Consider the following 144,179-nt stretch of genomic DNA (forward strand, 5'->3'; position numbering starts at 1 on the left):
AACCTATCCACTTCTAAGAGCATCTCCAGTAGAGGTGTCTAAAAGAGTGCCAAAACTTACTAAAATATAGTATTTTATTGTCTCTTTCCTCCACATCATTTTTGGCAACTTTTACTTAAAAAATGCTCCAATAGAGGTTGCTTAAAAAGTTGCCACTATAATCCTACAAATTATTATTTTATTATAAATAAAATGTTCCAGATTTTATTATTTCTAGTAGAGTATATTAAAAAATAATTAAACAAGGTTGCCAAGAGGTTGCCAAAAATTGGCAACTTTCCTTGACACCCACAATCACTCCAATAGTGGACACCCTTTAAAAGTTGCCAAACCTGATGTCACATCAGCTGTCACTCTTTTGGGCACCCTCTATTGGAGATGCTCTAACCTCTCACAACCACACAGAATTCTCCGCTAACTAAAAGGCACTCTTGGCCTTGTTTTATTTTGGGGTTAAGGTGTAAAAATAACTTAATGTTTTGAGTCAGGAGCAATTTTATTTTTAATGTCTAAAATACTACAATTTTATCCCTAACGTTGGCCGCCAGTAGCAATTTTACTCCTAACGTTGGCAGCGAATAGCAATTTTACTCCTAACGTTGATAAGTTGGGTCAATTTGAAAAATAATTCATCCAACTGTCTTCTCGGTCATGAATCTCGTCATCTATACTTTACATGTGTGTCATTTTATCAGTAACAAATCACAAAGATAAATTGGGATGTGAAAAAAATAAATAAAATAATAAAAAAATATATTGTCTTTTGTACGAATTGGACAAAAAAAATCAAAAATTCACCGAATTTATAAATATTAATCTCCAATTCTATTATTAAATTATGATTCGGAATATCACTTAGGCCCAAGAGGTCCAACGATGCTCGATCAACGAATGGGCCAGGACAACAGAGGGCCCGCAGGCCCAAGTCAATCCGCTACAAATATACCAATGAAGGAAGAAGAGAGGATCGGGTAACTAATTTCCTACCTCACTCTCATTTGATTAGAATACTCTCTTGAACCACTAACTGTCTTAATCTTCGGAGTGTCCGCAGGGACCGTTCCCCGCGTAGAGACGACCCCCGAAGAAGCCAGACCTTCCCGACGAAGACCCAGATCACTGTTCCGCATTCCCAGATTATTTGGTGCGGTGAAGGTGGAATACAAGTGACCTCGGAGCTTCAAGCGAAATGCAAACCCCAACTGACTCTGTCCCGACGCTAGCGCCGGAAGTAGGAGCAACCAGCTCCATGACTAACATCGAGCGTTCCATTCTGAACATTCCAATTTCCCCCAGAAACCTGGGGCCACTGATGGAGGAGGTGAGCCCTGAAGAAGAAGAAGAGACTTACAATACCACACAGCTCCTCAGTGCAATACAAGGTTTTCAAACAGCCCAGTGTTGATCCCTTATAACGTTGCAAGTATAGTTCCAAGGTCTTCAGTTTGGGCAAACTTCTTTTCTTAAAAGAAAAGGTTTTAACAGCGGCGCTGAGTGATCAGTAAGATACTGGCTTAGTCAACTGGTGACTAGGTAAGTTTCTTGACTTGAGTCAGGAGATAGCACTTAAAGTCTATTCCTGAGCTCAGATGTTCGATGCGCACAACTCAGCTTGACCTTTTTACTTGGTCAGTTTTGGTTATTTAAGCAAGCAATATATATAAGGAGTTTAAGGTAAGAAATACGTTACTCAGCAGATTTATCCAGGTTCGGCTTCTTCTAAGCCTACGTCCTGTCCCCGGAACACGTTCCGAGATTTCAAATCCTCTACTGAGCTCTTTAAAGGTAGAGCCTCAAACCTTTTACAATCTTAGCAACTGAGTATAACAAGAGTACCTTCCTCTATACCTCTACTCAATCCTAATCTCTTGCTGAGTACTATAACCGAGTACTCAGCCTCTCCTTTCTAATCTCTAGAAATGATAAGTGTTTGTCCTAAACAATGATTTGCTAAGACACGTTAGATGATTGAATAATCACTCTAGACTTTTACACAAAAGATATTGAATGTAGTGTAAGATTGCTTTGCTTTTTGCTTGCAGAACTTTGCGTAGATATTTGGTCAGCGTAATGGCTTGATCAAGTTCTGTTTTATGAAAGCTTCTGATGGCACTCTATTTATAGAGACGTCTGGGCATCGGTCATTTCGAATTTTGAAATAACCGTTGGAGGGAAACGGCTTCCTGTCGTTGTCATCCTGACTTGCTCAGAGCTCTCGGCCAATCAGATTTGTGTATCTTCTGTTTTCGGTCAGCTCAGCAGACTATCTCTCCTTTTATGGTAAAGTCAACTGGACAGCATACTGTGTCGTCTGATCTTTACCTAAAGAGGAAATACTTTGTCTGGAAGTTTTCCTTAGCCAGCTGCTGTCTTGTACGTTTATCGAGTCTACTCAGCAGCTTCATCTTGAAGTTGTTCCCGAAGGTCTTCTAGATCCTTCTTTCGCTGAGTTGCGTTTTGTCCAAAACGACAACGTTTTGACAAACGCGGGCCGACTTGTACTGAGTTGTTTGACTTGGGCTTTGACACTTGTATTGGGCTTGGGCCTTTTAATTCTTGTGTCTTATAAACAATTTAACTCAACATTGAACAAACACATTAGTAGAATAAATCAAAGCATTTAAACTTAGTGTGTTTAGAATATGTATTTCAATTGTACTTAAATAATTTTGTCAAATCAAAATTATGTGGAAAGGTGTTTCAACAAACTCCCCCATTTTGATGTTGACAAAACTGTTCAGCGAGGAACTCGGTATTGAGCTCCCCCATGATAGTTGACCTATTATACCTAGCAAACTCCCCCGTAAGGGTTGAGCTACTGACTTAGTTTTACTCTAAACATTTACAGGTTTAATCGAGTAAGTCTAAGGTCAGTTTTCAAATATAGGTCAGCTTATATAGCATATTCTATTTACTCAGTATAAAGCGGAAAGTTTAAACATTTAGAGTGCGCTGAGTAATTTGTTGTTCAATGGGTTCTTAAAAGACAATGTTTTATAAACACATAGGTCAATGTCAAACATGTTATCAGCATTTGATTCAATCAATAAGTTTCATAAGTATTAACCATAGCTGATTTAATTGAAGATACATAATGACTCAGTACACAGCAATATATATCATAACTCAGGAATAGAATGAAAGATGCAGATATGATATATTGATATCGGTAGTCAGTGTTTACAACAAAAACTTAAAGACAAGGCATATAGATTACATCGAACTTAGTCTATACTGAGCTAGCCTATTTCTATTTCCTTTTCTTTTGTTGGGACTGACTAGACCCATGATGTGCTCTTGCTGGTGTTCTTGCTTGTTCTTTCTCCCCCGTTTTGTCAGCATCGAGAGGAGGAATCCTAAAGCTATCGGTTAAGACAAACCTGGTCAGTTCGTTGGACAGCCCTACTCGGACTCAAAGCTCGTCGTTAGCCATGTCAGCGGTACCTACAAGGAAAAAGATCCGACGATGTGCCGATATTTGGCCCTCGCCACCTCTTTGCTCAATGATCTCAAAGAAAAAGGAGTAACCCTTGACCTCATACTAGTGCCTCGAGAGGAGAACGAAGAGGCAGATGCTATTGCCGCTCTCGCAGCAGGTGAGCAATCTAGTGATCCGCATACCCTCATCGAAACTGCTGTGGCCCCAGCCATTCAAGTAGAGTGCTCGCTACAGATCGACACGACGGATGCTGCGGCTAGCGGGTGGAGAAGTCCGATAATCAGGTATCTTCAAGATGGAACACTGCCCGCAGATCGAACGCAGGCATCCCTCGTGGTTCGACGTTCCTGGCGATATGCAATGCATGATGGCTTACTCTATCGGAAGTCCACCACACATCCTTGGTTGCGCTGTATATCCGAAGAGGAAGGGGATCACTGGCTAAAGGAGATACATAAGGGCGTTTGTAGCTCGCATCAAGGCGCCCGGACAATTGCAAAGAAAGCCCAGCTCCAGGGGCTTTACTGGCAGACCATGGATTCCGATGCGATGCGTCTAGTTCGCAGTTGTCAAGCGTGTCAACTGCACGCCAATACTCATCATGCCCCAGCAGCTCCATTCAAAGGCATTGTCATACCTTGGCCGTTTGCAGTATGGGGCATTGACCTACTCGGCCCGTTTTCGATGGCTTTAGCACAGAAGCGCTTTGTAGTAGTGGCAGTCGATCACTTTAACAAATGGATCGAGGCTGAGGCAATCGCCAAGATAACCGCCGACAACGTAATCAGTTTCCTCAAACGAACAATCATATACCGATTCGGGATCCCTTACTCCTTCATCCCCGATAACGGGAGGCAGTTCGACTGCAGTCAATTCCGCAAATTTTGCGCAGAGTGGGGTATCAAAGGGCGATACACCTCGGTGGCACACCCTCAGAGCAACAGCCTCACTGAGGTAAGCAACCGAACAATCCTGCGAGGAATTAAAACACGCCTATCCGACCAAGGCCGAGCATGGCCTGACCACATCGCGGCAATATTATGGTCGTACCACACAACCCCTCATTCGGGTACAGGGCGCACTCCTTTTTTCCTCACCTATGGGGCAGAAGCAATGGCACCATCTGAGGTCATCCTTCGTTCTCCTCGGCAGACCACCTTCGAAGAAATCGACAACAACACGGAGCTTGCGGAAGCAAGTGAGCGGCTAGAGGAAGAACGCCTTAATGCTTTGTTACACATCACGGCCCATAAGCAGAGTATAGCACGTTATCATGATAGGCGGGTTCGTCCCCGCACTTTTCAAGTCGGAGATCTTGTGCTCAGAGACACCGCCGCTGCCCAGTCCCCGCTAGCTCACGGCAAGCTCGGTCAATCATGGGAGGGGCCGTACAAGATCGACACTGTCCTCCACAATGGAGTCTACAAAATCGCCTCTTTAGATGGCTTGGTCTATGACAATAGCTGGAACATCTAGACATTGAAGAAGTATTATCAATAACCTCCTGTAATGTGAATCATGAATAAAGAATTTTCATTTTTTTCGAACAATCCCATATTGTTACCGATCATTTACAAGCGGACATCACAATGCGTTCTCCACTACAAATACATCAAAATGTTATCCAAAGGCTTATCGAGCATCTCGACTGCCTTCGTAATCGCCTAACAATCCCATATTGTTACCGATTGTTTACAAGCGGACACCACATTGCGTTCTCCGCTACAAATATATCAAAATGTTATCCAAAGGCTTATCGAGCATCTCGACTGCCTTCGTAATTGCCTAACAATCCCATATTGTTGCCGATTGTTTACAAGCGGACACCACATTGCGTTTCTCTGCTACAAATACATCAAAATGTTATCCAAAGGCTTATCGAGCATCTCGACTGCCTTCGTAATCGCCTAACAATCCCATATTGTTACCGATTGTTTACAAGCGGACACCACAATGCGTTCTCCGCTACAAATACATCAAAATGTTATCCAAAGGCTTATCGAGCATCTCGACTACCTTCGTAATCGCCTAACAATCCTATATTATTACCGATTGTTTACAAGCGGACACCATAATGCGTTCTCCGCTACGAAAACATCAAAATGTTATCCAAAGGCTTATCGAGCACCTCGAATGCCTTCATGGTCACCTAAACAATCTCATATTGTTACCAATTGTTTATGAGCAAATACCTCGATTCATTCTCCGCTAAGCAACACTACACAAGCACCTAAAACACTCATTGAAGAAGGAATTTTCCACGCAATTTAGAGAAAAATGGCCAATAGCAACGCTGCATAAGCGATAAAATATTATAACGACAAACATACCAAAGTTCATTACAGAAAGAGATCCACAGTTACGTCCATTAAAAATACAGATAAAGCACATCACAATCACTCAAGCAAGACACGGACACTATCGGGGTTCGGGATAGCCTCTGCATCCATGAGGGCCTGGTCCACTGCTTGCCAATCAATACATTCGTCGGTGTTATGCCCATTCTGCCTATGGTACAGGCATGCTTTCCCGACATGCATCACTCGATGTGCCGGATCGGCCGGAATAGGCCCCAGAAACCCTTGTCTCGAAAATTCAAGGAAAACCACACTACGAGGTTTCAGCGGATCGACAAACGTCGCCCCGTGGGGATGGCTCGGCGAAGCATGGCGCCCAGAACGGCGATGTTCCAGCACAGGAGGGAGGTTCATAACTCTGTCTAGTTCATCGGCAAGAAGTCTCCTTACCCAGGCAGGATGCGAATTTGTCACGGGAACCACTGACTCGTCGGGATTCAGGTACCCAATCCCATCCTGCGACCAAGTTTTCTTCTCAGTGGAAGAAAAGGCGCTAATAACCACGTCGCATAAGTCCATCGCAGATCCAGTATAGGGCGCGGAACTCTCACTCTCCCCGTTTCGGCTTCTCCGAGAGAAACCACGATTCATCCACACCGGGGAGGCATACCGCACTTTCCTATCCAACTCATGATCATCCATTGGGGGACAATACACGTAGGGATGATGGTCTTTTGCACTTCAAGCACCTTGGCAGAGTCCACCACATCCCGAAGTGACATCACAAAGATAGGTGCAAGCAAATAACTGAGGATACGAGTACTAAAAGCAAGAACGGAATTTGAACGAGAAACATAAGCAAAAACCGACTCCTATTTATAGTAAGAATGGAAAAGACTTGACAAACACATATGCAAGATAATGATCAAAATAGACTCCCAAAAGATCCTCCAAGATATAAACCGTACAACAACATTATTACATATTTGAAAAACAAGGCATCATGTGGATGAGGCCGCCTTCATCTCCAACTACTTCTTTTTAAAGCGACCACAAAACTCTACGGCCTTCGCCTGGGCAGCCTTGTCATAGACATTCAGAGAGAATATGACCTCCGGAGGAACTTCATACCCAGCAGCGTAGGCAGCAGTGATAAGCATCATCTGGTCTATCTTAATCAGTTTCTCCTCGCGATCTCCCGCGAGGGCCCCTAACTCCCTGGTCTCCTTCCGAGCTGCCTCAAGATCCTGCCTAAGCTTTTCGTTCTCAGCAGATAACACAGTTGCTCGCCTCGCCCTCTCATCCACCTGCTCCTTCACTTGGCGAACCCATAGTGTGGCTGCCCTAAACAAAACTTTGTAGAAACGAAGTTCCTCAACTGCGCATGCCAACTTTCTCGACTGCTCTAGTCAGCACCCCGTCTCCACTTTTAGCTTCTCGGTCAGCACAGGAATCTCGCCCTCTCGGTGCCCCAACAGCTCCCCAGCGGTGGCTATTTTTCCATTCGCCGTCTCCAAATCCTTCACCGAGTTCCGCGGACCTTGCTCCATGTCGCGGAAGAGGGTTTCATCGTTCACACACATATCGAACACCTTGTTAGCATTTTGAATGGCCTGCATAAAATTTGGGCAATTTAGGACACAGTTCTTAGAAATGAATCTAGGCGAAAAGGTCACAAGAACTTACCACACCAAGCGCCGACAGAGTCTCCACACCAAGGTTCATCTTGGACACACCGTCCATCCGCATCATTTCTTCGGGCACCTTTGCGACGTGAGCCATCGCCCTCGCAAGGTCGGACGTCATCATATCAGAGTGCACCGATAAGCCCACCACATATTCCCAGAACTTAGCAATTTTGGCATCCATTCTTTTCATCATCTCCGGGTGATCGCCCAACCGATCCATCATCCCCGCCTCCAGTTCGTTTCCACCATCAGTACACGCTCGCTTAGAGCCTTCGTGCCCCCCAACAGCATCATCTCCAGCACGCACCTTTTCGATTTCAATCCCAACAACAGACTTACCTTTATCTTTCTTTCGTTTCCGGGTAAGGGGTCCTTGCATCTGCTGCTCGCTTTGTTCCTTCTCAGCAGCAGTCACCTCCGCAGTTTCTTTGGCTTCACTCCCTACAACAGGCATCCCTTGCGGTATGTCGCCAGTAACATCAGTGTCATCATGCACGGCCAGCACGCCCCCCATACTCTGCACCACTTGGTTCGCATCTTCAAGCGAAGAGAATGAGGCCAAGGATCCAGATGGAATAGCGAAGGCTTCCTCCGCAGTCTCAAGGCCAACACCAAACTCGTTCGGATCAAAATCCATGCTAACACGAGGATTACCTGGACCTGCATCGGTAACATCATGATAAATATATATTTCAAAGTAGAAAAACACGATTAGAACTACGAAATGAAACTTACAACCCCTCACCTATGATGGCAACGTTTACGGTTATCGCCTCCAACTCCGCTAGCTCTCCGTCCAAAAAATTATACCCGCGTTTCCATTTTTCGAAATCCGCCTGCGACCAGCCAGCTAGCTGGGCCATTCGCCATTGTTTCCAGATATAATATCCAGCGGCCAGAAAATGTCCCACCAGCTCATCCACATCTTTCTTACTTTCTTCGTCCATCGGCAACTCCTTTAAGTACTTTATAAGATGCTCCTCCGATGGCAACATTGGTCGCATTTTTAGCCACCTACCCGAATCCATGGGATCCTCATTCCATGTCATACGGAAAGGGAAGTCGCCATCCAGTTTCCGCACTAGAAAGTACCGATGCCTAAACTCGGGGATCTTATCCTTCAGGCCACCGAGTACCTTGAACTTCTGATGAGAGAAGGTCACGTGTTGAGAGCGGGGTCCCTTATTCGGCCGAAAGAACTCGCGAAACACTAGCCCAGTAGCTCGGTATCCAGCCGACCGGCACAAAGAATAAAATGCCACCATCATCCTCCACCCGTTCGGATGAATTTGACCAGGACACAAGTCATACTCTTTTAATACCTCCACAAAGAAGGGAAGCAGAGGTAGCCGCATCCCCGACTCCAACTGCTCCTCATATACAACCAGCTCGTTTGCCCCGCCCACATGATGAGCACGATCATCTTCCTCCAACGCCACCAACTCATAAGGCTGCCCTAATCGATACACGGCAGAAATGGCGGCCAAGTCTGTGGACACAATAATACTATAGGCATCGTCCACCGCAAAGGATTCCGGCCTCTTCGGGCGGAGCCTCCCCTCAAAGCGTTTTCCGTCCACACTCGTCACACCTGGCGACCTTGTCCATACCTTTTCCCGTATTTGTTCGTAGATCGAAGCCAAAGGTTGCTCTTCGGTAATCACTCCCTCTGGTATAACCACAACTACTTCAAGGACACCGACGGCGGGCCCTCCGGGCGGGCGCTCAACGCTGGGCGACGCACGTACCACGGCGGTTTTCCTTTTCTTTCCAGCGGTATCACTCACCTTTTTCGCTTTACAGATCATTTTCGGGAAGCGTCACGAAGTGTAAAGTCGCCCGGTGTCACTGGCGGCAGTCGTTTTAGGGCTCCCCGCGAAGAACCCTCTGACATACTCCCCTCCCCAAAAAAAACAACTAAACAAAAGAACTAAAGACGGGAGAGATAAGCGTTTCGACTGACCTCGAAAAGGTTACGACAAGCGTCGTAGAGAATCTTCAGAAGAGCGCCGTCAATCAATATACCCGGTGCCCAGCAAGCTCGAGCAAACGCCGGAGCACAGACGAAACGATCGACAGAAAACAGTGGCTCTAAAGGGCAAAGCGAGACGGCCAAATCGCAATGGGAGGAGAATTTGGCGAAATAAGACAGAAATAGAGTCCCCCCCTGCATTTTATATCTAACCAAAAGTGGAGGCGCCGGCAAAGCACGACATTCAAAGTCTTTTTTGAGGCGCGTGCAGGAGCATTTAATGAAGGGGCAATAAATTGCGCGCTAAAACCCACAAGCGCATGCATCAATCTGAAGGGTCTCTATAAGGAGATCGGGCACCTTTCATACAGCTGTCAACCACTCGTTAAGAAGAGAATAATCCACTAAAATCCTCGTCTCCTCGCATGAAATACTCGGCTAGCCTAGCCGGGGGGGACTACTTGATTCGGAATATCACTTAGGCCCAAGAGGCCCAACGATGCCCGATCAGCGAATGGGCCAGGACAACAGAGGGCCCGCAGGCCCAAGTCAATCCGCTATAAATATACCAATGAAGGAAGAAGAGAGGATCGGGTAACTAATTTCCTACCTCACTCTCATTTGATTAGAATACTCTCTTGAACTACTAACTGTCTTAATCTTCGGAGTGTCCGCAGGGACCGTTCCCCACGCAGAGACGACCCCCGAAGAAGCCAAACCTTCTCGACGAAGACCCAGATCACTGTTCCGCATTCCCAGATTAAATTATAAAAAGTATGAATCGTTTTTTTTAGAATGAATTGATATGCAATTGGTGCAGAATAATGAATAAAAATATCTATGTTTTATAATATTGTCTGAAATTGACCTAAATTTTCAACATTAGAGGTAAAATTGCTCTTGGCTATCAACGTTAGGGATAAAATTCCTGACCCAAAACCTTAAAGGTACTTTTACACCTTAAACCTTTATTTTTTCCTCATTTAAATCATCTCTAATTGCAAGCTTTATTAAATTCTTGTCTAGAAACAATGAGATCCATCACTAGCTATGCTATCTTCTTTGGTCACTCTCCCATTTCCTACCGATCTAAGAAACAAAGTACTGTTTCGAGATCATCTTCCGAAGTTGAATATCGAGATATGGTTTCAACTTCTTGTGAGCTTCCTTGGCTACTTCGCATGTTGCATAATTTTCATATACAACATAATGTTGATGCCTTATTATTATGTGAGAATACATCTTTCATGCATATTGCTCAAAACCCTATTTTCCATGAAAGGACTAAACACGTAAAAATTGATTATCGTGTAATATGTGAAAGAGTTCAAATCAATGAGAATCAGTAGTATTCTTCATTCATTCATATACTTTGTTTATCATTTTGGGAAATTCTTCTAGCTTTTCACAGCAAATGGCAAATATAATGTTTCATTAGCTTTCATAAAAACATCATCTATTGGCTTCCTTTTATATGAAAACAATAATTTTATAAAGTTTTTTATGAAAAATATATTTTTAGAGTTTTTCACGAAAAATTCTTTTATATTTTCATAGAACATGTTTCTCTGCTTTGTAGAGTTATATTCCACATTTTATTTATTTATTTGTATAATTATTATATATTGATTTAAAACAACCTTTATTAATCGTTTGACATTTTAATAACAACTCATTATAGATTTATCAAACACTACCAGGGGCGGATGTGGGGTTCAAAGGATTAAAGTGCAAAAATACCCATTAAAAAAAAATTAAGTCCAAAAATTAAGATTAAAGTGCAAAAATACCCTTAATGTTTTGGATCAGGAGTAATTTTATCCCTAATGTTGGAAGCCAAGAGCAATTTTACCCCTAACGTTGATAAATTGGGTCAATTTGAGAAATAATTCATCAAAGTGTCTTCTTTGTCATGAATAATAGTGTCTGAAATTGATCCAATTTATCAACGTTAGAGGTAAAATTGGTGCAAAATTACAAAATTGATATGCAATTGGTGCAAAATAAAGAAAAAAATTACTGTATTTTATAATAGTGTTTGAAATTGATCCAATTTATCAACGCTAGGGATAAAATTGCTCTTGGCTACAAACATTAGGGGTAAAATTGCACCAATTTAGATGTTAGGGGTAAAATTGCACCTGACCCAAAACGTTAGGGATATTTAATGCGTAACAACCCGAGAATCCCGGAAATGGATGATTACGAGTCGGAAACATTATAATTTACGTTTTTTATCAAAAAAAAATCATGCAAATAATGCATGACAATTGAACGATTTTGCATTTTTCGTCACCAAAAATTGAACAATTTTGCATTTTTTGTCATAAAAAATTAAACAATTTTACATTTTTTATCTAAAAATTTTTTACGTAGAATTTTGCCCCCCGCTCCCTCAAATCCTGGATTCGCCACTGAACACTACTTATCAATCAAAGTGAAGTGTGGTAATGGTTTATAATATATTTTAGGGAATGTTTGGTTCAAATTTCGGAAATGGAATCGGAATGGGAAATACAATTTATTTATTGTGTTTGATATAATTTGGAATCGGAATCAGAATCTCTTTGAAACTGTTTGGTTTTCTAAATGTCTCGAAATGAAATCAATACACGAGTTAATAATAATAATAATAATAATAATAATAATAATATTAATATGAACATTAAATATTTAAAATGATTTTAATAATATATGTATTTCATATATGGTATACGTTTATGACAAGTGGAATTTGTATATGTCGACTACCACAATCTCCAACATTGAATAGGAAATTTGCAAATTGAAATCTTTCTACTGGCATGACAACAAATTGCTTATTTGAAGTTTTGGTGAAAAAAAAGGAAAAAAAATTAGAAAAGGATTTAGAAAAACGTTAGAGAGAGAGAAAAAAAAAATATTATGTAGAATGATCAAATTAAATTTGATTAGGGTAGAAGCAGGGTCGGTCCTGACATTTTATGGGCGCTAAGCGAAATAAGAGGTAAGAGGTTTTTAATAAAAAAAATTATATTTAAAAGTTTAGAATAGAAATTAAAACGAATTTTAAGTCTAAAATATTATATTATTTGATCCATTTTAGGCCTGAATGATTATAATTATATGGATAAATTTTAAATAAAACCCCTGTGGTTTCACTAATTTTCAGATAAAGGATTGTGGTTTACTTTTTGTCAAAACGAGGATTGAGGTTTCACACTTGAATTAATACTATTAAAACTATCTTTAACGACCTTAAAATGAAAATTTTCAAGAATTAAAATTGTTCAATGTCATATTTTCTATGGAACTACATTTTCGATTTTCGAAAATCATCTTTTTTGGAACTTTCTCTCTCTAAACATTAACTTTCTCTCTTTACCAAACTTCATCTAAATGATCTCAAAATAAAAAAGTTGAAGAATCAAAGTTGCTTAGAATATTAGTAGTTCTTAAAATATGTTATTTTTGAAGTCGCCAATGGTGATTTTAATAGTATCAATCGAAAAAGTCCTTATTTTGCTAAAGTTGAAAACTTCAATCCTCGTTTTGATAAAAAGTAAACCACAATCCTTTATCTGAAAATTAATGAAACAGAGTTTTATTTGAAATTTACCCTAATTATATTTATAATTAAAAAAAAGTACTAAAATATAGTAAAAAAACAAATTGGGTCCTTTATGGTTCTGGACCCTGAGCGGCCGCACTTCTATAGGGGGCTGCCCCGAGTAGAAGATGGGAAGATAGCTAATAACCATATAGGGGTAATGCTCATTACTTATTATAGTTGTTTGTTTAACCAAACATTAGGAAAGTGAATAATTACTCATTTTCATTATTATTCCAGACTCTATTTTCACCCAACCAAACACTCTTTTATTGTGTTTCAAAACAATTAAGATAAGCGATGATTTAATAATGTTGTTGTATTTGATTACAGTGTAAAATGAAAGTAAACTTATATAAATTTATTATTAATAATGCAGAGATGTGAGGTAATTTTGGAAAATGAAAATATATTATCATCAAAAATCCAAATTAGGATATTGAAAAACTTAACCAATTTAACTCATCAATTGCCATCACTTATTCGTACCCTTTAATTACACATCAAACCAAAGACCTACCTTCCAATACATTTAATTTAAGAAACTTGAAACAAACTTAGCGTTGGTAATAATAAGGTGGAGGTAGAGGACGACAATGGTATTAAGAGTTGTTCTTCTGTTACTTTTTCTTTTTTTTTTTTGGTAAAAAAGGAAGGCTCAAGACCCGGAAGAACAAAAAGGAAAAAGGGAAAATAACAGAAACAAATTAAGCACGAACTTTTCTACTGAGCGCCAACGAAAGTCGTCAGACAGAATATTCTGGAGGCGTAGATTAAAATAATGAGAGCGTTTGTAGTGCAATTACAAAGAGAAATGTAGATTAAAATTCACAAAGGATAAAAAAAAATGATGGGGTTGGAAACTTAAGCTCTTCTTTTAAGGTGAATTTGGAGCCTCTCTCTTTTTTGCCACCTAATTTGTACATTTACCTTTAGCTGGGTTAAGGCAGGAAAAAAGTTCTTCCGAGATGGGCATAAGGAAAGAGTCTTTTCTTTGAGTCGCCATTTATGACTGTGCGACTTCTAGTACATCTAATATTAGATAGGATGACACCCTACATACCAGCAACGGAACTGAAAGGATAAATGAATTAATGGCTTTTTATAAAAAAATATTTTTTATTTTCTATTAAAGTTATAATTTGCATATCATCGCAAACATTTCAAACAGAGGGTCAAAATGATAAAGTTGATAATCAAAATCAATTTAGTTCAAATTTAACTTTGATATCAACTTAGTCTTTAAGTTGATAAATTTTAACAAATTTGTTCAAATTTTAAATATTAGAACTGATTCAATTTGACCAATTTGTCAAAATTTACCGATTTGAGTTGACACTATTAAAATTCAATTTAATTCAAATTAATCACGGTTAGCAACTTAAGGGTGATTTTCACTCTTACCTCTAAAGATTTCTCTTAGTTCAATTTTGCAATTCATCAATCACCACTAAAATTATGACCTTCTACCAACCAAACTGAAACCACTAAAAAGGTTTTGCCAATGCAACTTTTCAGTCCCGTGCAGACAATTGCCCAATTTAAACCCTCCAAATTTATATTTGTTCGAATATGAAAAAACCACCGAATATAGTCCATGTTATAAATGCCTAAGTTTCCTTTGGATCCCAATTACAATATGATCCCTATGCTTCATTAGCCCAGACTGCATGCCTAAGTTTCCTTTGGATCCCAATTACAATATGATCCCTATGCTTCATTAGCCCAGACTGCTCCAGAAAGGATACCTAAAGTTTCAAAATACTCTATTTTTTATTATATCACATTTTAACTTAATTAATGTTGCACTGATCTTAATGAAAAGCCTTAAACTACTTACAATAAAAAAAGTGCGGAGAGAATATTATACAACAAAAAGATACTAATATAGATGGAAGATTTTAGTTTCATGCAATTTAAAGCCTCAGAAAAGAACAGTACTCAAATTTCAACAAGGCTGTCACACACATGTCAATGTATCCCTGCGACAAACCCAACTTAACATCAACGGAATCAACATCCTAAAATTGAGTCATGCTTATTGAAGAAACATATCCTTGTAACACACCAATGAAGTGGATACTACGAGAATCATCGGTAACTACAGACAGCCTCATAGAAAAACAATTTAAAACACAACACTTTAACATCCAGTTGGCAAAACCGCAAGCTCCTTGTCCGTTAAATAAACTTGAGCTTTTGAATATGGAAAGCCTTAACGGTGTCCCTGAAAACATGGTCTCTATTACTTCTACTTTCACCTCTGACCAGAGTCGGGAGAACCATCTTCATAAGACACCAGGCCGCCACTTTTCCCATTGGGAGTTCCTGATGATGACCTAGATCTCTCTTTCACTCGTTTCGGAGACTGGGAATCCAATGAAGAGACTGATGCAGATGGGCTGCGACTTCGAGAAGGAGATCTCTGCTTCTCACGCGGAGAGACACGAGTCCTCGGTGAATCAACTGGGGAGCGGCTACGAACTGGACTACGACTAGGACTGTATCGACGGTTACGGTAGCGAGGACTTCGTGATACAGATGGACTCCTTGTTCTGCTTCTTCTGCCTCTATATCTGCCAAGAGTATTAGAGAAGATGAAACATGCATTAAAAAAATGATCAGTTTTAAGTGCTTCATAGCTCCTGTTTTTGTCTAGTTCCTTTTTTTCCATATCGAAACAAATGAACACAGAGTGAATCACGGACCTGGGAGGAGTTCTTCCTCTTGGTGGACTTCTATACCGCCTAGGTGAATACCTTCTGTAACTTGAATATCTACAACATAATCATTAGATGGGGTAAACCACAGAATCATTTATTATGTTCCGGAAAGAAAAAAAGAACCACAAATAAAAACGAGGATATAAAAGAATTGATTGAGATCAGTTTGATGTACACCTGTCACGGTCACTTCTGTCATATCGATATGATCTAACAGGAGAACGATCGGGAGAAGGGGTTCTGTACCGCCGAGCATAAGAGTACCGTTGACTAAAACCACGCCCTCTTCTGATGCGTTTGGGAGATCCATCAGGAGAAACACTTCTAGACAAACTTCTTCGGATGGATGGAGGAGATCTTTGCCTACGCACAGGGCTGTGGCTCCTTGAATAGCTGCGACGAACGTTTCTGCTTGGAGCCCGAACAGGACTTCTACTGATGCTTCTCCTTACAGGAGGAGCCCTGCCTGAGCTTCTGCTAATGCTTCTCCGAGAAGATCTGACAGGGCTTCTGCTGATGCTTCTCCGCGTAGATCTGACTGGGCTTCTGCTGATGCTTCTCCGAGTGACTGGGCTTCTGCTGATGCTTCTCCGAGAAGATCTGACTGGGCTCCTGCTGATGCTTCTCCGAGCAGATCTGACTGGGCTCCTGCTGATGCTTTTCCGAGAAGATCTGGCTGGGCTCCTGCTGATGCTTCTCCGAGAAGATTTGACAGGGCTTCTGCTAACTGCTCTCCGAGCAGATCTAGCTGGGCTTCTGCTTACTGTTTTTCTTGATGATGTTCTAGGTGGGCTCCTACCCTTGCTCCTTTGAGGAGGGGATCTGACAGGGCTCCTGCTTGGGCTTCTCTGTGGAGATCTTGAAGGGCTTTTGCTAACATTTCTAGCCTTTTTGCTCCTCACTGGACTTCGACTGACACTTCTTGCAGGACTCCTGCTGAAACTCCTATGAGAGACACGTGGCAGGCTCCTACTAGCACTGCGACTCCTGCTCATTCTTCTTTTTGGACTAGCACTTGGGCTCTTGCTCAGACTCCTCTTGGGACTAATACTCATACTCTTACTCACGGTCCTTTTTGGACTAATGCTTCGGCTCCTGCTCATCAACTTTTAATAAAATACCGGATCTGGATGAATCGGTAAGCATAAAGAATAACGGAGGTGTGAGAAGAATGGAAAGTAGACCTAGATTTGCTTGGGTGATCATCAACCACATCAGGATGCCTATCTTCACTTCTATCAGATGCAGCATCTCTCCCAATGCCATTGCTTCTGCGTGCTCCATTTTCCTTTGGGGTTTCACCATGGTTCTTTCTGAGCATGTCAGGTTCTTCCCTTGTTTCCTGTGGAAGAGAGACAGCTTCTTCCTCCAAAACCACAGGTGACTGATCCCCAGCTACAGAAAATAACGAAAAACTGATGAGATAATTAATTTGAACAGTCACGGCCCATCAAAATTTTAAGGTGTCAGGCATGCAAGTTACACTTAGCACAAATAAAAAAAAATCAGGGATACAAATCTATGGACATCACAATCAACAATATCCAACGCAAAGCTTTGACGTTTGAGTAATTAAGGATGTGTAGATTTTAACGGGGAAAACAATTTGAAATAGTGGATTTTCAGCAAGAATGAACAAAAATAATGATTTAAAAGTCTGGGGGAAGGAAACCATTCTTCTCTTTCTTTTTAAAAAGCGTAATAGTTCCAGGCAAAAAACAACAATTTTGACACAAACTTGTAATCAAATTCATAAATATTATTTGATTGGAAGGATGGATTACAGCAATGATTGAAAGGAGGAAGAAAGACAAATGATGAAAAAAAAAATCCTTATTATTTAATTCTCATTTGTTTGGATACCACTGAATAATTTCCTGATTACAAATATCCTACAAACTTCTAGAGTATCTAAAGTTATGCAAAACAAAGTAGGATATAGCAAACTTATTAAATAACACCCTCCTTGTTTAGAGACAGAAAAAGATGCACAACATAATTGGAACTTAGAAGTTAGAAGAGTCCAAAATAGTACCAGATTTCAAAGAAGGATCTTTTCGCCTTTTATCTTTTGCATGGACATCATCATCAGAGCTGCTTTCGCTCTCACTCTCGGCATCACTAAGACTGTCTGACGCCCTGAAGAAAAAGGAGTGATTATTAATAATACCATACACAGAAGACTCATAAAATTACAAAGAAATTAATTAAGAGGCTCAAGCCACTCAACAAAGTGCAAGAGCATGATTAAGTGCACTAAGTATCATCAATTCCTTCCACTTCAAGTTAAAAACATACAACAAAGTGCAAGCATAGACCCTTCATGGCCAAAAATATAACAAAGAATCCTACACGTATATCAAACATGAACAAATGTATGCTTTTGTAAATACAAAATTCTTTTCAAATTTTCTATGCACCACCAATATGGACAGGAATAACTGCATTTTACCCATCAGCTTGTCTTTCAACCTGTTACACAAAGCTATCTGTAGGTGTCTACTTCAAGGGTGTCTTGGGGATTGTCTTTTAAGTTTAAGTACAGAACGATTTAATTATGTATTTCCTCCTAAATTTGCTTAGTTGAGGGAGAGCCCTCCTAGTTGTTTGTACTCCTGTTCTTTATCAATATCACTGTTCATTTTCCCACAAGACATCACCTAAATCATCAACATTATGTATATGCAGTAGAATATCAAATTTTATGAAATATAAAGAATTGAGAGAAACTAATAGAACTTTTTAAAGAAACAAAGATGATGCACCACAGGCTAAACACAAATCAAACAATTTTGACCAACTATCAGTTAACACTTGACATCAATTATTGAATCTACCTAAAATGGTGTATTAGGCCATCATTCAAGCAAAAACTTTATTTTCCTTTAAGATTGTAATACAGTCAACATATAACATTAAAGACAAGTTTAATTTCTGCATGATAAATTTATTAATAAAAGATTGTGGTAAGTACCTTCTTGACTTGTGTTTTGATCTCTTATCCCTTCTCCTTCGCCTTTTATCACGCCGTTTATCTCTCTTTTTTCCACGTTTATATTTATCTCTTTTAGAAGATCTCTTTCTCTTTTTACGCCTGTCATCACTTGAAGAGCTACTAGAATCAGATGAGGAGGATATATCTGAGTCAGAATCAGTATCAGAGTCGGATGATTCAATCTCAGATTCCGATGAACTCTCTGACTCAGTTGAATAATATTTTCGTCTCTTTTTCTTTCTGTCTCTCAAAGACTTCTTGTGCTTTCCTCTTTTCCGTCCTTCGTGGCTATCAGAATCAGATGAAGCATCCTTTCCCATTTTTAGTTTATGTAATTTCTTTTTGTCCACACCTGAAAGTAAAACTGAACAAGTTAGCACACATTCCAGAAAAAATTATACTACCTCATCATGAAAACCCAAGTAAAAAATATGAAGGGAACAAGACATAATATATCATGTAGAACACTTGGTAATGTGTTAAATGAAATAAAACACTCGGAATATGTGAAAACGAAAGGGTTCTACGATTTTTACCTTCCTTAAGTTCACCACAATTAATTATTTTCACTGTTACCAATGGCCTTCCTTCTTCATCCCCTGAACTTTCGATTTTCTTTAGTAGATCATCTCCTTGTACAAGCTTCCCAAAGACTACATACTTCCTATCAGTTTACACAATAGAAAAGAAGACCATATATCATGAGATTATTAACACATAAAGGGACTGAAGACCTTTAACATTTGCAGACTACAGAATATTAAATACGAGCACAAAAGTTGTAGATATTCAAGAAGTAACCAACCTGTCAAGATGATGATTAGCCTTAAAGGTAATAATGAAGTGAGAACCTAAAGCATCACGATCAGAAATTGACATTGACAGAAGTCCAGGACTATCATGCTTGAGTTTTGGAGTCTCATCTGAAACATCACAAAAACTAGTCACTACATAGGATATGACAATATTTTTATGAAACTAGAATCCGAGGTATAATTCTGCTTTTTTCATACATACAAGCCAATAATGACAGTTACACGCCCATGAGCAGAAGAAGCATGTTACAAAAGGACTGCCACTTCAAGAATATATACAGCTAGAAACAATTTTCAATATAGGCTTCCTCCAACAGTCGAAGTGGGAAAAACATGAAAAATCACATTAAATGCAATTAACTCTACGAATTATCTGTTATAGCATTTACACAGAAAAAAAAAAGATTGCAACGACTACATAATAGCACTAAAAAAAGTATATGCTGATCATACAAACAAAATCCCTCCATCCCAAAATGATAATCCAGTTTCTATTTTCACATGGGCTAAGAAAATGTAATCCAGTCTAGAATCATGTATAATTTCAACTAGATTTAAGTAATTGTAATTCATCACAATTTATGGATGATAACAAGGCACAATATGCAGGTGCTGCATATAAGAGAGCTAATAAATAACTAAACCAATTGATCTGATAACGAAGTAGAGATTGTAGCTTCAATTGATCTACAGGGTACTCTTAGTACAACCCAATAGAAAAATGGCAAACCCCACTGTTTTACTAGTGGGTCGGATGACATGCTTCTATGCATTTACTTAATTAAATCCTCTCATCAACATTAAAGAGGGAAGATGATAAAGAAGGTTTGTCCCTACTCACCAGGAAACTTTCCTCCATATATACTCTCTCCACTAGTTCCTGCATAGTATACAATTAAAAATAAGTAAGTTGAAGATTCAAGAAGGGCACAAAGAAATCTCAAGACAATGCAACAGACACTTTTTTTTACTATATCTTCCTCACTAACGCCTCAAACTAAAAGACATATCATAATTTGGACCCTTTTGAGAATACGAACTTCAGCCAATCTAACATAGATTGCTTGCATTAGAATTTAGGGTTCATCTGGTTCAAAGAATATAATCTAGGAATAACTAACTATTCATAAATAAGATCACACAATTCTTCACTTTTTGGTGCAATTTGTACTTAGCAACATTTTGAAACATACTCAAGTTACAATCAAATGTTGGAAAGTATAGATACCATAAAATGGAGTCATCATGCTATTTCAAAATTAAGATAAACCATTCAAAATACATTCCATGTCATTTCGTTTGTGGTTGACCATACTAAACCAAGGTCAGGCCTGGAAACTTTACATGTTAAGTTGTGTCATTACTTTACAGTTATCAAAAACTTTGCAAATGCTTAAAAATGCAACACTTACAAACTCCAAAACACTTCTAAAGAAGATAAGCCTCAAAACTTTTTAATTGAAGCACTACAAAACATATTGATTTCAAACAGATATACATGGAGTGGAAAAACTTATAGAATTAGAGAAATACATACCATCTCGTTTAACAAAATCGCCACCCTGCAATATAGGCAAGAATATTAGTCTCCTGATTAGAATCAAACGTGATATAGATGAAAATTACATAGCATGCTATGAAGCACAGTAAATGTTGAGGATGGACAACTCAGTAAGTACAACCTTAAAACTACATCACAAGAAAAGCAGTCGTGAGACCATCAGCCCTGTGTCCTACAGCATAAACAAGGGTAACTGACTAAAAGACAGACCACTTCTAAGCCACATTCATCAAGAAACTAAGCATATAAGCAAAATACAGATCCAGTCTATGTGATAAACAATTAAACGTAAGCAAGACATATCAACAAACCTGAGCCATGGAACCTTTCATGATGCAATGGAAAAAGGATCCCTTGTAATGCAATGGTCTTCCAGTTCTAGGACCAATTCCTTTCTCCCCTGAAGTTGTGAAGATTTAAAAGATAAGCAAATAATCACAATTATTACTTGCTTTGCTATTAACAATACCCACCTTCAGCATTAGAAACTAATCAAACTTAGGCAGTTGAAAGTTTCACATGACCGAAGGCAGTGCTAACAATACCCACCTTCAGCATTAGAAACTAATCAAACTTGGCAGTTGAAAGTTTCACATGACCGAAGGCAGTGCATCTACAGCCATCTAATATTATATCAACTAACAGAATAATTTGCCAAAGACACATTGAAAGAAGAAAAGACATGACACAACTAATTTGCCACTCATCAGTTACCTGTACAAAGTGCTCGAAAATTTTCTGCAGTCTTGGGTGCAATATCAGAGAAAAGCTGCAGAGTTAGAGACCAGAAATTCAATGAGTTAATCTTTTTCTCAAACATGAAGGAAAACTGTTATAATTAAAAACAGCTAACACGCACACGAGGAATAATTCACAACATCCTCAAACTTATTGATTGACATAATTTGGAAAATAATGTTACCTCAAAAACCATCCTTTCAAATGGATCACCATCTATAGACACGTCCATAAAGACAAATGTATTCTTCCTCTTTGCCATTTTCTTAGTTTCCAATATTCCAGCTCAAGCCAACATATGCAGAACCTGAAATGCAACGAACACATTTCAGATAAATAAAACAACTCATATTTGTAGCTAAATAGAACTAACATGCAAGTCTCAAATGATCAATCAATAAGACGTATTCTTTATATAACATAGATTCACTTAAATTTCCCTTATTTGGTTTATTTTACCAATGCAGCTGTGTTAAGAAAGATCAGGCAGGTAAAAAAACAAGTTCCTAGAGCAAAAATCAAAAGAAAACACCAGAAACTATTCAGCCCAGTCCGTTGTATATCAGTGAAAAAAAGAGAAACAACAGTTCCAGAACCAAAATAGATCTAAACCACAATAAAAGAAGACATCTCTTAGCTTCAGCAGATAACAGCAAAATAGGTCCATTCCATACAGTAACATAATGTGTGAGCAGAGATTCAATACAGAACCCTAGATAACAAAACTAACAAAATTAACGCTGCTCTCACACTGAATTACCAGAAACCTTAAACCCTGGGAAGATTCCAGCAAACCCTAAAGTGTAAATCGACTTGAATCTATTATTAGATAGTCAGATCGATTCTTATAACAACAATGATGAATACAGGTAAACTTCATAGAAACAAACAAAATAACCAGTCGCAAATTTAAATTAAAAAGAAAAAAGGTTCATTGTGTAAAGTTTAGATTAGAAACATGATCGAAACATTGATTGAACGACATGTAAATGGAGTTAAAAAGAAGGTGAAATTACGCGTGGACGAAGCTGAATGAGAGAGAGGCTGGGAGAAACCCTAAAGTTTACCTGAAAGAGACGGTGGCCACAGAAAGTTGGGAAAATTACAACAGAAATGAATTAAAAGAAAAACTTTCAGGCCTCAGCTACTATAGTTCTAGTTTCTACTTCCGTGTTAAATTCCAGGTTTGCCCCCTATTTAATACCTGACCTGTCTGAAATGGCCTCGCAGATTATATAGAATGACTTACATGTCCCGCAGGAGTTCAGAACCAAGAGTGGCTGGTAGACATGTTAATGGGCCGGTCCCTGTTGGGCCTGTCCAGGTCCATGTTTAATGGGCCAAATGTGAATATAGTAAAATTAGGGAACATTTACACAGAAATTCAAGTAATATCTACACTTAAAAGTATTTATCTAAATTATATCAATTGAAAGATAACTTCTCAATTTGGCAGTTACCTTTTATTACGAATGCCCTATAACTTAGGCATGGCTTGACATTTTATATAATAATTTAGGGAAAATAACAAAACTAGGTCAAATGGGAGGTCCATTTACATATTTAACTTATTTACTTAACCTACTACGTATCTAGACTGATTTTGTGTGACTTTCTCATAATATCTCTAACCTTCCCACTTCCCACAATGCGAACAGCCGCTCCCCCCCTTCTCCTTGGTTACGCAAAAAGTTGGCTCATCCATTAATGATTTCAAGACTTTTGATCTTCCTATCTTCCATTAAATTGCACGAAATCTGCACCATTTCGCCAAATCACAATGAATTTCTCTTTTTCCTCTCTTCATGTCTTGATTCTGCAACTTCCTAATCCTAGAAAATGAAGACATGGTTCTTCATCTTCCTGTTCCTGCTCGTTACTTGGTTTCTTTCTTCTTGTTACCATCAAATAAATGGTTATTCTACGTTATTTCCATCGTTTTTCCCAGTTTAGCATATTGTTATTATCATTTTTAAGGGTGAAAGGTGTGAAAAATGTAAATATCTGCTGCTTTTCTGCGTTTTTTCATGAATACACTTCGCGTAGTCGATGATTTCGCAAAGATCTGCAAAGAGAAAGAGCTTGAAACGTGACGATCTACTTCGTGAATCGATTAGTTCGCGAAGTCAGCGAGTAGAAAAGTTCATGATTTCCCTCGCAGACTTCGCGAAAGCATCGATATGCGACGTAGATCGTCGCATTTCAGACCTCGTATACCTCACGAAAACATCGATTAGCGAAGTAAAATCACATCTTTCCCTGCACATTTACATTCGCATGCTTCGTTAATCCTCATTTCGCGAACATTGTCTTTTTCCCACACGATTAATTTTTTCTGAAGGTGGTTGATTACATAACATCCCTTTCTAGAAGGCGACATATTGGGCTGCATGGGAGATGACTTTCCTTCCTGTAGAGGGAGAAATTTCCCTCAAGATTGGCACATTCACTTCAAAATGGTTTGTTAGGAGAGATTGTGCCAATCTTGGTGTGCACCATGGGACACGTCCATCCCAAAAGGTCTAGACTTCCTGTAGAGGGAGAAATTACTTCATCCGCTTCAAAATTGGTACCGGATTAGTCAAGTTCACTTTGAAGTGATTTTTTAGGAGTTTATTGTGGCAATCTTGTTGTAAATTTTGATAATATTATTATTTTAATATTATTATTGTGGCAATCTTGTTGTAAATTTTGATAATGTTATGATTTTAATGTTAGAATCCGTTGTTGTTTGGCATTTTTTGTTATATACCACTTCGCGAATTAGCTTCAAAACACATCCAGGCTTCGCATATACTAATTAAATTCATCAAGTAAACCCAAATATTAGCTTTGCATATGCTAATTAAATTCATCAAGTAAATCCAAACATTAGCTTCGCAGGCTTCGCATAATGTCCAATCTGCGAAGTCAAACGGGAGGGAGGGAGACGCGCGTAAATATTGAGGGTATTATGGGAAAGTCGCACAAAATCAGTCCAGATATGTAGTAGGTTGAGTAAATTGGTTAAATATGTAAATGAGACTCCCATTTGACCCATTTTTATAATTTTTCCATTAATTTATGGTATTTGATAGGTAATGGACAAATTTTTAGTTCTGATTAATTTGTATTTATTTCACTATATGTGAATTTCATGTAAATTGTCCTAAAATTAGAGGTGGCAAACATACATACGACTCGATTACACGATACGAAATCGACACGCAATTTTAATATTAAATCTTAGTAATGTGTTATTTTTTAGTTGACACGAAATTGACATGTAATTTCTGGGTTGAGTTAGGGTAAGCATGTTAACCTGAAAATGATACGAAATTACACAAATATTTAAAATTATGGTTATATTCTCTTATGTTACCTTTATTAATAAATGTATAAAATTATAATTATTACTTTAAATTTCACTCGAACCTTCTATATTGTTATAAAAACATTACACAACCCCTCAACATGATATTAGCAGACTTTTGGATAATTAATTTTAATATATATAATAAAAAAATAACATGAAATATTTAAAAGTAGTATCATATTTTCTTTTATTTTTAAAAGTCGCCATTAATATACGTACATATTAAAATTATATGTGACTCGAAAATATGGCACGAAATCAGTAATAATCCGATTAGACTACACTGTTATAACAGGAAAGTTTTTGGGTTGAGTTATGGTTAACTCATTTTGACACTAACCCGAAATTGACACGACATGAACCCGATAATTGCCTCAATGAAAGTAGTAAAAGTTAGTTCACTCAACTGTTCCATGAAAAACCCCAATGTCTTTCTGTAGTTTTTTCTATTTTTAATCCAACTCACAGTCAACAATCACCTCAATATATGGGTTGACATGGATTTCCTCAACTCATAGCTCAGTGTGCGATACTTTCTCAACGTATGGGCACATAGGCTGTCATGTCATGCGACCTCCAATCGGCGCATAACATGCAGCAAGACGCGTCAGACCCTTTAGTCTGGCGTGATGCGTTTGACGGCTACATGACGTCACGCGCCGCCTTTCTACCACTTTCTAATGGCAACAATTGTTTTGGTCTATAGTTAGTGGGGTCTCCGATCACTCTCGTTTAGTACGCATGTCTATATGATGAGCATAAGTTTGAGTTTGTGCAACACAACCCCCCATGGAGAGTGAAACTCGTAGAAAACAAAATCAAAAAATTCTAAATAGCAAATCACAGTGTATTGACACGATTTTAGTGTCGGTTTCCACCAAAAACAGTAAAAAAAAAAATACTAAAAAAATCGTTTTTATGCACAAAAAATAAAACTAATATATTTTTTATTATTTCTATGCATCCAAAAACATGATTTACTTTCAAACATGAATCATAACATGCCAGATGCGTAATATATGGATTTGATATCAATGTTGGATTACAAATATAAATCGAGTAAAAGTGAGTTCTCGGATTATTTCTTCTACCGCATAAAATCCTTTGGATAGATTGTAGCAATAATGTATTATTGGTCACGAATCAACCACGACAAAGTTAATTGGGAGAAGGCGCGAAGATCCACAAACTAAGAGTGGAGTTTGAGACGAAGAGATAAGAGGGGGTGACGATCGACGTGTAGGAAGAGAAGAGATCAACTTTTACTTTCTGACTGTTAAAGTTAATTCTCTCTTAGAATTAAGAGTATGTTTAGAGTTAGTATTATAGATATGCTTATATAGTTGGATTTAACCTAATAATCCATTAACCCATCCCAACTACACCTAACCTATTTTCATTACAAACGTATATTTAGCCCATGCCAAATTTGGGACACTATTTCGACACCACTCATTGATTATCTTACATCGTCGCCACTTGTAATAACAAAATAAATCACATTTCGACTTCGTTAATCGAGAAAAATACTATATTCCTTTATTTGAGTGGGCTGCTATTTACCGCAATATTTTTTCCACCCACCGCACTATTTTGACAATTATGTCCTCCTCATAATTTAAACTCAAAAATCTCAAATCCTCTCTAGCTTTTTGGATTTTCAAAAAACCCGACCTAAAACGACATGCCGCCAAAGGCAGGACCGGGTAAAGGCTTCATGAATGCTCCGGTAAGGTTTTTTTTTTAAAAATTACTCCGAAATCACGGGTTCCGCCTCCGAATCGGAGGCGGAACCCATATGAATTTAGCCTAAACGGACGGGCCGTGCCGTTTCCACCACGGGTGGAACGGACGAACTGCCCGTTCCACCCGTGGTGGAAACGGCACGCGCCGTTCGTTCCACCGTACGGTGGAACGAACGGCGCTCTCGTTCCACCGTACGGTGGAACAAACGGCATGCTCGTTCCACCGTACGGTGGACCGAGCAGCGCATCCGTTCGGTGGAACGGTGCACGCTGCCCGTTTAGGCCAAATCCATTTAAAAAAAAATTCAAAATTTAATAAACGAAATTTTAATTTACATGTATATCGTAGGATTACCTCGTGTACGAAATCATGGTCTTCGGGAATGCTCGGGTCCATTTTCGTCCAATTAGAGTTTTTAGGCTTGGGAGAGAAAGAGAGGAAAAAAAAGTTTTGGTTTTTGAGTTTAAATTATGAGGAGGGCATAATTGTCAAAATAGTGCGGTGGTTGGAAAAACATATTGCGGTATATAGCAATACCCGTTTTGCAAATGCATGTAAACACAATGATTTTTATTATATATATTCCTTACTTTAGTTAAGCATAATACATCACAGAAGTTATCCAAAAACTACAACCGGCCCTGTGAATTTCAAAACATTACAATTAACCCCTCAACTTGCTTATTTTGAACATGAATTTGTACTTTGTGAATTTTACGGTCAAGTATATGTGAGTCCATTTTTAGACCAAATAATATATGTAATTTAGTTAATTTGCAAAGTCAGTCACTTTAATTGCTTCAAATCACTCAATTTTAGGGTAAATAGTTACAACAACAGTTTTTGAAAGAATAACTGGGTTTGTAGCAAAAAAAAAACACAAACCACTATTTGTAAACTTTTAAACCACATGAATTATCTTACAAATCGACCAAACCACATTATTTATTTTCATATTTTTCCAATACATTTTCCTTATTTTAATTATATGATCATTTTCATTAATTTTGGAAGATAATTTAGAGAAGAAAGAGACCATTTTTTAAAACACTAAAAATGGAAACATCACCTTCATTATTATCTAAAAAGCTTGGAAATCGAGTAATGGTGATTTCACGTTCGTACAAAAGAAGAACGACAATAAGAATTTTCTCACAAACATACGAGAAAACTAATGGTTTTCACCTAGTCAGTAATTGACCAAGTGAATTTAGTCAGTCACCCTTAGATATAAATTTATTAGAATCCTATGATAGAGAATAATTGTAAGACTTGGATTTAATAAGCGCAATCTAACAGTGACCGAGCAAATTCACTTAGTGAGTCCGTGACCATATGAAAACCACCAATAAAAAAACAAGTTAAAAAAAGTTAAGTCATCTGAATTTGAGAAGTAGCATTCTTCCTTTTAGTCACAGGCAATTCATATTCATGATTTGCTGAATTATGATAAGAAGAATTCTCATTCCTATCTCCATTTCCCCAAATTGCATAAGCTTCTTCTCCATGAGCAGCTTCATCTCCAATCTCCATATCTTCGTCAGACATTCTCAGAGGCACAACCAGTTGAATCAAAAGACAAATCAAACTTGTCACAACAACATTAATCACAATCACATATAAAATCCCCAAAAGTTGAATTCCGATTTGCCGGAATCCGGAACCAACTTTTCCCATTTGAAAACCGTAAAATAGTCCAACGTACTCGCCGTATGCTCCTTCAAACAAATAACATAGCCTTGGTTCGGCGAAGAGGCCAGTGAGTATCCCACCGAGACTTCCTATAATTAGAAGTATCAAAACGGTTTATCATATGTCATAATATATATAGTTAGGGCAAATAATTTATTAGTCCTCTCTTTTTACCTAACACATTGTTTAGTCCTCTATTTTGAGAAACACATTATAAGATCCCTATCTTTTATCAATATTAACTATTTGGTATTTCTGTCTTGTTTTTTTTTAGATTTTTAACCGAACATATCTTAACTTTCAAGGCAGCTATAGTAGATACAAAATGGTCATGTTACTCTGTTATTTTCTGTCTATCTATTTATGCCAAATATAACGATTAAAAAACTAAAAAAAAATTAGACAAAAGGACCAATGAATTAATATGGATAAAAAAATAGTTATCTTATAATGTGTTTTTCAAAATAGGGAGACTAAACAGTGTGTTCGGTAAAAAGGAGGGGACTAATAAATTATTTATCCATATAGTTATATCAATTGTATGGTGTTAGTTGTTTTGTGTTTGTAATTCGTGTTATTGTGTTAGAAATTGTCATCTCTACCTGCAATGGCATGCGTGTGTAGTACGGCCATTGTGTCATCGACCTTTTGAAGTAGCTCGGACTTTTTGTGGACAACCATCATTGTAAACCAAGGAATTGAACCTGAACATAATCCCATTACTACCGCTGCCCATCCTTGCACAAGCCCTGCAATACGCCGTGGATATTAGTTGGTTCTATTTTTTTTTAATATGGAAACATGATCAGAAACGTTCAGTACAAGTTTTCAAGAGTTTCAGTTTTTGAGACACATAAATTAGAGGTTGATTAGATGACCTTAAGTAGAGGTAGCAAAAGTACACACGACCATATTACATGTCACGAAATCGATACACAATTTTAGTGTTTGAGTTTAGTTTACTAGGTAATGTGTCATTTTTGGGTTGACAAAAAATAATGACACAATTTTTTGGATTGGATTAGGGTTGACATGTTAACCCGAAAATGACACGAATATTTAAAATTATTGTTATATTATCTCATGTTTTTACATGTTATATTTATTAATAAAGGTAATAAAATTATAATTATTACTTGCAAACATGACTAGAACTTTCTATATTGTTATAAACACATTACACGACCTCCCAACATGACATTAACAGACTTTTAGATGGCTAGTGATAACATATTAATCCAAAAGGTACATATTAAAATATCGCAATTAATATGCGTACATAGTAAAATTAAATGTGACAAAAAAAAACACGATACGAAATCGACACTAATCCGATTAGGTTAACGCTAATATGACACGAACATTTTTGAGTTGGGTCAGGGTTGACTCATTTTGACACTTAATCCGAAATTGACACGACAGAAATACAACACAAACACAATTATTGCCACCTCTACCTTTAAGTAGGGCTGTAATCGAGCCGAGCCGAGCTTTGGCCTACTCAAGCTCGGCTCGCTATAAAATAACGAGCTCGAGCCGAGCTTTGACTTGCTTAAGCTCGGCTCATCTCATTAGAAAATAAACGAGCTCGAGCCGAGCTTTGGCTTGCTTAAGTTCGGCTCAGCTTATTAGAAAATAAACGAGCTTTGAGCTTGTTTCGAGCCCAAAATCCTTTTTGAACTTGGTTCGTTAAGAAAATTATTTAACCATGAATTGTTTGTGAGTAAATCGTTAATTATATTTATGAAGTTTGCTCGCAAATAGCTGTGTAATTGTATATATAAAAGTTCGTGATTAAATAAACAAGATGTTTACAAATAGTTCGTTTATTACTCATTTATTATGTTTGTGAACGAATTCATCTACTATCAAGTGAAATAATATTAAGTTTAGATATTTGTGAAAACTATATAGTTTTCTACAAAACTAAAATCTGTTTATAAATGTTCTAATCAAGCTCGTGATCTTTCGAGCCGAGCTTTAACCTGCTCAAACTCTGCTCGTTTACGAACCGAGCCAGTAAATCATGCTCACGAGCGGTTCGTTTACAAATGATATCGAATCGAGCCGAGTTTTTATCGAGCCGACCACCGAGCTGCTCATGAGCGGCTCAGCTCATTTACAACTCTACCTTTAAGTAGTTCATTTCTTGTCTGCTACAAGCATTAGGAATTAAATTAAATTTCAACACACTGTAATACGAACGAACATGTGTTGTATACGTTTCAAACACGTGATATTCGTGTGTGAGGTGTGTCAGCGATTAATGTAAAAGCTATTATTGAACCTTACCGGCTGCGGGGGTGATGCAGACTAAACCAGTGATCATGCCTTGAACAGCACCAATAACAGAAGCTTTTTTGAAGAAGATGACATCAAGTAAAAGCCAAGTAAGTAAGCTAGTAGCAGTGCAAACATGGGTGTTTAAGACGGCTAAAGAAGCATCTAAACTTGCTGCATATGGGTCTCCTCCATTAAACCCGGTCCAACCCATCCATAGCAATCCTGCTCCAAATAACATTAGAATTATGTTATTTGGAGGGAATCTTTCCCTATCCTTGGTTAGACGAGGACCAACCTAAAAACCAAACATAAAGTTAACAACTTTTAATTATTCAAAGAATAAAACTAAGTTACAAGATGGGTTCGATTCAATTACAAACTTTCGCTTAACAAAATTTCAATTAAGCAAACCCCCAAGCATTTTTTTCCATACTTCTCCCTGGTCTTGTTTGGTAAAGAGCGTTTTGAGAAAAAAAAAAGCGGTTTTAACTAACTTTAGCGGTTTGACCACTGAAACCGCTGATTGGAGTGTTTGGTGGAGAGAGGTTTGGGAGAGAGTTTTGGGATGAAAACGCTAATTTAGAAAAAGCTCCTTTTATGAGCTTTTTCAATTAGCGTTTTGCAATATTAAAATTAATGGACTTCTTTAACCCTAATTATTTTATGTATATTTTTATGTATTAAAAAAAAGAAATGCCCTTATTCGTCTTTTTGCACAAACCGCTATTATCAATCAGCTAATTTTTACCAAACAGGTCTACACAAATCAGCTAGTCAAATCAGCTAATGTAATCAGCTAACAGCTAACAGCTAATTCCCAAACAGGACCATTAACTAATTTTTTTTTAAATGTAGAAAAATAAATATTATATACTCCACAAGTATACAAATATTTTGATATTGCATATATAATTTGTTGGGTAAATAATTATAAGGTCCTTGTGTTTTTACCTAATACACTACTTAGTCTTTCTGTTTTTAAAAATAATTATGTATAATTATATAGTTCTCCAATTTTTGTTTTCGTTAACTTCTTAGTCCTTATACTTGGGTCAATAGTCAAACTATACTCAATAAATTTAAAATACCAAAATTACCCTTATTTTATGTTTTAAATAAAACATCTATTTTTTCGATTATATATATTTTTTTCTTTTTTTTCCTACATAATCACAATCTCTCCAATATAAAGTAATTGATTTATTAATTTTTATATAATTATAGAACTTTCATTTAATAACGTAAAATTTATGGACTAAAAAATGAATGAAAAATATTTCAAAAATTATTAAAATAGGAGTAAGACTATTATTGTAAAAAGTTTCGAATGAAGAAAAAAATATATGATTTTTAAAAAATTATAAAAATTTTATAATAATATTTAATGTTAATTTAAAGATATTATATTAAAAAATAAAGAAAAAAATAATTACAATTTAAGAAAATTAATAATAAATTTTTTCAAGTATATTAATTTCGGTGTATATGTAGTTCAAAAACTTCATTAAAACTAATTAGATTAAATTTGAAACTAAACCATAATTTTTTTATGTATATAATTAGGGGCAATTTTGGATTTTCATTTATAAAAACAAATGGAAGGACTAAAAAATTGATAAAGATAAAATTTAAGGACCTTATAATAATATGATGAACTTACTAACATGTTAAGTAAAAATATAAAGACCTTATAATTATTTACTCTAATTTATTTCGGTAACATCAAAGTTTTTTTTAAATTACTCAACCAATTACCATGCCCAAGCAAATCAAAATAAATAAATAACCAAACCAATTTCTTTTATTCACTTTGGTTCTAGTCATCCCTTAGTTGCATAATTTACTAACCACTAATAAAAATAAGCTGAGTATCAGTTCTGTTTTATTACTAACAGAATATATTTTTTAGCTAATCGAACCGAATAAATTTAACAATCGAATAATTAAATTTTATCGGTTCGGTTTCTAATAAATGACCTACTAAAATTTATTATGATAGTTCATTTTTTAGTAGATTTATTATGATAGTTCTAAAACCAATAAAAAAAATTGATAAACAAAAAAAATATAATTTTTTAAAAAATGTATAATAAATGAAAAATAAAAAATTGCAGTATATTAGAATTAAATATATTAAAATAATTATGTAAAATTATAAAATAAGTATTTTAAATACACAACAAATATTTCGATATTATATATAATTCGTTTGATTTTTTATTAAAGATATTTGTTTTATAAATAATCAAATTGATAACCTATAAGGAAAGTATCCTAAATATAAAATCAAACCAAACTAGAATAAATAAAACCGCATAAAATCTTTTTTTCGATTCGATTATTAGTTAGTTCAGAATTTGCTCACCCCAATTTATAAAAAGATTAGGATGTAAACGGGGTGGGGTGAGATAAGGAGCACATTCTCCTTTCCCGTTTCCAAAACCTAAATAGGGTCCCCGCCATCTAAGGAATCCCTATCCCTATCTCATTTTGTTTTCTTTTTATCTATAATAAGATTAATTTTGAGTTAAGTGACTGAAAAAAATAAAATTGATTTAACTTAATAATTCTAAAAAGTATCACAAAAAATAAATGTTGATCCACGGTTACTAGCAATTCCAACATTGTTAAATGGGAAATTAATCGGGAAATCCGTGGGGATCCATGTATATCGAGGAAGGGCACGGGATTTCCGTAGGGCGGGGATAACTATCCCCATCTCCACCCGTCTCAGCTTGCGGAGGACAAAACAATCTTCATCCTCACTCCACGTGATTCTAATAGGAGATTCCTCGTCTAATTCCCAACAAGACGGATCTCCAACGGAGACGTGGAATTACCGCTCCATTTACAACCTGGCGCGGAGACAGGAGGGCTCGGACCCCTCCGGCCGTCAGAACCAACATGGCCATGAGTAGTTTCGGTCCCCCTGTCTCTACAAAATTTGAGGTTGTGGTAGTTCCACCCACTGTTTCCAAGAAATTTAGATCGGGTGTTGAATTAGCATCCAAAATTGGCTCAGGTCCTGTTAGGTCATCTTTAAATCCAAAATTCATTTTTTTTTTTTGTCTGTTAGGTCCTCTCAACTTTTTTTTGGACTGTTAGGCTCTGACTAAATCCAAATTTCTAATTTTTTTTTTTTTACTGTTAGACCTTCTTAAATCTAAATTTCTAATTTTTTAGCCCTATTAGATCTTCTCTAAATTCAATTTTTTTCTATTAGACACCAATTTAGTAAAAAAAATTTCTTTCATACACCACGTATAAAATCGGCCCCCAACCGAACAATCCAGTATTCGCCACCGTATACAACCAAAAAAAATTTGAATAAGGCAGATAATTACCCAAAAGGCAGCAGTGAAACCAGCAACACCAGAAGACAAATGAATGACATACCCACCGGAATAATCCAACAACCCTTTCTTAAACAGCCACCCACTCGGACACCATATACTAAACGCCACAAAAGTATACGAAAACGTCAGCCACATCGGAACAAACATCATCCACGCATAAAAATTCATCCTCCCCAACAAAGCACCGGCAATCAAAATCAACGTAATCGCAGCAAAAACCGACTGAAAAAACACCATCGTCGCCGTCGGAAACTTCCCCAAAAAAGCCTGATCAAACAAAAACTTCTGATCAAGAGCCACATTAGCTTTCCCCCAAAACGGCACAAGTTCTTCCCCAAACGACATCCGATACCCCCAAAGTACCCAGCAGAATAGAACGCAAGCGAACGCATAAAAAGCCATGAATGCTGAATTCACAGCCCATTTTTTCTTTACTCCGCCGCCGTATAAAATTACTAGACCTGGTATGCTTTGGAGTCCGACGAGCGTTGCGGCGGTTAATTGCCATGTGTTATCGGCTTTGCTCATCCATGGTGGAGTTGATTCGTCGAAGGATAGACCTAAGGGGAGAAGTGCGGCGATCGGAGATGGTGCGGGTACTCCTGTTGCATTCAGTCCGCTCATTTTAGGTTAGATTTGGGGAAATTGATGGGGGTTTTGGTGGGTTTATAATTTGGGGAATTGGGGATTTTTTTTTTGGGGTATTGATTGTAACGATTAGCTTTCACTCGTAGTATCATTTTTGTCAATTGTGATTTTTCTGTTTTTGATGAAAAAGGTTGGATCTTTATCATTGTCTAGTTGAGCGATGAATTCAAGTAGTTGTTATGGTAAAACCAAAGATTCGAGCTTTCATTTGGCGATCACGATAACAATGACAAGTTACTGTCTTTTTCATCGTTATGAACGATTTCAAAGAATGCAGTAGAGTTCTGTGCAAATGGTGACCGATCAATTTGGTCACTGATCGGGTGAAAACCACTGTTATCCATAGTTCGGTTTTTGGGTTTTTAGCACGAATCATTAATGATTATATAGTATTTGGCAATTTGTCGTTAGATCTAACAGTGAATGATAAAATTCATTTGGTTATTAAGGTCCATGTGAACATTTCCGATAGTTATAAGGCTTAATACATCGTTTGGCTCTTGAACATGTCCGAAAAGAAGGTTGATTGATTTTTCTAAACTTTTAAATTGACACTTTCAATTTGTATAAAATGTTTCATTAGCCTTCTGAACTTGTCACTCCGTTGCAGGAAAAAAAAAGTTAAATGCGGAAGATGTATTGCATGTGTCTTAAAAAAATAAAACGAGCAAGGTCGGGTATATGGTTCTAATATTAGAGATGACAAGTTTTATAGTTGAACAAGTAAGAACTTACTTTTTAATCTATTATGTGAATTATATAATAATATTCTGAGAGGCTTTCATTTTTGGCAAAAAACATCATTAAATCCCTAATATTTTTTTTTGTTCATTAAGCCCTTAATCTTTTATTTGGATACATTAAGTCTCTGATCATTTATTTTTGGTCTCATTAAACCCTTGATGTCCAACAAAAGTAATTTTGAACATAAAATTTGGTTAACAGACTGTTATTCATTGTACCTACATTCGAAAATTGTATTTTTTCACTGTTTGAAAGTAGTTTTCGATGTGTAATGTGATTATTAGAAAACTGTACAAACTTTAATTCAAACTATAAAAAAATATTTTTTTAATAATTTCAAATATAGATGAAGTTAATAACGTATTTCTAACAGATAGATGTTCACACCTTACTAATTTGGTCATCAAGGGCTTAATGAAACAAAAAATAAATGATCAGGAGTTTAATGTATCCAAATAAAAGGTCAAAGGCTTAATGAACAAAAAAACCCGAAAAATCAGGGATATAATGATGCTTTTTGCCTATATTTTACATAAATTCAGGGAGCTAACCGAATATTTTATACAAGTTGAGGGGACTATTAGGATATTTTGAAAGTTCAGAGCGCAATCAAACTTTCTAGACAAATGAGTATTAAGCCTAGTTTTAAAGTATATTTTGGTGTTTGGTTTGATTGGGTAAAAAATATAAAACCAAACCAAATTATTCATATTTTGTATTTATATACATATACATATTTAATGTTTTATTGTTGTGGAGATAATAATCCAAAATAGTATGTTTTGAAAGTATTTTAAGTTTTTTTCTTGTTGTTTCTTCTGGATCAATTGAGGAAATATGTATAGTGATTTTAAAAGTCAATTTAGAAAACCAAAATATTCAATTTGATTATATTTCATCTAAAATCATCTCAATAGTGATTTTAAAAGTCGATTATACATCCATTAACCCTTAACATGCTTTTTTTTAAATCAAAATGAAACTTTATTATTCAATATCAGCACTTAAGTCATTACAAATGAACTGGAGGGGATTATGTTTCCATATCCCATGATCAGACACAAAACTAGACGCTCTTGTCAGTATATGAGCAATCTTATTCGCCGACCTTCTAATGAAAGAAACAGATAAAATATTTAACTCGCTAATCAGAGCTTTACAATCATCAACAATAATGCCAAAAGGGGAAACTAGTTCTGTAGTTCCAGAAATTGCAAGAACCAAGAGCTGAGAATCCATTTCCAGATGAACATTCGGAAACCCTTCATTCTTCAACCAACTAAGAGCTTCACGACAACTCATTCCTTCACCCAATAGCGGGTCCTGATAGTTATTGATCACACCATTGCCAGCAGCTATGAAGCACCCCTCATGATTCCTTAACACAAAACCAAAACCAACATGACCTTATTTTGTCAATTTTTGCACAAAAAATAGCGGATAGTTTACGAACATTGCAATGTATATTCTACTCCATTATGGTGCATTTTACCACATAAAATACGTGATTATGCCAAGCCACATTGTTTCCATTTGTTCATAGCATAACTTTCAATTTGTAGATATCTTGGAGAAGTACTCAAAACACTTTCAATCAATGCAAATTTTCATTTTTCAACAATTTTACTCATTGATATTTGAATCCAACTCAGTTGAGAGCAGTGGCGAATCCAGGATTTGAGGGAGGGGGGCAAAATTCTACGTAAAAAAAATTTAGACAAAAAATGCAAAATCGTTCAATTGTCATGCATTATTTTCATGATTTTTTTTTATAAAAAACGTAAATTATAATGTTTCCGACTCGTAATCATCCATTTCCGGGATTCTCGGATTGTTACGCATCAAATATCCCTAACGTTTTGGGTCAGGTGCAATTTTACCCCTAACATCTAAAATTGTGCAATTTTACCCCTAATGTTTGTAGCCAAGAGCAATTTTATCCCTAACGTTGATAAATTGGATCAATTTCAGACACTATTATAAAATACAATCATTTTTTTCTTTATTTTGCACCAATTGCATATCAATTTTGTAATTTTGCACCAATTTTATCCCTAACGTTGATAAATTGGATCAATTTCAGACACTATTATTCATGACCAAGAAGACAGTTTGATGAATTATTTCTCAAATTGACCCAATTTATCAACGTTAAGGGTAAAATTGCTCTTGGCTTCCAACATTAGGGATAAAATTATACCATTTTAGACGTTAGGGATAAAATTGCTTCTGACCCAAAATATTAGGGATATTTTTGCACTTTAACCATGCCCCTTTGACCCCCTACATCCGCCCCTGGTTGAGAGCCAACATAGACAATGGAATGATACTCAATCTCGATGTTATTCTTATTAAATCATCCGTAATAATGAGTACAAAATGAGCACTAGTTAGAGCATCTCTATGACAACCAAATTGGTTGTTATTTTCTACCAATTGGTTATAACTAAGCTAGAGAGCTTGTTAACAAATGTAGTTTATTATTAAATTTGGTTACAAACTTTTACTCTCTAGGCCCCACTTATGAAGCATAAAGAAGGTTTTTTAGTGTATAAATTTATGAATCCATCCTTATTCTTTTATTTTTATATTTTTTTTACCTTCAAATTTTTTGAAGTAACAAATGCTCTCTAATGGGTTGTAACTTTTGGGTGTAAATTATCCCATGTGGTACCCCCAAGTTACAATCTCCCATTAGAGTAGATTGTTTATAAGACTCCATACATCAATATGAATAAGATCAAAGAGAGTCTATAGACACCCCTTTTAACCATATTCAAACCCTAGAGGTTTAAGACCCTGTTATTTTTTATTGAAATTAAATAAACTGAATTGAACTGAATGCTACTGAATTGAAACTATATTATTAGACTTTAAAAATAGCAATAGTTAAAATAAATAAGCTTATAATAATAATAATAATAATGATTTTAATAATAATAATAATAATAATAATAATAAATGATAATAAATAATTATAATTATAATAAATAATGATAAATTATTGAACTGAACTGATACTGAAATTAAGTGACAAAGAACACCATCTAAGAGTCATCAAGATAAAGAGACATAATCTCAATCAATTTAATGAGTTTGATAGTAAAAATGACGAATATGAATTCAGGTAAAAACAAGATTTTCTTATTATTATATCAATTTGTCAACTATAAATAAATTGGTGTTCTTCTTCACCCGTGGATGGAGATAAAATTATCCAAGACACATAAATTTCTTATTTTTGTGTTTATATGTCTAATTTTGTGCTATACATATCAAGTTTGTTATAACAGGTACTGATCCAATTATTAATATTAGAGCTATTGTCTTGGTAAAACAATCATTTAATTTATCAATATATATGATGATATCATTTGTGTAGGTTGATGTTAATAAATTAAGTTATTGATAAATGTATGTCCTTCTTATCAAATGGGGAAAGATAATATATGAAAGAGGAATGTTGTTCTCAAAGTAGACTCTAGCAAGTGCACTAGATACAAGTAATATTTCAGTAAGTAAAGTATCGTCTCCTCAGGGATTGAAAAATAACTTTGACAGACAAAACCTTATGGAACAGGGTGTTCGTAGTACGCAATTTCTTTCTTTGGTTTAAAATGGGTATTTGTGGTATGATCGAAAATGACTAAACATGAGAGACTTACTACTAGATTGTTCAAAAGAAGTTGGTTGTTATAATAGAAGGAAGGAACAAGCTAAGCCATGGTAGGAACAGGTTGCTTACAGCATAACTTTCACCTATTTATTCATGAATGTAATATTGTGAAGTCAAGGTCTTTGCTTTGGGCTCACTTAAGTCAACTTTCGTGTGTTCTTAAGATTCTAAGTCTTACTACAACTCTAAGCGTTCTTAAAGTTGGTTATTTCTAGCATTACGGATGAAGCAGCATCTCTACTTAGAAAACCCTTGATACAATCCCCTTATATTCCTATTTCGAGTCTTGTAAGTGTGATGAGAGATACATGATAATGAAAGCAGTTCCACATCATTCATTGATCACTAAGATGGATGTATTCAACATGCATTTAAGAACATCATCAAACACTTCAACAGATAATAACATTCAGTCATAAAAAGGATGGGTTTACTTACAGCACCAGCCACCAGCTGGCCTAGCCCATTCAAATGAGTACTCACTCATAGTGACGAGTGAACAGCCTGAGTTTGAGCAGTGATACTCCATTAACGGAGTTCTTCATGTTCTTAGAGAGCTTTTCGCCCTCTCCAAAATTATCCGAAAGAAAAGTGTGTCCTTCCTGTTGGATTAAAATCCAACATTATGGGCTTTACATGTATAATTGTAATTATGGGCTATCATATGTATGAGCCCGATTAAGTGATCTGAATTAGTTTATGGGCCTGTGGCATATATAATGGGTATGGGCTTAAATATGTGTAGATACCCAGTTGTAATTTACTAATACTATGATGGGCAGATTAGTAATTACAATAATTAGGTTTTCACTATAAATAGAGGGTTATAGTCCCTAGGGCATAAGCATTCTAAATCTACAACCTCCCCCATCAAGTGTAGATGTGCTAGTTGCTTTTAGCCCTAGAAGACCAATCAACCTAAGGTGTCTCTGATTCTTTTCAATCCGCTACGCTGTGTATTCAGGTACGCTTCCGCTTTAGATCTTAATGGATTAACATGAGTTTATGATCTTGTGGTTTGTGGATCTAATTCCAACAAGTGGTATCAGAGCAACTCATGATAGATTTATTGAGATTTTGTTTTACTTCGATGAAAAGTTTTTCTTTTGATTTTCGCCAATCTTATGCTAACGATTTAGGAATCAATATTAATTGATTCAGAGACATTCAATTGAATATCAATATTCTTTTAAATTTGGTTTTCTTATGTTTTAGTTTATCAATGTTTTCAGTACATCGTTTTTTTTCCTTTGTTTCTAAACATGGAAAAATCTTATGGTCTTGCTTTTGGATCAAGTTTTTTTTACTTGTATGTTATGGATTGAGAATCGCTTAGGATATCTATTTTTATTTTTGAGGTTTTAAACATTGATTCAAAGATTTTAATTTGATGAACTCTTCAAACTTTTCAGTTGATTTGTTTTATTACAAATCAAAATTTTTTAGATATTAATGTCTTTTATATTGTTTTTAATTCATAAAAACTTCATAATTTTAGACTTTTGAAGTTTTTGTGTTTTAATATTTCGGTTACAAAAAAATATTTGTAACAACTTTGGAACTTCGATTATATTAAGGTTTTGGTTACAATTTTTTTTTGTAACAACTTTAGTATTTCGGTTAATTAATGTTTTGGTTACAAATATTTTGTAACAACTTTGGTATTTCGGTTGAAATTAATGTTTTGGTTACAAAATTTTTGTAACAATTTCGGTATTTATTTCCTTACATTAATGTTTTGGTTATAAATTTTTATGATAACTTCAGTATTTATTTCCTCATATTAATGTGTTGGTTACAAATTTTAATAATAACTTCAGTTTTCCTTACATTAATGTTTCGGTTATAACATTGCTTTGTAATAACTTTTGTATTTATTATACATTAATGTTTTGGTTTTGAAATTGATTTATGGTTCGGTTTTAAGTTCTAAAAATTTCAAATAATGGTATAGATGTCAATTAAATATGTAACAATTATTTGGGTTTCTATATGAATATTAAACTTATCCAAAGATATGTTTATTATTTGATATGATTTATTGTTAATATTTGATTGATACAATAAGATTACCACTTACAAGTTAATATTTATGTCCAAAGACAAAATATTAATGTTGTGCTAGGTGTCTTATAATGAGATTAACCTTGATTTGATTTTTTTTATTTGCCCAATTTTCTGATAATAAACTTTTGTGATTTTATTTGAGACAAATATATAATATTGGGCGATTATGTGAATTAAAGAAAAAAAAAATAATTTGGGCATAATCATTTTATGCAGTTATTTAGTTTCGATGACCATACTTTTGTTATGAGAGTTTGTTATGACTAAAATATTTATATATTGTCAAAAATATTTTTGGTTTTTAAGTTACATATGACAATATATAAATATTAAAGTTTTTTTTTTTATGGTCAATTATGTATACTTGTCTCATATGTATTCAAGTCATGGTTATAGACGTTTTATATAAATTAGTTTAAGCAACATCCCGCCAAAGTGGGCTCTCTTGTGGAGATTAATTTGATATATAACATCTATTCAATTTTGTGTGTCTGTAAATTCATGCGGATATTACCCGGCCCAAAGGAAGACTAATATTTGGCCGAATTACATACACACCTGTGACAATAAATATGTAACAATTATCTAGTTTTCCATGTGAATAATAAATTTGTCCAAAGATGATTTATTATTTGACAGGACTTATTGTTAATATTTGATTGCTACAACAAGATGACCACTTACGAGTTAGTATTTTTGTCCAAAGATAAAATATTAATGTCGTGCTAGGTATCTTGTGATGAGATTTGCCATGATTTGATTTTTTTGTCTGCCCTAATTCAAATATATATAACTTATGCGAGCTTGTTAACTTCTCTGTTATTGAATTTGCTGCCATTATATTTGCTCATAATTAATTCAATTTGCATATTGAATTATGTTATTTAAGGTTTGAAAGAGAACATTATGCTAGTTCTCAATATTAAGTTTTGAAAGAGAACATTATGCTAGTTCTCAATATTGTTGATCTGGGCATTGTATTAGGAATTGATAAACTCACTGTCTTAATGACATCTGGTACTCATAATGATAAAAATTCATTATGGGAAGTGAGAAGATCTAATTGCATGAGTCTGATGATCATGAAATGTTTCATTCAAGAAGTTTTAAGGGCATTATATTGACTATAATGACTTATGAGGTATCTACAGATAAGGTTTCTTTGCTGAAATTGAGAAAAGATTTGCAAAGAATGAACATGATGATACCATTAAGGATAAGGAAAATGAAACATTATGGAGCACATTATAGAGATGTCTCATCTTGCTTTTAAGTTAAATACACTTTAAGTTGCAGTTGTCTAATGACATGCTCGTGTATAAGGTTGTAATTTATCTTATTGCACAATTTGATAAATTTAAGATGAGCTATAATTGTCATAAGGTCAAAAGATGGGCTCATTTTTTGAAGTTAATTTATCTCCAGTACCTGGACATACTTTGTGGGTAGATTCTGGTGCTACTACTCACATTAGTGTGTCCATGCAAGGTTGCCTAAGCTGCCGAAAGCCAAATGATGGTGAAAGATACATCTATGTGGGAGATGGCAAGGCAGTAGAAGTAGAGGCAATAGGCATATTTAGATTACTTTTGAAAACTAGTGCTTATTTAGATTTGAATGAGACTTTTATTGTGTCGTCTTTTAGACGGAATTTGGTTTCTATTTCTACTTTGGACAAGTTTGGTTATTGTTCATTTAGAAATAGGAAAGTGAGTCTTTTTCAAAATTCAGTTACCATTGGCACTGGTTCTTTATCTATTTATGATTATCTTTATATGCTTGGTGCTGTTTCTTCTTATAATGAAACCTAGTACACGTGGTGTGGTATGAAGAGAAAATTAAATTATGAGAATTCTGCTATTGTGGTACAAAAGATTAGGACATATTTCTCAAGAGAGAATTGAAAGGCTTGTGTCTTATGGAATTCTCAATTCCCTTGATTTCTCAAAATTTTAATATATGTGTCAGTTGCAAGAAGAGGATATACTTCAGCAAGAGAGATATGAATGTGTTTATAAGGCATCCACTTCAAATGATAAAGTTAAGAAAAGTATTAAAGATGCATGTATTGTGTCATTAAAGTGCAAAAGAGACAAAATTCAGAAACTACTTGTTTCTTATGCAATAAAGTTGGACATAATAAAAAGAATCATGTCAAAAACTGTGCTTGGCGTATAAAGAAAGGTACACTTTTTTCGTATAAAGAAAGGTACACTTTTTTTTGTTTGTTCTAAGGTTAATTTTTATGCTTGAACACACTTGATGAATTATATTTTTGGTATTATTATTCATATTGATGTGTTTGTGCGAGGTTGTCTAACCTAACATTCATTTGATGGTGAAAGATACATCTATATGGGAATGTTAAGGTAGAAAGTATTGACAATATACATATTAATATTACATTTGAGGACCGGTGTATATTCATATTTGAAGAAGACTTATTGCACCACCCTGTTAGGTGGATTTTGGTTTCTATTTTAAACAAATTCAAATATGTTTGTTTAAGAATAGGAAATTGTCTTTATCAAAATTTAGTTATGATGAACACTATACATTTATTCTTTGAGGATTTTGAGCTTGCAGGGGGAAATATGGTTAAATGATTCCTCATCCAGAAGAACAATCTCAACAACCTCAAGAATAAATGTCAGTAAAGTGAAATTCACTAGAGAAATGAGAAATACAATGTTTGATCATTATTTTGTATATCTCTAAGAACATAAAGATGGTATTGAGTTATCAATGCCTTAAGGAGTTCCAATTCTCGATTGTGGGTTGATGCCATTAATTTAGAGTTTTCAAATCTTGTCAATTTTCTCAAAGACAATTATGAAAAGATATAAGGTATTTATTGTTGTCAAAGACTTCAGACGAAAAGAAGACATTATTTGTGAAAAACTTTCTTTCTAGTTTCATTGAAAGATTCTTTAATGTTATAATGGCATTGCTAACTGGTTATGGTCACGAATTTCACTAAGTTATTGTCTCATTGTTTTTGAGATGAATTTGTTTGATAATTATGTATATTTTGGATTCGGTGGGAGGAAATTTATTTTTCTATTTGAGAACTCCAAATCAGGTGATACCCTTATAATTAAAGGAGACGATTTTAGTCTCAAATAGTGCCCAAACAGTTATACATTATTTTTGTGTGCTCAAGTACGTATGCATTCTGATATGTATTCATATTTGAGGTAATGAGCAGATATGCAAATATTTTAGTTTTGAAGTTTTAGAAAAGCAGCTAATAAGGTCATGCGCTATTCACATAGAATAAAGCTCGCATATAATATGTCAGAGTCAAATCAAGTAGAGATCATTATGTATACTGATTCTGATTATATCGGATGCTCATTTTGTTTAAAGTTCATTTCAGTTTATTAGATGGGTGAATCATTTCTTCCATCATGGCAGCTATATCTGTAGCGCATTATGAGGCATCTAGTTTTTTGGTTGACTGTGAAATTGTCATTACGCTGCAATTCAGATATAGAAAGATAATATATTATGACAATAAGTCAACACTTATGTTCTACTAGTAATTAAATATCTAGTAGAGATTTCAGAATGGACCGGTGTCTAATGAGCATATTAGGACAAACTCTATGGATCCGCTTAGTTAATGATTATTGCCCATTATCTTTCATTAGCATATTGCTCATTTGGGTCTTGAATTGCTTAAGAAAATTTGAGTTTAGTGGGAGTTTGTATTTTGGATGCTCTTCAGTTTTAGACATGTTTGTTTATTCGGTAAGTTTATTCCATTCTGGAAGTGTTATAGTCTTGATCTCACTAAAGTAGGACCAGTTGGAAATAGGCATGTTAAGGTCACATTACATGTAATTTCCATGCTACACATCCATACTTAATTCATGTCATTTGGTTATGCTAACATATGTGATCATTGTTGGTAAGGTTACACTAAAGGTGATTGATTCTGCTTTGGTTCTATGTTAGTATGATTAATGGACGGAATTGTTGGTATATGCGTATAGTAAATATGATAGCATATTTTGACGTCATAAAGGATTCATAATTTACAGGAATATACATGTTTCGCCCAGTGGGAGATTGTTGGATTAAAATCCAACATTATGGGCTTTACATGTATAATTGTAATTATGGGCTATCATATGTATGAGCCCGATTAAGTGATCTGAATTAGTTTATGGGCCTGTGGCATATATAATGGGTATGGGCTTAAATATGTGTAGATACCCAATTGTAATTTACTAATACTATGATGGGCAGATTAGTAATTACAACAATTAGGTTTTCACTATAAATAGAGGGTTATGGTCCCTAGAGCATAAGCATTCTAAATCTACAACCTCCCCCATCAAGTGTAGATGTGCTAGTTGCTTTTAGCCCTAGAAGACCAATCAACCTAAGGTGTCTCTGATTCTTTTCAATCCGCTACGCTGTGTATTCAGGTACGCTTCCGCTTTAGATCTTAATGGATTAACATGAGTTTATGATCTTGTGGTTTGTGGATCTAATTCCAATAAGTAATTCCAACACTTCCCCCCTCTTCTGTTCTGAATATAAAGGAGGGAAGACTCCCCAAAAAGATATAAAATAATAAACTAAAAATATTACATCCCAAGATTGTTCTCCAAAAGGTTAAAAATGTTCTTTTACTGAAATGGGTGGTTGCTTGCTTGACACTTGAACACTCAAGGTCAGAAATTTCATGTCATCATGTTGCTTTTAGGCCGCCTACTCCTGCTTCCGCTCCCTCTTGTCGCTGTCCTCATCAGTCTGCAGCTTTATCCGCTGGTCCGGAGGTTGCTTTCTCCCTTTTTACTGCAAAACAGGCTGCACGGCAGCTGTTTTGACTTCTCCAATCAAGATCTGTATAAAACCCTTTTTAGTCCTTTATTTATACATTCCTAAGCCTTAATTAGCCCCATTTATATCACATAAGGTATGTTTTATTAGGATCAATTATAGGCCTATCAAGGAATAACTACGAAGCACCGTAATAAAGTTAAATTGAAGAGAAATTTTACCTTCAATAGAATTCTAGATAAAGTGACAATTGTTAATATTTGTGTAGAGTCGTACCTACTTTAGTTTTTCTAATTATAATGCCTAAAATACATTTTTAAGTGAATCTTCTTACAAAAAAATATTGTATTTTTTATATTTATATGAATAAAGTTCTTAGGAATTCGTGTTGAGAAGTCTGAAACTTGTATAGTCTTACTTAATATCATATCATGTAGATATTTTCAAATTTGGTCAAAACCCAACATTGTAGACCTTGCTCTCCAACTATCGTCTTTTCATTTCCGATCCACATTGTTTCCAATTGCTCAGTTCAATCGTGAAACTGTCATGTCTCCGATTCAATTGATGTTGGTTTTTTTTATATGTCTAACAAACCAGACTAAATCATTTAAACCAATCGGGTTAACAACGAACAAGTCTGATTGGTTTTTTTTATATGTCTAACATTTTACTACTAAATTAGTTTTCTATTTATGACTAATAACAACAATATATATTTATATATTCTAATACTTACAACATTAAAAATTTAAAATATTATTTAATATTTATTTCTTTATATTTTGACAAATATTTATTAAAATTTAATTTATTTTTGCAATATAAATAAATTCATTTAGAATTTAATTTTAAATATACACAAATAAAATTTAAAAGTCTAGTAAATTTTATAATTTAAATTAAATTAAAAACTATATATTATCTATGATCTCATCAAAGCCCAATTGTCAGTGGACATGATCTCACAAGTCCTACTAAATTAAGCCCAATCTCCAAGGTCGGATCTGCTAATAGCAAAGTTGAAGACAGAGGCACAAAACGGTGCGTTTATGGGAACTGCAACTGCTTTCCCAAACGACGGTTTTACAGTTCTCGGGCGAGACCCGAGAAAAGAAAAAAGAAAAAATCAATGGAGGAGGGTTTTGTCAAACAGGAAGACGAGCCATGGCGAGTGCTCGAGTTTTACAGTGGTATTGGTGGAATGGTAAGGGGCTTATCTCTTGTTTTATTTCTTTGCACAATACAGATACGGAGAGCTATTTTCTGAATATTGTAACTGATGTTTATTAGTCTTGATTTTTTAGAGATATTCTCTAGAGAAGGCTGGGATTAATGCCAAAGTGGTGGAAGCTTTTGACATTAACAACATAGCCAATGATGTTTATGAGTTCAATTTTGGCCACCGTCCTTATCAGGTTAGTCTCTGTGTCTTTGTTTTATGAAATTCTAATTGGTTTATTGCTTCTGCGGCCATTTTGTTTTTCTCATTCTGCTGTATCATAACTTCTTAGTAAGGAATTATCAGTGATTTTGACAGATTTTCCTGTTTGCTTGTTAGAATTGTGGTCATTTGGTGAAAAAGGAACGATGTATCAATTTAGCTTTATGGTTACTGGGGTGAACATGTTTAGACTCCACTCCATTTATAAAACCCTGCAATGTTGTCACTAAAGTTTTGTAGATGGATGGACTTTTAGATTCTATTAATGGTAGATCCAACAAAAGTCAAATTACCTGTTAATTTGGTTCCATCCGATTATTGGGGGAGAACAGATTTAGACTCTACTTATAAAACCGTGAATGTTAGCACTAAAGTTTGGTTCCATGTGGATGGCTGTGTAGCTTAAGTGGCACATACATGAACTTAAATTAACAGGAAATTGGATTCCGTGGGATCTACCTTTAATGGAGCATGAAATTGCTCCATCTACAAAACGACGTTAGTGCTAACATTCACAAATAGGAGATTACTTGGCATTGCGTTGTTTTTACTTTCAGATAGTTATAGTCATTATTTTGGAAGTAGAATTACCAATTTATATTGTTTAATTTTATGTTAAATATTTGGAGCATCATAGGGTAATATTCAGAGTCTGACTGCTGCTGATCTCGACAGTTACCGGGCTCAAGCATGGCTTCTTTCTCCTCCTTGTCAACCCTACACCCGACAAGGTCAAATTGCTTATTCACCTTCATTACTATTTTGTAAACTATTCTGGCTTTGCTGACAAGTTCGTTGTGATCTTCTGATTAGGTCTTCAAAAGCATTCCGGTGATGCTCGGGCTTTATCTTTCCTCCAGATTCTTGAGCTTATACCACAGGCTAAGCACCCACCTTCTATATTGTTTGTGGAAAATGTTGTTGGATTTGAGGTGAGCTCATAAATAAATTTGTGAAAAAGGTTATTGCTTTGCATATTCCTCATGTCTTTTTCCTTGGTTGCAGACATCTGATACACGCTTAAAAATGGTAGAGATTTTAACGAAGTCTGATTTTGTTACTCAAGAGTTCATTTTGAGTCCGTTGCAGTTTGGTGTGCCCTACTCCAGACCACGTTATTTTTGCTTGGTGACACTTCACTCCCTCCATCTCTCTTAACTTTACAAATTTTATGTACCTGAAGTTATAGAGCATTTTGAATTGTGATTTGTGCAATTATCATTTTGAATGTCTTTATGAATGTTTAGATAATAGATTTTATTTTAGGCATCTAAAATCTACATATAGTCTGAGTGAAACAACTAATAGCACTTATCTGAAGCTTTTTGAGATATTCAAGAGATGGTTCAGTGCGCCAAACCATTAGTTCTGTTCTGCTATGAGATTCTCTTAATGGTCGAACATAATTTATGCAATCTTAGTTTCCATATAAACTGATTGTTTTTCATTTCTCTGGAAATAGAAAATGTAAAAGAAAACCATCCCTTTCTAGAATTTATACCTTCTCTTCACATTTCTCCAGGCAAAAAGAAAACCATTATCTTTTCAGAACAAAGTCTTCAACCAACAGATTCTTTCGTCTTTAGACCCATTATTTGGGCACACCGATGATTCATTTGTGGATGAGTGTCAACCAGCAGAGAACTGGGATCAAATGCTCCAGTCATGTGAGCCAGTGGAGAATTTTCTTGAATTCAAGAATTCTATTAGCTATGTAGATGGAGAAACTGATTTTGTTGCAACTTCCAGTGTTTCTACTGGAGATCTGGACAATATTGAAGGAAACATGATGGATCAGTATTTTGTCCCGTCAAACTTGATAGAGAGATGGGGAAGTGCAATGGGTATCCTTCTGTCAGCTTCTTTTCAGTAGTGACTCTTTCCAAATGGACTCATTTTTATGAATCATCTTTTACTCTAAAAAATCCTGATAAAAAAACTTCAGATATCGTGTATCCCGATTCAAAGAGATGCTGCTGTTTTACAAAGAGTTATTATAGATACGTGAAAGGCACTGGATCGCTCTTAGCAACCATCCTGGTATGATCTCATTCAAAACATTGAGATTCTTGTTGCCTTCGCCGAGATTTTTGATCCTAAGGTTATTATATGCAGCTGAGGAATGGGGATGGGGTTAAAACGTCTTCATTGAAGGAGCAAGGCCTAAGATATTTTACCCCGAGGGAGGTATGCAGAGTTTGCTTATATCTCTTTTTTTACTCCTCGAGTTCTGTTTTATTTTTATATTCGTGTTGAAAAATTAGTTCTGTATATTTTTATAGGTGGCTAATTTACATTCCTTCCCTGAAGATTTTCATTTTCCAAAGCACATAAGCCTTAGACAACGGTACGGTATTATATCTCATGATCTTTTTCTGCCATTGTTGATAATAGTTAGATATATATGGTTGACAGTAACCAATATGAGTTTGCACTTGTAATTAGTCTATAACTTGCAAGCTTTTAGACTAAGCAGGCCAGGAAAGTTGATCACCTTATTTTATAGAATATGCTTGACTGGATAACTGTTGAAGTTTACCGACTGAACCAAACTGAACTGATTTATAGTTTGATTTGGTTTGTATTTTTCATGTAGTTCGGTTTAAAACGAACAAAGCTGAACCGAACTCAATTCAGCATTTTGAATGGAATTTTTAATTTATTTAAAAATTCAATTGCTAATTAGTTATATATTTAGTTGTCAAAGTATATTTTAGTATTATCATGGTTGTAAAATGACATTAGTATTATTATGGTTGTAAAAGAACAATACACTAGTTTTATGATTTTTTTAATTAATTGTAGTATGAGATTAGTATTACCCATTTGTTTGCCGGAAAATATTGGCTCTGTTTGGTAAAAATTAGCTGATTGATAATAGCGGTTTGTGCAAAAAGACGAATAAGGGCATTAATTTTGGCGCAGGAGAAGAGGGAGTCTATCTATTAGGGTTAAAGAAGTCCATTAATTTTAATATTGCAAAACGCTAATTGAAAAAGCTCATTTTAAGAGCTTTTTCTAAATTAGCGTTTTCATCCAAAAACTCTCTCCCAAACCTCTCTCCACCAAACACTCCAATTAGCGGTTTCAGTGGTCAAACCTCTAAAGTTGGTCAAAACCGCTCTTTTTATCCCAAAACGCTCTAACAGGGCCATTGTGTTTTGGAAAATTATTGGATAAGGGATTTTTTTTTGTTGGAAAATAAAATATCTTCCGCTTTTTGGCTACAACACTGAAAAACAAAAAGAAACGGTGGGTGGTTGTTGGCTTATTTTTCTAAAAAAACAAACACCGGAAAATCAGGAATTTTTTTTGATGCACAATATTTTCCGGCAAGCAAACCAGGGCTTAGTATTAGGTAGTATGTTTGAAATTGAACAAAGTAAATGCATCATTATAGAAATTGGACTACAAAATTTTAAGATTTTAATTTGTTTTTTTAAGCTGTTCGGTGTATACAGTATACCCAAACCGAACCGAACTGAAATTTGGTTCGACTCAGTTTCAAAACATCGGTTTTGTTCGATTTGGTTTTTGAACCAAACATGTCCACGTCAATGTGAAAGTTATTCAGAAGCCCTTGATGTCCATGTGACTATCAACTAGAGATTGTCTTCAAGTTTTCTATAAGTAAGGTTGAAGCATGGAATAAAGCAAAGGATACGCCAATATGAATATTTGAGTTGCTAGGCAATTTTGGAGCGCCTTACTCAGTAGAAAGTTAAGATCATGTGCCGATGTTTCAATTGAAATTTTATTTTACTTTGTTGCATTCTTTTTCCTCGTTTCTTGAATAAGAAACCCAAATCGAATCATACGAAATCGGATCTTCTATCTTTCTATTTTGACAGTTTTGCCTGTTATGAATGTCAATGCTGCTATGGTTGATCTGTTCAATGAATCGGCACTTCGCTTCATCTTATATGTATCTTACAATGTCGTTTGCTTCATGTAGTTATGCATTGCTCGGAAATAGTTTAAGCATCGCCGTGGTTGCTCCTTTGCTTCGCAACCTATTTGCTCAGCCAGTGTGATTTTTTAGCTTAAACACACCATTATATCAATGGGAAGTTACAAATGGATTATGCTCAAGTAGTATTTTATTCCCTAGTTATTCTTCAGGAGTCTTGTTTTTTTCGCTGTTTTCTCCCCATACCGAGGCAGGCGAGCGCAGTTTTGAAATGATACGTGCATACAAATCCGTAAAGCTCGAGGGTTCATATAAACTGTTCTCCTACCAATGAGATCAGTATTAGGAAGTTGATCACTGCAAATTATTGTACCAATTGTTTAAGACCTTCTGAAAAGGGGTTAGATTTTGTTGTATGTAAATGAACTTGAGAAAGTTTATTTATCATTTACGCAGTCTTGTAATATTATGCATATTTTATTTTTACTCGCATTAAATTTCCGATGATCAGAAAATTATTTTTAAACTTAAAACTCGATTAATGGAGGGCGTTATTTATTTCGTCTACTTTTAAAATTTGCATTTTTAATATTTTGTAAGCCGTTTTTTTTTATATGTGGGATGTTACAATATTTTTAACTGAATTAAATATTTACACTCAACTAGTAAATAATGTTGAACTTCAAAAAAAAAAAAAAAACTTGTCTATCTCTGAATTTCCAAAGTATTTGGATAGATTTCTCAATTTGCTTAAACTCTTTAAAATGTAGTCAACTAATCATCTTTGCAAGTGCATGTGGAAGGAGTATTGTACGTGTTTTGAAAAAGTCAAACGAAATAAAATATAAAAATCATGTTGGACTTGGATTGCACGTAGAAAAAAAATAAGTTAATTATTATTTTATTCATCGTAATGACATGTGTTAATATTTGACTTTTTCAAGGCGAATGTAACACATATTTTTGCATATAAAACATCTAATCCCATGAAGGATTGTTCATGAACTATTATCGAGATTCTTTGGACCGTATTTAGTTTATTTTTTTTATAATCGAATGATTAATTGATTATATTTTAAAGTGTCTTCTATGGTTACTTTGTTTATATTTTAAATAAAGATACGCAGAAGTTAATAAAAACCTAAAATAAAAAAAAAATAAAAATAAAACATGAATGGCTCAATGGGAACCAGTGGTTTTTTTTGCCTTTTCATTGCACATCAGAAACAGTTTAATAGGGTTTTAGTTCTACTCCATCTGGAGGTTAAACCCTGCAAGAAAAAAGAAAAATATGCGATCAATCATCTCTTCACCACCAGTTCCTCTCTTCCTCTTTCGCTCCATTGCATATTCTAAATGTCTCTGTTCACAGACTCAATTTCGAAATCAATCAATATCAGAATCCTCATTGCCACGGAATCCCAATCTCAACTTCACATTCGACGACATAAACACCCGAGCATCTCAATTTCCAGGAGAATCGACTATCCCGGAGTCCAAACATGTAGAATTCAGAGTGAAACCACAATCGACAGGTTTGACACAATCTAATGCGGTTACTAATCTATTAACTTACAAAAGCGACCCAAAATCAGCTTTGAATTACTTCTATTTGTTGGAGAGGCGTGGGTTTGATTGGGGGCTGGATCCTTTGTGTCTTCTGCTCCATATTTTGACAAGTTCCTCAGATACTCTTCTACAAGCTCAGAACTTCCTGAACCGACTCATTTCGGGTAATTTCGCCCCCATTCCCTCTGTTTTTGTTGATCACTTATTTGAGAGTACAAAAAGATTCAGTTTTAATTCGAATGCACGCGTTGTTTACAGTTACTTGTTGAATAGTTATGTCAGAGCTAACAAGTTAAACTGTGGTCTAGATAGTTTCAATAGAATGATAGAGTGTGATATAATTCCCGAGGTTCGATTCATCAACATACTAATGACTTCATTAGTTAAGAATAACATGATTTTCGAGGCTCGAGAAGTCTATCAGAAGATGGTTTCGAAAGGGATATATGGTGATTGTGTTACTGTCCATGTGATGATGCGTGCAAGCCTGAAAGAAGGCAAAGATGATGAAGCGGTGAAATTTTTCAGAGAGGCTGAGGATAGAGGGGTGGAACTAGATGCTGCAGCGTATAGCATTGTTATTCAGGCGTTTTGCAACAAGCTTGATGTTAGTTTAGCTTGCAAGTTGTTGATGGAGATGAGATCTAAGGGGTGGATACCGTCAGAGGGTACGTTTACTAGTGTTGTTTTGGCCTGTGTAAAGAGAGGGAATATGGTGGTGGCGTTAAGAATAAAGGACGAGATGACGAGCTGTGGGAAGGAACTGAATGTGGTGGCGGCAACTTCGATGGTGAAAGGTTATTGCAAGGAAGGCAAGTTGAGCAATGCTTTAGAGTTGTTTTATGAAATGAATAAGAATGGACCAAGTCCGAACAAGGTTACTTATGCAGTTATAATTGAATGGTGTTGCAAGAGTGGGAATATGGATAAAGCTTATGAACTTTATATTGAAATGAAAAAACAGGAAATCTTGCCATCTGTCTTCGTCTTAAATTCCTTGATCCGGGGATTCCTCAATGGGCGGTCAGTTGAAGAGGCGACTAAGTTGTTTGATGAGGCAATTGAGTGTGGTATTGCCAATAGTTTCACTTATAATTCTTTCTTATCATGGCTCTGTAAAGAGGGTAAGATGAGTGAGGCATGTAATTTATGGGATAAGATGGTGAGCAAAGGCGTGGTTCCTACTGAAGTTTCTTACAACACCATGATTCTCGGCCACTGCAGGCAAGGCAACTTGAATACAGCATCTGGTCTCGTTTCGGAGATGCTTATGAAAGGTTTAAAACCTAATGTAGTTACATATTCTATTTTGATGCATGGATATTTTCAAAAAGGGGATACAGAATATGCTTTTGAGTTGTTTGACCAAATGGTGAATGAAAATATTGTCCCATCGGATTTCACTTACAATACTATAATTAACGGGTTGTGCAAAGTCGGCCGGACATCTGAGGCGCAAGATATGCTGAAGAAGTTTGTCGGTAAGGGCTTCACTCCATCGTGTTTAACATACAACAGTGTTATCGATGGCTTTGTAAAGGAAGGCTCTGTCAATTCTGCTTTGTCTGTCTACAACGAGATGTGTGAATATGGAGTCTATCCAAATGTTGTCACTTGTACGGCCTTAATTGACGGATTCTGTAAGAGCAATAGTATCGATCTTGCTTTGAAGATGCGGAATGAGATGAAAAGTAAGGGTCTTGAACTCGATGTTACCGCGTATGGTGCTCTAATAGACGGATTCTGCAAAAACCGAGACATGGTAACTGCGAGTGAGCTATTTAAAGAACTCGTCGATGCTGGGTTGTCTCCGAATTCAGTAGTTTACTGCAGCATGATAACCGGCTACAGGAATCTTAACAACATGGAAGCAGCACTCTACTTGCATAAGAGAATGTTGAATGAGGGGGTTCCTTGTCATTTGCAGACATACACTACACTGATAGGCGGATTATTAAAAGAGGGAAAGTTGCTTCCTGCATCAGATCTTTTTTCAGATATGCTTGCCAAGGGTATCATGCCTGATATAAGAATATACAGTGTTTTGATTATTGGTCTTTGCAGAAAAGGAGAAATGGAAAAAGCCCAAAAGATTATGGGAGAGATGGACAGGAAGGGTGTGAGACCTAATGTTGTTATTTATAATACACTGATTGCTTGGAACTTCAAAGTTGGGAATTTGCAAGAAGCATTTAGGTTGCATAGTGAGATGTTGGATAGAGGTCTTGAACCTGATGAAACTACTTATGATATTCTCATCAATGGAGAAGTCAGAGATGTGAATTCCCATTCTAGAGTTTCATCGGTTTGAGCGGCTGTTTGGTTCAGCTGTTACTATTTGGTGTTGTTGTCAGCTGTTTTTGGAGTAAAACAACAAGAAAGAGCTACTAAAGGGTAGACAAACGGGCACTGAATGGCTAGTGGAGCTTTCTTCTAGACTTGGTTCCATGACTTCGTCGTTGCGACAAAAAGTGCATCTTAACTGCACAAATTTTCATCATCTCCTTATGGAGGTCAGTTACACTTTGATCTTTGCGTTATTTTTTGCTTAACTTTCTGATGATTTTGATTTAGTTGTTACATTTTGTTCGAACTTTTGAGACCATAAGATGCTATGTAAATATATAAACATGATAGTAATCATCAACACTTAGTAAGTTATAAAAAAGGGCGGCCCGGTGGAGCGAGGGTCCGGGGAGGGGTCCCACCACAAAGGTGTACTGGGGGCAAGCCTTCCCCTGCTAATTTTTTTGGCAAGAGGCCGCTCCTAAGACTCGAACCCGTGACCTCTCGGTTACACGACAACAACGTTTACCGTTGCGCCAAGAAATAATGATACAACACATAAACATGGCTTTGCACAATATGCTTGTTGTTGTCCTCAAGGCATTTTTGCCCCGTTATGTTGCTTCGAGTTTAACGGCATATTCCTCTAGGATTAACAAAGCTATTAATGAATTCTTGTTGTGCAAAAACAAAAATGCCCTAAGAAAGAGAGGAGGAGAAATTCTACTGTGGACAGGGACCAGTACTGGTTCCGACCACCCTTCACTCAGATGATGCCACATCAGCAGTTGGATTGATGTGGCATCATCCGAGTAGTCGGGACCAGTACTGGTCTGGGCCCATTGTAGAAATTTTCCGTAATTTGATCAAACATAATCTCTCTAACCATTACAACTTTTCTAGGAACCTTTCCAGATCATTATGACTGTTAGGAAAACTTTCCAGCTATTGAAAATTTGGTTGCAACTTGAACATTCGCATTGGTTTGTGAACGGACACAATCTGTTCACAACAATTTCATAACTGGCCCCCAATGGTTCTTTTCATTCGTTTGTTGCACAAATCCTTTTTAATCTTCTAATATCTTAAAGCTATTTCCAATACATTTTTTTTTATTTCCATTTCCTGTATTTGAGAAGTAATGAGTGCGAATCGTTACATTGACTCAGGTATACATAACGATGCTCAAGAATGCCATACTCAACAACATCTGTGCCGTACTGCCATTTATGACGAATCCAAGGTTTATACACCTCTGCAGAATGAAGACACAATCTTCTCCAGTTGAACAAGGTATGCTTTTGTGCTTGCTACTTCTGTAAGCTGTGAGATTCTTATGCATTGATTAATCTGTTGTTGACATTGGCGGAGCCTGAGCAAAAGACTCGGGGTCAATGGATGAACATGTGTTAAAAATTTCAGATTCTCTTTGGGATAAAGCATCAGCAGACGGATATTTCTGTTACAGATCCCGTCATTCGACATGCTTCTGTCTGGATGAGTTTGGTACCCTTTGACATGAATGTGACAAGTTCCCTGTTTTTTTCATGTTTGGGAGAGCTTTTGTTACAGCTTCCTGAACGAAGATAAAAACTAGATTATCTGAAAATTACAAGTACTTAGGCCCTAAAGCCAGATCGAAGGAACACGAGCTTATTAAAATATGGTTTTCGTTGAGGAAATATCAACTGGTACCAATTAAAGTTGGCTTTAAGTAGGAAGAGTTTCAAGTTCGATTTTTATTATACTAATATATTTTAATTGGAAGAGACTTAACCTAAAGTGTGTCTTCTCGACTCGCAGTAATTTTCACCTAATCAGTGACTAACCAAGTGAATTTGCTTAATCACCATTAGATTTAAGCTTATTAAAATCTTATGGTGGAGATTAAAAACATTGTAAGGCTTAGATGGTGGAGATTAAAAGCATTGTAACGCTTAGATTCGTACCTTCTAGATCTAATGGTGAATAAGCAAATTCACTTGGTCAGTCACTGACTAGGTGAAAACCACCGACTCGACTCAATTAGTTGAGAGTTATTGTATTTTGTGGGGGAAAAGGGATTATATTATTGATGAATATGAGCTGAAAAAACCGTAAAGGTTTGTTTTTCTGTTCCAGAAATTTTGGAACATATTCACTTTGTTCAATGTCTTGTATCTATATCATACATGTTATGTCTGTAATTTAAAAATGAAAAAGAGACAAACAGACAGCATGAAACATCCATGTTTTTGGAATAAAGCTATTGGAATTTAACATTTCACTTTGTATTAATCGCCTCAATATCTCAGGATTACAGCAATCCATCTCTCCATATATATAGGCAAATTTGACCGTAACATTTGCAGATTTGATCCTAACGTATGAAATTGTACAAATTTAGCTTAGGCGTTTCCAACCGAGATCAATTTTGCCTCTACATTACTAAAATTTGAAAAGGTTGGTTGGTTTGACTATTATATTGGATATTACAAACAAAGTAATTTTTTGTATACTTTGACACAAATATAACACTAACTTTGTATTTAAATATTATAAAATTGAACTATTATGAAAAACTAAAGATTCTCAAAATTTATTTGAAATTTTGTGATAGAGATTCAGTTCATATTATTTTAAGGTTATCATTGATATACACAATGCAATGATGGGATTTTGAACTACCTAAAGTGTGAATAAAGTTTAATTTGTATACATATAATAATTCACTAAATTATTAAAAAAATTAAGGCTAGTTTGGTACTGCTGTGGCTAATAAAACCTGTTATACTAGTTTAGTATTATTGTGGCTAATAAAATTTGTTGGACGGAAAAGTACTATGAAAAAAAAATGATAAGTGTCGTTATAAAAATTATAAAAGTTGATGAGAAAAATAAAAATAATATATATTAAGTTATTTTGAAAATTGAAAATTAACACTATTTTTGTCCATAAAAAAGTTAGTTTTAATTTTCCTGATAAGTCGCGACAAGTGTTTCTCTAAAATAATGAATTGTAGCTTTTCTAAACAATTTTTTTTTTTAATTTTTCAGAAAATTAATTTTGTATCTATCAAACATTGTTTTTAAATGGAAAAGCTGAGAATTTTTTTTCTAAGATTTATAAAAATAAAGGCAAACAAGCATTTAATCAATATGTATTTTTTTTAATTGAATATTGTTTAAATGGTATATTTTATAAGTTGAGGTGGGAAATGGATTAAATACTCGAATTCTTCAATATTTATAAAAAAAACTTTATGAATTAAATTGTAAGAACTAAGGAGCAAAATTAATATTCAATCCATCAAATTTCAGGATACTTTCTATGTCAGCTAAAGGAAAACAAGTGAGATAAATTACATCATAGGGTGACTTGCAAGCTGCACCAAACAGATTTAGAAAAGAATATAATAATTGATGCATAAAAAAGATATCTATACTATATATAACTAGTTTTTGACCCGTGCGATGCACGAATTCATCTTAATATATAAATATTAATAAAAATATAATTTAATAATTATAATTTAAATTCTGTAGAATTCTTAGATATAGTACGAATAAAATAATCTTTTTATAAATAAATATAATAATATAACTAAAGTTAATATATTATATTTTTTATCAGTAAAAAAGGAGGAAGTGACACCTCAGCTCCATCGTTACTGTTTTATATTATATATAGAATATAGATATGCAGAGAATTAGAGAGATTTGAGGGATTAATTTAGATTCTGTAGAACTTTTAGATATAGATATGGAGAGAATTAGAGAGATTTTAAGGATTAGTTTACATTCTATTTTATAGAACTTTTAGATATAGATATGCAGAGAATTAGAGAGATTTTAGGGATTAATTTAAATTCTGTAGAACTCTTAGATATAGTACGGATAAAATAATCTTTTTATAAATAAATATAATAATATAACTAAAGTTAATATATTATATTTTATATTATATTTTTTATCAGTAAAAAAGGAGGAAGTGACACCTCAGCTCCATCGTTACTGTTTTATATTATATATAGATATGCAGAGAATTAGAGAGATTTCATGGATTAATTTAGATTCTGTAGAACTTTTAGATATAGATATGGAGAGAATTAGAGAGATTTTAAGGATTAGTTTACATTCTATTCTATAGATCTTTTAGATATAGATATGCAGAGAATTAGAGAGATTTTATGGATTAATTTAAATTCTGTAGAACTCTTAGATATAGTACGAATAAATTAATCTTTTTATAAATAAATATAATAATATAACTAAAGTTAATATATTATATTTTTTATCAGTAAAAAAAGGAGGAAGTGACACCTCATCTCCATCGTTACTGTTTTATATTATATATAGATAGATATGCAGAGAATTAGAGAGATTTTAGGGATTAATTTAAATTATGTAGAACTTTTAGATATAGATATGCAGAGAATTAGAGAGATTTTAGGGATTAATTTAAATTCTGTAGAACTTTTAGATATAGATAAAGAGAGAATTAGAGAGATTTTAGGGATTAGTTTACATTGTATTCTATAGAACTTTTAGATATAGATATGCAGAGAATTAGAGAGATTTTAGGGATTAATTTAAATTCTGTAGAACTCTTAGATATAGTACGAATAAAATAATATTTTTATAAATAAATATAATAATATAACTAAAGTTAATATATTATATTTTTTATCAGTAAAAAAGGGAAGAAGTGACCCCTCATCTTCATCGTTACTGTTTTATTATATATATAGATACACATAGAATTAGAGAGATTTTAGGGATTAATTTAAATTATGTAGAACTTTTAGATATAGATATGCAGAGAATTAGAGAGATTTTAGGGATTAATTTAAATTCTGTAGAACTCTTAGATATAGTACGGATAAAATAATCTTTTTATAAATAAATATAATAATATAACTAAACTTAATATATTATATTTTATATTATATTTTTTATCAGTAAAAAAGGAGGAAGTGACACCTCAGCTCCATCGTTACTGTTTTATATTATATATAGAACTTTTAGATATAGATATGGAGAGAATTAGAGAGATTTTAGGGATTAGTTTACATTCTATTTTATAGAACTTTTAGATATAGATATGCAGAGAATTAGAGAGATTTTAGAGATTAATTTAAATTCTGTAGAACTCTTAGATATAGTATGAATAAATTAATTTTTTTATATATAAATATAATAATATAACTAAAGTTAATATATTATATTTTTTATCAATAAAAAAAGGAGGAAGTGACCCATCATCTCCATCGTTACTGTTTTATATTATATATAGATATGCAGAGAATTAGAGAGATTTTAGGGATTAATTTAAATTCTGTAGAACTCTTAGATATAGTACGGATAAAATAATCTTTTTATAAATAAATATAATAATATAACTAAAGTTAATATATTATATTTTATATTATATTTTTTATCAGTAAAAAAGGAGGAAGTGACACCTCAGCTCCATCGTTACTGTTTTGTATTATATATAGATTACGGAAGCAAAGAGAAATGAGAAGAAATATTTTAGAGGTCTTTTTGATGAGTTGTCAACGTAGTAAAAAATCAGATTAAAAATATTTAATTAATTAAAAATAAAAAATTTATATTTATAATATATTAAATAATTACTAGCCTATTAATTAAAATAATAAAACAAAGCAAGAGTTACGGGAAGATGGAAAAACACAAAGCAAAGTAAATCCAAAAGTCACAAATAAACTTCTATATAAAGCATGATAGATAGTATTCCACCATTATATTCATTGGTCACGATAGATAGTATTATATTTCTGAAGGTAAATATTCGATTTTTTTCATATGTTGTAGTTATTTTGTTCTCAATTATGTTGTTGTTTTATTTTTATTAAACAATAGTTGTTATAGTTTCATCTTTCAGATTCATTTCTGTTGTTACCCAGGTTCTATACCTCTCGCTATCTTATCCATGTTTTCTTTTTTATTTGTCTTTTTTTTTTTCCAAACTGATAGCTTCAATTGAAGAAATCCGACAGAAATAGAAGATGCATGAACAACTAAAACCGGAAAACACAAAAGTGTCAAAAATTACAAGAAATTCTTATGTTTCTCAAGGTAATTATTCGATTTTTTTTTCGTATGTTGTAGTTATTTTTGTTCTCAATTGTGTTGTTCTTTTTTTTTATTAAACAATAGTTGTTATAGTTTCATTTTTCAGAGATGAAATTCTATTTCTGTCGTTACCCAGGTTTCATACCTCTCGCTACCTTATCCATGTTTTCTTTTTTATTTGTCTTTTTTTTCAAAATGACTAAAATAAAGATTTTGTAAATTTGTATTCTTTTTTAGTATATGTTGCTAGGTATTATCGTTTCGATTGCTAACTCTTAACTAAAATTTAGATTTTCGGCTTTATATGAACTCAATTTTTGGCTTTCTCAATTGTGCTGTTGTTTTATTTTTATTAAACAATTGTTGTTATAGTTCCATCTTTCAGAGATGAAATTCCATTTCTGTCGTTATCCAGATTTCATACCTCTCGCTACCTTATCCATGTTTTCTTTTTTATTTATTTATTTTTCAAAATGACTAAAATAAAGATTTTATATATTTGCATTCTTTTTTAGTATATGTTCCTAGGTGTTATCGTTTTGATTGTTAACTCTAACTAAAATTTAGATTTTCGGCTTTTTATGAACTCAATTTTTAGTTTTAATTGAAGTTAGATTAATTTTTCTAATTCGGAACATGTTGAAATCCACTCATTTTTTTAGTTTGAGTTTAGCTAATCGATATGGATTGTATTTTTTATTTTTATGCATTTTGGTACAAATAGATATAAAGTTTCACACGATAGTTGTTCATTGAAGTTTGAGACATATTAAATAAAATATTAAACAGATATTAGAATATTATACTTACAATGAAGTTTATTTCAATATAAATTATGTTATATTATTATTATTATTGTTATTATTATCAAGAAGTTATTTTTTCCCAATTTTCTAAACAAGGAGATTGTAAGCGTCTAATATGCTTGATAAGATGTTTATTCTTGAAGAATGTGGATTATGCTAGATACGAATTCAAAATCAAGGTAAATAAAAATAAAATTTTGATGCTCAAAATCCTAAAAATGTACATTAATTATGGATATTGAGATAATTGCTTTTGCAACATTGGCTTATATAATTTTTAACTATTATATTATGATTCGTACAAAATTGTTAGTATTTCAAGAGTTTTTAACAGATGAAAATGAAATATGATCATAGGACAAATTATTGAAAAATATTAATTAAGAAAATATTATTATTTGAATCTCTTCAAATTCTCAAATGTTGAGCATAATGATTCTAATTAATATAATTAATTTCACATATTAATTATAAAACGTTTTTTTTTGTATTGAGTGGTTAAAATTGCGATTTAATTCTATTTAACTAAAATTAATTTATGGACTTAATACTTCATTAAGAAAAAATAAAATGTTTAATTAATGGGCAAAAAATATTTTCACTCTCCTCTTTATAAGCTTATGTCTCGACATTCTCTCTTAATTATCTTTTTCGTCCCTTTATTTTTTTTTCAATTCTTTTGTTTGTTTTTCTTACTTACAAAATTCAAGAATATATAATTATTAGAAAATATTAATGAAGTCAAATAAGTGATATCTGCGAGTATGGCTGATATTCTATATAGTGAAAGAATGAAAAACAAATTGATCGAATGTCTTGATGAGATATTACGATATGAAAATAGAAGAAATCATCACCTTAAACTGATTCAATTAAATATATTGGGTTATTGTAGCAGAATGAATAATTGAATTCGAATACTTGGTGACCATGAAATTCCATCAACCAAAATAATTATCATCAAGATGAATTTGTGACTAATTCTTACGAATTTTATTTTTATATGTAACATATTGAATTGATAAAGTTTCTTCATATACAACATTAGAAAAGTATTGATTGTAATAGTTTATAGAATAATATATTGATGTTGCTTCCATTTTAACATAGATTGTGTAATTCTTTTGTATCGTAGATATAATATTTAATTTTAATTGTAGTTTAATTCAATTTTTGTTTAACCTATATTGTAATTCTTTTGTATCGTAAATATAATATTTAATTTTAATTATAGTTTAATTTAATTTTTGGTTTTTTTTTATTATATTCTAATATATTTCTTAATTAATCTGCTATTTTATTATTATTGTTTCACAAAATATTTGGAATATGAAAATGTATTAAAATTCCTAAAAAGTACAAATCATTGAATTTTGTAAAAATAAATAAATCATTCTTCTTTAGTTAAAATTCTATAAAAAAAGTAGTCAATTATTTTTAAAATTAATTTAATTTGAATTATCATGAAAAAATATATATTAATTTCAAATATACATAATATAAATTTTTTTCATAGCATGATATAAAATTATTTAAAAGTAAATATGTCAATTTATTTATTTATCTAAATTATATAAAAGTTTCATACCCCGTGCATCGCACGGGTTTTCGGCTAGTTGTTAATAATTATTAAAACTAGATTAGATGGATGATGATGTGTATTACCTCCATTTCATATATGGTTAAAGTTAATAGTAATCAGGGAGGGCCAATTGTTCTAGGCTGTGGTATCTGGGTGGTCACAGTTCGCGGTTCATAAGGTAAAAAAATTAACCGAACCGAAATTATCGGTTTTTTAACGATTAAAACCGAAACCGGTCCATGCATATCTGTTAACCGTACAATGGTTAACCATTAATTTCGATTAACGGTTTCCAACCAATTCTCATTGTTAATAAAAAATCAACGGTTAACTATAATTTTTATCAAAACGTAAATTTTTAAATAATATTAAAATACAAATAATTTCTTTTTTTTTTTTTTTTTTTGGTAGAAAAGGAAAAGAAAAACGAATAACAACAAACTACCCAGGAATTAGCCTAGGGAAGCTAACCCCAATCCTATCTTCTAAGAGAAGATGAGAGATGAAACTAGGGGAAACAGGAAGGGTAGTAACGCCTAATGTCCCTTCATGGCCCGCCGCCGCCAAGCGATCAGCAACACGATTCTGCTCTCTAAAAATGAGTCTGAACTCTACGAACTCAAAGGAGGAGCAAAGCCTTATAATAGCTTTGATGAGGTTGCGATTGTTAAGACCCATAGAATGATTCTCAGAAATCATTTTGATTGCTTCCAAATTATCAGACTCCACAGAGAGCCTCTTAACACCCAGCCTTTTAGCAAGATTGATTCCAGTAAGAATAGCCCAGAGCTCCGCAGAAAAGGAAGAACCCAACCCTAAATTCTGGGAGAACCCAGAAAGCCAGACGCCCCCTACATCTCTAAGCACACCTCCAGCCGCAATCTTACCGTTACTGAGGCAGGAACCATCAGTATTCAGCTTCACAACCCCCTCTCTTGACCTGCTCCATCCCACGAGATGGACATCACAACACTGAGAGGCTCTGGCAAGGGACTCTCCTTTGAAACTATCGATAATAGAGAAAAGTTTTTTCGAGAAGAAATCAGCTAAGTTTGTCATAAAAACAGTTTTATCTCCAAAAATCTCCTCGTTTCTCCATTTCCAAACTTGGTGACAGATAATAGCAAAGAAAATGTCACCATGCTCCATGTATGGAAGCAACTTTCCTCTAACACCATCAGAGAACCAGTCGACCTCAGAATGTGCCATGAAGGAAGAGAAAATATGGTGTGGGAGAATTTTCCTCCAAACCTCTTTACTATTAGAGCAATCTCTAAGAGCATGGCACAAAGTCTCAATATGGCCTCTGCATCTACTGCAAGCTCCAGAATCAGCCAAGTGCCTTCTGTGCCTATCCGAATTAGTAAGAAGCCTGTCCTTAACGCCCAGCCACAGGAAACTCCTAATACGGAAAGGAACTTTAAGGGTCCAAATCGACTTCCACACATCCGAGGGAGGATCAGATCTAAAGAGAGAGAAAGCTTCAAAGGCCGATTTGCAAGAATAAACTCCATTGTTAGTCAGCGCCCAACAGTGCCTATCCAAGTCTTCCTCTTAATTACTCACCTTCACTCCCCGCATTCTAAGGAGAGTCTCAAGGCTAAAGAAAGTATCAAACTTTGACCAGATCCAGTCCCCTTCCGAGTCAACCACATCGGCAATCCTCCAGTTGCGTATATCACTAGGCGGGGGGGAAGAACACACCTCAATTAACGGTTTATCCCCAATCCAGTTATCAAACCAGAAACTAATGGACTTACCATTCCCCACCTCCAGGCCAACTCCCAAGCAGAACTCATCAAACACAGCACTAAGTCCTTTCCAGAGGAAGGAACAATTAGCAACTCTCTCTTTCGGGCCCCCGAAGATTTATTTTATACGTAAATATTTATTTAAATTAAAGTATATAATTAATATTTATTTCAAATATACAATTAAATTAAAGTATATAATTAATATTTATTTTATACGTAATTACAAAGTAAATAAATATATATTAAATGGTTCGGTTACCCATTAACCGCGGTTTTTGTACACTCCAAACCGAAACTAAACCTATACTATTTTTAAACCCTATAGCAAAACCGCCGATTCAGTTAACCACATTTTCTGGTTCGGTTTACCGGTTACCGGTTTGTCCGTTTTTCCCCATCCCTATCTCTCCCTATTTATATATTCTTTGTGCTTAGAGCCTGTTTTGTCTGCTGGCACAGACACATGCAGATGATTCTCTTACTAGGAACCAAGTTATCGGTAATGCCTCCGTGCTTTCTCACTTGTTGTTTGCAGATGATAGTATGCTTTTTTTGGGAGCTAGAAATATTGAGGGGCAAGTTATTAAAGTAATTCTAGAGAAGTATGAAATTGATTCTGACCAAGCAATGAATGATAAGAAGTTGAGTATATTCTTCAGTTAGAAGGTTAAGGAAGAGGATAAGTCTTCTATTTCAAATATTTTGGGGATTCATTAGTAATTAGATGTAAATCGTTATTTGAGTCTTTCGTCAATGGTTGGTCGTAATAAAAAAGTGATTTTTGGGTATCTTAAGAATCGTTTATGGCATAAATTATTTGGTTGGACGACAAGATGTTGTCTCAAGCTGGAAAGGAAGTTCTCTTGAAATCGGTGGCCCAAACGATTCCTACATTTTGTATGAGTACATTTTTATTATCGGTTTCTCCTTGTGACGATCTTCATTATATGATGAACTAATTCTGGTGGGGTTCAAACCCTTCAGGTAAACAACGAATTCATTGAGCTTGTTGGGATCACTTATGTACTAGAAGGAGCATGACAGGCTCAAATTTAGACATCTTCGATCGTTTAATTTTGCTATGTTAGCCAAGCAAACATGAATCCTTGTTTCTAGACTGGATACTTCATTTTGTCGTATTCTCAGAGTTAAATATTTTTCAAGGAGAGATTTTTTTATCATCTCGGTTAGGTTCTAACCAGAGTTTGATCTGATGTAGTATCAGGAGTTCTAGGGACGTGCTTGTGCATGGTTTAAGGTGGTGAATTGGAAACGAATTGCAAGTGAATGTTTGTCATGATCCATGGTTGAATGACTCTGCCATATATAAGATTATATTTATAAGGGTAAATAATTATACACTAGTCAGTTCTTATGTTTTTAGAAATAATTATATAGTCCTTCAATTTTTGTGTTCATCAACTCTTTAGTCCTTATGTTTGAGTCAATGGCCAAATTATACCAAATAAATTTTAAAATACCAAAATTATCTTTTACTCTATGTTTTAATAATAAAACATCTATTTTTCCTATTTTATGTTTTTTTTCTTTTTTTTTTTCTACATAATCTCTACAATATTGAGTAATTAATTTATTGAATTTTATATAATTGTAGAACTTTAATTTAGTAGCCTAAAATTTATTGACTAAAAAATGAATGAAAAATATTTCAAAAATTATCAAAATAGGAGCAAAACTATATAAATTTTGCAAAAAGTAATCTTTATTTATCTCTAATAAATTTTATAAATGAAGAAAACAAATATGATTTCAATTTTTTTTATTAATATTTAATGTTAGTTTAAAGATATTATATTAAAAAATAAAATACTAAGAGAAAAAAATACATTTTCAATGATTAGTATATATAATTATATAAATTTTGGTGTATATATACTTTACAAACTTTATTAAAACTATTTAGATTAAATTTTGGTATTAAAAGATAAGTTTTTTTATATAAATAACTAGGGGCAATTCGGACTTTCATCTGCAAAAACATATGGAAGGACTAAAGAGTTGATTAAAATAAAACTTAAGGATCTTATAATAATATGATGGACCTACTAGTATGTTAAGCAAAAACATAAATTTTTTATAATTATATATTAGATATTATAGATATTATAAAATCAAATAAATATCTTTATTTATAAAAGATATTTTTTGTTATGATTTTATATTTAAATGGAATGAAATGATGTTAGATATTATATTAAGAAAAATTGAATTTTTCTCCCTCCCATTTATCGATATATGCCCGCCCCTTATATGGGGATTAAACCTTTGTTTGGGACTGATTTGGGAGATAAATAGGGAGATAAGGATAGTTAGGAAATAATTTCAAGGGAGGGGCTGTTTTTAACCGGGGTTAGGAAAATATAACCATTCCGGTGCACTAGGCGCCGGGATGGATACCACTGCGCAAGTCAAACTTGCACAGTGGACTACTATTTGGAATAGTAACCATTCCGGCGCGTGTGGCACCGGAATGGTCACTATTCCACTGCGCAAAGCTAAATCAGCTTTGCCCACAATAAATATTAAAAAAATTTATTATTTTATAAAAATAAATATAAAAAGAAATTAATTTATCATTTTATAAAAATAAAATAATATTATAATAATGTTATTGAATTTGTATTTTATAAAATTTAATTTTGCTTGAAAACGTTATGATTAAATTTGCACAATTTCATACGTTAGGGCTAAATCTGTACTTCACTTAAAACTTTACGGTTAAATTTTTAGTGTATTACTAACAAAAAAAATATTTAGTATATTAATAATAGAGTAAAATATTCTAGACATTTTTAAATAAATTGTGATTAATTTATACGTAACAGGTTTAGTTTTTTTAAACTGTCTAAAATATTTTACTATATTATTAATATAGTTACGAGAAAAATGTAATTGATTCAATTTATCGATAAACTAGTTTAGAAGGTCTGACGTGGCTAAATAACAGTGAAACAAAAATTTTTCAAATTTTCGGCAGCGTATGGTTAAAATTGATCTTCCTTGGAAACGTTAGTGCTAAATTTGCATAATTTCATACATTATGGCTAAATCTGCACTTCGCTTGAAACGTTACGGTTAAATATTTAGTGCATTAATAACACAGTAAAATATTTTAGACAATTTTAAAAAATTATGATTAATTTATATATAGCAGGTTTATTTTTTTGAAACTGTCTAAAATATTTTACTGTGTTATTAATACAGTTACAAAAAAATGTATGAAACTGTTTCAGTTTATCGACAAACTGGTTTAGAAGGTTCGATGTAGCTAAATAACAATTAAACAAATCTTTTTAAATTTTCGATAGTGTTTGGTCAAATTTGATCTTGCTTGAAAATGTCAATTAATCACAATTTATTTGAAAATGTCTAAAATATTTTACTCTATTATTAATATACTAAATATTTTTTTTTGTTAGTAATACACTAAAAATTTAACCGTAAAGTTTTAAGTGAAGTACAGATTTAGCCCTAACGTATGAAATTGTGCAAATTTAATCATAACGTTTTCAAGCAAAATTAAATTTTATAAAATACAAATTCAATAACATTATTATAATATAATTTTATTTTTATAAAATGATAAATTGATTTCTTTTTATATTTATTTTTATAAAATAATAATTTTTTTAATATTTATTGGGGGCAAAACTGATAAATTAATATCGATATATATATATATATATATATATATATATATATATATATATATATATATTTTGATGAATATGTAATATTGGATATTATATAGGATTATATTTATAATATTATATATATATATATATTTGGATAATTATTATATAAGAATGTGTTTGGCTCTTTCGTGGGAAATTGCGAGCGTGCCAGATAATTATAGTATTATCAAACTATGGAATGAAATTGAGTGCGCTTTCTAACTTCTAATTATCAAAACGATTGTATGGAATAAAAGAGACCGTAAAGTTCCAAAGATTCGATTATCAAAACGATACCGACCTTACAGAAACGATTGAACAACAAATAAAATAAAAAATGTACTGGAAAATGAATGAACTTTAGATCTGAAAATTGAAACTAAGGGAACAAACAGAGAAATCTAAAGATGCTGAAGTCTAAGGATAATTTGCTAGAGTTTTTGCTTGGTTTGTTGAGTTGGTTGATTGGGCCTTGTTCATCGTGATTCCTTCATTTTATAGATGTTGGAGGTAACTTCCTGCTTCTTTCCACTAATCCACGTTCTCCACCACATTGAGTAACCGCTCCACTTTGACTTCCACGATGAAATTGACGATTTCTAACTTTCATGCATTCTAATTGGCTCACAAAAATACAAGTTAAAATATTAATTGGCCTTCTGATGTTCCTTTGATTTACCTTAGGTTCCCTTTGAGGTTCATCCTAGAAAATAGTTTTCCCCCGGTATTCACTATTAGAAAATCTATTTAGATGTAAGTTAGGCTAATTAATATCTTTAAAATGTACAAGTGCCAAAATATTTAATTATGGTGCAAACAATTGCCCCCCACAAACATGGACGAAAATTTATGCTTGGTCCCTACCAAAAACCTGTTAGACTGCATAAACTTCGAAATGCATAAAATGAAATAAATAAATAAATGAATGAAACAGAAGAAGAAATTTAATTGAAATAAAAAGACTAAGTATTTACTTGAATTAAAACTCTTTATTAAGCAACGGAATTAAAAAAAAAGAGAAGCTAAGAACCTAATATAAAAACTTTAAGAAATTTGGTTTGAATAAAAACACTAGATTTACTCTTTTGTTTTAACTAAACCTCTTAAGTTAATAAAAAGGGTTCATTTAACTTTTGCAATTGATACAGATGCCATATGTGGCACTTACCTTCTTTCCTGCTAACATAATTGGCCAAAACTCCTCCATCTTCTATTTCGAGTTCAACTTGGCATTACGTTCTCACCTGGATTTCGAGTTCAACTTGCCCAAAGCTCCTACTAAGCTCTAAAACTGCCACTTTTCCAGTATAATTGAATAGCATGGCGGGGGACTAAGGGAGAAAACATAATTTTGGCAGAGGCGATCTTCATCCTTGAGAGCTTTCACAGAGAACAAGGTGCCAACAAGTTGCTTGTGATTGCATCACTAATTCAAGTTGTCAATGAAGCTGTTGTGGATATCGATGCACTACCAATCCCTATTCTGACGAAAGATTTGCTGATGCCAAGGATTAGAGGCCGGATCAGTCAACTGATCGGTTTCCTTTAATCACAGTGTTACCAAGTTGTTCGTGTTGCACTACCAAGTATTGTTGATGAAGATTCCATCATTCAGTTCCATCATTCAGTCTACTTGCACGTTGGATTGGAGTATAAACAAACCTGTCAATGAGGTTGCTGTTGTGGACATTGGTGCACTACCAATCCCTGCCTCTGACGTTGGGCTTGCCGGTGCCAAAGGGGTAGAGGCTGAATCAATCAACTGACCGATGCTCGTGACTACATCACCAACTCAAGTTGTTAATGAAGCTGTTGTGGACATCGGTGCACTACCAATCCCTGCCTCTGACGATGGGTTTGCCGGTGCCAAAGAGTAGAAGCCGAATCAATCAATTCAATGGAGAAAATCAACATGATTCCATCAAGGGAAAGGTAAATTCTCCTCAGGGAGATTTCTTTGTTAGATAGACTTGATAGACACTGCTTGATGAATAAATTGCGGCCTTGCGGCCTGCTATTATTTTATTACAAACAGAATAGCGGCTATAAGCCAGCTTTACAATTTTTAAATTGAAATTGCTTTGCATTACATCAAATACAGATTGCCTACATCCTACGGCTGATGCTCCCTCAGTTCCCAAAGGGTGGGATAGAATTTCTTGAGGTACTTTCCATTGATGAACCTCTTATGTGGCTCCCCTTGCAAGCTGGCTAACCAATAAGAGTTTCCTTTTAGAACTTGGAAGACTTTGAATGGTCCTTCCCAATTTGGAGACCATTTTCCATATGCTCTATCTTTACTTCCAACTGGTAAGATGAGTTTCCAAACCATGTCTCCTTCTTCAAAGGTCTTTTTCTTCACTCTCTTATTGTATGCTTTGGTTACTTTCTTTTTCTGGGCGATCATTCGATCAAGTGCTTGCATTCTAGCTTCATCAGATTCTTCAAGTTCCATCATCATAGCTTTTGTGTATTCTGCTGGAGTGAGTTCATTTTGTCTGGCTACTCTGAGGGACGACACTACTACCTCCATAGGAAGCACGACATCATCTCCATATGTTAATGAGAAAGGACTGACGCCTGTGGCACTCCTTTTTGATGTTCTGTATGCCCATAAAGTTTCTGAAAGTAAGACGTGCCATTCCCTAGGGTTATCTTCGATCATCTTTTCAAGGATGTTGATGAGAACTTTGTTGGAGGCCTCAGCTTGACCATTAGCTTGTGGATAATGAGGAGTAGAGTGCAACAACTTAATTTCATAATCTTCCATGAAGTCCTTCATGTCATCTCCGGTGAACATAGTTCCTTGGTCTGTGGTAATTGACTGAGGGATCCCGTACCTGTGAATGATGTTCTCCTTGATGAACTTCACAACATCTCTCTGGTCCACTTTCTTCATTGGTAAGGCCTCTACCCATTTTGTGAAGTAGTCTATTGCCACGATCATAAAGTTGTGCCCTTTTGATGATGCAGGATAAATTTTCCCTATCAAATCAATTGCCCATCCTCTGAAGGGCCACGGCTTGACGATTGCGTGCATCTCATCTGCAGGAACTCTTTGAATCTGGCCATATCTTTGGCATTGGCGGCATCCTTTTGCATAAGACATACAATCCTTCAGCATAGATGGCCAGAAGTACCCATGTCTCCTGATGAGCCACTTCATCTTGATGCCTGCCTGGTGAGCTCCACATACTCCTTCGTGGACTTGTTTCATAACTTCCATACAGTTTGGAAATCCTAAGCATTTCAGCAAAAGTCCATCTATATTTTTGCAGTACAAGTCACCTTCCATCAATAAGAAGTTCAATGCTCTAATCTTGAGGGAATAAGGTACTCGTCTTCCTGGGTTCGACAAATACTCCTTGATGGGACTCCTCCAGTCACTAGATAGATTGACATCTGTATTGAATGTCTCCACTTGAATTCCCCTCTCCATGATGGAAGGATGTCTGAGCTTCTTGATCATTCTCAACTTATGGGTGAGTTCTTCTGACATTTTCAAACCAGAGGCTATTTGAGCAAGCTCATTAGCCTCCCAGTTCATTTCTCTTGGAACATGAAGAAAGGAGAAGTCATTGAATTCCTGTAGTAGTTGAACATCAGCTATATAATATGGAGCCAAGCTGAGACTAGTGCATTTGTATTCTCCTGATAGTTGCCTCAGCACAAGTTGGGAATCCCCTTGGATCAAGACTTCATCTGCTCCTAACTCCCTCAAGATCTCCAGGCCAATGACCGCAGCTTCATATTCAGCCTGATTGTTCGTACATTTGAAATCTAGGTTGAAAGACATTGTTGTTTTGGTTCCCATAGGGGATATAATAACTACTCCTGCTCCTGCGGATGTCTCGGTGCTAGATCCATCAAATTTCAAAATCCATCGGGATTTTTCAACACTGAAGATTGGTAGATCTTGATCTATTTCGTCCTTCACATCAAGACAAGGATGATCTGCAAGGAAATCTGCAAGTGCTTACCCCTTCACTGATTTTTGAGGATAGTACACCAGAGTAAACTCTGCCAAAGCCAGCGACCACTTTCCAATCCTCCCAGTTATGAGCGGCTTATTCAATATGTACTTGATCAAGTCAGTCTGAGATACCACCAACACCCTTGCCCCAATCATATAATGCCGCAGTTTGGTACAAGCAAAATACAATGTAAGACAGAGTTTCTCGATTGGTGAATATTTTACCTCAGTTGCATTCAAGAATCTACTCAGATAATATATTGCCTGCTCATATCCTTTGGAATTGTTTTGTGCTAACAAGCATCCAATGGAATCATGAGCGGCAGATAGATAAAGTTTCAGAGGTACACCTGCCTTGGCGGCATAAGTACAGGAGGTTTGCATAGATACTCTTTGATACTCTGGAAGGCTTGCTGATGGTGTTCCTCCCATTTAAATTCATCTTCCTTCTTTAACCGCAGCAAATCAGAAAATGTCTTAGACTTTCCAGCCAAGTTGGAGATGAACCTCCTGAGATAATTCACTTGCCCCAAGAACCGCTGAAGCTCCTTTTTTGTTTGAGGGGATTTGGACTCCATGATCGCCTTGGCTTTGTTCTGATCTATCTCCACGCCTCTTTGGTGCACCAGGAACCCGAGGAAGTTTCCAGCTTTCACCCCAAAAGAACACTTGAGGGGATTAAGTTTCAGTTGATGCTCCCTCATCCTCTGAAAACCACATCTCAAGTGATCTATGTGCTCCATTTCTTTTTTGGACTTTATGACGATGTCATTAATGTAAACTTCAAGATTTTTTCCAATCATATCATGGAAAATGGCATTCATGGCTCTTTGGTAGGTAGCACCTGCATTCTTCAAGCCAAAAGGCATGACCAGCCACTCAAATGTACCAATAGCACCTGGACATCGAAAGGCGGTCTTTGAAGTATCTTCTTCAGCAATGGCAATTTGATTATATCCTGCCACACAATCTAAAAAAGATAAAAGCTCATTGTTAGCTACTGCATCCACCAACATGTCTGCCATGGGCATCACATACACATCCTTCGGAGTTGCTGTATTAAGGTCTCTGAAGTCCACACAAACTCATAGCTTGCCATTCTTCTTTACCACCGGTACAACATTAGATAACCATTGAGCATACCTGATGGGCCTTATGAATCCAGCTTTCAGCAACTTTTCAATTTCTTCCTTCACCTTCAATTCTACCTCTTTGGACATTCTTCTGGGAGGTTGTTTATAAGGTTTGAATTCTGGCTTCATTGGCAGACGATGCTCCACCAACTTTCTACTGAGTCCAGGCATCTCATGATACTCCCATGCAAAGCAATCCTTGTACTCTTGCAACAATGCAATGAGTCTCTCTTTGATGTGTGGATCCAAAAGACTACTGATGTATGTACATCTTAGGTTCTCAGAAGTTCCCAAGTTCACTTCCTCCAATGGATCTCTGGCCAATGATCTGTCATCCTCTAGTGGTGAAGGAGCTGGTTTCAATTCATCTATCTGGATGACGTTTTCACTTTCTTCTTCCGGAGGCTCTTCTTCATAGATTACTTCAGCACCCAGAGCCTCCAGATCTTCTTCCTTCTGCAATTCCTCCAACACCTGCTGCACTTGGGCTTTTTGTATGGCAGCGGCAACTATTGCCATTTCTTTCTCATTATGCTTACTAATCATCGATTTCTTCGATGATCGGTTCTCCCAACGCTCCCCAAGCTTTGGATGGAACGATGGCTGATGGTTGGAGGATAGCTTTCCCTTTGTTTTGACATTGCTTCTTCCAGGTGATACTTTTGGGTCCTCCTCTCTTGCTTTCACCTTTGAACTCTATTGGACCCACAGCTCCATCATAGTACCTTGCCTCCACGGAATCGGCTTGAGTTGTAAATGGTTTCCCATCTGCCCAGACAACTTCTACTTCATTCCCTTTCCAAAAAAGCAAGAATTGATGGAGTGACGACGGTACACACCAATTGGCATGAATCCAGTCTCTCCCTAGCAAGATTTGATAGCTTGCTGTTGAATCAACAACGAAGAATGCTGCCATAGATGTGTTGCTTCCCACAGTAATATCTACTGGCAGAACTCCTAAGGTTTTGGTGGTTTCCCCTGTGAAAGCTGACACCATAACCTCTGTGGCAATTAGATCTTCTATTGACTTTCCCAAGGTCTTCATCATCCTAAATGGCATGATATTCACTGCAGAGCCATTATCGATCAACACCTTTGATACTGGCTTGCCATTTAGATGTGCCTTGATGTAAAGAGGCCTGATGTGTTTGGTCATGCTATCTGCAGGTTTCTCAAAAAACACTCTTTTTGGTTCTCCTGGGCCACTCGATTGAATTGAGACTCCACTGGTGAATGAATCTCTTTTCTCAGGAATAGGTGAACTATTCTCCTCTTCAGCATGATGATCCCTTGAATTTCCTAGGAAATCGGCTGGCAATGTCACTGATGCTGTTGCACACCTGATAGGTATCACCATGTCACCTATTCGCACATTTTGAATGATTTCCTCTGGCTCCTCCTCTGAAACTATTGGTTCTGGCTCACCAGCTTTCACTTCTTCTTTTTCTGCCGGTTCCCCTACTTCCTCTTTCTCATCATGGTGTCTTTCAACAGCTGCCCTCTTACGTTGCATCCTTCTCTTCTGTGTTCTTGTAAGAGGTTGGGGGAACTTTTTATGGTGCACCACGCGCCACTTACCAGAAGTTTCTGCTTGAGGCACCACAAAACGAGGTCTTCTCTGATTGGCAGTTGGGGAATACTTCTCTCGGTGAAATTCACTTCTTGGAGGTTTTTGATTCCTCTCAGTCTGAACTCTTCTTTCATAATGATTCCCTCCGATGCTCTTCACTTCTACTCGAATTTTTGATTTCTGCCCCCCTTGCTCACTGGTGTTAGCTTGAACTTCCTCGGGACCTCTAAGATACTCCTTAGGGATCCAAGTATGGTAACTTCTGCCTTTCTCCTTCTTGGACTCTCTAAGTTTCAAATGAAGGTCTCCCTTCTTCCTATTGAGGACATCTCGCATATCCACTGCCACCATGTTCATAGTCAACACCGGTGGAAAAGGATCTTAATCAACCAACATTGCTTCTTTCTTCTCTGGGAACTTAAGAATTCCCTTGTTGATTCTTTCCTGAACTGCATTCTTGAAGCCCCAACAACTGTTGGTTGCATGATTCCAGGAATCATGATACTTGCAATATGTCTTCCCTTTGGTTTCTTCTTTTGTTGGCATTTTATGACCTGCAGGCAAAGTAATAAACTTCTCCTTTAAGAGAAAGTCAAAGAGAGCATCACTCTTGGACACATCAAAACTGAATTGCGGAGGTTTATCATTGAAAGATTTCTTTACTACATCATGTCCTCCGGTGGACTGGAGTAAGGGGCAAACATGAGTCCCTGTACTTTTAAGATCTGCCACTACAACTTCATGGTATATTTCTTGACAGTAAGTTCCCATGGCACTCTTCTTTCTGTGACTCTCTTCCCTCAATAGATCTTCGTACTCTGTCACCTTGGCAGCTAACTCATAAAAGTCTCTGAACTCCATCCCTTGGAACTTCTTCCTCAGCTCAATGTCAAGTCCCCTTTGGGCCATCTTCACGTATTCTACCTCTGGGAGATAGACATTGCATCTGTTCCTCATCTTCTTGAATCAAGAAATGAACTGGTCTGCTCTTTCACCTCCCTTTTGAGTAAGCCTAGAAAGTTCTGTAACACATACTTCTGGCTCTGCCCGGAAGAATTGAGTGTGAAATTGCCTCTCCATATCTTGCCAACCATGGATAGAGTTCCTAGGGAGAGTAGCATACCAAGTGAAGGCTGGTCCCGTCAGAGAATTTGGGAAAAGCCTCAACTTGAGATGGTTGAAGTTAGGGTAGTTGGCAAGTTCTCCACATTGGATCGTGAACCTTGCTACGTGCTCCAAAGTTGACAAGCCATCTTCCCTAGAAAATAGGGAGAAGTCAGGTACTCTGTATCCCCTTGGGTAAGGATTCTCCATGTCAATCGCATGAGGGTAAGGCTTGTGGAACTCAGGGCGGCCAACTTCACGGAGGCCGGGCCCATACAGCTCTTGGACAACTTCTCTCATTGCTTCCATATTGAATGCTGGAACTTGTTGAGGCATGCCATTCTGATGGTGACCGTAAGGCATATGAAGAAATCCAGTGTTCTTTCCATTGCCTCTATAGTTGCCCCCCATGTCCCTAGTGATATGGTGGCCTCCTGCCTCCTCATGATACGAAGCTACGTGGGAGGTAGGATTAGTGTTTCCAAAATATTGAGAAACAGGTGACTCGTTCGTTCGGGTGGATAAAGATGTCCTTTCACAACGGATACGATCCTTCACAACGGACACGACACTTCAATCACGACTCTTCAACATCTATAAATAAAGAGTTGATTTGAGAGTTGAAATGGATAATGAGATATGTAGAAGAAAGAGATTAGTATAGAATTTATGCAGAAATTCCGAGTCAAGTGATTCAGAATTTAGATTTCATTTCTGTTCAAAACAATATGATGTACACACATTGTTTATTCAATAATAACAAATTCAGTAACGTTTAGACATTGTTCCAATTAAGTTTTCATTTTGGTAGTAGACAGACCCCGTCTCTATTACGAAGATTCAACGAGAAGATTGAGTAGAAGATCCTCCCCTGAGCCTGACAAACTCTAACGAAACCCAAGGAAAGGATTGACAACCCGTTCACTTGCAAGTCGTCAAATGTTTCCATGCTCCATGTTCTCTGTAAACTTGTATCAATTTATATTTCATCTAATAAAGTCTGTTCTATTCGATAAATTTTTATGCAGCACTTTGGTAAAGGATCCGAAGTGGATTGATGCTGGTGTTTTCATTAAAACGTAGTTTAATTCAAAATCTTTACAAGGAAACTTTGTTGAACACTTAGACAAATTATTATCTCGGTAGAGTTTTAATTTGATTAAGGGCAAGTATCCCGGATAAGGGTATTGTCATGTTCAAAGCCTAAAAATTAGAGGTTCCGTCATAATTTATACAAAGTTTAAAGTTGTTTTCTTTGCTTAATGAAACGAATACATTTGTTTACTTTTCTAAAAAGTACTAAGCGTTCCTGTCTTGCAAATTCATTCTTAAATCAGAATATTTTCTAACATTTTCATACTCTAATCTAATTCTTATTCTAACAGATTCAAAACCAAAACCGATTTAACGATTTTCCTTACTATAAATCTTATAAGTAAATTTAACCGATTCAAAATAAGTTTTTGTTAAAAAAAACGTTCCCTGTGGGATCGATATCTTTTATTACTACAAGCGTATACCGTGCACTTGCAGAAATCGCTCAACAAGTTTTTGGCGCCGTTGCCGGGGAACGCCAAAATTTTTGACAAAAATTTAGATTTTGTGTATTTTATTTCGAATCTAGGTTTATTCATACTTATTCAAACTTTTATATTTTATTTATTTTTAGTTACTAACATATTTATTTTTCAAATTCTGTTTTGTAGGTAGTTTCGGTTCGTGCGAAATTTCAGGTTCATGCGCAGTTCTCAAAGTTCAGGCACGTCACCAGATCCTATTGACCCAAAAATTGAAAGAACTCTTAAAAAGAACAAGAAAGAAAAGAAAAACAAAAACAAAACTCCAATAAAAACTAGAATTACCGAGCCAGAAGTTATGACCACACTTATGGATTACGTTAGGCCAGGAGTGGCCGGTGTAACGAACAGTATAGTTAGACCCCAAATTAATGCAAATCAATTTGAGATTAAGCCAGCTTTGCTTAATATGTTACAAAATAACGTAACATTTTACGGGTTACCTAACGAAAATCCTAACACCCATTTGACAAATTTCTTAGAAATTTGTGACACTTTTAAAATACCAAATGTGACTGCAGAAGCAATTAATCTTCGCCTTTTTCCTTTTACTTTGAAGGATCGAGCCAAAGAATGGTTGACTTCTATGCCAGCCGCAACATTTGAGACTTGGGAGCAATTAGCCCAAGCATTTTTATCAAAAAAATTTCCTTTAGCAAAAACCGCAAGAGTCATTAAAGAGTTAACATCTTTTTCTCAAAATGATAATGAAACTCTTTATGAGGCTTGGGAACGTTTTAAAGAACTTCAACGTTTATGCCCGCACCACCAATTGCCCGCTGAACTTTTAATGCAAACATTTTATAATGGGCTAAATCCTACAACTAGAGGTTCATTGGACGCTATGTCTGGAGGGTTATTCATGAAGAAAACATATGCCCAAGTAAGAGAACTTTTGGAGGAAATGGCAATTAACAGCAGTATGTGGCCCGCGGAACGTGGACACGTACCAATAGCGAAACCATTATCCTCAACTACGTCATCAGTTAAAGGTATAGTGAATCTTGATCCAGTTGCGATGTTGCAAGCCCAGTTTTCTGCCTTATCGCACAAAATTGATAGGTTTATGGCACCGTGTGATCCTAATGGTAAGCCAATCCAAACGGATGTGGATTATGAAGGTATGAGCGAAATTGAACAGGTAAACTTTGTCCAAGGGCAAAACCAACCTAATAACCCTTACTCCAATACATATAATCCTGGATGGAGAAATCATCCTAACTTTAACTGGAGAGATAATAATAATAATGCTAATGCTAATCAAAATCGTACCACTAATTATCAAAATCAATCAAGAGATACGATTAGCACTTTATCTTCTAAAATCGACAAATTTATTAATGCTATGAGCGGAAAAATAAGTAATCACGACGATGGTTTTAAACGGATCGAAAATAAATTCGATCAGCTTATTAAAAACCAATCATCTAGCATCCATAATTTGGAGGTTCAAATCGGACAACTCGCTAAATCAATTCCATCCCGCAAGGAGGGAAGTCTTCCAAGCCATACGGAAGAAAATCCGAAAGAGCATGTTAAGGCTATCACTCTTCGTTCAGGGAAAAATTACTTAGGTCTGGAAATGCCCGGAAATTCGACTTTACCTAGAACTGATTTACCAAAGTCCAAAGAAGATATATTAAATCAAAAAGATGCACCAATTGACTCTAGTACAAAACCTTTTGTACCCAAACCACCTTTTCCACACAAAGTCCGTAATAAGGACTATGACAAACAACTTTTAACATTTTTAGACAAACTTAAAAATTTGCATATTAATTTGACGTTTATGGATGCGATTACGCAAATTCCCAATTATGGTAAATTCCTCAAAGATTTAATTTCAAAGAAAATCAGTTGGGAAGGAATTTCATCCATTTCACTAACTGAAGATTGCAGTTCAATTGTGTCCAGTAATTTGCCCACAAAACTCAAAGATCCCGGATGTTTTACCATTCCGTGTAAATTGGGAGATATTGAATTTCCCAGTTGTCTCTGTGATTTAGGAGCAAGCATTAACTTGATGCCATTATCTATTTTTAATAAGTTAGGCTTAGAAGAAGATATCAAATGTACCAATATGGTTTTGCAATTAGCGGATCAAACCACTAAAAGACCATACGGTATAATTGAGGATGTTTTAGTTAAAGTTGACAAATTTATTTTTCCTACCGATTTCGTTATTTTAGATTTTGCTTATGACATTAATTGTCCGCTAATCTTTGGTAGACCGTTCATGAACACGGGACGTGCTCTAGTTGATGTGTCGGAAGGGAAAGTAGTTTTACGAATAGGAGATGATAAGATTGAGTTTGATATGAACCAAGCGATGAAATATCCTATGGAAGATTTCGCTTGTATGAAACTTGATTTGATTGAAGAATGTGTCAATGACATTGTTCAAAAAGAAGAAATAATAGAACCTATAATGAGTGAGGAACTAGAAGATAAGGACCCAGAACCTTTGATTCGAGAAGATGGACCGGTTCCGCCTTTGATTATAGTTCCACCTAAATTAGAACTTAAAGAATTACCAAGTCATTTGAGGTACGCTTTCTTAGGCGAAGGCGATTCTCTACCTATAATTATCTCTAACAAGTTAACACAGGTTCAAGAAGAGAAATTGAAAGGAGTTGTTAGAAATAGGATAGGAAGTATGGGTTGGCAAATTTCAGACTTAAAAGGTATTAATCCGAGTATTGTAATGTATAGAATTCACTTAGAAGAAGATAAGCCACCTAAAGCGGATAGACAAAGACGCCTAAATCCGAATATGAAGGAAGTAGTCAAAAATGAGATTACTAAACTTCTGGACAATGGAATCATCTACCCTATTTCGGATAGTGAATGGGTTAGTCCAATCCATTGTGTACCAAAAAAGGGAGGCATAACAGTTGTAAGGAATGAAGAAGGCGAATTAATACCTACACGAACCACCACTGGTTGGAGGGTTTGTATAGACTATAGGAACCTAAATAAAGCAACTAGGAAAGATCATTTTCCTCTACCTTTCATTGATCAAATGATCGAAAGGATAGCTGGTCATGCTTTCTACTGTTTTCTAGACGGTTACTCCGGATTCTTTCAAATATATATTTACCCGGATGACCAAGATAAAACGACCTTCACATGTCCTTACGGAACATTTGCATATAGGAGAATGCCCTTTGGTCTATGTAACGCACCTGCAACATTTCAACGTTGTATAACTGCGATTTTTAATGATTTCATTGAAGATATCATGGAAGTTTTTATGGATGATTTTTCAGTTTATGGAGATTCTTTTGATTCGTGCCTAAAAAACTTGGATAAAATTTTGTCTAGGTGTGAAGAAACAAATTTGGTATTAAACTGGGAAAAATGTCATTTTATGGTTGACGAAGGAATTGTTTTAGGTCACAAAATATCTGAAAAAGGATTAGAAGTGGATAGAGCAAAAACTTCAGTAATAGAAAAATTACCCCCTCCAACTACTGTTAAGGGAGTAAGATCATTTTTAGGACATGCCGGTTTTTACAGAAGATTTATCAAGAATTTTTCTGTAATTTCCAAACCACTCACTAATCTACTCATGAAAGATTCAACCTTTGATTTAAATGAAGATTGCGTTAAAGCTTTCGAAACATTGAAAACAGCTTTAGTCAGTGCACCTATTATTGCTAAACCCGATTGGGATTTACCCTTTGAAATTATGTGTGATGCAAGTGATTTAGCTGTCGGATGTGTTTTAGGTCAAAGGAAGGATAAGAAACTTCATGTCATTTATTATGCAAGTCACACACTGTCCGGTGCACAATTAAACTACACCACAACTGAGAAAGAAATGTTAGCTGTAGTTTTTGCATGTGATAAGTTTAGGTCATACTTGTTAGGTTCGAAAGTTATTATTTATAGTGATCATGCAGCATTAAGATGTCTATTTGCTAAAAAGGATGCAAAACCACGTCTCATTAGATGAGTTTTATTGTTACAAGAATTTGATATAGAAATAAAAGACAAAAAGGGAGTAGAAAACCTTGTCGCCGATCATCTATCGAGACTTGAAGATGAAAATGGTCCTATAGGTGAAACTAACGGTATACGAGATGATTTCCCTGATGAACATCTCTATCAAATGAAAAGTGTCATGTCACCATGGTATGCGGATATTGCAAATTATCTTGCAGCCAATATTGCTCCGGAAGGATTAACTTTCCAACAAAAGAAGAAATTTTTCTTTGACATTAAACAGTATTTTTGGGAAGATCCTTTTTTTGTTTAAGACTTGTGGTGACAGGATAATTAGGGGATGCGTTAGTGAAAATGAATATGAATCCATAATGTCGGAATGCCATTCTAGCTCTTATGGAGGACATAATGGAGTTAGCAAGACAGTAGCTAGAATATTTGAATGTGGTTTCTTTTGGCCTACGATGTTTAAAGACGTCCGTTCATTTATTACTCGTTGTGATAAGTGCCAAAGAACAGGAAATCTAGGAAGGAAAGATGAGATGCCCCTCACAACCATATTAGAAGTTGAAGTCTTCGATATGTGGGGAATAGATTTCATGGGACCTTTTCCCCCTTTTTTTGGTAAAACTTACATATTAGTTGCCGTTGATTATGTTTCAAAGTGGGTTGAAGCAATTGCAACCCCGACGAACGATTCTAAAGTAGTCATTAATTTTCTTGATGATATATTTTGTAGATTTGGTTGTCCTAGAGTCATCATTAGTGATGGCGGTACCCATTTTATAAACAGAAGTTTTGAAACGCTTATGAAAAAATATAGAGTACGCCACCGCGTGTCTACGCCATACCATCCTCAGTCAAATGGTCAGGCGGAGATATCAAATAGAGAACTCAAATGGATTTTAGAAAAAAAACAGTTTCATCTTCAAGAAAAGATTGGTCTCGTAAACTAAATGATGCGTTATGGGCATACCGTACTGCATTCAAAACACCAATAGGAATGACTCCATACCGCTTAGTGTATGGGAAGGCATGTCATCTGCCAGTCGAACTAGAACATAAAGCCTATTGGGCTATTAGGGAACTTAACTTTGATTTACGACAAGCAGGTAAAATATGTTTGCTCGATTTAAATGAGTTAGATGAGTTACGCCATCTATCTTACGAAAATGCAAAGATTTATAAAGAAAAAATTAAAAAATGGCACGATGCCAAAATTAAAGTCAAACACTTTAATGTTGGGGATAAAGTGTTGTTATTTAATTCACGACTTCATTTATTTCCAGGAAAACTTAAGTCCAGATGGATAGGACCGTATTTAGTCGTCAAAACATTCGATTATAGTTCTTTAGAACTGGAAGGTCCTAACGGGGTTCGTTTCAAAGTTAATGGTAATCGATGTAAAATCTATTATGAAAATATTTCACAAATAGGAATTGAGTTCGTAACAAGATTATCTGACGTATAAATCATTTCGTTTATTTAGTTTTTTTGTTCATTTTATTTTATTTTATTTTATTTTTATTTTATTTTATTTTTTCTTCAAAATGCCATTTTTATGATTAGATGACTTAATGTTATGATTTACATGCATAAAATATGTTTACTTTATGATTTTAGATTTGATTTTAGGAAATTAGACCAAAATTGAAGTTTCAGGCAATTCTCTGCCGAGAATTTGGAATTCTCAGCTGAGAATCCTCTTTTTCAGAGTTGTCCAAATAGGTTAGGTTTTTTTTTCTGAACTTACCGAGAATAATTAATTCTCTACCGTCAATCAGAAAATGGGTTACGACGCCTGATTTCTGCAAGGAAATCAGCGTGTCGCGACCGAGAATTTGGAATTCTCGGTCGCGACACGCGTTATTCCTGCACTATTAGGCCTGATTCATCTTCAACCTGCAGACAAACCCTTTCATAAACGAAAACTTAAGTTTCTTCAATTCCGAAGGGTGTAATTTTATATCTTTTCGCATCAAAACAACACCTCGTTTCGTCCTACGATCTTATAAATTCATCCATAAGGATCTTGGTTCTGTTACAGATCTTTTTCATCTTTGTCAGATCAAATTTCTGATTTTCTTCAAACACCATTTTTCACTAAGTAACAGAAACCTTGTTTCTTTATTTCTACACAATGCCTACTAAACACAAAACCTCTAACCACAATACTGTTTCAAACACCAAACGCCCAGACTTATCCAAACGGTATGGGGCGCCTTTTCCTATCTTCAATCACGACGAAGGTAGGCGTTACTGGAGGCTCTGTTACAAATTCTTCACTGGAATATTATATATGGATGGCTTTCTGAACACTCAACTTGGCATTAGCGATGACATGAGTCGCTATTTGGAACGTTTAGAGTGGACAAAATTCGCCAAAATGCGATTTCCAATCATTGGCGATTGGATTCTCGAATTCTTTTGTACCGTTCGTTTTGTCAATAAACGACGGGTACGTCTCAGTTTTCGTCGAGATGGCGAAATCTTCACTTTCGGCTATCCCGAGTTGCATGCTTGGTTTGGTTTTTCTCTGAAGGATACCATCAAATGTCATCCTGGAAAAGACATGACGTCCACGGATATTTGGAGAATGCTTACCGGTTTTTGGCGTTTCAATCCTAGACTCGCCTATAATCATTCCTTTCACTCCAATTCCATGCTGTATTTGCACAAATTTTTGTGTCACAGTTTATTCGGTCGCACATTTAGTAGTGTGGTTCGTGACACAAATCTTTATGTTCTTGGAGATATATTCCAGGGAAATGCAGTGGATTCTTCAAAGATTCTGATGGAGGGTCTTGTCGCCGCTTCTCGATCCAAGGATAAAAAGATTGGGTTCGGCAATATAATCTGTGGAATAATTCTAGGTACCAAGGGTACCATTGATGTTCCTTGGAGTGATGATGAATTCTTCCTGACGATAGACTATGAGTTTTTAGAGTTCGAAGGACTCGTAAAACGTGTCTTTCGTGCAGGCCCATATTTTCTTTCTGCACCGGAACGTCAAGCTTTCGTGCAGTTAAAAATCGACCATTATAGGGCCACCGAAATCCCGCTTGATAGGGATGAATATGTAGAGTAGTTTAGGTTTTTCATTTTAATTTGTATATATTTTTCTTATTTTTGTTGTAATTTATGTGTTTGTTTTTAATTTTGTACATATATGATTCAATTAATAAATTCACTTTGTTCATATATTTCATCTTTGTTCATTTATTTTCTAATAATTGCAAATATTGGTTAAATGACAATAATTAAATGTTTAGATTAGTCTAAAAAGATTTCTTATTTTAAACACATAATCCAGTTTCACAAACTTAATTCATTAAGTTTAATACATTAGGATTTTTCAATTCATTCGATTGATTACTTTCATGTATTCAATATATATTTATATGCACTTAATATGCACTTAATATGGTTCTTTTAACTTGTATGCATAAATGAGCATTTAAGTTTCATTAATTCTATATTTATCACCATTTAATTCCAATTAATAAAGTTAAACTTTTGGTTTTCCTTGCAATTAATGACATTTATTTTTAGTTTTTGAGTACAGGGACAGTTTTTATTAAGTTCAGGACCCAATTCCTCAAAAAAATTGCACAAACCAAGTCATTGGGCACCATTATAGCCATTTTTGACCAATTCTCTACCGAAAATTAATAATTCTCGGTATGAGCAGCAAAAACGGACCGAATTCAGAGAGAAAAATTCTCTGAAATTCGCGTGCCGCGACCGCAGCTTTGCCATTCGCGGTCGCAACACGCGATTTATAGGCCCTTTTGATTCCGATTTTTGACACAATTTTTGCCTATTCCTATTCCTATTCTATCTCTACATCTACATAATACCCCCTATATGAACCTACCTCTTACACAAACCTCACATCACCTCTCTTTTTACCCAATCCCTTACTCCAAACTCTTCCCCATAAAACAACTTTCACTCTTCCCAATTTATTCATTCCCATTTCTATACTCTTTTCAAATCAAACACCTACCATTCCATCCCCCACACTCATCTTCAAGCTTTGCTCTTTCTCTCAATTCATTTTTTTTCTTCTTCTTCTTCCCAAACCCTAAAACACCCTTAAAATGCCTTGAACCAAGCGTGTTGGTCACAAGCCCATTGTAACGGAAGCTAATCGCCTTCGGGTTCAATGCGGGGCTTATTTCGATATCGAAACGGAGGAGGAAGCCGCTCGTTTCAAACATTTTTCACAAGCCGATCGCCAATTTGTGGACATGCAGTTCCATTCAGTAAGAGCATTGAATTTCTCCACTAGAATTGATGCTTTTATTGAGGCTTTGGGTTGGCAAGAATTCGTTAATATGCGTTTTTCCCGTATTAATGAATATGTGGTGGAGTTTTTGGTCACTTTGACAATGAACAAGAAGAAAACTTCAATATCTTTTAGGAATGAGGGTACCACTTACACCATTGATTATGAAGCAATGGGAAATATGTTTGGTTTCCCTACTTCTGATTTTTATGATAAGCCTAAGGATTTTGGTAATGATGCTATTTGGCAAACTCTTTCGGACCAAGACTATTTTAATTCGAAAAACACCTCAAGCAAGTTGATTAAGGACAATTGTGTGTTCTTCTTTCATAAATATTTGAGTTTTTCCTTGTTTGGGCGTGCTGAGAGTTCAAAGATTCAGGTTCGGGATTTGTTTGTTTTGGATAGTTTGTTTAAAGGCTTGCGGATTGATAGCATTGGTATTCTGTTTGAAAATTTGTTACGTGCTTCGAGGGCTACTACCATTCAAATCCCTCTCTATAATTTTATCACCGCTATTGTGTTGGGAGCACGGGGTGAATTGGCGGATTTTGACATGTCCACCTACCAAGGGTATGTTCCAATTTTGGACATCTCGACACTTGAGCGGGCTCACTTGTTGCTTACTTCGGTTCCTCCCGTTTTTATATCATATGCTTCCCGTATTGCCCATCTTCGTGGCACTATGGGTGGTGGCGCTTCGAGTTCTCAATTTGTAGGTACCGACGAAGGAGGCGAGGCGGAAGGCGAGGAGGATGAACCACAAGCTCAACCACAACCCCAAGCACCTCAAGAGGATGATCCGGTGGATTTGCGGAGGATTTTGAACCAAATCAATTCCAACAATCGTCAAATGAACTTAAGAATTGATGATTTGGTAGAAAACAACATGGTGATGCATGACAACCTCAACCTTTTGAGGCGTGAGCATAGGTCTACTCGGCATCGGATGCTTTCCTTCTTCCGTTGCCGAAATGTGGAGACTTCACCTACACCTCCGGATTCCCCACCTCATGCATAGGTTGTTTTCTTTATTTTTATTTTTATCTTGTTAAAATTTGGTACAATATTTATTTTTAATATGTTTGGTACACTTTTCAATTTTTACTTTTTGTTGAATGCTTTTAATTTGCTAATATTCTATCTTTATTTCGTATGCTTTCTTTCGTGCTTATTTTTCATGATCACTCGATTTTTGCACCAATGAGGACATGGTCCAATTTAAGTGTGGGAGGAGATATACATATATCATTTTTAGCACATATAACAAATGCAACGAATAATTTTTATTTCAAATGCAACATATATTGCAACACATTTTATTTTTACACTATTTTTATAAACTTGTCATTTTTCATATATTTATAAATTAATCATAAGATAGTATGATTATTTTTTTAGGTTATCGTTATCGTTAGAAAAAATATTTCTATACGGGTAATATTTTTCAAATTTTTCACAAATCTCCGATACGATTCTAAGTAAAATTGTCTCGAGTGAATGTATTTTAGTTAAATAAAATTCTTTATTTTTAATCTCTATTTTATATCATGCAATTCATGATACAATAAATCTTATTTTAAATTTTCAATTAGGTTTATAGGCATTAAATTGAACTAGCAATTTTTCGCTCGGTTTGATTTCGTCTTACATTAACACCAATTGAAGTTTTTAAGGAAACTTTAGCCATAATACATGTTGAATTTTAAGTCAATATAGGATGAATGTGCTATCTTTCTTTTTCCCAATTTACAATTTATATTTCATATTAATCAATCAATTAGTTGAATTCTTAACTTTTGGCCACAATTGAGACCAACCTTATCACAATCGAGGTATGAAAGGGAAGAAAATTAAGTACCGTTTACTTGTGGCCACGATTACGACCACCCTTATCACAATCGAGGTATGGAAGGAACGTTAAAACAAAAAAATAAGTGTGTTTAAGTTTAAAGTAACGATTGCGTCCACCCATGGCATAGTCGGTACCTCTTAAGCGAACATTAAGCAATAACATACGTATAAAAGTTACGAACAAGACCACCCTTATCTCGGGCGTAACTAAGCAAATAAATTAATCCTAAGTACTTATTTAAATATACAATATATCTCATATATTAGTTTAGGTTTAGGAAAGTAAATTTTGTGCTTTGAAATGCCTTGAGACAAAAGACTCAATAACATGCGTGCTTATATCGTCCCGAATGCTTCAATTCAAAATTGAAAATACAAGACGAATGATATATCGTATTTATACTAAGTTAGTTTGATGTTTTGCGTATAAATTTGCCATGCGAAGTAAGTCTTTTTGGCTTAACTAATTCAAAAGGTAATACAGAGATATATGTTTTATTTTCAATAACGAGGTTAGTTAAAGAATAAATTCAGTGAAATTTTGCTCGGGACTAGCAAAAGATTAAGTGTGGAGATTTGTTAAGCCCAAAATATACCTAAAATATCATCAATAATTACATCAATATTGCTATGAATTTATGCTGTTTATATCTGTTTAGAATACTTTTACTCTCGAATATGTTTCTTTCATTCAAGGTACATAAATATTTGGTAACATCCAAATAGGAGTGAAAAAGGATCAAAAATAGAAGAAAAACCCTACAAAAGGAGTCGAAGACGACAAAATTAATAACGCCAAATCGAGGACGAGAACGAAAGCCAAAGACGCGGAAAAGTTCCGTGCCGCGACTGCGGCCCCCCCAATTCTCGGTCGCGACACGCTCCCTTCAGCTTCTCCTTCCCTTCGTTCGAAGACCAAATTGATGCTCCCCCATTCTCGGCCGAGAATTAAATATTCTCGGTAAGAGCAGAAATCTGTAGAAGCCAAATTGCACACTTTCGTTTTGGACGAAACGCGTTCGTTCGGGTGGATAAAGACGTCCTTTCACAACGGATACGATCCTTCACAATGGACACGACACTTCAATCACGACTCTTCAACATCTATAAATAAAGAGGTGATTTGAGAGTTGAAATGGATAATGAGATATGTAGAAGAAAGAGATTAGTATAGAATTTATGCAGAAATTCCGAGTCAAGTGATTCAGAATTTAGATTTCATTTCTGTTCAAAACAATATGATGTACACACATTGTTTATTCAATAATAACAAATTCAGTAACGTTTAGACATTGTTCCAATTTAGTTTTCATTTTGGTAGTAGACAGACCCCGTCTCTATTACGAAGATTCAACGAGAAGATTGAGTAGAGGATCCGCCCCTGAGCCTGACAAACTCTAACGAAACCCAAGGAAAGGATTGACAACCCGTTCACTTGCAAGTCGTCGAATGTTTCCATGCTCCATGTTCTCTGTAAACTTGTATCAATTTATATTTCATCTAATAAAGTCCGTTCTATTCGATAAATTTTTATGCAGCACTTTGGTAAAGGATCCGAAGTGGATTGATGCTGGTGTTTTCATTAAAACGTAGTTTAATTCAAAATCTTTACAAGGAAACTTTGTTGAACACTTAGACAAATTATTATCTCGGTAGAGTTTTAATTTGATTAAAGGCAAGTATCCCGGATAAGGGTATTTTCATGTTCAAAGCCTAAAAATTAGAGGTTCCGTCATTTATTCATCGTCATAATTTATACAAAGTTTAAAGTTGTTTTCTTTGCTTAATGAAACGAATACATTTGTTTACTTTTCTAAAAAGTACTAAGCGTTCCTGTCTTGCAAATTCATTCTTAAATCAGAATATTTTCTAACATTTTCATACTCTAATCTAATTCTTATTCTAACAGATTCAAAACCGATTCAAAATAAGTTTTTGTTAAAAAAAACGTTCCCTGTGGGATCGATATCTTTTATTACTACAAGCGTATACCGTGCACTTGCGGAAATCGCTCAACAGGTATGATTGTCCCTTTATAGTTGCAATCTGAGGATCAAATCATTTGAATTTGATTTGTCCGTTGAATCCAAAACGGCTCTTTTGGGAGACAAGGCTCTGGTCAGCTTCAGGCTTGCAGGCCAATCCTGTCGTCTGATTTCCTCAGGTACCAGGCTTGTCCTTTTCTTGCAGTTTTGTCTTTTTGTACAGGTTTCGTCTTTTAGCTAACGGACGTTTGACCCATGCGTCTCGAAATCATTTCTGTGCGTAATTCCGAGGTTCCTATTATTGGTTTAGACAGTTGTCGGACTTGTCTTTTAGCTAACGGATCATTGGTGCTGTCCTGAAGATCACTCGACATGACTTTGTTATTCGTTGTCTTTTGATTGTTGCCAATTCAGATACTGAGTTCTCTTTTACTCAACTTCCATGGTCAGCTTCGTTCTGCAAGACATAGTTCTTAAGAAGTCTTTTCTTCTTTTGATACTGAGTTCCGTTCCACTCAGCTTCATTGATTGACTTGATCTTTAAGCTTCTGTTTCTGAAGATGACTTAACTTCTCTTACGCTGAGTTCCACTCTACTCAGCTTGTGCTGTGATCTTATGCTGACTTCGTCCTATCTTACTTTTTATTTCTATTTGTATTTATATTTATACTCAACATTGAACAAACACATTAGTACAATTAAATCAAAGCACTTAAATTTAATTGTCTCTTAATCATGGATTATTTTGTCAAATCAAAATCTCGTGGAAGGGTGTTTCAACAGAGAGCACCCGATTGGTGAAGATTCTGGTTGATTTTGTTTTTATGGATTGTAGAAATGGGCGATATATGTCTCCAACTGATCATGATTGTCTGACTTTTATGGATCCTATGAAGCCACAAAGTGTTGTGTTTAGGGCGTTTTATCAGCAGGGAATAATAAAAAATATAACTCCTAACCATGAGCACCAAGTTACTCATGTGGGAAAAGCATGTCTTTACCACTATTAGAACGGTCACAATACTTACAAGTGTAAAGAATGGAGAGACATGTACAAACGATTGATGGATGGTGATGTAATTCCATATCCTAATCGGACCATTAGGACAGTGTGATTTATTATTTCCTTGTCATGTGTTCCGCTTAGAGCGGTTGTGTAGCTTTAAGTGTAAGCTTTCTTTTGCAAAGAATGACATATATTTGCTACCTTTGTCTGGTTTTGTTAAATTTGCGTTGAGCATATTTTGACTCTATGTGGTTGATTTCAATACGGTAGGGCTAGCTCTCAGAGCCTATGGGGATTGACCACCATTCCCTTAGAGGGAACATAATTTTTCCTTGTATAACTTTTGCAAAATTATTTAAGGGCTTAGAGGTCTTTGAAAATAAAAGTTTATTTTTAACCAGGAAAATGTGTTATAGCACATTCCATGGGTAATGAGGCTGGAGCGTTTGTGCACACTTCGTAAGTTGCTTAGTTGGTTGGCTCTTAGAGCTTATAGGGGTTGACTGCCATGTCTTCCTATAGATGATAGTGTTGCCTTACGTAAATTTTATGAAATTAAGTGAGGGATTTATGATTTAGAGATGAGATTGAATCGAAAAAAGTGTGTTGGAGCGCTTGCTATTGATAGTAACGATGGAGCCTTTTAACATTCCACGAGTTATTAAGTGTCTCACAAGACAAGTATGCTATTTATAGGCTTTATTGTGGGGATATGTTATAACCATATAAGGACCTTTCCAGGTTTGACAGAGCTTGCCTTTCCCCAGTGAGGACTGTGATATTGTGGTATCTCATAGTACTAAATCACCCATTTTGAAACTGCATTATTAGAGCCTGTGGTTGTGATATCGAGCTACTTGTTGCTTGTAGGTGGTGATTTTTAGGAGTGAGTTGATTCGCTCTTCCTCCAGATGATCGTTTGTATCGGTGAGAGCTTCCTTATTTGAAACTAGTTTATATGTTTGTATCCTATGAGATTAGAGGGTGACTTTAGCGAGGGCCATGGACTATGCCCTATATATGAGGAATAAATGGGTCTTATTAGTGGCCGTATAGGGTGATTCGATATGACTAGAGTACAGAGGGTAGATGATCCACCCACGAGAGGCCCCGATCATATAACTTTGCCTTGAGGCCACTGAGGATGGTGCGATTGGTAACCTCCATTCTTCCATTTCTCTACGGATGGGATATAGATGTGAAACGACACTTTATTTCCCATTAGTTACAGAACTTTTCAAACATGGAGAAATCGAGCTACCTACCATTGTTCGTTATAAATGAGTGAGGGACCCCAATCGGTTGAGAATGTTCTTTTGGAGGAATGAGATGGTGTTCTCCGTTGTTATCTTCGTAAGGGTTCTAGCTTTGCCCACTTGGTAAAGTGATCAATGGATATTAGCATGAAACGTCTTTATCCTGATGCGGTGGGCAAGGTTGTAAAAAACATTAGGCGATAGTCGGGTGGACATGCCTTCGAGGATTAATCGGGGATTAATTAGTCCAATATGGTGTGTTTCAGCTTAATTTTAGTTTAGTGGAGTTTCAGCCATTTCATTTAAGGTCTTTGAAGAGTAATTCAGCTTAAATCGGCCTTTTGTATTTTATTATCATGATCTAATTAGATGACTTTAAATACATATGTTCTTAATTATCACGTCCGTGTCTAAATTTCTAAAATTTATATTTTGATATTAGTATATATTATAATTATTGGGTGTGTGAAGTTAATTTGGTGCTATTGGAAAAGTTTAGAGTTAATTCGATGGTTTTATGTGTAAATTAAAAGTTTAGAATAATTTTTAAAAGATTATAGAAAGATGGAGGATTAAACGTGATATTTGCCAAAAAAAATTCTCAAATGTTCCAGAGTATTTCGTTGATGATCATCAACATCTATTTGATTTCTTTTTCTTTTTCTTTTTCTTTTTCATATTTATCATCAGTTTTCTCTAAACCGTTTCTCCACCGTTTCTTTGATTTACGGAGATTCGACCGTCCGAATCACTCGAAATTGGAACCATAGCATCCTTAAGTATAGATCTAAGTCCTAATCGAAGAGTTTTTGAGTTTCGGAAGCGTTTGGAGGGAAAATGTCTTAGACAGGATTTAGAGGAGAATTGAACGGGTATATTTTCTTCAATTAATAGCCAAAGTAAGTAACTATCAACTATATCTTGAGTTTTATGTATATTGATATATATATATAATCAAAGAAGTTTCAGAAAGTGATATTTTAAGGTTATGCAGGAATTTTGTAAATTGGGGTTTTTCACAATTCTGCTTTTTATTGTAAAATTATGGTTCAAATGAAGCTATTGACTATGCTTCTATGTGATTTTCAGAGTTTACTTGATTATGTTGATTTAAGGCTTAATTTGGTTGATTTACATATATACATATATGTTTTTGGTTTCAATATATATATATATATATATATATATATATATATATATATATATTGAACAAAATGAATTTGATGATTTCTTACGAATTGTTTTTGGGTTGAGAAATCTGTTGCGGTTATTGTTGTTATTATTTTGGGTTGAAGTCCAAATATGATTTTTATGATACAAAAGAGCTAATTGAAGCCAAATGATTTATGATTGTGAAATAGTTTGAAATTTGATTGTGAAAGGAAATTTGAGCATGTTATGATTTTATGATCTTATGATTTTATATCCATCGAGAGTTATCCGGATCAGTGGTTTTATATTTGAAGACCATGTTCAGTGAGGGACATGGCCTGTGTACACAGTCTGAAAGACCTATTGGGTATGGCAAAGAAGTGTCGGGTAAGACCATATGGGATAGGCAATGTTAAGAGACGTCTCGACTATATATGTGGTTATGGATTGATACTTAAGGGGAGAAACTCGAGGATGGATACAATGTTTTAAGTTCATTTGGATTATGTTTTCGGTTATGATTGATTTTGATATAAGGTTTTACGTTTGATTAAATACGAGTTGGTTTGATAAAACACTTATTTGATTACAATATTTTATAAGGTTTTGAACTCAAGAATGGATACAAGATTATATATTTTTATGGTTTTGGTTTACTACTTTGACTATATTATGAACTTACGTTTTGAGTATATTTTATAAGGTTTGGATTAAATCCCTTTATAAATGTATATATGTAGCTATGTTAAATAAATTCGGTTTTTATAGCTGATAGTTTCTTACTGAGATTTTTGTCTCATGTTTTTAAATGTTTTAATGTTTTTAGGTGAGAAAGTACAGGATATAGAGAAGGTTACCGACCGATTAGGAGAGGTTTGGAAGTTGGTTGCTTATTGTTAGAATTATGGTTAGAACTTTGGTATTTCAATTGTAATGGATAAATTGGAGACTCCTAAGTATTGATTATGATCTTTTTATTTCACGCCCGATGCCGATTGAGGTCGTTTAGGGTCGGGTGCGACATTAATGAGCCAGGTACATCCAATGTACATGGGCCATTTCATTTAATTAACCTACAGTTAAGAAATTTTAATCCATCTAAAACTTATAAACATACAGTATTACACTTTTCTCTGTAAGTTTCTAAAACAAGAGAACTGAGCACTCCATCCTTTGAGTCTCATGTGTGTGATTAGTTTATATGTTTCTTAGATGATTTAGCCAAAATAAGTTAGGTTTTAAAATATTCAGTTAATATAAAATGATCTATATCTTTTATTATAAGTTGGATTATGTAAAGTGCAAAACATTCATTCATTAGTACCATAATATGAAGGATGTCTCCATGACATATAAATAGGGTGCCCTAATCCAAAATAAGATCACCCAAAACACTTTGGCTAGAGGACATAAAAACAATCCAAAAAATCATCCAAGAACATGAAATCAGCAAATCCCTTCTAGAGAGAGTACATCCAATGTTAGTGTTCCAGGCACTAGGCCCATCATGCTCTGTTGTTGTGCTCGACATCTACTTCTTGGTCCATGCACATTTATACCCAAATGTCAGTACCAAAAATAGTATCCAATATTATGATGTAAGAAATAGAATAACAAGTTTTATAATGAAGATACTCGAGTCAGAGGTCGGGCCTTCGTTCCTCTTTTGCTCTTCTAAAAGGACAGGACAATCTCATTTCCAATACCCCATCTTATATTAATGAAAACAACCATTTGCCTCCCTAGACTTCAGCATGGGCTTTGAAGGAGCTTTGATGATCTTCACATTGGGCTGAAAGCCCTTATTTCCCTTCTTGGGATACACATTAGCCTTCTCATTTCTCTTTCCTTGGGGAGCATTCCCTCTCTACACCAGTATTATCAGGGTTGACTTTTTGATCAACTGTTCAATTGTCTTGAGCATCCCATGGAGATAAGCAACAATCTTATCCATCCTTGCATGTTATAGTTCATGTTTAATTAATCAAAAGAATCTGGTAAGGACCCAAGAATGAGATCAATAGTTAATTCCCTTGAGATAGGTGACTCAAGCTTCTCAAAGCTATCAATATACCCTTTCATATTGAGCACGTGGACACTAACAGGAGTGTCCAGTGCCATCTTATAGGAATTAAGAGCCTTGGTCATCAACAACCGTTCTTGACGGGCCAGCTCCTGAAATATCTCTTTAACATTTCCCATGATCACGTAAACCTCTTGGTATATGAACTACTTCTGTAGTTCGGGAACTATTATGGCCAGCATCAAGCATGTCATATCTATGGAATCTTTCATATACATCTCATATGTATCCACAACGGCTTAGGTCTAATTTCTAGCCAGTGCATTAGGAATGGCCCGGTTCAGAACATATTCCTTGCACTTTTATACAAGGAATACCCTAAGATTGCGAGCTCAATCAAGGAAATTCTGACCATTTAACTTGTCATTCTCAATGACATATCGTATGGAGAAAGAATTTGTGTTGTCATTCAATCTATATAGAAAAATAAAGTTGATTAATTGTGAGATATTTTATTTCTCCCACTAAAATGAATTAATATCCATCATGTTGTTGCATGAATTTATTAGTGGGTCAAGATCCTTATTTGGCCCCGACTTAGTCAAACTAGGTTTGTACACCTAAGTCTTACTTATTTAGGTAGGATAACTTTCAATTATATCATTGTGAAACTCTCAGTTTGGAGGGGTTAATTTGGCTCTTCTCGTCCTATGCTTATGGTCAGGGTCTTCCTAGGATCCATGTTAAGTCAAACCACCAAACTGATGTTAAGCCATATCCAATATCCTTAATCATTGCCTCACAAAGACAATTCAATGTACCCGGCTTTGACACGACCCATATTTAAATGATTGATGCCTTGACAAGGTTCGTTTGTGGAAAGCATTTTTTTACTTACTATTTAGGGGGCATTTGTTTTGGGAGTTTCAGGAAAGGGTAATGGAAATAGGAGGTTTCATTCCTTTTATTGGTGTTTGTTTTATTAATTCAATTATTCTTTTCACTCTTCTTCAGTTTTAAGTTTACCCCTAACTCCTCTAATCTAATTACCCTAACCTCCTAAGCTTTTCTATTCTCTTTCCCCTCTCTTACTAACTTGAAAATTTACCCTACTTGTAAACTTCTACTTTAATCTTTATTTTATTTTTAAATTTTTATATTAATCCATATATTTATTTATTTATACTTCTTTTATCCTTTGGCTAATTTCACTTTTGATATTTTCATTTATATATTTTTTATTTTTTCTTAAAAAATATTTTAAACTAAATTTTATTTTTTATTTTTTATTTTGATCATTATATTTATTTATTTATAGTTTTTAATTTCTGGACTAATTTCACTTTTAATCCTTATATTTATTTATTTTACTTTTTTACCCTAAAAAATAATTTTGACCAAATTTTTTTCATATTATTAAGTTTTAGTATTTATATTTAATTATTTTAAAATGATTATTTTCTTTTTAAAATAGAATGTTTATGCATTCTGATTAATTTTATTTCGGTTTCCTATGTTTCATCGTCTTTGATATTCATGGTTGAAGTAATTGATTTCAATTCTTATATGGGCTAATTACTAATCTAGCCCATTTGAAGGGGTCTATTAACATATTTGACCCACTTTACTTCCATCTCACCAAATTAGACACTTTCATCCACTTTGAATAAGAATACCCTTATTTCAATTCACCTTCTTCCTTAGACTCTCAACGTCTTCTTCGCCATCCCAAACCGACAAAAGCGATAATACCGCCAAGTCTAGAGAGAGAAAATACGGTGGTTTATAAAGAGAGAAAGAAGAGATTATGTTTGTAGAGAGAGAAAAGACAGTGGTTTATAGAAAGAGAAAGAAGAGAAAATGGTATCGTTTCATTTTCCTCCATTTTTATCGCATTTGTGACGAAATTTATCGCATTTTATCAAAAATGTGAGAAGAGTTGTCGCATTTATGATGAAATTTGTCGCATCTGTGAAAAAATTGCTCATGTCGCATTTGCAATGAAATGATATAAATTTCGTCATAAATGCGACAAAATTGCTCCTATCGTAGCTGCGACAGCGCAGATGCGACAACTGTTGTCGCATTTGTGACGAAATGCGACAAATTTCATCACAAATGCAACAAAAATGGAGGAAATTGAAACGATACCATTTTCTTCCACATAATTCTTCTTCTTCACCGCTAAAAAATCAAAACCGTGTCTAAATCCTCCATATAATCAACCACTGAAACAATCGAAAAATCAAGAAATTTATCAGCAGCAGCCATATCTGGTTTATTTTCCGGCGAAGAAGCCGAGTAATAATCCTTTAGACTCCTTCAGTTGAAGAAGAAGAAGAAGAATAATAATGGAACTAGGGGTATATTTGTCCAAAAAAGATGAAAGTGTCTAATTTGATGAGATGGAAGCAAAGTGTGGAACTAGAGGTATATTTGTCCAAAAAGGATGAAAATGTCTAATTTGATGAGATGGAAGCAATGTGAGTCAAATATGTTAATAGGCCCCTTCAGTTTGTCTAGATTTGTAATTTACCCTTCTTATTATATTTACATGCGATTAATTTATTATACAGACACTTGAATGTAGGTAAAGGCTATGCTTACTTTGTTTTTGAGAAAGTAAGCCTTACTTTGTGTGTTTTCACCATTGGAATTAATTTTATACTCCATCATCCAATGGTGAAAACACACCAAGTAATGGTACTTTGTAAAAAACAAAGTAACCATAGAAGGCACCCTTGAATGTATAGAAATTATTGTTAAACATACAACTATGATTTATTAGCTCATTTGAACCAAATAGCTACAAAGGGAATCAGATGTATATCATTCTCTTTATGGAACTGAAACAAACAGATAAGGGAATTCAGGGTCATTACATTTCTTTCTTCTTATTTTCGTTTCTTGATTACATTCTGTTTGCACCATAATTAAATATTTTGGCACTTGTACATTTTAAAGATATTAATTAGCCTAACTTACATCTAAATAGATTTTCTAATAGTGAATACCGGGGGAAAACTATTTTCTAGGATGAACCTCAAGGGGAACCTAAGGTAAATCAAATGAACATCAGAAGGCCAATTAATATTTTAACGTGTATTTTTGTGAGCCAATTAGAATGCAGGAAAGTTAGAAATCGTCAATTTCATCGTAGAAGTCAAAGTGGAGCGGTTACTCAATGTGGTGGAGAACGTGGATTAGTGGAAAGAAGCAGGAAGTTACCTCCAACATCTATAAAATGAAGGAATCACGATGAACAAGGCCCAATCAACCAACTCAACAAACCCAAGCAAAAACTCTAGCAAATTATCCTTAGACTTCAGCATCTTTAGATTTCTCAGTTTGTTCCCTTAGTTTCAATTTTCAGATCTAAAGTTCATTCATTTCCCAGTACATTTTTTATTTTATTTGTTGTTCAATCATTTTTGTAAGGTCGGTATCGTTTTGATAATCGAATCTTTGGAACTTTACGGTCTCTTTTATTCCATACAATCGTTTTGATAATTAGAAGTTAGAAAGCGCACTCAATTTCATTCCATAGTTTGATAATACTATAATTATCTGGCACGCCCGCAATTTTCCATGAAAGAGCCAAACAAAAATTGGCACGCCCAGTGGGACTCAATCACAATGCCGCCGAAGAAAAGTGATAAGAGCAACAAAGATCCCGTAGTTGCAAGTTATGAAGAAGAGGAGGTCATGACAATAGGCAATGTTCCACATATGGTGGGACGAATCGAAGGGGAAAAGGTTGCTAGCCCTAGAGGAGAACCATGGATCTCTACAGAGATCCAAAATTCACCATTCTTGGAGAGGCGTTTCAGTTCCATCGAGAAGAATATGGAAGCTCTGCGGAGTGACATAGATTTGAAGATGGATAAAATACTTCAGAAGCTGTCAGAACTAGGGGTAATCAAGAATGGAGAAAACCATGGTCCTCAAGGTTCCCCAGATTCCAATGGGGGACGTGGGTCGTTCGACGCTGAGAAGTATCAAATTCCACCCTTGAGGGACGACGTTGTCGAAAACGAAAGTGTGCAATTTGGCTTCTACAGATTTCTGCTCTTACCGAGAATATTTAATTCTCGGCCGAGAATGGGGAGCATCAATTTGGTCTTCCAACGAAGGGAATGAGAAGCTGAAGGGAGCGTGTCGCGACCGAGAATTGGGGGGGCCGCGGTCGCGGCACGGAACTTTTCCGCGTCTTTGGCTTTCGTTCTCATCCTCGATTTGGCGTTATTAATTTTCGTCGTCTTCGACTCCTTTTGTAGGGGTTTTCTTCTATTTTTGATCCCTTTTCATTCCTATTTGGATGTTACCAAATATTTATGTACCTTGAATGAAAGAAACATATTCGAGAGTAAAAGTATTCCAAACAGATATAAACAGCATAAATTCATAACAATATTGATGTAATTATTGATGATATTTTAGGTATATTTTGGGCTTAACAATACCTCTTGGATTACAGCTGAATTCCAGAAAATACAAGAGAGAAAAATACAAGCAAAAAGCACTTCAAAACAAAAAGAGATCTTACACCAACTTTCTATCCTTGTGTAAAAGCTAGAGTGATTTTTGTAATCATCTAAAGTGTTCTTCATTCGAAAAGAACAATTTGTATCAATTGTAAATTGAGAGTGTTGTGTTGAGTGTTTGGTCGTAAATACTCAGTGGTAGAGAAATCTAAGTGTTCGGTTATAGCACTTAGTAGGAGTTGAGTAGACGAATAGAGGAAGGTACTCTTGCATATTCAACTGCCTTGTAAACGGTTTGTGTTCTACCTTTAAAGAGCTCAGTATTGGATTTAAAAAGCCCGGAGGGATTCTGGGGACTGGACGTAGGCGGAGAGGCCGAACCAGGATAAGTCGTACTGAGTAATTTCTAACTCTCTCTCAATATATATATATATATATCTGTATGTGTTGCTTGTCATATTTACTCAGCATATATAAAATTGCTTAAACTGACATTGAGTAAATAAGAGTGATGAGTTGGAAGCTGACCACAACAGTGTCAATTCCCAACTCATACGTAAAATAGTTTTAGTCAACATCTGACTAAAGCTGTCTTACACTATAATCGGCCGTGCTGACCAAAGCTGAGTTGACTAACTCAAGAAAATATATTAAGTCAGCTTAATCAAATTAAGAAAAAGTTACAGTAGTTCCTAACCCCCCTTGGAACTAATCACACGGGACCAACACTCTCACCACTCAACAACTTCCTCACCCATATATGATGCGGTTGTGTCAGATCACCCACTCTCTACCTAAACAACTCAAGACCTCATTGGATTACACTGCAAGATCCAGACTCCCTCATATTTATTGACAAACAACTAATGACTCCCTCTAAGAACTAGTATGTGATCCCATAAAAGAAACGAGACTCTGAGGAACCCTAACCACATGGTTCCTGGGACCACTAGCCAGCCTAGTACCATAGTTTGGTTTCCCCACACCAAAGCAACTTTTGACGACTCATTTACACCTTTGGAAGACATATTCTCAACACAAGTTTCCTTTAGAAAACAGATGAAACTGATACTAACAACTGAAATAACTACATTAGAGAACCAGTCCTCTTTGATAACTAAAGGCAGCAAAGTTGCATATCATAAATCACATTAGAGAAGATGCACTAAATACCATAATAGCAGAGAGATGTCAAAACATGAATCACTATCCTAGATTTGGGTAAAGATTTTGTGTAGTAAAGGAAAGGTACAAAAGTGGTCAAATCAAATCATAGTAAGCTCAAGCAAAAAGGAACAAAGAAGAAAGAAATCATGCACAAAAGAAACAACACAATGTTTACACAAGAACCTTTTCATTTAACCGGTTGAAGTATTTCTTACAAAAATTTGGACCTCATTGGGACACCGATCCATAAGTGTACATTCAGAAAGTAGAACACCTAAGGGGAAATCCTAAGGCAATGCCTTAGAAAACACTAAAACTGATTCCATGCTATTGTAATCATAGGGTTCAAGTCAAGAACTTAACTCTTGGGAATCGAGAAGCCAGCCCCACGAGCCGCCTGCAACATTATTGCATGATCAACCAACACCAAGTTTTTTTCACATTTTTCGATGAATGCTTTCACCGATTCAGCTTATTTCTTAACAACTTCATAGGTTACCTTTAGGGCATCTCTTTCCCCTTTAAAGATCATCACATTCACTATCCACAATGTTAGCCTGCTTTAGCGCATCATGAAGAGCTCGCTCAAAAGATGCCTTATTCGAATCCTTTTCACTCTGAAGAGCGGATTGAACTTGCTCTAGCTTGATCATAGTTTCCTTCTTAATAACTGCCCAAATAATCAAACCTTTCTTTCGGTACATGATGCGGTTTCTGCGAAACCTCACTAAGGGATAAGTGTACCCCGTCGTTATCAAGTAATAAATTTCTGGTTTAAGTCCAGGTTATCGTCCACAGGATTTATTTCTGCAAGTATCAAGCTACTCGGTCTCGGATGTTATCTAGGCTTAGGGGGTTTTGAGTTTGGTTTGTTTAATTAATCTACTCCTAGGTTGAATTATGCTAATCCTAGCTAAGTTATCTAATTCTTAACTAAGTTATCTAATCCTAGCTAAGTTATTCTACGCCTAACTAAGTTACTCTACCCCTAATTGATCTTTCATTAATGAAACTATTCGAAGGAACATGGTATGAACGATAATAATCAAGATAGATTATCAAGTCTATTGAATAAAAACCTAATCTGAGTCACTTGTATTCAAGGCGATTAACCCTACTTACCCTCCTGAGGTTCCTAGCGCGTGATTCCCTAAGGCCGAAACTAGGTCTAAGGCTCAGTAAATTGGCACTTAATCAACTAAGAGGTTGTCAATCTCCTAGGCTCTGACTAGGTCAGATTCAGCTCGCAATATGTGCCTACTAGATTTTGAGGCTTTTGAATGAGTTAAACCAATTGAATAAAGCGTAAGACAGAGATTAGACAAATAATCATAGAACAAAACAAGAGCTAAATTGTTATTAAAGGCGAAGATAATTGTCACAAGATACAATAAGTCAAGTTCGGCAACTGTATCAAAGAGTACAAACATGGAAAGATAAAAGGAGATAGAAAAATCCCTTTCAGGGAACCTGTTTACTCTGCAGCCGGCGACTTGATCTTAAGGACGGACCTTGGTAATTCCTCGGTAGAAAGCTTTGAAGGAGCTTCAATGGAGGTTGAGGAAGATGGAGAAGATGAAGAGGAATTACAAGGGGAAAGCTAAAATAATTTACAAAAACGAAAGATGTCTAATTTACATTGGAAAAACCCTATTTATAGACGCGGCTCGGCCCTCTTTTTGACCTATTTTCATGTCCCCATTGATGTAGGAAGTCGTGGGGTCCATCGTGGCTTCGTGGGGGCGGAATTGGTCTTTTTGACCAATTCTCGCAGGTCTGCTCGCCGAGCAGGGCGAGCTGCTCGGCGAGCAGGGCTACTCGCGACGAGCAGCGCCCTGCTCGGCGAGCAGGCCTCTGGTGGCCTGCTCGGCGAGTAGGCACAGTGCCTGGGCAGTGCCTGGGCAGTGCCTGGGCTGCTCGCCGAGCAGCGCGCCGATGCTCAATTCGCCGAGCGACTACCGGGGGTCCCCGAGACTCGATTTTTGCCTGAAATTGATCATGTTTTAACCTGCACACGCACATAAACTCCAAACAACATTAGTCCAAGGGCTAAATTGACCCGCCAATCGCTTATTTGAGCAAACGCTTCGTTTGGTGCGACTTTTGACGGATCAATTAGCTTCAAAAGATGACGGAATTATAATATGCATGCCATTTTGGCCGTATTTGCCTAAATTGATAATAAAACGAGCCTAAACAACGAAAAGTAAATAAAACGTTTCCAATTTCTAACTAACTCACACAAAAGCATTTAAATGCGAGAATTGCTCGCTTATTAACTAAATAACGCTAAAACCCGTCCTAAAACCGTACCTAAAGATAGGGGCTTTTGACCCCTATCAAACCTCCTCACACTTAAAACTTTACTTGTCCCCAAGTAAACTAAAAAAAACTAAACCCGCAATCACAAGCAAGCTAGAAAACCTCCCGGTTTGACTAGGTGCTTGACACAATTTCGAGCATCTGTAATTACATGCATTCGGAAATACAAAGTAGAGACACGATATCCAAAAGCCGCATTTCAATTATCATAGGTCATAGTTTTAATCAAAAGGACACATGTTCAATTAAACGAGCTTGAGGGGATCGCTAAGTAAAACACCTCACCATAGGTAGTTCACTCATTTCACACAATTTTGGTGGCTAAAGTGTTTACTCTCGGCTTATGTTCTTGCTTAGGATTACGTTGATTTTGCACGTTCATCCGCGTTCCTCTACTATGCTATATGATTCCGATGATATCAAAAACAGCCTCTAATCGGGGTTGTAATGTGGTTAGAGGGTTAAAGGTACAACAAGGGTTAATAGTTCTAGTGCTACAAAAACTAAGTTTAAATGACTTTAGCAAATATGAAGTGACTGAGCTTTTTATTCATCCCTTATTATTTTCTTTTTGGGATGTTTTCTTGAGACGTTTTTGATTTTTTTTTTAAGAACTGGGGAATGAAGTTCTTCCCTTTTGTTCGTCTCTTTTCTTTTCTTTTTTTTCTTTTTCTGTTTTTCTCTTTTTTTTTTTTTGATTTTTGGGATAGTGATGCTCATTCACTTCTTAGCCTTTTGGCTTGCTACTGTAATGCCATAAACAAAGATAAAGCGCTAGAAAACAAAGGCTCTAATTGAGCTTTGCAAAATAGATTGGGTTAAATAGCAAACCAAGTTGTGGTTTGCAAAAACAGGTTAGAACGAAAGAAAAATCTATAAACTACAAAAATGTAGGCTCAAAGGGGCTTCCTAGAGTGGATGAAAAAGAAAAAATAAGGTAAAGAAAAGGGTTAATGCTAATGAGGCTGATTCATCGTTTATCATCTCAAATCATTGCATGTAGGTTCAACACAGTATTAGGTGCAAAATCTGTAATCTTCCACAAGTCAAAGCATTCACACAAAAATGCCAAGAAAAAGAGTTTTTTGATGTTCGCTTTTAGGCTCAAATTCAACTCACAATTCTTTGGGTTTCAATTTTGTGTTCACTAGTTTTCCCCAAACTCAAGTTTAATGTCACATGCCTTCAATTCTTAAGTTATCTACCTAAGTAATGATTTTAGCATTTCTTCAAAAGTAGGGTCTAAATGCAAACTTTAGCTCATGCTTTTACAGATACAAGAGTTGTGTCCTACACCTAAACTAGTTGTCATGCAATCTTAGATTCCGTTCTCAGCCCTCAAGGACAAATAACGAAGTTTAGATTCGAAGGAGGTTCACGGTTTTAGGTCCTAAACATGCAAAACCTAAATAAAACCCGGAAAACGTAAAACTAAACTAGACACGACGCAATAAAAATTTAAAAATTATAGAATTTTTGTAAGTTTGTCTACCCCTCCTCCTCACACTAAAAATATGCAATAAGTTCCAACATTGCATCACAAACCATAAAGTACAAGTGCAAAAAGTTAGGGTGGAGAAGAAAACTTACGGATTTTATCGCAATCGCCAAAAGCTTGACGATTTGCGGTGGCAAATTTTTTTTTTTATTATTATTTATTTATTTATTTCAGCTTCGTTCGGGAAAAAAAATCCCGAACCGTTGCTTATCTCGGCCGAGCAGCGGGCTGGGCGGCAGCGCCCAGCGGCGGGCTGGGCGCAGTGCCCAGCGGCGTGCTGGGCGCAGTGCCCAGCGGCGGGCTGGGCGCCAGCGCCCAGCGGCGGGCTGGGCGCAGTGCCCAGCGGCGTGCTGGGCGCCAGCGCCCAGCTCGCGGCGAGCAGGGCATTGCTCGGCGAGCTGGGCCTCCTGGGGCCTTTTTTTTTTTAAATTTTCTTTTAAACCTGAAAACTTAAAAATAAAAAATAAAAATAAAATAAAATAAAATAAAATAAAACTAAACAACTAAAAAAAATATTTATTTATTTATTTTTTTTAAACGAACACTTTTAAAAAAAACGTAAAAGAAAACTAAAAAGACTAAACTAAAAGATCAATGTATAATCTAAATAAAACAAACCTGAAAAGTTTTATTAAAACTTGGGTTGCCTCCCAAGAAGCGCTACGTTATAGTCGGTGAGCTCGACATAGAATTCCCGCCTAGGTGTATGCTTCTACTCGGGTTAGGAATTCAAATTCCTGAATAAATAATCCGTACCTGCAAAACGGATTATCAGTTTCAAAGATTTTTATTGAAAACAAATGATCAACTTTAAATAAATTATGAAAACGTTTAGTTTGCTCCCTTTTTGATTCTCTAGGTAGATCAAAGAGAATGAAAGTTTCTGGACTTGGAGCAAAACTGAACTCTTCTATCTTTGGATTCTTCTCTAGAGGCTCAATTTCAACTGATTCCTCAATTAATATTGAAACTTTTGGTTTCTCATAATTAGGGATCAGTTCTTCATTGTTAATGGGAGGAGATATTACCTTATCAACCTGACCTACCAAATTGGGTTCTTTATTTGATTCGTCCGCGGTTGAATCAACTAGGATCCCTTTTTGTATGCATAAATTTTTAATTGAGGCATACAAATCGTCAGTTTAATCTTCGTGAGTAGATAGAAAGTTAAGCAAATGCGTAATAGACTCCTTATTTCCATTGTTTCTAGCCATTTTCTCAAAAAAGAAGAATCATTAGAAATAACAATAAAAATTAAAAACAAATATTCACAAAAAGAAAAGTATAAACGATTATAAACAAAGGATAATAACAAGGAATGCCTAAACTAACAAATCAACCTTTGGTTCGATATTGCAGAAGAAATAAATCCCCGGCAACGGCGCCAAAAACTTGATGCGGTTTCTGCGAAACCTCACTAAGGGATAAGTGTACCCCGTCGTTATCAAGTAATAAATTTCTGGTTTAAGTCCAGGTTATCGTCCACAGGATTTATTTCTGCAAGTATCAAGCTACTCGGTCTCGGATGTTATCTAGGCTTAGGGGGTTTTGAGTTTGGTTTGTTTAATTAATCTACTCCTAGGTTGAATTATGCTAATCCTAGCTAAGTTATCTAATTCTTAACTAAGTTATCTAATCCTAGCTAAGTTATTCTACGCCTAACTAAGTTACTCTACCCCTAATTGCTCTTTCATTAATGAAACTATTCGAAGGAACATGGTATGAACGATAATAATCAAGATAGATTATCAAGTCTATTGAATAAAAACCTAATCTGAGTCACTTGTATTCAAGGCGATTAACCCTACTTACCCTCTCGAGGTTCCTAGCGCGTGATTCCCTAAGGCCGAAACTAGGTCTAAGGCTCAGTAAATTGGCGCTTAATCAACTAAGAGGTTGTCAATCTCCTAGGCTCTGACTAGGTCAGATTCAGCTCGCAATATGTGCCTACTAGATTTTGGGGCTTTTGAATGAGTTAAACCAATTGAATAAAGCGTAAGACAGAGATTAGACAAATAATCATAGAACAAAACAAGAGCTAAATTGTTATTAAAGGCGAAGATAATTGTCACAAGATACAATAAGTCAAGTTCGGCAACTGTATCAAAGAGTACAAACATGGAAAGATAAAAGGAGATAGAAAAATCCCTTTCAGGGAACCTGTTTACTCTGCAGCCGGCGACTTGATCTTAAGGACGGACCTTGGTAATTCCTCGGTAGAAAGCTTTGAAGGAGCTTCAATGGAGGTTGAGGAAGATGGAGAAGATGAAGAGGAATTACAAGGGGAAAGCTAAAATAATTTACAAAAACGAAAGATGTCTAATTTACATTGGAAAAACCCTATTTATAGACGCGGCTCGGCCCTCTTTTTGACCTATTTTCGTGTCCCCATTGATGTAGGAAGTCGTGGGGTCCATCGTGGCTTCGTGGGGGCGGAATTGGTCTTTTTGACCAATTCCTGCAGGTCTGCTCGGCGAGCAGGGCGAGCTGCTCGGCGAGCAGGGCTACTCGCGACGAGCAGCGCACTGCTCGGCGAGCAGGCACAGCCTGCTCGGCGAGCAGGCACAGTGCCTGGGCAGTACCTGGGCAGTTCCTGGGCAGTGCCTGGGCGGTGCCTGGGCTGCTCACCGAGCAGCGCCCGGGCTGCGCGCCGATGCTCAATTCGCCGAGCGACTACCGGGGGTCCCCGAGACTCGATTTTTGCCTGAAATTGATCATGTTTTAACCTACACACGCACATAAACTCCAAACAACATTAGTCCAAGGGCTAAATTGACCCGCCAATCGCTTATTTGAGCAAACGCTTCGTTTGGTGCGACTTTTGACGGATCAATTAGCTTCAAAAGATAACATAATTATAATATGCATGCCATTTTGGCCGTATTTGCCTAAATTGATCATAAAACGAGCCTAAGCAACGAAAAGTAAATAAAACGTTTCCAATTTCTAACTAACTCACACAAAAGCATTTAAATGCGAGAATTGCTCGCTTATTAACTAAATAACGCTAAAACCCGTCCTAAAACCGTACCCAAAGATAGGGGCTTTTGACCCCTATCAGTACACATGCTTAGCAATGACAGTTTGCAAACATTTTTCCTCCGCCTCCAAGCCTTCAGCTCTCTCCGTTCACTCTGCAAGTTTATTTCATAGCATCTTTTCAGATGCCTTTAGGAGATCAACTTTCGACGTTTGCTCTTCAGGAAGTTGATGTAACCTCTCCACCTACCTTTCTCGCTTAACTAAAGATGTTCAACATCACTCTAATCCCCCTCTTCCCAATGATACCTTAAATACACCTGGTTGCTGTACACAAAAACTTGAAAAACTTTCAACATTGGTTTACACTTTGACTAAAACAAATACACACTAAAACTGGCGGAGGGATAAGAACTTACCACCCCATGCGAAGCCATCTCCCACTTCAGGTAACCCCCAACAGACAACTATTCATGCCTCCTCTGCTCACTAGGAATGGAAACTAGAGATGCCAGTTGATGGGCCAGTAAGGAGTTTGTCATATTCGCGCCATTGCCCATCTGACCGACAAACTGAAGGAATAACAAGAGCTTCTCCTCCATGTCTGCTGTGAAGGCAACATTCGGAGGTGTCGAGCACCAGGTGGAATTGGCAGAACTTGAAGTAATTGGCCTCTCAAAATACCCTTCACCACCTATCTCTTCCACCTCATCCATTCGTTGCTTTTTATTGGCCACCTTTTTTTTTACTTCAGTTTCTGCAAGGATAGCAATATCCATTTTCTTTGCACAACCTAGGGTTTTAATTTCTCCCAAGGCCTCCTCATCCTTTGAGACTAAATTCACTGGCTCCTTGGACTGCCTTGTTTTACGATTCACAATCCATTTTGTTCTCTTGCTAGATCTTAGGACCACTTCCTTTATAATCTCATTGTTCGCCTCATGAATGAGGCACTCCCTAGCTTCCTGCCCAATCTTCTACTCCAGTGAACCTTCTGCCACCCTATTTTCCCTGGTAGAAGTCGAAACTCCAACAACGTATTGGGCCGCCAGTTCTCTTTCGAGAATGGGTCAAAAATAGGAAGACCAGTTGGTATCTCCATAAAAGCTTGGCCCAACAGCACCAAATCATAGCTAAACACTACGCCGTCAAAGTCTAAGGAGTAGTCCTTGGAACTCATCATCGCTGTAGAAAGACCATACAAAAATAGAAGTTAGTACATCATTAACGTTCTTAAAATACTTTATATACTTAAGCGGGGAAGGCCTACTTTTAGGAAGCTCGTCGTAGCGGGCGGTGATCACCATAATGGACTCCAGATCCGCTAAATCTCCATCAATAAAGTTCCTCACTTCCATCCAATTCTTCAAAATCTCCTCCCTCCATCCCTCTAAGTGGAACGACCACCATTGATTCCAGATCGAGCAACCAACAATCATGAAGTTCTCAATAAGGATCAACACATCATTCTTTTTGGCACTAAAGGAATCCCCTAAATCATTCACCATCATTGACCTCTCCGTCAACCAAGTTCTAAGATCGGTCGCCGGATTGTTCCAATCCAATAGGAGTGGAAATTCCAAATCAGTAAGTGAGACCTTAAAAAATGGTGTCTCCACTCTTATAGCTTGTCCAAAAGTCTCCAATAATGTTAAACTTAGGATGGGCAAAAGTCATATGTTGTGACTTATCTCTTTGGGCGGCTTAAATAATCTGTGGAACACTAGGCCAGTTGCTCTCAACCAGCTTCACGACAAAGAGAATAGAACCCCATCATCCTCCACCCATTGTAATGGATCTGACCCATGCATATATTGAGCTCCCACAAAACTTCAACGAAGAAATCCAACAGCGGCAGACACATCCTAACTTTGAAATGCTCCTCACAAATAATCATCTCGTTTTCCTCACAACATTGTTTGCCCGTCATCTAGACCTAGAGTGGACAACTTGTACGACCTCCCAATATGGAACATCATGGAGATTGTCTCTAGATCCTTTCGAATAATGATGCTCCATACATCCTCCACCCTATTAGACTCCGACGTTTTCCGTCTATCTACCATATCAAACATGGACTTGTCAGATCCGGCCACCCCATGCCCCCGAGGTCACATCTTCCTCCTTATATCCTGGTATGAGCTCAATAAGGGCTATCCATATTTTATTTCCTTGTTAGAGACAATCACCTTGATTTTAACCTTATTTTGTCGCACACCGAGTGACGGTTATGGCAGGAAAGGCTTCCCCTTCACCATAGGTGGTTACCTCACTCGCGGTGTCACCTCTACATTCTTTTTTATTTTTCTTTCCACCGGACATTCACCCTCCATCCCTACTTCCTTCCCTTTTCTCTATCTCAATTGCCCAGTATCAACGAAGGTCAAATCTTTTAAAACAACGCCCAACATACCCACTTGCTTCACTAGAATGTTTAGCAACCGACGCAACCACACTACCCAAAAGTAGGCCCAAAATGAAACCAAATTTTGTTGAGAGCATGGCCTAAGAAGCACTGACCTTGCTCTATTTGTGGCAACACTCCCTAAAAGCAGTAGTACTCGGGCCCAACACCTTCACCATGACCAACAACTTGATATGGATAAGCAACTCTCTCATTCTTAACTCCAAAATAAAGTTCTAATCAGGCAAAATTTGTTGAATGAGGATTTTTTGCCCTTTTATACATAAAGGCATGAATATGAAGAGTAACAATCATTATCGCTACTTACCATAACTAATCCCACGTGCCCATCCGACACAACCGTCTTTTCCTGTTCATTAAATGACACATGCCCTCTACAACACACACTTCATTATCAAATAGCCATTAATGATAGTGTCACAGAGAACATGTGGCACTTTTATTTGTTAGTCTCACAATGATGGGACACTACATTTCAACAAAATCATCCAATACACCCCGCTCTTCCTTTACTACCTCACATTAAATGGTTCAGACCTGGGGGAGGGGGGGGGGGACTAATTGATAAGGGGTATGGGCCCATATACTAACTAATACCAAGAATCATATCCCCGAGCCCATCCAAGGGGCAAGCTCAACAGAGGTCAGACCCACTTAGTCGAATAGACAATGGCATGTTAGTCATTGAACCCTTCATCCAACTCTTATAAATAGGGGGACTTCATTAATGGTAATAGACCTCTAATTCTCTCTCTAACTTATATTAGTTATTGTCTCTATGATAACTTTTCTATACTAACTTGATCATTAGAGTGTTCACGTGGACCGATCCCGGCGCAAGAGAACGATGAAAGAATAACAACTGTAAATCTCATAACCCATTTATCATGTAAAAAACAATAGAGAGATTGAAAATGTTCTTGTGTATACTAATGATTAGCTATAAGTATTATCAATGTTGTCATAACCAAACCAGATATAAAACTAGAATTATAATTGGGTCATGGGTCATTTGGTTCAACCAAATGACTCAAATTAATCAGACCGAATAATGTAATAAATAAATAAAAATATATACTAATTATAAATTATTTTTTATAGATTATATATACATATATAATATAAAAGCTATAAAATGCTACAAGAGGTAAAATGATAAACTAGAAAAGGTAAAAAAAAAAACTAATAAATTTACACCTATAATTAAGCTATTGACTATAACCATGGACTATTGATCGTACTTAAATCTATTAGGTATACTATTTACACTTATTCACATATGCCTATTCACATTATAATGGTAAAAAGTTGAAAGCCACATCCACCACTAACGGTTATTTGTGCATTAATTTCCTAATTTCCTAATCGTTTTCTTCGGTTTCTTTCTATTTCTTTTTGGTGGACCTACATCATTTAATAATAATAATAATACTCTCAAGTATCACATTTGACTAAATTTTATTATTTCATATTAATTATGTGGTTTAATTTTTAAGACAAATTTTTTTCATATTTTACCCTTATTACGCAGTTTGACACTAATTACCCTTAGTCTATTTTCTATATATTTAATGCAAATCAAACGTTACCTTTGATATATTCAATTCGGTCAAATGTGACAATTATTATTGAGGAGTTATAAGAAAAATAAAGAAATAAAAAAATAAAAAAATAATAATAATAAAATGTCCAACCAAAAATTAGGTGGAAAATAGATGGGGTGCAATGCGCACAGCTCCCGGTTCCTCTGGTTGGTATTTAACTTAAAATCCACGTTTAATTTCATAATCCTAAAATTCACTAATATTTCTGTGTGTCTACAATTCATCTTCCTATTTTTCAAGTAATAATAGAAAAACTAAGAACAAGCCCAATTCTCGATCTTTCCAAGATCAATTCCTCAAGGTCTGTTCAATTTCCCTAACATTTTTATTCTTTTTTCTTTGTAAGATTACTGTTTTCTTTTTTCTGCGGTTAATTAATAATAGTTCATACTTGTTTGCTTCATGATTTTCAAATTATCTGTTTGGTACTCTTAATGATTTCATGGAAACTTAGTAATAGCGGATTTTCAAAGTTTTTCTGCAATGTGAATTCATCCATTGGAAGTTTTTATTGTTCGTTAGTCTTAATTGAGTTAATTTCTTTGTGTCTGCAGGTTTTTTTTCTCTGCAAATTTTTGTTTAATTTGGACATAGCTAGCATCATGAGATTCAAGAAAGGAACTAAAGTGGAGGTATTGAGCAGAAAGGATGGGTCCTTCGGTGTATGGCGGAGTGCCGAGATTCTTTCCGGCGACCAGCACAGTTTCAGTGTTATGTATGATCATCCGCCGAACCATAATAATGAGGATCGTGTCGCGAAAGTCTCAAGCAACGCGATTAGACCTTGTCCTCCTCCTATGTTTGATTTATCCCATTGTTGGACTCCAGGTGATCTGGTGGAGGTGTTTCAAGATTTTTCTTGGAAGACAGCGGCAATTTTGAAGGTTTTTGGCTCAGATTACTATATGGTTAAGTTAATTGGATGTTCAAGGGAACTCCGATTGCGCAAAGTTCACATTAGGGTGCGTCGATTGTGGCAGGATGGTGAATGGATTGCGATTGGACAGGTGAGTTCGTTTTTGTTTCATCCATGTTCATTTTTTGTGTATTACTTTCATATATTGTGCTTGTTTCGGATGATCTAACATGGATGATGATGCGCCATTTAACTGATAGGGTGAGATTTATATTTCTGATAGATTTGTTAGTATCTGATAATTACAAATAGAGGGGTTAGCTAAATTCAATCCAAGAACATGAACTTATTAAAAAACATTATGCAAGTATATGGGCTAAAATCTGGTGCTTGCTGCGGAAACCCCAATTGGTACCAATTAAAGTTGACTTAAGTGGAAAAAGTCTCAAGTTTGATTTCTACTATACATAATGTATCTTAATTGGGAGAGACACATCCTAAAGTGTGTGTGATCGACTTGAATCAATCAATTGACTGATGATTGTATTTTGTGCTTGTTTCTATGCTTGTGTACTCATTACAATTATTCACTGCAATGCAATGGAATGTTTGAGGTTGTTGCCTAATCTTTTGCTTTTGTGCTGGCTATCATTTTCAGGGATCTCGAAACCTAGAAGATTCAAAGAAGAATAAACTTATACATTCGAGTTGTTATACGAAGATAACTACTCCAACGCTTCATGCTCAAGCAGCAGAAAATTGTCTCACAGTTGAGAACAACACTGGTTTACAGCATTCTTGTGCCATGACAGATAGAACACTAAAGAGGGCATCGCCATTTCTGTCATCCAATGGAAAGGCCTCAAAAATTAGAGTAATGGAGAAAAAGGGTGATCGCCGAGAAGTGATGTCAAGGTGCTCAGCTTCATTCCTGAAAAAGGTAGATGCTGTTGTTTGTCCACAGGAATGCTTTGGTGAAATCTACATGCGTGAGTCTTCTTTTCATGCAAGAAGCTTGGAACGTAATGAATCTGATACTGATGGATGCTCTGTTGCTAGCTGTAGTGTTATTAGTAATAACCCAGTTTGTAGTCCTCCTTTAGTTGGTAATGAAGATAGTGATGATGCTGAATCCTTCCTTGTGCGTCGAGATGAGGAGGGAAAACGTTACCCCTCCGTGGAAGTTAATCTAGCTGTAAGAATCCATAGTTTAGAGTTGCATGCTTACCGTTGCACTCTGGAGGCATTATATGCTTCTGGGCCCTTAAATTGGGAACAAGAAGTAATGTTGACCAATCTTCGTATGTCACTTAATATTTCGAATGATGAACATTTGTTGGAGCTTAGGAACTTAATTTCTTTTGGATCAAGCATTTGTATTAGGTAGCAGCTAATTAGAGTCCTTGATTTGTGCATTCTTTTGAGGTATTTTTCTTGTTCAAAGAGGCTCAATCATTTCTCCCGACTTCTTATCGATGTAAGAACCCAAGATGAATATTGATACATTTTTCAGCTTATTGCTTCTGTTCAATTTGCTTTGGTTATTCCAATAATTTGTATTTCGAAAATTACGTGAGAATTCTTGTATAGTGTACTTTTTTTTGGCTAACTATTGTGTTACGTGTGAGGGAGAGGCAGTTGGACCGTAGGTCAATTAGTCCAACCATTAACACAGGTCTGAGAAAGCTTCAATAAGGAGTGTTGAATGAAATATACAATGGTTGTTCTTCCCAGATCCCAGATTATTATAGGGGACAGGGACACCTAGGCATAGGTTCTCTGTCACCCCGGGCCAGTGAACAAGCACTTGGCTTAATTGATCTATCCTAGTCCATCAGGGACTAGGAGGCGGGCATTCTGGCCTTGGGAAAGAGAGGCGGGATGTCTCCATAGGGAAGAAGCCCTATGGGCATTATGGGGCTGTCGAGCCTATAATGTGCTTTCCTTCGAGGGTCGAGGTTTAATACACAGGGAATCTTCCCTATGGCACCACGCGGGAAATTTGACGTAGTTCAAGTTTGTTCCCGTGACATTAAGCGCCCCCCTCCACCCAAATGCCAAGTCTGTTCTACCATCATATGGTTCATTGCAAATTTGTGCGAGAATAATCTGGTATCTAGAACTGCAGTCTCTCTGCTATCTGTTAAGCTTGCATGAATATGTGATTGATGAAATTGGCATATATGAGAGGTTTATAAAACAATAATTATTCTACTAGTTACAAGCATGAAAAAAAAGAGCTTAATACGTTAGGGTCTTACTGTACGTGGTCAAATGATCCGATTAGCCCCTGAATTTCAGAGATCTCTTATCCAAATCTCCACTTTCCTCTATCACATAGGACTTAGGGGGGTTAATCATGTCACTTTGAACAAGTTCAGGAGGCTAATCGGATTACTTGGCCTTGGCCAAGTATAAGGCCCCTGATTTATTAACCCAACAAAAAAGGAAATTGTTTGAGCATGTCCAGTAATGGTTAAACTGATATTTCATACAGATGTTTGAGACCTGTGTTCCCTGTTCTGAAAACCTTGTTTCATAAACCTGTATCTTGTTTCCTCTTCTTTCTATGTTCATTGGTTGAAATTTGTGTAGTTTGAAAGTCTTCATGAATATTCTGTTGTGGAGAATACTATTGATAAATCCCTTGCGTTTTCCAGGGTCACAGTTGTGTTGGAGGCTGAATGAATTGCTTCCAAAGATTCCCCTGGCAAAATCGGAGACTCTTTGTACTCTCCAAACAACACGATTGACCTCTTCAACTTTGGAGATGTCTCATTAGCCTCCTGAACTAAATCACGTGATTAGCCTTCGATAAGTTGAAGTGCTTGTTATTTTAAGCAACTTCAAGGGGTCAATAAATCATCTTTCAAGTTTAGGGGCTAATGAGACATCTCAAAAGTTAAGGGGGTCAATCTTTGACCAAGTACGGGTATATTAAGCCAAAGTGAAAAGAAATGGCAGCCAAGTACAGGTCATTTGAGTAACGTATGCAATTCGTAGTTTCTATCTCTTCTGTGAGCTGTCCATTTCTGTTGCTTGATAATTTATTCACTGCAAATGTAATTTGGTTCCCAAATTGTTCAACAGATGCAGTGCTTTGACACTGAAATGCATGTAGCAAGAGTTGTTGTATGTGCAGGCGGAGGGCGAAAATAAAACACTCGGTGATCAATGGATGAAAATGTGTAAAGATTACAACTTTTTTGGGGGGACTGAGCATTGATGTCGGAATTCCGTCACTAATGAAAATTTTACGTTTAGTGAAGAAAATTTTATATTTAGCACCGAAATTTTGGCCGGAATTGTCATTTTTTTGTTTCTCTACGTCAGAGGGTCAATGGAGTCCTTTCGTGATCCCTTTAAATCTACCCGTGGTTTTATATATAAACTAATAGATGCTTAACGTGTCGGACGTTACAAACTTACAGTTTGGAAGAAATATGGATTTGCTTGCCATCCTAGTCACCGGGAAAGGAAGATCTAATGAACGTTGAGGGACAGAGACACGAGGTTTGGGGGGCGTAGCCCCCCCACCTCGCTGCCGCCATCAGAACCACTCTATAATAGGTGTTTTCGGCTCGCTCTGTCTTCGACATATTAAGATTGTGATGGTTAATTAGTTCATTGAATTTGTATTTAAATATAAAATCCAACTTGATTAATACATCATAGTGTATAAATTTCTATAAGTTCACTCACAATGATTCAATTTTATTTTCGTAGTTCAAATGTAGCTCAATTTTTGAGAAGTATTATAGTGGTACGAATTCTGGATCAAGGAGATGATAGCATGTATATATATGCAAAAAAAATTGAGCAAATTTGATGTAGCTTCTTTTTTTTAACATACGATGTTGATAACAACCCAAATTATTCTTGAATAAGGAATAAGGGAAAATTAATAGAAATAATGACAAACCATTATTCCTTCTAAAAGAGATATTTATACATGATTAATGTGGAATTAATGATAATTAATGCAGGGGAGAATATGCAAATAATGAGGAAAAGGAAGGAGTTTCTAACATTATGCCATACCACGTGGACCATGGCGAGATACGCCATAATGAGATACGCCCGATGAGAGCGAGTAGCGGAGACCCGCCATAGCTCTCAAGGAGAGCGTACATACGCCTTGACGGATCAAAGAATACGAAAAGGGATATTCACCTTGAGAACGCCGCAAGAAGATCCGGATGGCGGATCTCCACGGTTCAGCTCAGTGAGATCCGCTGGCGAACCTATGAGGCGAATCTCCTCTTTCACCTGATTTATCACAGTAACGGCTAACCACCGACTCGGCCATAAAGACCATTAATGAGCTATCAATTAGCTAACCGCCAGGTTAAAGATAACCTGTAACCGCCATTAATGGAGCATTAATGGAGACCTTCTAGTTGCTGAAGGTTACGACTTCCTAGCTATATATAGCCAACATCCCTAGGCTATCAAGGTACACTTTTACTTACCCTTTGTCAATTCAGTTTGCTCTCTTGTTCTTCCTTACTGACTTTGGCATCGGAGCTTCCCCCCGTCGAACCCAACGACGCCCCCACAGGGACGGAAGACAATCGGAAATTCTCCACTAGTTATCAATTGGTGCGGTTAAGGTGGATCTCTAACAAACAGAAGATCACAAAATCTTGATTGTATAGAGTTTCACAAAAAACAAAACAATGGAGTCAGTGGAATAGAAATCACAATCTCAAACTTTGGCTCAATCAGTACAACAAATCTATCCAAATATACAGTTCTCCATATATTGGTAGGAAAGAGTTTTCTACATTGAATCTGGAATTTTATGATGAAAAAGATAAGTTTCCTCCCCTTTCTTATTCCATTTTTAATTTAAAAAAATTGAGATCCCTCACTCTTATAAAGTGCTATGAATATTATTACATGTTATTATGATAAATCTAATAAACTGTGAAAGATGAAGTCATGGACACAAATCTTTCATTAAATCTTGCATGCTTACTATATCCTCATATTTTTATGCATGACAAGTATAATATGATATTATCATTGAATTAGTACAAACGCATGTATAAGACCCGTAATCTTGGGATTTACAAAAGAAAAAAAGTCATCCATTCAATGTGATTTTGTCATTTGATATTAAAATATTATAAAAGGGCTCATGTAATTACAAATGATTTAGATCTGGTCGGTCTTTTGGATGAACATGCATATAACTATTAGAAGAAATTACAAAAAAAATCATATTTGGTTTTTCCTTGTACAATTCACCATCTATATATGGCTTTTCTCCCATATAGTACTTTTAATATCAAAAATTCATATTTTTGAATATTGTTTTGTCAAACAGTTATTTCATTCCATTTTTTACAAGGATGTGTCTATTCATATAAAAACTGTTTATTTGACATTGTTAGAATTTCTGTTACCAACACAAGAGACTTGAAAATATTGAGTCTATTTGTAATTATCCTGTAATTGTCCCTAACTATTAAGGCCGTTATGGGCTGATGAATTACCAAATTGGATAAACAAAACTTTCATATCCTGAGCTAACTACAAAATAGTGCAAGTGTCGGTTTCGGATCAGAACATTAATTTATGCAAAATTCTTAGGATATACATGAGAATTCCTTAAAGATTGGAGGATTGTATGTGAAGGCAGGTGAGAGCGGATTTTGAGTAATTTTCCTTACACTCCAAATTGGAGGAGAATCATGGTACATGTATTTTTCTTCCAAAATTACCCTTTCTCTTTTATTTTATTCGTACAAATGAAATGATATAAGAGTAATTTTATATGTAACTATATTATTAAATCATCACTTACCTTTCTTTAATTACACCTCATTCAAATGAGGCTTTAATGATCTCTGAATGCCATTAATGTATGGATGCACAATATTAATTGCAACTAAATAGCAACTATGTAAGATATCTTGCCCAATATAGAATGTCATAACTTTTATGACGTTTAAAATAAATATGCTATCTTGGATATTAATGCGCATTGAAATACAAAAGGATATTATTCTTAAACCATTCTCATTATGGTTATTTATTAAGAATTCATTATGATATTCATGTGCAGTAGCAATCTTTATAGTTATGACCGTTATACGTGATATTATTATTAAAACAAGCACGATTAAAATTCTATTATGAATTTGTTTGACATATAATATTTACTCGGTTTTATCCTTTGACTAAGTTCATTCTAGAGTCAGGGACCGACGAGAAGGAATTATTAAGTTGATTCCAAGATGAACTAAAAATTCCATAAAGAGAATTGCATCATACATGATATTTGCCAACAAGGCCAATGCAAACATTCTTTTGCTATGAAGTATGTTCCATGGATCAAGCCATTGATCCCCAAGGTAAGTGAACATAGCTTTTATGCCTTACCACAATCTTTTAATAATGGACAGAGTATGCCCCACTTCTGGAGTTCTTTCAGTGCTAACCCACAGGTACAAGGGAGTTGCTAATACTACAACCAGTGCAAACACTGATATGAAAAATAAAGCTCAATCCAAAGAAGTGTATATGCAGAGCCACTTCAGAAAAATTCATTGACTATGTCATTGGCCAAAAAGGTGAAAAGAGCGCCTAAATAAAAGCCATGCGAGGAAAAAGGTGAAAAGAGCGCCTAAATGAAAGCCCCACTATAGGTGAGAAAGATCCAGAGGTTGAACGGGCGGATCATCGTACTAGAAAGATTGTCAACAAGCATATCAAGGTATAAAACAATTCCTAGCAGAACCACCCTTGATGAGCAGACCAATCTGAAGGGGAGACCTGCATTTGTATCAATCTGTCATGGATAAAGCTATATGCACCGTGGTTATTCAAGAAGAAGAAGGTCAGCAGTTCTCCATCTATTATGTTAGCAAAATGTTGAAGGATGCGGAGACAAGATATCAGAAGCTAGATAAAATGGCTCCCACGGTTGTGACAACATCCATCCGCGTTAAACCATATCTCCAAACATAACCTCAACATGATCGAGATCAAGATCAAGAACCGGCTTCACCATCATGATTCAACATTGAACACACAAATGATGAAATTGAAAGGCGAGTGTGTGCCGCTCTACATAGACAAGAGAACAATGCAGAAAGGTACGCCATCAAGTTAACATGAATTCGCCATTCACAGCACGGATCCTGGGGTACGAAGCGGACAGAATGTTTAAAGCTTCCAACTTGCCACAATATAAAAGAAAAGATTCAATATAAGCGGGACATTACATATCCCGAACCCAAAGGAGGGGAGCATGTAACCATTTGAAGAAACGCCAAAGCGTACTACAGGTTGGCCACCATATTGGTTGACCACCACACTGAAGCTTGCTGGGAGCTGGCAAACTAGATAGCTTTGTCCAGAATAACAAATAACAAGACGACAAGCAGAAGACAGATCCCAAAAGTAAATCCAAAAGTGTCATTAATGTCATAGCAGATGGACCAGTGTATCAGCCACCCGTGGAAAAAGCAAAAATATCAGCTCTGGATAAAACATCCCTCCATTGCTCCTTTTGCAGAAACAGGTCCAGTAATCTCTCCACATGCAGATGCATTGGTAGTAACAATGGCGATTCAAGGATGGGAGATAAAATAAAGTGAGTAAAGACACGGTCAGTTCTCGCAATGTCATCACCAAAGGTGCATTCGCCAAACTAAAGGTTGATCCGATCCAAATAGCAACAACCATTGTTGACATCATTGGAGTGACGGGTCACACTATCCAGACCAAGGGCCAGAGGTTGCAGCCCTAATTTCCATCCGTCGTCTGACAATGTACATTCCCACCAACAAATGAGGAGTAATGATTAGCGGGAACCAAAAGGTGGCTAAAGAGACTTATACTCGGCGTCACTATCAATCAGCCCACAATCCAAAGAGGACGAAGGTGAGAAATATTAACTTGTCACTACAGCTTTGGGCGACACAGAAACGCTCCTTATTGCTGATGGAAAGCGGGTGCAGATCGTCAAAAGATTAAAACTTGAGATCCAAGAGGATGTTAAAAAAGTTCTCATTGAATCTGAAAGCATATTTACATAGGAGAATGAGATCCCCACAGGAGTAAGCCCAGATGTGATTACTCATAAGTTAAACATCATTGAGGATGCGGTTCTAGTTGCTCAGAAAAGACGGAACCAAGGGCCTAAAAATCAGTATTTTTACATATTCTTATATGTGCATTAAACTGTTATAGTATCCTACATTTTATAATTTATTCTTTCTCGTCATACTTCTTATATTCATTTGCCTAGCTTTTAGTGTTGAGTTACGCCCAGTGGCTGGCGAATGAAAAGTTCCACAGGCGGATCAATTACCTCAAAGATAGGACAATTGATCCCATCATGGGCGGATCCCCTTTCCACGTTCACCGCACCAATTGATAACTAGTGGAGAATTTCCGATTGTCTTCCGTCCCTGTGGCATCCATACATTAATGGCATTCAGAGATCATTAAAGCCTCATTTGAATGAGGTGTAATTAAAGAAAGGTAAGTGATGATTTAATAATATAGTTACATATAAAATTACTCTTATATCATTTCATTTGTACGAATAAAATAAAAGAGAAAGGGTAATTTTGGAAGAAAAATACATGTACCATGATTCTCCTCCAATTTGGAGTGTAAGGAAAATTACTCAAAATCCGCTCTCACCTACCTTCACATACAATCCTCCAATCTTTAAAGAATTCTCATGTATATCCTAAGAATTTTGCATAAATTAATGTTCTGATCCGAAACCGACACTTGCACTATTTTGTAGTTAGCTCAGGACATGAAAGTTTGTTTATCTAATTTGGTAATTCATCAGCCCATAACGGCCTTAATAGTTAGGGACAATTACAGGATAATTACAAATAGACTCAATATTTTCAAGTCTCTTGTGTTGGTAACAGAAATTCTAACAATGTCAAATAAACAGTTTTTATATGAATAGACACATCCTTGTAAAAAATGGAATGAAATAACTGTTTGACAAAACAATATTCAAAAATATGAATTTTTGATATTAAAAGTACTATATGGGAGAAAAGCCATATATAGATGGTGAATTGTACAAGGAAAAACCAAATATGATTTTTTTTGTAATTTCTTCTAATAGTTATATGCATGTTCATCCAAAAGACCGACCAGATCTAAATCATTTGTAATTACATGAGCCCTTTTATAATATTTTAATATCAAATGACAAAATCACATTGAATGGATGACTTTTTTTCTTTTGTAAATCCCAAGATTACGGGTCTTATACATGCGTTTGTACTAATTCAATGATAATATCATATTATACTTGTCATGCATAAAAATATGAGGATATAGTAAGCATGCAAGATTTAATGAAAGATTTGTGTCCATGACTTCATCTTTCACAGTTTATTAGATTTATCATAATAACATGTAATAATATTCATAGCACTTTATAAGAGTGAGGGATCTCAATTTTTTTAAATTAAAAATGGAATAAGAAAGGGGAGGAAACTTATCTTTTTCATCATAAAATTCCAGATTCAATGTAGAAAACTCTTTCCTACCAATATATGGAGAACTGTATATTTGGATAGATTTGTTGTACTGATTGAGCCAAAGTTTGAGATTGTGATTTCTATTCCACTGACTCCATTGTTTTGTTTTTTGTGAAACTCTATACAATCAAGATTTTGTGATCTTCTGTTTGTTAGAGATCCACCTTCACCGCACCAATTGATAACTAGTGGAGAATTTCCGATTGTCTTCCGTCCCTGTGGGGGCGTCGTTGGGTTCGACGGGGGGAAGCTCCGATGCCAAAGTCAGTAAGGAAGAACAAGAGAGTAAACTGAATTGACAAAGGGTAAGTAAAAGTGTACCTTGATAGCCTAGGGATGTAGGCTATATATAGCTAGAAAGTCGTAACCTTCAGCAACTAGAAGGTCTCCATTAATGCTCCATTAATGGCGGTTACAGGTTATCTTTAACCTGGCGGTTAGCTAATTGATAGCTCATTAATGGTCTTTATGGCCGAGTCGGTGGTTAGTCGTTACTGTGATAAATCAGGTGAAAGAGGAGATTCGCCTCATAGGTTCGCCAGCGGATCTCACTGAGCTGAACCGTGGAGATCCGCCATCCGGTTCTCCTTGCGGCGTTCTCAAGGTGAATATCCCTTTTCGTATTCTTTGATCCGTCAAGGCGTATGTACGCTCTCCTTGAGAGCTATGGTGGGTCTCCGCTACTCGCTCTCATCGGGCGTATCTCATTATGGCGTATCTCGCCATGGTCCACGTGGTATGGCATAATGTTAAAAACTCCTTCCTTTTCCTCATTATTTGCATATTCTCCCCTGCATTAATTATCATTAATTCCACATTAATCATGTATAAATATCTCTTTTAGAAGGAATAATGGTTTGCCATTATTTCTATTAATTTTCCCTTATTCCTTATTCAAGAATAATTTGGATTGTTATCAGATGTGTAAAATTGATCCAGCGGAGCAATCCTGTATTCACGTGAATGTATTATTGCTATTGGAGTAATTTTCAATGCTTTGATGATTAGCAACTTGGATTCAACTAATCGTATGTCCTGAGATGCACAGATAAACTAAATTCCGTTAACCAATAAATTTTAAATAATAAGTAATTAAAATTAAGATAAGATAAATTTATAGTATAATAGTGATGAAAATAAATTATTATAAAATTAAATTTTAATTCCATACATTTTTCACTTCATACGGTTCATATTGAAAGATGAACAATTTAAAAAAATGACACCAAATGAAAATCAATATTATTGGTAGAATGAGAAAAACTTACTTCATCAACTTTCTCTTTTTCAGATGAATAATGTTATTAACTATTATTACCACAAATCTAATAAATTATATACATACTGTATAAAAATAACTATAGCTTTAAGAAACACAATCTACAATATATCTAACTAATTGAACTACAAACCTATAGTACATCAATTTACTTAAATGTTAAAAAAAAATTAAGGCTACAATATATCACTACTCTTTTCATTTCATTTCATTTTATAAGCAAGTGATTCTTTTTTTTTTTAAAGAAAAAAAAAACTAACCCGTTTCTAATAAATAATTGAAATTAATATATTAATGAAACTTGATCTTTTATCATCATAGTATATAACCGATTGTAATAATCACTGGCCACCAGCACAACTACACATATGAATTAGCTATAAAATCTGGTATTAATGTACAAAATAGTAATATATATCATTTCATTTGGCTAGCTCAAGATCATATATAGAAAGCCAAAATGGAGCAGGAAAACACTAAAGTAGAAAGTAAAGATACCGAGATGAGTTGCCAACCTCTTGGAAGGAAATATATTACTTAAGGTTTTTTTTTTTTCAAGAATTTGGAGTTTTAAAATAAAGAAGACACTGAAATGCAAGAGCCTAGATATAAGTATAATTAATATAAAACCTATTATTAGCCCAAACTATCAGCTTAAATTTTTAGTTGAATCGGTTCCTTGACATGGTATAAAGGCCATGATATCAATGTTGGCCTCTCTGTTGAGGTTAGCGTCACACACCAAATGAATTGAGCATTCACGTGCGAGGATGTGTCATATATTAATTTGAATTAGCCCTTAACTATCACTTTAACTTTTAGTTCAAATGAGTCTATGACATGGTACCCGAGCCTCTTAGACCAAGTGGTCAAGGGTTTGAATCTTAGTAACTGCAATTGTTGATTAAATTTCAACACATGGTAATTTTATTTAAAGGAAATAATCACTCTTATAAGTAGACCATTGCAAGTTTTTCCCCAATTAATTCAATAATTAATTCACTTAATGAACAATTAATCTTACCGAATTAATTCGCGTTAATTATAATTAAAACCGGAATAACCACTTCTTTAAAAAAATAACCAGTGTAACCACTAAAGCGTTTTATAGAATTCGTAATGGACAGTAATTTTATTCAATTCCATTAATGAGATTTAATACATTATCTCTTTACTTCCCACTCTACACAACCATTCCAAATTGCTCACTTTAAACTTTAATTTCTCATTTATATGTCTATTTGTTTGAATGATGAATGAAATTACTCTTATAAACAGATCATTGTACGGTTTTTTAGAGACCATTGGAAGTTTTATTCATCAATTAATTCAAGAATTATTTCATTTAATGAACCATTAATCTTAGGCAGTTTTAATGAAAAAATCTTCCTGAATTAATTCACATTAATGACAATTAAAACCAGTATAACAACCAAAACGTTTTGCATAATATTAATAAGGAAGATTAATTCTATTCAATTCCATTAATGAGATTTAATTCTTTAGTAACCACCGTTCATTTAAAAGGAATTTTGACGGTTCAAATGCCTTTACTCCTCGCCCTACACTAACATTCCAAGTAGTTCACTTCGAACTTTAATTTTTCATTCACTATTTACCAAATATTAAATGCTTTATCTTATAAATTAGACCATCTCAAAACCAACATCAAATTGATGTTGAGAATGAGCTTTGATAATAGTTGGTTCTCCTACCATCATCAAATCGCATTCTCATTTTGATAAATACAAGTTTTTCTCCCACAAATTTGATGTTACATCAATTTTTTTGATGCAAGATGAAATAATATTTTATTAATATTTTTTTTTTGAAATAATGCCAAGTTTTATTAACTTAAATCAGATTAAAGAATATTGCTAAGAAATGGTGGTGGACATGCCCACTCACCCCGAACAGACACAGAATTGACCGCTTTTGCTAGATCACGGGCAACCGAATTCGCTGAACGCTTAATAAAAGAGATAGAGCACAACTCTAAATCTCGTAATAAATGAATACAATCAGAAAACTGGATGTATTTTATTAGAGAATATATTAAACAGATAACTTTGTATCTCATAGTTAGTTCCTTATATCTAGGCCTGTATCTTAGACTAGTCATTGAACACATCTCAAACTGTACTTTTGTATAAATAGACAATTTGTCATCAATAACAATTACGGAAGAATCCAATTTGTTACATGGTATCAGAGCAAACCTAATTTTTTTCCAACCCTAATTCCATCACCTTCTTCGATCTTACCCGACCACCATCTCCGCCGCGGCTGCCATTGCCGCCGCCGCCCGACACCTTCTATTTCCCAATCAACTCCAACAACGTCTCCCTCCCTCCCCTCACCGATAACCTAAAAATCGATCCTTCTCCTACACCCTAAACATCGATCGACTTCACCAATAACCACCATTAAACACATGGTAATTTTATTTAAAGGAAATAATCACTCTTATAAGTAGACCATTGCAAGTTTTTCCCCAATTAATTCAATAATTAATTCACTTAATGAACAATTAATCTTACCGAATTAATTCGCGTTAATTATAATTAAAACCGGAATAACCACTTCTTTAAAAAAATAACCAGTGTAACCACTAAAGCGTTTTATAGAATTCGTAATGGACAGTAATTTTATTCAATTCCATTAATGAGATTTAATACATTATCTCTTTACTTCCCACTCTACACAACCATTCCAAATTGCTCACTTTAAACTTTAATTTCTCATTTATATGTCTATTTGTTTGAATGATGAATGAAATTACTCTTATAAACAGATCATTGTACGGTTTTTTAGAGACCATTGGAAGTTTTATTCATCAATTAATTCAAGAATTATTTCATTTAATGAACCATTAATCTTAGGCAGTTTTAATGAAAAAATCTTACTGAATTAATTCACATTAATGACAATTAAAACCAGTATAACAACCAAAACGTTTTGCATAATATTAATAAGGAAGATTAATTCTATTCAATTCCATTAATGAGATTTAATTCTTTAGTAACCACCGTTCATTTAAAAGGAATTTTGACGGTTCAAATGCCTTTACTCCTCGCCCTACACTAACATTCCAAGTAGTTCACTTCGAACTTTAATTTTTCATTCACTATTTACCAAATATTAAATGCTTTATCTTATAAATTAGACCATCTCCAAACCAACATCAAATTGATGTTGAGAATGAGCTTTGATAATAGTTGGTTCTCCTACCATCATCAAATCGCATTCTCATTTTGATAAATACAAGTTTTTCTCCCACAAATTTGATGTTACATCAATTTTTTTGATGCAAGATGAAATAATATTTTATTAATATTTTTTTTTTGAAATAATGCCAAGTTTTATTAACTTAAATCAGATTAAAGAATATTGCTAAGAAATGGTGGTGGACATGCCCACTCACCCCGAACAGACACAGAATTGACCGCTTTTGCTAGATCACGGGCAACCGAATTCGCTGAACGCTTAATAAAAGAGATAGAGCACAACTCTAAATCTCGTAATAAATGAATACAATCAGAAAACTGGATGTATTTTATTAGAGAATATATTAAACAGATAACTTTGTATCTCATAGTTAGTTCCTTATATCTAGGCCTGTATCTTAGACTAGTCATTGAACACATCTCAAACTGTACTTTTGTATAAATAGACAATTTGTCATCAATAACAATTACGGAAGAATCCAATTTGTTACATGGTATCAGAGCAAACCTAATTTTTTTCCAACCCTAATTCCATCACCTTCTTCGATCTTACCCGACCACCATCTCCGCCGCGGCTGCCATTGCCGCCGCCGCCCGACACCTTCTATTTCCCAATCAACTCCAACAACGTCTCCCTCCCTCCCCTCACCGATAACCTAAAAATCGATCCTTCTCCTACACCCTAAACATCGATCGACTTCACCAATAACCACCATGACAAACACTTCCAACAACTCCAACAATTCTTCAACTGGGCCAAACAACACAAACACTGTCAACTCTCACACCAACAATACCGAAACCACAATAACAACCCATCCATCCCTTACCGTATCCAGCATCTCCACATTCATCAAAATAACCCTTGATATCGAAAAAGGTCATTATCCCGCATGGTCCGCCCTATTCAAACTACACGCCAAAGCATTCCAAGTCATTGATCACATCATCCCTCCTCCCACTCCTACCGCCCTTCACCAATCCAACCCCGATCTCTGGTCCCGTATTGATGTTGTGGTCCTGCAATGGATCTATAGCACCATTTCAATTGATCGCTTACACACAATCATTGAGTCTGACTCCACTGCAGCTCTAGCCTGGACCCATCTACAAGAAATTTTCTCTGACAACAAGCATTCTCGGGCCTTATTCCTTCAACAGGAGTTCTCCAAAATCAAACTCGACAACTTCTCTGACATCTCCTCATACTGCCAAAACCTCAAGTCCTTATCTGATCAACTGTCAAGTGTAGACTGTCCTGTGACAAATGATCAAATGGTCCTCCAATTTATTTCTGGACTGTCTAATGCTTATGATACTGTGGGTACTCAAATCAGACACGACGATCCTCTTCCCTCATTTCAGGAAGCCCGCTCCATGCTCATCCTAGAGGAAACGGCTCGCGCCCGGAAGGCCGCCCCACCACAGGACACCATCACTCTCACTGTCGCCACCGCTGACCCTACCCCGACACAGTTCCCACCTGGTCGTTCGGCTATTAACCGTCCTAGCAATTTCAACTGAGGCGGCAGGCAAGGCGGTCGCCATCATTACCGCGACAGAAATAATTATCGCAGAAATCAGTGACATCCCGGCTCCTCCAATCGCGGCGGCTACCATCAGCCGTGGGGTTACTCCATGCCATGGGGTCCGCAACAGCCATGGGTGGTGCCTCCCTGTCCTTTCCCGTCCAATAATTGGGCGAATCAGGGCCGCCAACAGAAGCAACCCGGTCTTTTGGGTCCCCGTCCGAACACGTAGCAGGCTCACTTAAGCATGATCAGTCCCTCATATGCTCCAACTGACATTGCAGAGGCAATGCACACCATGTCTATTGCACCGCCATCGGATCAATGGCACATGACACCGGAGCCACCTCGCATATGACAGCTCACCAAGGTACACTCACTTTTTATTTTAATTCAGGCCTCAATGAACGTATTATTGTTGGTAATGGTGACTGTGTGCCTGTTTGTGGATCTGGCACTGCTCTGTTGAACACTGAAACACAACCCTTAAGACTAAATAATGTGTTGCATGCCCCTAATCTTATCAAAAACCTAATTTCTGTTCGTCAATTTACTAAAGATAATCGAGTCTCTGTTGAATTTGATCCTTTGGGTTTTTCTGTGAAGGATTTACAAACAGGTACCAATATCATGAGATGTAACAGTAGCGGGGACCTTTATCCAGTCGCGTCTAGCTCCCTTCCGTCACCGTCATCTGCTTCCGTTTTTATTGCTTTGTCGTCTGATGTCTGGCATAGTCTCTTAGGACATCCAGGGCTCCCTGTTTTGAATGCCCTTTTAAATAAAAATTTGCTTTCATGTAATAAAGTTCCGAATGTTTCTGTTTGTTCGTCTTGCATTAATGGAAAACAAGTCAAATTGCCTTTTCAATCCTCCTATAATTCTGCATGTATGCCATTTGTTTTAATTCATAGTGATATTTGGACATCTCCAATTTTAAGCTCAAGTGGTCACCGTTACTATGTCTTATTTCTTGATAACTACACAAATTTTCTATGGACATTTCCCCTAGCTCAAAAGTCATAAGTTTTTCACGTATTTCTTGCGTTTCGTTCACTAATTCGCGCCCAATTTGAACTTGGATTGCAAATGTAGTTTCTGAAACATGCTGGATCCGTAACCTCCTTCTAGAACTTGGCTGTCCAATTGTAAAATCCACCTTAGTTTATTGTGACAACGTCAGCGCAGTATATCTCAGTGGCAATCCTGTTCAGCACCATCGAACCAAACATGTTGAGATGGACATTCACTTTGTTCAGGAAAAAGTGGCAAAAGGTGAAGTCCGTGTTCTACACGTCCCATCTCGGTATCAGATTGCTGACATCTTCACCAAAGGTCTCCCGTCACCTTTGTTTGAAGACTTCAGGACTAGTCTCAATGTTCGGCCTCCGAACCCTTCGACTACGGGGGTGTATTAGAGAATATATTAAACAGATAACTTTGTATCTCATAGTTAGTTCCTCATATCTAGACCTGTATCTTAGACTAGTCATTGAACACATCTCAAACTGTACTTTTGTATAAATAGACAATTTGTCAACAATAACAATTACGGAAGAATCCAATTTGTTACATATTTGAAAGCTAGAAGGCAGTTTGAGCCTTTAAGCTACCTTCCTGATCTTATCTTCAACCACATAAGGACCATAGAACAATGGAGCAAGTTTCTGACTCATCCTGAACATAGTACTCTGCAGCCTATAAGGTTGTAGCTCAACAAAGACCCATGGTTTTAAAAACCGGACCGGATATCGAATAGGTGGAACAAAGGGTTCAGGGGTCAATGGGTTCAACCGGTTGATTCGGACTGGTTGAACCGGATGACGTCATAAATTATATATAAATATTTATCTATAAATAAATATATAATATAATTTTTTGTTAGTATTAATTTTTTATTATTTTTAGTATTAAAATTTGTATTTTTTATCTGTGTTAGTTATTATTACTATGGTTTGTTTCATTTTTTTTAGTAATACATTGTGTATAAAAAACAATGTTATGTTGTTAAAAGTTACTATTAATAGTATTATTTTTAAAAGTTGAGTTTCTATGGCCTTTTTTTTATCATAAATCATAAATATTTATAAATTGATTATATCGATGTGGGATGTGTGATGGGAGAGATGTAGGGATTTTTAATATAAATATGTAATTAAATGAATAAAAAGAAAAGAAGAGAGAGAAAGAAGTGATAGTGGGACAATCCCACATCCCACATCGGATGAAAACAATGGCTTCAACAAAAGCCATTCCTATGAAATGACATAGGGAAAACTAAATAGCTGTCAATCATGAATCTATGTTGTTGATTCATGGTTTATAACAAATCAATTTATTTTTTTTGAAAGAAACCGGGGTGAAACCGGTTCACCGGGTTGATCCCGGTTTGCCGGTTTTCCCGGTTCCAATGGAGTCAATAACATTGACCCCTAAGTAGTGTAACCGAACCGGGAGACTGGCCGATTTTCGATTGAACCAGTTCGACCGGTCGGTCCAGTTCGGTTTTTAAAACAATGCAAAGACCTCATCTCTAATAGCAAACTCCTTACATGTCCTGTGCAAATCAGCTTGTTGTTTCATACGATGTTGAGCCCTCTTCAACTGTTCCTTCATGATCTTAAGAGCCAATTCTTTATCCTGAAGGAATTGGTCTACTGATTTAATTGCAGAATCACCCGGAAAGTAAGGAATGTGAATTGGAGGAGGCATTCCATAAACTACTTCAAAAGGAGTTAACTGCATAAAAGTATAAAAATTGGCGTTGTACCACCATTCAGAGCACAGAGCAGGATTTTCATTGGCCATACATCTCAAATATGTCTCCAAACACCTGTTGACAACTTCAGTTTGTCCATCTGTTTGGGGATGATAAACAGTAGATTTTAACAAACTTACCCCTTGTAACTTGAACAACTCCTCCTAAAAGTTGCTGACAAATATTGGATCTCTATCACTCATTATTGTAGATGGAAGCCCATGCAACTTGAAAATAGTATCCAAGAACACTTGCGCCATAGTAGCAGCTATGTAGGGATGCCTTAATCCAATGAAGTGAGCATACTTACTTAATCTGTCCATTACTACCACGATGACCTCCAATCTTCCTTCCCAACCACCAGTCTTCCTTTCCTCCTCAAGAGTGTCCCCTGCCAAGAATAGGCCCTTGAATTATCTTGTGTCTGCTCCAATTGTTGTATAATGCCCTATAAGTAGGGATCCTGAGCCCAACTTACCTCAATTTCTGTTAGTAAACTGCAAGTTGGAGTTGAAACTGTAAGGACAACGAATTCAGCAACTGAAAGCCTTGATAGGGCATCAATAGCAGTATTTTCCCTTCCTTTCTTATGTGTGATCACAAAGTCATATCCAAACAACTTAGCAATGTGCCTTTCCTGATGAGTTGTTGTAATTCTTTGTTCAAGCAAGAATTTCAAACTCATATGATTAGTCTTGATTAAGAAGTGTCTGTGAGCAATGTAATGGTCCCATCTATTTACTGTATGTACGATTGCCAGTAGCTCCTTCTCATACACTAATAGTGATGGATGCCTAGGTCCTAAAGCTTTGCTAATGTAAGCAATAGGATAGGAGTCATGCATCAACACAACTCCAATCCCCATATCACAAGCGTTCATTTAAATGACAAATTGCTTGTCAGGAAAGGGCAGAGCAAGCATATGGGCTGTAGTTAAAGCAACCTTCATAGAGTCAAAGGTTGCTTGAGCTTGATCAGACCACCTCAAGTTGTCTTTTTTCAACAAGTCAGTCAATGGCCTACTGATGACACCATACTGTTTTATAAATCTCCTGTAGTACCCTGCAAGATCAATAAATCCTCTAAGTTGTTTGAGAGTAATTGGAATAGGCCACTTTGAAACTGCTTCAACCTTCTTGGGGTCAGTTGAAACTACTCCAGGTTGAATAATGTGCCCTAGATATGTTGGTAGGTTATAGGTAACTTGGCAACATTTGGGTGTAGAGGTGTTTTGTGTATGTGTGTTGTAGAAGGTGTAGTATAAGAGGAAAATGCACTCTTTTGATGTGTCTTACCATACTTAGTAGCACTAAAATAAGCATATTGCATACAGACTAATGCATTGCTTGTTGTAAGGTTTTTGGTCCCAATATTTGCAAAGGATAACTCACTTTATCTTTTAGTCCACTAAGGAAGCAACTTAGTGTATTTTCTTTTGATAAGGTTACCTTATGGGAGCAAACATCAAACACTTCCATGTATTCTAATAATGAGCCGGTTTGGGTTAACCTTTTAAGATCTGCCAATGGATCTTCATAAATCCGCTCCCCAAATCGTCCAGCCACTGCTTTCACATATTCATGCCATGGGGGATCCCCTAATCGTCCTCTACCCTTCAGGTACGATTACTTCCATTCAATAGCTCATCCTTCCAGGTGAATTGAAGCTAGCTTGACTCTGGAGTTCAATAGAGTAAGATCAATCTGAAAAAAAACGATTGCAATGAAATAACCACCCTTGAAAACTGTACCATTAAATCAGGGAAATTCCACTTTAGTAAAGTGGGTAGAAAGTTGATATGGGGGTTGATCGGAGTTCTAAGAGTTCAGATTAACAGAGGAATGAAATTTTAGGGTGGAAGTGTTATCAGTGAGATTTAAGAGATCTAGATGTAGGATTTGAGATCTGCAACAATAAAGGTTTGCAGCTCAGTAACAATGGAAATTTGTTGTTTCACAATTAGCTCAGTGAATAGTTGCTCTTGATGACCAATCCCAATTCTCCTCGATCTTTGCAAGATTAATTCCACAGGTTAACCAAACCACATTCCTCAATTGCTTGTTTAAACTCCAAGTATAGTCTAGGAGGGTGAGGATTAATACCCCTCTTTTCAACATGACAGATTATGTCATTAAAATCACCTATGCAACACCAGGGATCATCTGATAGAAGCAAGATCGCGAAGAATATTCTAGGACTTTTGTCTTCTAGATCTTTCTCGATTACCATAGTAACCAGTAAATCTCCAAGGCTATATAGATCCAAGGAAAACATTAGCATCAATATAATATTTACTAGAGTTCAATAATCTCCTACCACAACAGGTCCATGCCCCCACTTCTAACTATGCAGTTCACACTTAAGCAACCAGCGAAACCCAACTTCTTTTTTAAGAGTTCTAATTTTCTTTTTTTAATTTTTGTTTCACTAAGAAAAATTAAATTGGGCTTATAACTACGGGTTAAATCCAGAATCGTCCTAACTGCCCGTGGATTGCCCATCCCACGACAGTTCCACGCTAAGAGACTCATGGCGATTGGCGGTTCAAGCGAGAAGGAATTAGTTTTGATAGAACGCAATAGGTTAAAAACTTGTCAACATGACAAAAGAGAAAAACTTGTCAACATGACAAGACCTAAAATTGCAATTTAAATTAATTATTGACTATAATTAATCTATTGGCTTTAACTATTGACTATTGACCGTAATTAAGCTACTGGCTATACTATTCACACACAACTATTCACATTATAACTGTAACAGTTTGGAAGCCACATCCACCACTAACGGTTATTTGTGCATTTATTTCTTTGTCGTTTTCTTCGGTTTCTTTCCGTTTCTTTTTGGTGGATCTTCATTTAATAATTATTAAATGAAGATCCACCAAAAAGAAACGGAAAGAAACCGAAGAAAACGACAAAAAAATAAATGCACAAATAACCGTTAGTGGTGGATATGGCTTTCAAATTGTTACAGTTATAATGTGAATAGCTGTGTGTGAATAGGTGTAAATAGTATAACCAATAGCTTAATTACAGTCAATAGTTATAGGCAATAGATTAATTACAGTCAATAGTCAATAACTTAATTATAGGTTTAAATTAAATTGCAATACGAGCTCATGTCCTGTTGACAAGTTTTTCTCTCTTATCATGTTTGTTGATAAGTTTTTGTCCTATTGTATTCTATCAAAATTAATTCATTCTCGCTTGAACCGCCGATCGCCATGAGTCTCTTAGCTTGGAACTGTTGTGAGGTGAGCAATTCACGGGCAGTTAGGATGATTTTGGATTTAGCCTATAGTTATAAGTCCGATTTAATTTTACTTAGTGAAACAAAAATTAAAAGAAGCAAATTAGAAGTTTTAAAAAAGAAGTTGGGTTTCACTGGTTGCTTAAGTGTGGAATGCATAGGTAGAAGTGAGGGCCTGAGCCTGTTATGGCAGGATATTGTGATTGTCCAAATATTAAACTCTAGTAAATATTATATTGATACTAATGTTTTCCTTAGGTCTCTGCAGCCTTGGAGATTTACTGGTTACTATCATAATCTAGACATATCTAGAAGACAAGAGTCCTGAAATATTCTTCGTGATCTTGCTTCTATCAGATGATCCCTGGTGTTGCATGGATGATTTTAATAACCTCGTTTGTCCTGCTAAAAAGAGGGGTGTTAATCCATACCATCCTAGACTGTACAAGCAATTGAGGAATGTGGTTTGGTTAACTTGTGGAATTAATCTTGCAAAGATCGAGGAAATTTGGGGTTGTTCTTAGTTTTTCTATTATAACTTAAAAATAGGAAGATGAATAGTGGACACATAGAAATATTAGTGAATTTTAGGATTCTGAAATAAAACGTGTATTTGAAGTTTTAATACCAACCAGAGGAACCAAGAGCTTTTTTTAATATGAAATAAGAAACTTTGGTTAAATGTAACACTTCATTTTATTTAGAAATGGAAAAGGAGAGTTTTAGGTGTTTGGTTAAACAACTCTTGTTTGTATTTTGTAGCTGAAAAATAGCTTTTTATAAAAGCAGAGAATTTATGCCTTTTGAAAATGCAGCATTTTCAAACAACAAACAACAAAACGTAACAAAAAAACAGTAACCATTATTATTATCATCATTATTAAATGAAGGTCCACCAAAAAGAAAAAGAAAGAAACCAAAGAAAACAACAAAGAAATAAATATACAAATAACCGTTAGTGGTGGATGTGACTTCCAAACTGTTATGTGTGTGAATGTGTAAATAGTATAGTCAATGGCTTAATTACAGTGAATAGTTATAGCCAATAACTTAATTGCGATCAATATTCAAGAGTTATAGTCAAGAGTCAATAGCTTAATTATAAGTTTAAATTTATTAGATTTTTTTGTTATCTTTTCTAGTTTACCATTTTACCTCTTGTAGCACTTTACCCTCCTAAACCGATCTAACTTCTTTGTACATGCCTACATAACAATAAAAGCCATTTACACATCACAGTTGGAGAAAAAAATTATTCTAAAGAAACTATCCAAAACCCTTCGGCCCTTTTTGGTATGATATAATGTAATCAAAGTTGTAATCCAATCAAAGTTGTAATGTAATAGAACATAACACCGATTTCATTACCATGTCTAATTTTCAAATTAAAAAAATGATGAATTTTGTAATTACCATTACAACATACTTACGTTACTTAATCATAAAATTTTTATATAACAACATATAAAGTTCATCATGAGTTAACATGCTTTTATCAATAGCTCCAAATTTTTATTCTTTTTTTCCAAATTTCATCCTAAATAAAAGCATAAATATGGCTAAATTTTGATCATAATTTCTTAAATGAATAACATTTTGTAATTTTATCAACTAATAATATGTTACAATTAAGGTTAAATAATTTATTAGTGCTTATCTTTTTACCTAACACATTGCCACACTCCCACATACAAATGTCTTTTGGGATTGCAGCGTGCACAACACAGGTCATCCCAGCATATGTTTTTAATTCCACAAATTAATGAGGTTGTCAGAACTCGAACCCTCAACCTTTTGGTCCTAGAGGCTCTGATACCATGTCATGTAACCGTTTTAATTAAAAACTCAAACTGATAGTTAATGGTCAATCATAGATCTTATTATATAATGTCTGACATTAATAACTTGCCTTAACTTGCCTTGATTATGCACTTAGCATTTTCTACTATGCACCTCACTCTGTTTTCAGCCAACACTTCGACCCTATCTCTATCATTTCCTTTTCACCCATTTTTTTAATACTATTTTAGGATCAAATCCACCAAATGCTTCTCTATTCAATTCTTCATTAATTAGTTAAGTGATATCTGAAAGAATAGCAACTAATAAAAATCCAACTGATCTTCCCTAACATGTAATTTTTTTTTTTTTTTTTTTTAAATTAAGCAATCCTATAATACTCGGAATCCAAAAATATATGATAGATAATATATTTTTAGTGAGCTCTGTTATATTTAAGGATTTTTGGGGTTAGACTTGTAAGTTCACTTTGTGAAAAGAGAAGGATTGGGCTTGGTGGGCTTAGCCCAACAATAGGTGTATTTTATTTTAAAATTAGGAGTAAAGTACAAAAATACCCCTAATGTTTAGAGTGAAAAGCAATTTTACCCATAACGTCTAAAATGGTGCAATTTTACCCTTAACGTTGATAGCCAAGAGCATTTTTACCCCTAACATTGTCAATTTCAGACATTATTGTAAAACACAGATATTTTGTTTCTTATTCTGCACCAATTGCATAACAGTTCATTGAAAAAAAAGTCATATTTTATGTGATTTAATAATAGAATTTGAGGTTAATATTTATTAATTCGGAGAAATATTTTGATTTTTTTTGTCCAATTCGTAAAATAGACTATATTTTTTCACTTTTTTTTTTAATTTTTTTCACGTCATATATGTTTATAATCTATCACTAATGAGTGATAAAATGATTAACATGTGAAGTCAAGATTCATGATCAAAAAGACATTTTGATGAATTATTCCTAAAATTGACCCAACTTCACAACGTTAGGGGTAAAATTGCTCTTGGTTGTCAATGTTAGGGGTAAAATTACACCATTTTAGACGTTAAGGGTAAAATTGTTCATGACTATAAACGTTAGATATATTTTTGCACCTTAACCCTTTTAATTATTTACTAAACTAAAGATTAAAAGTTATGAAAATATTATCCAAATAAATAACTAGAAATATAAATAATAATATTAATTTAAATCATATTCTTTATGTTTTAATTAAAATTTAGGTGTAAAAATACATCTAACTTTTACAGTAGGAGCAATTTTACCCCTAATGTCTAAAATGGTTCAATTATACACCTAACGTTGGCAGCAAAGAACAATTTTATCTCTAATGTCTAAAATGGTGCAATATATGTGTGTTATAATGATATCTAACATTAACCAAACTTATCAACGTTAGGGGTAAAATTGCTCTTGGTTATCAACACTAGGGGTAAAATTGCACCATTTTAAACATTATGGGTAAAATTGCTCCTGGCTGTATACATTAGAATTTTTTTTTGTACCTTATTCCTAAAATTTGCTATGTATTTATGATATAAATACAATAGAAAATTAGATTATTATGATTTTTAGTTTAAAATTCTAAAAATATATTAATACATTGGGTAGAAAGTTAGAGTAATATGAATTTTTTTTGAACGATGAGTAATATGTTTTTAGTTCAAAATATATTAATTTGTTTACATAATATTAATTTTAAAATATATAGTAATTCCGTTGAAAGAACCAACAGAGTATTATTTCTCTCAGATATTCAGTGTGCATCTGACGGAATATATATTCATCAAAACATGTCGTCAAACAAATGGCGGAAAAGTTCCCAGCATAATTTCTTGACGGAATTTTCCTTCCGTCAGGAAATCCATTAAATATATTGACACAATGCAAAATCCATTAAATATATTGACACAATGCAACTTCCGCTGATATTTACTGACGGAATTCTTTCTATTAAAAAATTACGTCAGCAATCAAGCATTTTCTAGTAGTGAAAATTCATCCGCCAGACGACCCAACAAGAATGCCCAACGGGCTAAGACAACCGGTCCAGGGGCAAAATTGTTATTTTACTATTCAGCAGGACGTTGCGAGACAATCTGATGGACATTGGGCCAACTATGTGTGCACTCGTACACGCAGCTGCCGGGCTACTGACATGTGCTTGCTGAGGGCCAATTAGGCCAATATAGAGCTCCCTAGGGTGTGTTTTATGCCAACTTGACGCCGATGGACATAAGACATTGCTTTGTTCCGTTGAACACTCACCCTCCACAATAGATGTTAGAAATTCCAAATGCATCCATATTTGGTATGTAGATCATTAGGGTCGTTATGGAACTATGGTATTTGGGAAGCACGGAAAAAATATTAAGGACATGAAAAATTGTCACGGTGGAAGTTCATGAGCCCGTGCCAGAGCCAACAGACCCACATGCAAGCCAGGCTGGGCTACAGGCCCTGTTATCCTCTGTTTGTGCGGGAAAAAACCTCAAGATGGTGGAGTGTGTGAGTAGTGCGCCAAGAAGCTTCCAGGAGTTGCGAGAGGAGTCTAGGAGCTTCAAGAAACTTCGCTAGTTAATCTTCAGGTTAGCCTGCCATAGGCTCGGAGTCTATCAGAACCGGCCTGAAGTCTACCAGAACGGGCCAGAATGGTTTGGAAGCTTCTAGAGGCGTCCAAAACCGCATTCAACCCTTTTATCTCTAGAATTTTCTAGGTTTTATTTACTTGTATGTATCTAGATTGTTCCTAAGTCGGTTTGAAGGCTATAAATAGCCCCCTAAGGTTCATTTGTGAGTATCCATGAAGTGGCAAGTGAGATTCTTAACAAGTGAGTGCCTTGAGTGTTATATGTTTGTAAGTTAACCTTTGAAATCATCCTTTCATCAATAAAAGAGTGTTTTCTCACTTAGACTTTATGCAAGATTCTAGTTATTTCGCTGCATTTCATTGCCTAACAATCTACCTAAGCAAGTTGAGGTTAAGATTGACTAGTAATCAGGGAGAAATTACTAGTGACGCACAGTCGACAGATAGCGCGAGATTGTGTTTGTGACACACTACATTGACTATCTTCATTAATACCTAAATTTTCTTGTAGTGGACCATAATGGCTATATAGATACAAGGGGTCGGGAGCATAATAGAATTTCTCACCTGTACACTATAAAAAAAGAGGTCTATTACGACACTTGTTTAGCGACGTTTTTTTACTTGTGCCTTCATATTTCTAAATTTAGCCACACTTTTGTATTTGTGTCAGCTTTTATTATCATTTAACGACGTTTTTTTTTATCATTTGATGGCTTTTGAAAAAAAAAACTACGCTTTCAAAAACCCATCGGTATTTTTTCAAGTTAAAAATGATTTAGATTTTGCATCATGAGAAGTGTCATGGTACAATAAAACCTCTATAAATTAATAATGTTGGGACCATGAAATTTTATTAATTTATAGCGATATTAATTAATAATTATTAATTTATAGAGTGAATTTGAGGGGATGATTAGTTGGTAAGGTTGGTTACCGCAATCAAATGAATGTCAATCAAATATTGGATTATCTAGGTGAAAACAATGAATACTCACAACTTCAAAGTTTAGAAGAAATTATGGAAAGTGTCATGCAAAATTCAATTGACGATGAAGTTGTGGATGATTCGGTACCTTTGGAACCAGTCACAAAAAAGGAAACAATTATAGCATCAACCACTCTTTACAATTTTTTTGTTACAATTTGATAAGGGTACATCAGAACTTTTGAATGCACTGAGAATAGTTAGAGATTAAATTCAACTAGATTTAAATTTTAAGAAAAAAACAAAGTACTATACTTGGCATAGGTATTTGAGAAATTATTAATTTATAGAGATAATTAAACAATGTATTTATAAAGCGTTGTTTCAAAAAATGATTATCTTATTAATTTATTAGAATTGATCATTTTTTTGAATTGGCCCAAGTCGGGACCAGAAAAAATTATTATTTTAAAGAAATTATTAATTTATAGAATATTAATTTATGAAGGTTTTACTATATTTTTTAGTTTAATTTTTTATCCTGTATTTAAAAATTCAACAACACTTTTTTAATTAGTGCCGTCTTTTATAGTCATTTAACGAGGCTTTTAAATTATTTTTTTGATGGAATTTTTGAACTTTCAACTACACACATTTGGAAAAAAACGTTGATATTTTATTTGGAAATGTCATGTTATATTTTTTATAGTAAAATATAGACATTAGTATAATTATATGTCCTCAATTTGGAGGGACTATTAAATATTTTGATATTCAAGATGCTATTAATATTTTTGAGGCGAAATAACGACATAACAAAAATTATGTATCGCAACTTTAGTTCGATTTAATAAAATATAGTAAAAATTTAACAAAATATAAATAAGTAATATAAAAAGAATCACGATGCAGAAAATATAAGAGTTGAAAACATGACGATGTTTGTATATGGTATACTGTCGGACTCTTTTCAAAGCGTGGGTAATTATTTAAGGACACCGAAAATTATCGTTACACCTTAAACTTTAGGGTCGTAGTAGAATTTTTTTTTTTTTTTTTAGTGATATGAGTTCAAGTGATTAGTTTTAAATGACAAATTAGAAGTCACTAGCAGCTAAAAGAAGATAAAAGAATAATGCTAATTAATTGGTCTTTTGTTCCAGAAATGTTTTGTTTAGATTTCAATGAGAAGATAAATGTTCCACAACAAGAGAGGAAATACATTAGAATTCTTACTAATAAACTGTACAGGAATTTTTACTTTATTTTGGAAATAATCTCTCCAAATACAAATTATTGGAAAAATTCATCAATATTGTTCTTGAGTTCTTACATTGATAGAGCCTCTTTGAACAAGAAATGCTACCTAATCAAGGACTCTAATCAGCTGGTACCTAATAGTGTTGGGCTTATAGAGACTAATTTATATAGGCCCAACTGAAGCGATGGGCCCAACTGCAGCGATCCAACTGAAGCGATGGGCCCAACTGCAGCGATTAGGGTTTCAGACGGTTAGGGTTTCAGGTGTATAAATGTAACCTCTTTCTCTGTAATCCGTATTTCATTCATTATAGTGAAATATCCTGGCTTGGCAGTGGCCCCAGACATAATCATTCTAATCGAGTGGCGAACTGGGTTAACAATTCTTGTGTGTTTGCTTATTTTTCGTTTATCGTAATTTCAATTATTCCTAACAAATAGGAATGCTTGATCCAGAAGAAATTAAGTTACTTCTTGTTCCCAATTTAAGGGTCCAGAAGCATGCAATGCTTTCAAAGTGCAACAGTAAGCTTGCAACTCTAAACTATGGATGCTTATAGCTACATTAACCTCCTCGTCTCGACGCACAATGATGGATTCAGCTAAAGGAGGACTGCAAACTGGTTTATATTTAGTAACACTACAGCTAGCAACAGAGCATCCATCACTATCAAATTCATTAGGTTCCTGTTGTGGGGAAACAACAGCATCCACCTTGTTCAGGAATGAAGCTGAGCACCTTCGCATCACTTCAGGGCGATCAACTTTTTCCTCTTTTACTCTAATTTTCGAGGCCTTTCCATTGGATGAACGAAATGGGGATGCCCTCTTTAGTGTTCTATCTGTCATGGCACAAGAATGCTGTAAACCAGTGTTGTTCTCAACTGTGAGACGATTTTCTGCTACTTGAGCATGAAGCATTGGAATAGTTGTCTTCAGATAACAATTGGAACGTATAAATTTATTCGTCTTTCCCTGAAATTGATAGCCAGCACAAAAGCAAAACATTAGGCAACAACCTCAAACATTCCATTGCAGTGAATAATTGAATACACAAGCACAAAATCGATTGATTCAATTTGATCACACACACTTTAGGCTGTCTCTCAATTGATTGATTATGTAACTCTTAGTTTTAGTCAAGAGCTAAATTATCCGAGACAAGCACAGATTATGAAAATATACACAAAAATGAAACAAACATGAACACTCACCTTTCCAATCAAAATCCATTCACCATCTTGCCAAAATTGACGCACCCTAATGTGCACTTTGCGCAATAGAATTCCCTTGATATCCAATTTTTTTTTTGGTTTTGGTAGGAAAGGAAAGGAAAACAAAACAACCAAACAAACAACCTAACCCGGGATAAGTCTAGGAAGGCTGACCCCAACCCTATCCTCTAGGAGAGAAGACAACAGAAAAGAAGGAGGAACAGAAAGGGTAGAAACACCTAACATCCCCCCATGCCCAGCAGCTGCCAAGCGATCCGCCACGCGGTTTTGCTCCCTTGAATATCCAATTAACTTAACCATGAAGTGATTTGAGCCTAAAACCTTCAAAATTGCAGCTGTCTTCCAAGAAAAATCTTGAAACACCTCCTCCAGATCACCTGGACTCCAACAATGGGATAATCGCGTTGCTTGAGACTTTCGCCACATTATTACCGTTCGGAGGATAATCATACATAACACTGAAACTGTGCTGGTCGCCGGAAAGAATCTCAGCACTCCGCCATACACCGAAGGACCCATCCTTTCTGCTCAATACCTCCACTTTACTTCCTTTCTTGAATCTCATGATGCTAACTATGTCCAAATTAAACAAAAACCTGCAGAAACAACGAAATTAACTCAAGTAACAATAAAAACTTCTCATGGATGAATTCACATTGCAGAAATTACTAAGTTTCCATGACATCATTTGAAAATTATGAAGCAAACAAGTAGGAACTATTATTAATATACAAAGAAAATATAATGAAAATGATAGGAAAATTGAACAGACCTTGTGGAATTAATCTTGTAAAGAATCGAGGAAAATTGGATTTTAGGAAGATGAATTGTGGACACAGAAATATTAGTGAATTTTAGGTTTATGAAATTAAACTTGGATTTTAAGTTTTAATACCAACTAGGGAGTAATAAAACTATGAGTAAGAAAATTTGGTCATCATTAATATATAAAGGTGCACCAAAAGGAAAACCGAAAGAAACCCACGAAGAAATAAACCCACAAATAACCGTTAGTGTCAATAGTATATTCAATAGACTAATTACGGGTCAATAGTCAATAGCTTAATTCAAACATTATACATTTAAAATGTAAACAATCATGCTTACCACCGAACCATTAATTTTAGGTTTATGAAATTAAACTGTCGTAATGCCTTGAATCAGTGTTTCCTATTCGGAGTAGTATTGGGTATCGGATTCCTAGTTGGATTAGGATCATGAGTTCCTAGTTGGATTGGGATCATGGGTTCCTAGTTGGATTGGGATTGGGAT

The 144,179-nt window shown here is 35.5% G+C and overlaps 5 protein-coding genes and 1 non-coding gene across 12 annotated transcripts; 3 read left to right on the forward strand and 3 right to left on the reverse strand.

The window, feature by feature from the left end:
* Positions 1-14,849: 14,849 nt before the first annotated feature.
* LOC136201913 (peptidyl-prolyl cis-trans isomerase CYP95) lies at positions 14,850-23,001 on the reverse strand. Of its 4 annotated transcripts, none has more exons than XM_065992291.1 (14): positions 22,885-23,001; positions 22,002-22,124; positions 21,794-21,848; positions 21,391-21,479; positions 21,056-21,080; positions 20,360-20,398; positions 19,509-19,626; positions 19,240-19,367; positions 18,683-19,055; positions 17,744-17,847; positions 16,893-17,103; positions 15,886-16,803; positions 15,694-15,762; positions 14,850-15,561 (listed from the first exon to the last, which is right to left on the reverse strand). In XM_065992291.1, exons 2-14 carry the CDS (start codon positions 22,077-22,079, stop codon positions 15,243-15,245), a joined length of 2,526 nt encoding a protein of 841 aa, XP_065848363.1. In that variant the 5' UTR covers positions 22,080-22,124; positions 22,885-23,001; the 3' UTR covers positions 14,850-15,242. The 4 variants fall into 4 exon arrangements, with proteins under 4 accessions (XP_065848363.1, XP_065848364.1, XP_065848365.1 ...); XM_065992292.1 differs by having other exon boundaries at positions 22,834-22,929; XM_065992293.1 differs by lacking the exon at positions 22,885-23,001 and adding an exon at positions 22,578-22,722.
* Positions 23,002-28,195: 5,194 nt separating this feature from the next.
* On the reverse strand, positions 28,196-35,238 carry LOC136203177 (ammonium transporter 2 member 5-like). Its single transcript, XM_065994262.1, has 4 exons — positions 34,238-35,238; positions 30,903-31,188; positions 29,213-29,359; positions 28,196-28,699 (listed from the first exon to the last, which is right to left on the reverse strand). The coding sequence occupies exons 1-4, from the start codon at positions 34,871-34,873 to the stop codon at positions 28,290-28,292; spliced, it is 1,479 nt and encodes a 492-aa protein (XP_065850334.1). The 5' UTR covers positions 34,874-35,238; the 3' UTR covers positions 28,196-28,289.
* Positions 35,239-47,224: 11,986 nt separating this feature from the next.
* On the forward strand, positions 47,225-52,090 carry LOC136203759 (tRNA (cytosine(38)-C(5))-methyltransferase 2). Of its 2 annotated transcripts, none has more exons than XM_065994982.1 (10): positions 47,225-47,385; positions 47,486-47,596; positions 48,260-48,353; positions 48,436-48,554; positions 48,628-48,750; positions 49,145-49,466; positions 49,568-49,662; positions 49,738-49,809; positions 49,905-49,969; positions 51,578-52,090. In XM_065994982.1, the coding sequence occupies exons 1-10, from the start codon at positions 47,311-47,313 to the stop codon at positions 51,654-51,656; spliced, it is 1,155 nt and encodes a 384-aa protein (XP_065851054.1). In that variant the 5' UTR covers positions 47,225-47,310; the 3' UTR covers positions 51,657-52,090. The 2 variants fall into 2 exon arrangements, with proteins under 2 accessions (XP_065851054.1, XP_065851056.1); XM_065994984.1 differs by having other exon boundaries at positions 47,229-47,385; positions 48,298-48,353.
* Positions 52,091-52,783: 693 nt separating this feature from the next.
* On the forward strand, positions 52,784-57,609 carry LOC136203194 (pentatricopeptide repeat-containing protein At3g54980, mitochondrial-like). Of its 3 annotated transcripts, none has more exons than XM_065994285.1 (3): positions 52,784-55,614; positions 56,557-56,680; positions 56,771-57,609. In XM_065994285.1, the coding sequence occupies exon 1, from the start codon at positions 52,824-52,826 to the stop codon at positions 55,410-55,412; it is 2,589 nt and encodes an 862-aa protein (XP_065850357.1). In that variant the 5' UTR covers positions 52,784-52,823; the 3' UTR covers positions 55,413-55,614; positions 56,557-56,680; positions 56,771-57,609. The 3 variants fall into 3 exon arrangements, with proteins under 3 accessions (XP_065850357.1, XP_065850358.1, XP_065850356.1); XM_065994286.1 differs by having other exon boundaries at positions 56,810-57,609; XM_065994284.1 differs by having other exon boundaries at positions 56,557-57,609.
* A 21,717-nt stretch (positions 57,610-79,326) lies between these two features.
* On the reverse strand, positions 79,327-79,433 carry LOC136204300 (small nucleolar RNA R71). Its single transcript, XR_010675146.1, has one exon. It is a non-coding gene; the product is annotated as a small nucleolar RNA R71 (small nucleolar RNA).
* Positions 79,434-112,851: 33,418 nt separating this feature from the next.
* Positions 112,852-116,124, forward strand: LOC136201980 (uncharacterized). Its single transcript, XM_065992381.1, has 3 exons — positions 112,852-112,954; positions 113,208-113,660; positions 114,168-116,124. The coding sequence occupies exons 2-3, from the start codon at positions 113,256-113,258 to the stop codon at positions 114,894-114,896; spliced, it is 1,134 nt and encodes a 377-aa protein (XP_065848453.1). The 5' UTR covers positions 112,852-112,954; positions 113,208-113,255; the 3' UTR covers positions 114,897-116,124.
* Positions 116,125-144,179: the final 28,055 nt, after the last annotated feature.

This window comes from Euphorbia lathyris, chromosome 8 (assembly GCF_963576675.1).
Source record: "Euphorbia lathyris chromosome 8, ddEupLath1.1, whole genome shotgun sequence".
In the NCBI taxonomy this organism is placed as follows: Eukaryota; Viridiplantae; Streptophyta; class Magnoliopsida; order Malpighiales; family Euphorbiaceae; genus Euphorbia; species Euphorbia lathyris.

What these genes read in the sequence shown, in the direction of transcription:
- LOC136201980 (XM_065992381.1), top strand. Translation starts at nt 113,256, where the DNA reads ATGAGATTCAAGAAAGGAACTAAAGTGGAGGTATTGAGCAGAAAGGAT. An exon ending in AATGGATTGCGATTGGACAG is followed by an intron (nt 113,661 to 114,167) that starts GTGAGTTCGTTT and finishes TATCATTTTCAG; the next exon opens with GGATCTCGAAACCTAGAAGA.
- LOC136203177 (XM_065994262.1), bottom strand. Translation starts at nt 34,873, where the DNA reads ATGAGCGGACTGAATGCAACAGGAGTACCCGCACCATCTCCGATCGCC. An exon ending in GTTTCACTGCTGCCTTTTGG is followed by an intron (nt 31,189 to 34,237) that starts GTAATTATCTGC and finishes TTTGGTTTTTAG; the next exon opens with GTTGGTCCTCGTCTAACCAA. An exon ending in ACACACGCATGCCATTGCAG is followed by an intron (nt 28,700 to 29,212) that starts GTAGAGATGACA and finishes TTCTAATTATAG; the next exon opens with GAAGTCTCGGTGGGATACTC.
- LOC136203194 (XM_065994284.1), top strand. Translation starts at nt 52,824, where the DNA reads ATGCGATCAATCATCTCTTCACCACCAGTTCCTCTCTTCCTCTTTCGC.
- LOC136203759 (XM_065994982.1), top strand. Translation starts at nt 47,311, where the DNA reads ATGGAGGAGGGTTTTGTCAAACAGGAAGACGAGCCATGGCGAGTGCTC. An exon ending in GACCACGTTATTTTTGCTTG is followed by an intron (nt 48,751 to 49,144) that starts GTGACACTTCAC and finishes ACATTTCTCCAG; the next exon opens with GCAAAAAGAAAACCATTATC. An exon ending in GAGATGGGGAAGTGCAATGG is followed by an intron (nt 49,467 to 49,567) that starts GTATCCTTCTGT and finishes AAAAAACTTCAG; the next exon opens with ATATCGTGTATCCCGATTCA.
- LOC136201913 (XM_065992291.1), bottom strand. Translation starts at nt 22,079, where the DNA reads ATGGCAAAGAGGAAGAATACATTTGTCTTTATGGACGTGTCTATAGAT. An exon ending in GCTAATCATCATCTTGACAG is followed by an intron (nt 19,368 to 19,508) that starts GTTGGTTACTTC and finishes GTAAACTGATAG; the next exon opens with GAAGTATGTAGTCTTTGGGA. An exon ending in AGATCCTTCTTTGAAATCTG is followed by an intron (nt 17,104 to 17,743) that starts GTACTATTTTGG and finishes TATTTTCTGTAG; the next exon opens with CTGGGGATCAGTCACCTGTG.